General features: G+C 40.2%; 1 protein-coding gene across 1 annotated transcript; it reads left to right on the top strand.

Annotated features, from left to right (window-relative positions):
* The first annotated feature begins 43,441 nt into the window (after nucleotides 1–43,441).
* Nucleotides 43,442–130,488, top strand: LOC122765832 (cGMP-dependent protein kinase 1-like). Its single transcript, XM_044020269.1, has 7 exons — nucleotides 43,442–44,038; nucleotides 55,852–56,018; nucleotides 79,431–79,544; nucleotides 114,379–114,484; nucleotides 120,808–120,871; nucleotides 125,476–125,553; nucleotides 130,390–130,488. Exons 1-7 carry the CDS (start codon nucleotides 43,629–43,631, stop codon nucleotides 130,486–130,488), a joined length of 1,038 nt encoding a protein of 345 aa, XP_043876204.1. The 5' UTR covers nucleotides 43,442–43,628.
* The last annotated feature ends 13,691 nt before the right edge of the window (nucleotides 130,489–144,179 follow it).

Below are 144,179 nucleotides of genomic sequence, written 5' to 3'. Positions count from 1 at the left end.
AACAAACAACCAACAACTACGCCAGCCTTAGCAGAAGATTGGTCTTCCCAAAATGAAGTGCAGTGAGTGAAATGTACCGTTATTTATTGATGCTTAATGATGTCAGTTTGTGCTTAGTTGGATACAGCTGTTCAAATAGATGAAAAAAAATTGACTGTTAATTAATTTTTATGTCCGTAAAATTTCATTTTAACCACCAGACATGTTTAAACCCTGGTCATTGACACCTCCCTGTTTTTTTTGTTTTTTTTAACCTGCTCAAATGTCACTGCCTGTTTGGAAATGTATGTATTGGATGTGTATGTATTTGGAAATACCTCCAAGGTGCAAGTTATTCTGGACCTGAGCTTGAAATGTGTATTGTTGTTGCTTAGGAGATGAGGAGTCCTGATTTGTTCCCCACATTAGACCCCAGTTTGGATCAGAATTGGCCCCCAGTAGTGGGGAGGGGGGGGTTAAAAATGGCGAAAAACAGAAGCTTCAGACAAAGTTTCTGTGCGGAAAATCTGTTATATCTTGCACTAAATGAAGCCACTACCTTTTTAAAGACGGCGTACAAATCCTCTCCAGTGTGATAACAAGCGTTCAACATGGAACTTGAATGTGGGGAACAAAGTGAAGAAGCATGAAAGCACAGAGCTGGTGATTTATGCTTTTTTTTTTTTTTTACTTTGGCCGTTTCGTGCAAAAGCATTTTCAAAAAAAGTGCGTCTCTATTGATTACCTTTAAAATCACGTCCTTGTTTACTTTTTACTTTGCTTTTCGTTGTGTAACTGTGAATGAACTGTAAAGAATAAGTATTACGCAAGTTCATGGGGAAAAAATACATTTAACTCATTGTTTTTACTTTTAATTTCAAATTAAACATAAGCTTTTTTGAAAGAAAATGAGATTTACTCCCCCTACTATGTGTTTTAATGGTGCGTACCATTTACATCGGTAGTCGGGACTGCTGCGTTCCTGTTGAGAAATACTACAAAGCTAAATCTGACCTGTGGGAGCAATGGGGAACTTGGAAAGTCCAACTTCCGACTACAACTGTAGCGCACTATAACTTTGTAAAGACTGGTATGTGTGCAGAACGTGATGATAAACTGATCATTGTATGTAAATTCGGCATCACCTGAGTTAGCAACCCATCCGAAATACACACATCTGTGCAAATGTAGGGGGAAAAGTTTAAAAAAAATACACAGCCCTGAAGCACATCAGTCCATGGCCATAGATCTATTTTGAATGACAATGATGTTACCATGCTTTGTCGGGGGGAAAAAAAACCTCAAAAGGTTAGTTTCTCTATAAATGTCCAAATTATGTTGTAAGGGTTGTTTTTGGAGGCCATTTTGGTGTTGGTTCGTTAAGAGTGTAATTGTGTCAGTGTAATTTGTTTTACAGAGTAAACAACTCAAGACTTGCGAGCTTCGAGACTTTCGTTAAAACTTCCCCCAAGAGCGAAGGAATTGAGCTTGCAACCGGGGGGATCGTTGGTTCAAATCCTGCAGATAAGTGCTTGTATGTGGACACCACTGGTGATGGGTTTAACGCACAAACGAGGTGGATTTCACTATCACAACTTGGCGTGTGCACAAAAATTAACGTACAGTTGTGAAATAAAAACGTGAATAAAGCACAAAATCCGCATCATTTTTATTTCTATGCATTGGGAGTGCTGCACATTATTCTAAATTAAAACATGAAGAAAAATGTATCCATTTTTTAACTACTTTGCAGAAAATGAAGGCAAATGTATAATTGGCAGTGTATGCGTTTTTCTTTACAAACTGAAATATTTATTGTATAAACTGAAAAATCTTTAGGATTTAGCAGTCCTTAACTAATATTTAGTTGTATAACCTCTGTTTCTGCAACTTCTTCACATCTGTGGTGCATGGAGTCGAGGGATTCACAGGAATGCTAAATCCTAAAGATTTTTCAGTTTGTACAATAAATATTTCAGTTTGTAAAGAAAAACGCTGCATACACTGCTATTTTTTTGAACAACTGATTATTCATTTTCTGTAAAGTAGTTAAAAATGGATACATTTTTCTTCAGGTTTTCATTTAGAATATAATGTGCAGTGTTTCCAATGCGTCAAAATAAAAATTATTATAAGGATTTTCTGCTTTATTCACGTCCTTAAACACACTGCTGTTATTTTGAACACTGATTCTTGGCCTCACCCCTCAAAAAATGTCATCAGAAGAGATTGTTGTGCGTTATTTTTCTGCAACAGTTTCCTGTAACTTGTCGATGTTTTAAGCCGCACTGTCCCTTCACAGGAGGTCACGAGCGTCTGAAGCCTCCAGATTATATTCCTCTACATCATGGATGACTCTTCATCACTCATCTACCATGCAAATGGGATTTCGGACAGATGCTACCAGTGAAGGTGAGTAAGGTCTATAGGGCAACCAGTTAAAGATTTCCCTATTTATTTAATTTTTCCGTTTTAGTCATGAATTGGGAATGCTGAGTCATAATTCCCAACTATTCTTTCCGTGTTTTTGGGGTCACTTTTCCCTACATTAATTTATATAGCAACTCGTTTATTTAGTGGTGCCTTTGATCTGAACTGTGGGAGGAGTTAGTGACAAATGGAGGAAAACTCAATTTGCTGACTCATCATTCAAGACCAAAAAAGAAAAAAACGAAAAATAAAGACTAGGAATAATCTTTGATAGTCTAAAGTTTTAGTATAAACCAAAAATGCACATAGAAGTGATGATTTAGTCTTTTCAGTCCTGAAGATCCAAGCATCTTCATCTCTGAACGTGTCCATATTTACGCTGTGGAGCTCCTGGACCACCAGGACCACCAGGGCGGTGGTCTGAGTCTGAGTCTGAGTCTGTAGGTCTCAGAAAGGGATGGCACAAAAGACTGAGAACAGCGTCATGGCTGCGGCCATGCCGAACATCAACAGACCCAGTACGATTTCAAATTTATAATCCCGGGTGGGGCCCTCGTCCTCCTCGCTCCTCCGGACCCTCTGACTGGGCTCCAGCTTGTTGGCGTGCCAGCTCGGATGCGTCGCGAGAAACACGCGCTCCAAGCGATCGCCGAGCCAACCCAGACCCCTCATGATCAAATCCTTGGCAACCTTTCCACTCTTCTTCATCCTGAAGAGCCATCCGTGAGTGCTCTTCTTCTCCCCCGTCCCCTGCTGCTCCTCCTCCTCCTCCTCCTCCTCCTCCTTCTCCTCCTTTGGTAATTTATGACAGCTGTCGTCCATGATGCTGGCCGCTGCCTCCTCCTGCTGCTTTGCGCACACCTTGGCTTCCTTAGGCCACACCAGAGTCATGTCACTGGATGGTCTTAAAAGATGCCCCGGGTTCAGACGGGCTTTAATCTCACTATCGTGTGTTTCCTGCGGCTGTCGATTGTTCTAAACAAGCTGTTGCTTTCAAGTCAGTAACTCACAACTCATTGGTTGCCATGGCGACCAGAGTACGCAAAAAAGGCAAACTAACTACATGACATTCCAATCACTCATAGCAGTGATTCCAAAATCAATCAAAACACAGTAACTGACGGAACTTTTTCCACAGGAAAAAACATTTCATTAAAAGTGTTGAGTGTAACTCTCTCCATGCACCAAAGTATAGAGAAAATGTGTGATTTTTATATCATGGCTCACAGGAGTTGTTGATCCACTGCCGCCTTTCATCCACAAGTTATATTGTGTTATTTTTATCAGTTCTGTTTTTGAAATGTTTATTTAAGTGACACAAACTCACCAAACACGGCATCAGAGCACTTCCATGTCCACACAAGCTAAAAACACTGATTTTCTCGATGGACTTTGGTGCGGGGAGAGTGAACTTCAGTTTCCAGTCAGGAAAGGCCGTCCAGCAGCGAGATCAATCATCAGACACTCATGGACATAAGCAGGTCTCGTTTTTTATGAGGCGAGACTTTGATTCCATGACTGAAATCTGTTGTTCTGCACACAACACAGTAAAACGTCTGAGTCGGGCTTAAATCTGATGCTCTGTGGAATATTTAATGACTCTGTCAGTGGGTGGAAATACATTTAATTAGTTTTACAGAGTAATGGAGTCACAACATAACTCCTGTCAGCTCAGAGCACCCGAGCATTTCTGATTATCTGATCATCTGACTATTATCTAGTTACTTCACTTTTAAGAGTACATAATGGACATATTTCAGTTTTGGATACTGGAAGTAAATTTAGAAAAATCTGTCTAAAACTTAGCAGCCAGTTCAGGTTTCCTTTTGTCTCCATGAAATGAAAGTTGTTCTCATTTCTCGTTGAACTTCTCAACCACTTGTTTGTGTTTGTGAGATATATGAAGGATGCTTTGCTTACGGGATTTGCCGCCAGGCTCACCACATGTTGCAGATTGTGCCAGGTCATTGCAACATCTCCACGTACCCATGAGCAGCCAGCAGGTGGACACGTTGAGCTGCAGAAAGGGAGACCAGTTTCACGTGGTCATTTCCTGCATTAGTTCTGCCCCTTCACTGTGTCCTGGTGAGCCTTCAAACAAGGTTTCTCCTCAAACCCGGACAATTTACACAATAGTCTCAGACCGAAGTCTACCTGTGCTCACCTGGAGCTTCTGAGATATTTGTGAAAACAAGCAACATAGCAGACACTTCCCTGTGGAGACCAAGGATGATTATTTAAGAGATGGTCAGGAATGTGATTCCTAAATGCTGGAGGTTTTTGTGGCGTATTTTCGCTGACCTGAGACTTTCACTCTAAACCATTTTAGCCACTTCACAAAGTGTCTGTGATCTCTTCTTTTACCTTAAATAAATCCTGGAAACTGAAGTTTGTCGTAGAGACAATCGGGAGCTGCTGCTCGACAGCGGCCTCACTTGGCGAACCGTTGTCACTGGACGTGTTTTCAGAAACAGAATTCATAGAATGACACCTGTGAACTCACAGACGGAGGCTGCAGTGGATCAAACAGCGCCTAAGTTCATGTTCATGTTGGAACATGTCACTCCGGGGTTTGAAACGAATCGTCGTTTGATAGAAGATGTCACACTCGAAATGAAACTGTGATGATCCGTGTGTTTCATCACCAAACGTCTGCTCTGCTGCTGAACATGATGGAAGCTTGCCACAACGCGCCCACGCTGCTGATGAGCAGTTGCTTGGGGGAGGCGGGGGTTCAGTGCACCTCTGGAGTGAAAACGGCAAAAAAAACAGCCCCCAGAAAACTGACATGTTTGTTTAGAGCCGGCTCCTCAGCTCGCTGGAGAATTTGCTGGCACCCCAGAGCTGGGCTGGTCAGCCAAACTCCCACGCTACTACTGTACTTAGTCACATGAGGGCTGGGGTGTGAGTGTGTGTGTGTCTGTGTGTGTGTGCGGCGATGGTGAGGAGCCGTGCACTAAACACCTTACACTTTCAGCTGACTTTTCTGTTTTTGAAGTGTAATTGAGCAGCGCTGCTGGAAAGCCGCTGAAATCATGGCTGTCCAAAGGGACACAATAAAACCTAATAATGCATCTGGGTAATTGTATGTGTTAAGAACATTATCTTGCTGTCTCACGGCCTTTTTAAGTCGGGGGGGAAACTGAAGTTTGTCGACTCCCACACCAAACTCCAGAGAGGAGAAAATGAAAATGATGGATTTAGCTCGCAGTGATGCAGGACCTGCTGCTGCTGCTGCCTCGTTTCTATCCTCTGAGTTTCTATCACCAAAGTCACAAAATAAGGCATTTTCATAAACTGACGGAGGCAGCGGTGCTGTGATGTGATATTGTTGATTTTCCTCTATGGACTTCCGTGTGGGGGATTCACAAAGTGAAGATAAAGCGAGATAAAGTAGCCAGACGTGTTCCTAAGATGTCACTGGGTCGATTTTGAACATGTCGGACCTTTTTACGGAGTGCTTACAATCTGTTTTTCCACGTGCGCCGTCCTTGCTGACCATGTGTCCGTACCTCGTAAAAGCACACTCTGAAAGCCGAACTGAACTAAACCCTTTTTCAAACAAACCAGAGTGATGCTGTATGTATTTATGTATGTAAAAAAAAAAATGTTTTAACGATGCAGATGTGCAGGGAAAAGCAGACTTGTTTTAATTACTGTCAGCGTTAGTTTGGTAGTTCCATATTACTCAAGTAATATTCTAACAGTCTGTGAAGACACACACACTCTCTCCTCTGGCGTCGTCCACTCATCAGCAGCCTGTTTTCCAATCTGGCCACTCTCTCTACTCACTGCTCTGAAGACTTACTTCACTCAGTATGTGACAAATTCAAACTCAGATTTCTGCAGTTACACAACGGCGGCACAATACGAGTGCCGCCGAGTAACCTGTCCTCCCCTCGGTGCTGCAAAGCCAAGAGAAACAAAGGTCTGATTCATGGGGGTCACAGGCAACGTATGTTCTATTCCCAGCGCTGCTGCTGCTGCTGCTGCTGCTGCTGCTGCTGCTGCTGCTGCTGCTGCGGTCTTTAACCGTAATACCATACTTAGTCTGTGGAGATAACGATGTTGCAGTGAAAATGAGAAAGTGCTGCCTAATAATGGATGACTGGGAAAAGTGGGTGGTATGAGACGGAACAGTTGGGGCAATAAAACTGCCACGGTGAACATAGTCACCGTCTGGACTGTAGTCTTTTGCGTTGTACTGTACGTTGAGGTGAAAGTTCAAGTTCTGTTCGTACTGTAAACATGGAAAACGGGGAGGGGAAGTGGGCTTAGAAAGAGCCTCCCTCTCCTGCACCAAACGTCATCGAGAAAGTCAGTGATTTTCGCTTGTGAGGACACAGGAGCTGCCGGTCTGCTGCTGCCTCCTGTGGTCAGTTTGTGTCACTTAAATGCACCTGAATGAGTTTTTTCATAAGCAGAATTCATAAAATAAGACGTCTGAACGTGTACTGACAGACGCAGCAGTGGATCGACAACGTCTCTGTGCTGTGATGTAAAATCGCTGATTTTCTTAATGGACTTTGGTATGGGGGGAAGTGAGTGGTTGGAAAAGCTGGAAAAGGCTTTTTAACAGTGGAATAAAGTGGCAAATGTATTCTTAAGAAGTCTATTATACGCTGGCATAGACTTAAGCAGGTCAAAATGGTCATTTAAGTGACTTTTGTTGTTTTTTCCCTTGTGTTTTTAGTGAGAACGAACCTCCATGACTTAAAGCTGATTGATGGCTGTATCTGATTTGACATTTTCTCATTTCTACTGTCTATACACTCTGTATATATACCACATTTATTTTATAAAATGACTGGGGAAGAGTAGCATTCGTAAACATCCTGGTTCATTTTTTATATCTAAACTCTAAAAATGCTGCACACGGTCTTTCAATTCGAAATCATTTTAACCTCAGGAGGCTCAGGCCCCAAAAAACGAGTGTCTGCAGCCGACGACGGTGACAGTTGTCGTGATGAGATTCTTTTATTTTCTAATCTCTCACACACACACACACGCACACGCACGCACACACACTTCTGAAGGAGCCATGAAATGAGCAGCGCTCACACGCGTGGTGCTGCTGCGAACGTTTTATCCTCGCCTCTGAACTCGCTCGTGTCGCTACGCGCTACATCAGTTTGGACCAATAAGTGCAGCCTCTGAAAGCCTCTTGACATTGCAATCCAGTTTCAGTCCACCCCGCCTCCCCTCCTCCCCTCCAATCCCTGGAGATGGGAGATGACTCAGCGAGTAGCAGTCTAAACAATCATGACTGTGCTGATGTTCATTGATGGGAACATGGCTGTTCAAACTTGAATGTAATAGCAGGTCACAGACCAAAAGTAAACACAAGGTGTAGAAGAAGTGACTTTATTAGGAAAACCTATTGTGTTCCTGTTGAGATTATGTTTTTGCTTAAAAGCTTTATAGAAGTCGGATCATGGGAAGTGGCCAAAATTGCGTTAAATGCTATATTTTAGATTGGTATCATGTCTAAGTCGCACATATGTTCCGATTTTATATATTATATTATCTTATTTTCCGCCGTTGATGATCAAAAGTTGTCAAAGGATTTTCTCGCGTGGCCTCAGTGCTCCGACAATGATGACGTTAAAATGGCAGGAAAACTACTTTATGAAAATTGGAAGTGGGAGGGGCTTATGATAATGGGGACAAAAAGGATGGTCCAAAAAGTTAACGATGATCAATGGACGAAACCCAACAGGAAGGCCGCCATTTTGGGTCGAAAATTGGGCGATTTTGCACCAATGGTATTTAAACAAACTTGTTAAATATTTTGTTTGTTTCATCTTAAACATTTAAATAAGAAGTTAACATGTTTCAGAGTGCATGTAACTAAAGTTTTAAAGTTTATAATAATTTCAACTTTGGTGTGCCAAATGAATCAGTGTATCGGGCCATCTTTGGCCCCCGGGCCCCACTTTGGGCATCAGACTGTGCTGTTAAAGGTACATTATGTAAGAAATGACTGTTTCAAGTCATAAAATGTTATGAAGACTTAAAATGTGAAGTTATAAATACTGCCCAACTGCTAAAGTTTTAATTTACATGCAGCAGCTTCAGTCACCTCGGCATCTCCCAGGTTGTGGTTGCTTAGCAACAACGGACGTTTGTTTTCAAACCCTTTCTTTGCAGCCCGTTATCGTCTCCTCGTCATGTGATCATTCTGTAAGTGCATGTCGACGTTTAGCACCGACAAAATCTCTGTATAGCAACCAGCGCCCTCCAGTGTTCTGACTCAGGACTGCAGTGCTCATTTTTAATCCCAGATTGTCGCTGTTTTACATATTTTAGCCCCTTTAAGCCACGTGATCTACTTTCTTGTAATCTTGCACAGAATCCCCATCCGAGCTGGAACCACGTCAGAAACCCACACACTGTGTGATGCAACCGAGTCAAAGGTCAAATCCCGACGGACGCTGTTCCCGTGCCATCTGTCGTCCACTCTGAAACACAAACTCAAACAACATCCTCGGTTCTTCTCGGGGCTTTTTCTCGATGCATCATCATCATCATGATCGTCCTTGAACTGACGCTTTGATCGCTGATGTCTTCCCGTGCAGGTTATTCCTGTGGAGGATTCTGGAAGCGTTGCAGTGGCGTGTCGGGGGTGAACAGATGGCGGACTGATTTAGATCCTGCTTGTCAAAGTATCATTTACATAAAGACCACACGGCTGTGACATCCAAATCCCTGTCGTTTGTCCTCATATTTCAGTGTCTTCACTAATCTGTGTCACTTATGGAGGCTCCGCTCTCCCTGCACCAAAGTCTATAGAGAAAATCACTGATTTTTACCTTTACAGCACACAGGAGTTGCTGATCCACCGCTACCTCCATTAGCAACTTCAACCGTGTTATTGTGCGTCTTTGGCATTTGAACGACTTTGTTCGGATTTACTTCAGTGTCATTTTTCATTAGAAAATAAGACTTTAATGCACTTCATTTAAAAAGTGCCTTTTTTAAGAGTTTTAAGAAAAAAAATCACTTAAAATGACAATGTTCACCTGATAAAGTTATAATATATATATAATATATTATGATATATATAATATATATGCTTATAATATACATATAATATACATTAAAAAAGCCTTTTCCAGCTTGAAACTGAAGTTTGTGACAAATCACTCCCCCCTCACCAAAGTCCATAGAGAAAATCATCGATTTTAAATTTTAAATCACAGCACACAGCAGTTGTCGATCCACTGCTGCCTCGGTCAGTAAGCGTTCTTTTCTGAATTCTGTTGAAAAATTTTTTTGAAAAAATTCATTCGGATGCATTTAAGTGACACTAACTGACCACAGGAGGCAGCAGTCGACCGGCAGCTCTTGTTGTCCACGAGAGCTAAAATCGCTGATTTTCTCTATGGGATTTGGTGCGGGAGAAGTGTGATGTGTTGAAACCTCCGTTTCTAACAGGAATCCACATTTCTGCTGCCACCATGTTGTCTGTGAGAGCGAGGGTCCGGGTCCCAGGATGTTTTGATTTGTACACATTTGATACTCAAGGTTTGGGAAATATCGATATGATGGAGCAGTGGCATGAAGCCATTAATGAGTCATTTGATCCCGATTCCTTACGTCATCCTGATCATTTTTCCCCTCTTGAACATTGAAAGGTTATCATTTCAGTAATTCCATGAAATGTTGCTTCTATCTCTCCGCTTTGTTGTTTTGTTGTTTATATTTTAAATCCTGTTTGGACAGTGAAGCTAATTGTTGATCAGGGAATAACGCTGTAATGATTGATGTCGCGTGTTAGCGACTGTTGCTGAAGGTCAGGTCTCCTGACGTTTACATCCACAGCGTCTCCAGATATCTTAACTGTATGTTTGCGTTGCCACGGGCAACCATTAGCAGTGTGTCCTGGTGTGTGTGTGTGTGTGTGTGTGTGTGTGTGTGGGGTTGGGTGAAGCAATCACCTGACTTCTCTGAGAAACTGTACAGCACACGCTCCTCAAAGCATGCTGGGAAACTGTGAAAGTGAAAGTCAGCTTTATTTAGTTGACTGTGGGAAACTCGGCGTCTAAATTCAGATTTGAGTTTTTCCACGAGTCAGGATCCAGACGTAAACACGGGCTTTGGACGCAATCAATACAAGACGATTGCAGCATCTTCTCCTCTGCTCCTGATGATGATGATGATGATGATTCTCGGTGGGACGCAGGGTGAAGAGTGCTGATGGTTATTCTTGGCAATCACTCCTATTATTCGCATGCTTTCTGATGGCTGTGACGCCACATGCATGTTTTTTTCAGCCTCTTAAAGCCTGAGAACACGTGACTGTGTTTAAATGTACAGTATATACAGAGGTTATAACACTGTGTTATACAGAGTGTCTTATATCCCTTTTTTTCAGCACAACCGAGACAATATGATTTCTATGTTTATTTATTCAGTCTTTATTTTGTCATTTATCATAATTTAAACACAGAGAATTTAGGCTGTTACTGTTATACTGTATATACAGAGGCTATAAGAATATATGTGCAATAGAAAGTGTCAGCACAATCTGAAAAAATGACATTTTCACCAACTATATACACACCTAGTACTCAAAACGTTTAAATGTGAAATATGTCACAGTTCACAGAGTCGCAGAGTTTTGCTCGGCTCGTTTTTATGAACAAATATAAAAGAAAATTTGATATGAAATGAATCATAACTTTGACTCAACAATATTATTGGCTTGTAGCTTATACCGTTCAAATTTAAAAATTTTGCGTGCAAAATCTGGTGTCCATGTACAACTGCAGTGCTCTTTTTGTTTTTCCTTCATTTTAAATTAAGACACTATTTTAACATGGCAGTCAATTCTAAATAATGCCAGATATTGAAAGTTATTCTAGAAAAACTGGCAACTTTAATGGTTAAAATAAGTAAAAAAAAAAACAACGTCCTACTACTACTGTTCATCAAATTATGTTTTATTTGGATGGAGCCGGAGACAAAATTGGCATCTTTCTCTTAAAGGTCGCAGATCTGTGGCTTTTTGATCCAAGAGGCCACTGAGACTTTATTTTATTTATTTATTTAAATCTTTATGCTTCTAAAAGGAGAACAAAGCAGTTGGTCAAGAGAGGAAAAACCTGATAAAAGCGCTCAGAAAACGACTCTTATGTAACACACACAGCGTGTGTGACTGTCGTGTTATAAAATTACCACTGACAACATAATGACCATATATAGAGAGTGTGAAAGCCCAGCACGACGTCCTCCAGCCAAACACTGGAGCGTTACCAGCTTCTCACGCTGGCTGGACCTCACTCTCTCTCTCTCTCTCTCACACGGTTATTTTCATCGTCTTGTGTAACGTGTAATCTCTCACAGTCTCACAGAGACAGAGGCGGACACTGTGTTCTGAAGCCGCTTCATTCAGGAATTTTAAAAACTCGCGTAAAAGAAAAAAAAAAAAATCTCTCTGTTTTATCTTGATTGTGTTTTTTTTTCCTCTCTGGTCTCTAAAAGTTGATTTATGTACCTGTTCCACTCCAGCCCACTCTGTTAGGTAATCATGTGTGTTTTTTTTCTTTGGGACTGTGGGAACGTTAGCTTCTGCTCGGCTGTTGTCGAGTTCCTCAACTCAAAAGAATTGTAAACAGAAAGCCTTATCGTGAGCCAAATGAACAACCCACAATTTAAATATAAATATACACAAAACATGAAGTAAAACCATCTATTTATCACCGAGGACAGTCAATACAGTCTAAACTCGGTCTAAACTTTCATATTTAAAAACCACATACTCGAAGCAAATGTTGGCTCCAACAGAAAATTTACTTTCACAATTATTCAAGATATCCTTCATATAAGTACGCTTTATAAGAAAATGTGCACATGAAATGAACTTAAGTGACTCACGTTACACAAACACATTTTTACGCTGCACTGTAGAACACTGTTTCAAATAAAAGATCCAAAGTGTTGTAGTTTACGAAAAGATGCAAAACTATTCGGAAAAAATGTCACAAAATGGTATTATATCGTCAAAACACTAAAGTCACACACAAAAACAAAATTCCAAAAAAAGTCCAAAAACTCCAAAAAAATTAAAATAAATCTGTCATTTATCAGCACGTACCGAGAGGTTGTTTAAAATGAGCATTGAATACACTTCAGGCAGAATATTCATATTTAAAACAACTAAAGATTCAAATATAAATGTTTAAAATCATTGTGTTTCAGTCAAAATGGTCAAACTGAAGTAGGCATGGGTCAACAAATGTTTTGCTTTAGCTAATGCTAATAATGCTACATGTTTGTAACACAAAATGTCACAAAAACACATATTTTACTTAAAATTGACGTATGGTAGGAAAAGCTACTGAAACATGCTACTTTACAAAAGAAACGTATTCAAATACATTTTACAGAATGTTGTGAATTACTAAAAGATGCAAACAAAGTTGTGACATGTTGTAATGTTACAAAAACACACATTTTACCTCAAAGTAACAATAAAATGGTGGCAAAACTACTAAAACTTGCTACTTTATCATGTTGCCAGTGTTACAAACAGATTGTGAGATGTTGAAATGTTACAAACACACATAACTAAACAGACAAAAACTTGATTCTGATTTAACAAAAATGATGTATTTAATGCTTAAATGCTCACTAAAGAACTTTATAAGAACAATTCAACCTTATAGATAGATAGAATTCAAAGATTTAACATGATGTGAACATAATATCCTTTTGTCGTGATTTAAAAAATAGGTTATTCTTCACACTTTTCTGTTTTCTACTGATAATACTGAACATCTTTTTGCCTTTAAATGTCATTTTATCCACTGAAAGTGAACGTAAATAACCTAATGTCATGTGATATAAAACAATAACATGAGATGATGACGAGGCCGTGAAGCTGCGGCAGAAATGTACACGTGAACGGTCGGCGGCGATAAATAAATGAGGCTTTTGTTGTCGTCGTCGTCGAGCATGTGAGAGGTCAAAGGGTCGCTGTAATGAACGCTGACCTGCGCAGCTGATTTACTGCAGCCGCCGCGTGCTCACGGGGAACGCGATCGTGCGTGGAACACGAAGACGACCAGCAACCAGCTGCACACATGAACAGTGAGGTTCTCAAGTCGTGCTCGAGCTTTGAAACGAGGGCTTAAACCACTGCTGCTCTGCTGTTGCTTAACAAACACAGATTCTCTTCTCTTAATGTCCCTGACATGATGTCCACGAGAGACACTCATGCATATTACATGAGCTAGCGGTTGCCTCGGGAGGCTGTGTCCAGTTATTCTGGGTGAGAGCTGCTGCTGCTGCTGCTGCTGCTGATGCTGCTGCTGATGCTGATGCTGGCGCTGCGTGATGTCGATTAGGAAATGAAGAGGGCGTCGTTGCTGGCAACCACGCAACTGCGACGAGAGCAAAGAGACGAGAAGATCTGATGAGTGGTCACCTATTATCACTTGGTCTTTGTCATGCAGATGTGGAGATGTCAGCAGCAGCAGCAGCAGAGTCCTCTCCTTCTTACTGAAGGAGGTTTTTTTCTTGAATGCGACATCAAAGCAGATCGTCGTTGCATTTTGGCTGCTATTTGTTCAAGGAGGTTTTATAAAAACACTCAGTCTTTAAGGGACACTTGAGGGTTTTTTTTTTGATGTGGGCTTGTATGACGCACTGGCGTCAGCTTAACTCGAATTGTTTTTGTTTTTTTAGGCCTTCACCATCAGTGATAGTCCCTCCTGGTTTCAGTACCTGCTCTGACAACCGAAACTAAAACGTGACATCGACAGACTGCCGGCCACTGATGGGTCAGAGAGTGTCGTCAGTGTAGATCAGTTAAAAAGACTTAAAACATACAAAAACATGCGTTAATCTCCAACTTTCAGTAAAGGAAATGTCTAAAATCTCAGTATGTAACAGAGGAGTCTGGTGTGTTTAGCGACAGCACCGAGTTACACGTGAGTTCAAATCACAACCCGTTTAATCGTATTTCAGTTCGGTTCTAATCAGGGTTCCCATGGGTTCTTGAAATCCTTGAAAGTTTGTGAATTTGAAAAAAATAACAATTCAAGGCACTTGATAGTCTTTTGAAAAGCACTCTGAATAGTAGAAGTTAAGTTGATATTTAGGTAAAATGTCCCCCGCCACTTCCCATGGGTCCTTGAAATCCTTGAAAGTTTTTTAATGTGCCCTTCAGGGTTTTCATGGGTCCTTGAAATCCTTTAAAGTTTGTGAATAAATAGGCATGAGTCGTTGAAAGTGCTTGAATTTTGTTTAGGTCAATATCTCCCACCAGCGACATGCCCTTTGTGGGTCCTTGAACTCCCTTGAAAGTTTTTTTAATTAGAATTTTTTTTTTGGAATTTTAAATACACAGTGGTCATTGAAAGTGCTTGAATTTTGAGCAAGAAAGGAAATTAAGTTTATATTATAAAGTTAGTATATAAGCGTTTCCCTGAATAATCCATCTGTGATGTGACGTATCGCAGTTACGTACTGCAGCTTTAACACGGCGGCCTCTTTTGTGTGAAGTGGTTAAAATCACTTGAATCAGAGCAGGGACACAGTGACAAAGTGATTACATGAAGGTGTTTGATGGGATCTCAGTGTGTGGATGTGACAGACAGACAGACGGACAGACAGACAGACAGAGTGTGGGCTCCTGCTTTATTTTCCCACCACTGCCTCAGAAGTGACAGCTGAGCAGCTCCTCCTCCTCCTTGTCCTCCTCCTCGTTGTCCCCTCCCCCACAGCCACAGGCAAACGTCAATCAAACTCACCAGCCTTTTGTTGTTTGGCTTCGTCTATACTGTGTAAACTCATCTTTTCTTCTTTAATCACTATAATCAGTCCGTGAAATCAAATTTAAACAAAGACTCACTCCCGGGGACATATTTTGGGATGTTGTTCTCTAGCATTTTACCTAAGATTCATTAAATAAAACATGCGTCCAATCAAATTTTGATTCCTGTCTATTGAAAATGAGTGGTTTATCTGTTCAAAGTAATATTACATGGTATAAAAATGGCAGTAAAAATAGCCACACATGTAATATTATGCTCAAATTTGCTCTTGTAGGGCATTATAATAAGTCATAAAGTCTTGATTAGCACCTTTATCTTAGGTTTATTCTTGTTTTTATTTCACATTCTATGCACAAAACTTTATTTTAAAAAGTGGACGTTGTCTTCCAGTTCTCCCGAGGATGCAGACGTGGAAGTAAAAATTATATTGTATGGCCACTAGAGGGCGGGCGACTTTGCTGATTGCTCTGTTATTTTCTTGAGGAGTTAATGGTTTCAATCACTGGTTTCAGCTCTTCTCGGATGGAACATTATGACAGTTTTGTAAATTCTGCTCCTCTTTAGAGGTAAATAGATAAAGTACTGCATATTAAAAGTAAAAGTACAAGTATGTTATCAGAAAAATGACTTTGGCAGAAGCTGAAGTCACTTTTTTTTAAGTAAAAGTCTTAAAGTGTAAGACATTTACTGTACTTAAGTACGAAAACTCACTTTCTTGTACAAAATGTACTTAAGTTTTAGAAGTATTTTAAAAGTACAAGAAGTTAGCATTAAGCCATGGTGGCTCATTGGTAGGGCGAGTTGTCTTTCAACCGGAAGTTCAATTCCTGGCTCTGCTCGTCTATATGTCCTTGAGCAAAGACACCAGTGGCGGTGTTGCAGTGTGTGAACGGGTGAAAACTGTCGTGTAGTGTCAATCCCAACGTCCTCTGTTGTTGTGGGAATGAGACATGAAGCACACATGTAACAAAGTACGTGTAACAAGTAACAAAGTATTTGTACTTTGTTACATTGTGCTTTTAGTCACATTAATCCAATGCAAACGTCAATAATAATCACAGGACACAGATAAAGAGACTTGACTGATCTTCGTGTCACTGTACACGCACACGTCCGTTTTTCTTCTTCTTATGACTCCGCTGTCTCCGCCTCTGCTGTTTATGTCGTCCTCTCTGTTATGACTTGACAGTGTCCACTAACAAGTACGCTCACTCGACTACTATTTTTACTGCTCCCCGTAGTTAGAGTGACGGTAAATGGTTTAACAGTGAGGCAGAGGAGGGGGTTGTTAACCCTGTGTGGTTGGCTGACATGCTGCAGGTGGTGGCCTGTCCAGTGTCCAGCTGAGCCCGGAATGTGGAGGCCCTTCTGTGGCAGCAGCAGCAGCAGCAGCAGCAGCAGCGCGTCGCTCGCTCGCTGAGGAGCATCACTGTACAGCCAGGTCGTTAGGTCACATGAGCCGAGAGGAGGTGCAGATCAGTGACAGGCTCAGGATCAGAATATTGGCAGCGAGTTAAGCCGCAGCATCCGAGGACCCTCTCTCTTCTCTTCTCTTCTGATCAAACCCTGGGGGTCTCCCTATGATTTACGGCCGTCCCTCTGACCGCCTGCGTCTATCTTTAGCCGCTCAGACTCTTTATGAGGTCACTGCAGTGAAAGCGTGCTGTGGCACTGTTGTCTGCTGAGCCGGCTGCAGACACTCGCAGCAGCAGCAGCAGCAGCAGCAGCAGCAGCAGCAGCAGCAGCAGCAGCAGCAGCAGTGCCTTCACACGCTTAGGTTCGGGCTCAGAGCGGCCAGGGAACCCCGCAGAGATTGGCATGTGCCCGAGGAATCCAAGGGGTGCTATAGTTGTTGTTTTAAGGCGTCTGCAGCTGAGCTACTGTTTCACACCTACACCGACGTGGAATGTCACTAAAGCATTTGCTCGGTAATGTTAGTGCAACCTTAGTCCTCCTCTATTTCTACTCTGTCTAAGAATCAGATGTTGTGTTATTGTGCTTTTTTGTAATGACATTTTTAGAGCATGTGCTGCATTAAACTCAGTATTCACTGAGACGAGTTAAATCTTCAATTTAGATTCAGATTTAATCGATATAAATCCATTTAAATCAAAAATAAACCTGTATAAAATTTACAAAATCCTAATTCAATCTGATAAAACATGATCTATACCTGAAAAAACTGAAATCATTTTTTAGGTAGGGTCACTACCTAAAAATCCTGAGTCAAAGCACAAAGAAAGAAAAGTGAAATTTTGTTTTAAACTTCATGGACAAACACATGAAAGAACATGTCACAAAACAGTCCGTTTACATCGTGCATTAATGTCATATCAATGTATATTTGACCTTTTCTAATATATATACACAATATATAGCCATTAAATTGTTATTTTTATTGTTTAGATAAATTATTTATGTTGTAATTTATCCAAAAATGCACTACAACGGTCTGTATTTTATATAAAAAGTGCTTTTTTAAGACCATGACTCACATCCCATAATATTACATTTTTATCATTCACCCATTAATTGATTGACATTAAAGTTGAGAATGTTTTTAGTCAATAATTCGGTTTTCTTAATGTCCTATGTTAGTCTGACTATAGTCAAGCTAGTCCTATAGTTGGACTAACACACCTGGGTAATCTGATTCATAGTCCGATTACTCGCGGTTTGTTTTTCTGTCACCTGAAGGTCAACATAACTAAATCAATCAATGTGTTCTAGCTTATAGAGCGATAGAGCGCCACCTACGGAGGCGGAGTCAGACGTACACGGCCAATAAACCTCCTCCACCTCCACATGTATACCTGATCTCGGTGAGTTGTCCGATTGCTTGTCTTAGTCGGACTAAGGCCGCGATGAAACTGTGCATGTACTGAATGACGCCCCCTAGTGACTATTCAATACATTCATCCTTCCTCATTGACGTCACAGAGCGATAACGTGAAGGAAACGTCAGAAATGAGTGAATTACAACAAATAAATCAAATGAAAACAACAAAAAAACGTCCTAAATCAAAGAGTTTCAGTCCGTGCACAGAGACAGTGAGAGATTTTCATTCACAGACACAGAAGACTAAGATGTTTGGCCTACAGCTTGACATATAGCCTCCATATGGTACGGTTTACGCCGGGAGGGGGGAGTAACTAACGATGGCGTCCATTAAACGCATTCCTCACAAACAGCCTGATAACGACGCGTCAGTCGACCCCGGCCTCTGCGTGACTCATCGCTCAGGTGTGTTTACGGCTTATTAAGCACGGGGGGGGCGTGGTTTCCTCTGTGTCAAGTTTATCTCACTCTGTGATGAGAGCTCACACACACACACACACACACACGAGGAGAGGCAGAGTGTGAGGGAGTGAGGGTGAACGTGTGAGCACATGTGGCCCAGAATACATCAAAATGTGTCGTCACGTAACGCAGTACAAATACGTTGTTACTGTACTTAAGTGCAAAATAAACTCACGTATCTGTACTTTTACTCCACTACATTTCCGCTAACTCTCTTTGTTTCTCGTTACTATCAAAGAGTTGATATTATGGTCTGTATTTATATAGAGCTTCTCTAGTCTTGATGAGCTGCTTTACACAACAGTTTTCAGCCATTCACACGCTGCAACGTGGGATTAAGTGTCTTTGCTCAAGGACACATATCAGACTAGCAGAGCCAGGATTTGAACCCACAACTTTCCAGTTTGAAAGACAACTCACTCTACCACTGAGCCACCATGGCTCAATCTTAACTCCTCACTTTTTTTTAATACTTTTACTTTTAAAACGTAACTAGATTTCTAGATCAGAAGAAATTACTTTTGATACTTAGTACAGTAAATGTTGTATACTTTAAGACTTTTACTTAAGTGACTTAAGTGACTTCGACTTCTACCAAAGTCATTTTCTGGTAACATACTTTAAGGTACTTTATACAAGACTGGCAAATACCAAACATCTTATCGCTCCTAGCTTCTGCGTTACTCGACTCTATGATTATAATTACTATATCTTAATATGACCCCTCAATCATCTTGTGTGTTCTTATATGGAAATCTTTCTTTTCTCCTCACATTTTTAAGGTACTGGACGTTGGTGAAATCGGACAATGAACTGGCGGCAAAAATAAATCGCCATGACAACCATTGGAATTGCAGAACAGGAAGTGGGACTGTAACTTCATCGTTTATTGACCAATCTACTCAAAACTCCACATTTGAGATAATGATAATTATTATAATAATAATAATAATCTGTAATCTGTAGGATTGAGAATATACACAAATTCAAAGTATTGAATAGATCAATTATCATAACTCCAATGACTAACTAAAGACTAAAGAAATAACTAAATTCTCACAATGTCATCACGTTGTTTCAAAGAAAGTATTTCAAAAACACAAAAATACACAACACTGATACAAAATCTCAATCAAATACAAATGACAAAACAATATTGTGTATTTGAAACACATGCATCAGAATTACTGCCCGTCCCCGCGTGTGAGGCCGAGGGCGAGTGAGTTCCACTCGATAACAGACTCATTTCTTTTTTTAACCCAGGGCCATCATTTACCCACCTTTCCACCTCTGCACCTCCTAAACGAGTTTGTTGCTTCAGTGCAGCGGCTGCAGCTGTTGTCACACACAGGCTGAGAGATGAGAGGGATTATCTATCCACAGATTATGTAACATACCTCTGTTCCTTCATAACAGTCCAGGGCTTTGTCCATCACTCTGCATGGATAGCAATAAAATGACACCCTGAGTGCGGGAGTGATCACACGTGTGAATCCAAAAATGATAAACAAGGAATTTCTCACATGTGTGGAAACATCATTGGTGTGAATGGATAAAGAAAAGCCATTATCTACTGCTGCCTTTAAGGGATAGTGTTGGAGATCCTGGAAAATCCAAAGCGACGCTAAAGCACAGGAACGCGCAATACATTTACATTTAAACATTTAGCAGATGCTTTTATCCAAAACGACTTACAACAGAGGAAAAAGCTACATAGAAGAAGTCTTGGAAAGAGCTCCTCTAGATAGGAACCGATCCAAGTGCAGAAGGAGATGCTAGGACAGAAGATGATCTTGGAAGAGCTGGGTCTTCAAGAGCTTCTCAAGAGCTTCAAGCTTGGAACGACACATGAGTCTTGCGTGGGGTGTTGGCACCTCCAGACAAAAATACTTTGATGAACGGTGTAGTCGATGGGGAACATAAGCCTTTAGGAGAGCTTTAGGCTAATTGAAGACCAGGCGCGCTGCCGTGTTCTGGACCATCTGTAGGTTCTTGTCCACGAGGAGCGTTGATTTCACACGGTTTCACGAGCGACGTGCAGCATCGGTAACTTTCGGTACTTTTGTCCTTCGATACTGGCCCTAATAATCCTGATGTCATGATGGTCATAAAAGGGTTAAATGTGTATTTAAACGCGACCCCGCCTGCAGTACCTACACGGACCCTCTAGGGGTCGCCCTGTTGAAGACCTCTGCTGTAGACCGCCCATAAAAAGTAACCTTTGCATGTTTCTGTACTCCAGGAGGAAACAGCAGGAGAACTCCACACAGAAGCCGGGATTCGACCTTCTTGCTGTGAGGCAACAGAGCTAGCCACTGCACCGCCGTGCGTGTGGTCCCAGGTTTGTTTACAAAATTTTATCACTGCTCTTCGGAGCGGCCGATTGTAAAACGTAACACTGCACCTCTTTAAAGACGTAACCTTGGTTGAAGGTCGAGGAGAAAATCCTTCAGAGAGCAACTTGCAAGTTTGCGTAAATCATCCAAAACACAGCACGTAGGAAATTAAAAAAAGGACAAAGTCAACAATTTAGTGGCCTCTCCTTGCGTCACACAGCTGGTGGCAGGCCTAAAAAAAGCTGTTAGAGCGGAGAATTTGCTCAGGAGGAGCAGAAACTAATCCTGTCTCGACCGAGTGCCTTTGTTTTCTCAGGTGAAAACAAAATGACACAAAAATGAGCCGCAGAGACTTTGGCAGAATGATAATCAGGGACGGGATGAGACGATGGCGATAAGTGCCTGTTTGTTTTCATCACCTTCTTCGCAGTGAAACACTTCACGTCCACAAACACTCTTATCTTACTCTGTCATCATCATCATCATGATGATAATGACGCGAGGAAACGATGGGTAGAATAAGACGGTTCTGCGTTTTCCCTCCTCAGATTTAACATTTCGCTAATGCCACGCCGCGGAGCCAAAGGTTGAGGAAAACGAAGCATTATTTTCTGTTTCGTTCATTTTGTTGATTAAAGATGCAGCGCCGAGACAACGAGTCGTCCGTCACAAAGGTTCGAGGACCTCGTCTGTGGCTCAGCGCGTGCAGTGACTTCTGATTGTGGGGAAACACGTGCTGTGTGCAGAACAATCACGTAAAAAAAAAAAAAAGACTCACAAAGACACAAGACACCGATCAAGAGACATGAAATGAACAGGGGACACCAAAGAGACATTTCTGGCCCAGATAGGCAGCCACGCTCCAGTGGAATCTATCTACTATAATCTTAATAGTATTTTTACTTTGTGTTGCTTTGTAAACTCACTCACTCCTCTACACCAAAGTCCATAGAGAAAATCAGCATTTTTATCTTTTGGGTTAAATGGGGAGCTGCTGGACGACTGCTGCCTCGTGTGGTAAATTTGTGTCACTTAAGTGAATCGAAATAAAAGATTTTAAACGCCGCAGTCACAACAATACTATATTTTAGCCTCCTGAGTCTACTGATGGAGGCAGCCGTGCATTAACACCTCGTGTGTGTCTCCAAATGTAAAATTGTTGATTTTATCTATGGAGTTTGGTGCAGGGGAGTGAGCGAGTTTCTCAAAGTGACCTAAATGTGGCCAGAAAAGTCTGTCTAACAGTGACATAAAGCAGTAAGTGTGTCAGTACTCACACAACCATGCTGTCAAAAAACAGAGTGAACATTTTTAAGCTAAAATAATCTCCATAACTTCAGTTTTCTTTATTTATTTGCAGTCCTTTTTTCTCCCTCTTTATTGCCGTGAGCTCCCTGGGCCGTTGTGTGCTTATTAACAACAGTCACCAGCACACCTGGAAGAGGACGTGAATGCAGTGACCCCTGACCCCCCGCTCACCTCGCAGACACATGTCTTCCTGCTATAGCGTCCTCTCACGCTCGCTGACAGGCTGTCGTTGCTTCACATCACCAAGCTCCTTATTAATCTGACTTCACTGTCAGATGTGCGTGTGTGTGTGTGTGTGTGTGTGTGTGTGTGTGTGGACCTAAAACAGTCAATTTGTTCATGTACGATTGACTCTTCTTAATATTTACTGACATTTGTGTAATTGATGGCTTGTGCAAGTATTTATTAAGCAAAAAGCTGGAGTTTTGGAAACGGCTTAATCCCCTCACGCCAAAGCCCATAGAGAAAAACAGCCATTTTTACGTCACAGCTCACAGGAGTTGTCGATCCGTTGTTGCCTCTGTTATTAAATTAAAATTTGCTCATTAGCGACTTTCGGCATTTAAAATCCTTCATTATGGATTTACCTAAATATCACAAACTGACCATACTAGGCGGCAGTAGACCAGCAGCTCCTGTGACCCTGTGAAGTAAAAATGATGATTTTCTCTATGGGCTTTGGTGCAGGAGAGTGAGCGTTGACACAAACTTTGGTTTCCAGTCAAACAGCTTATCTAATGCCAGGTTAGCCTTTTGTTAAGTGACTAAAAATCCTTTTTTCACTATTGGCCGTCATAGTTTTTTCTGAAACTCACATAAAAAGCCATTTCACAAATAACAATTAAACCTTTCACACAAGGATTGAAGCTCAAACAGCTTCACAATTAAAGGAAAATCTAATTTAAAAAGCAAAAACAACAGTAAAACACGACACGGGGTGGCATGAAAAGGAAAAGTCTTAAATAAAATAGTATAAAAAAAACCTGTTTCAACTTTGAAATAAAACAAAAGATGCAAATAAAACAGTCAAATAAAACACAAGGTGGAATAAAATAGGGAAAAGGCAGAGTCAAGAGGTTAAAAACTGTTTTAACTTTAAAATAAGCTAAAAGTGAAGATAAAACACAACACAGGATAGATAGTGAATTTAGATTAAGATAGAGCGAGAGATAATGTGACTCTATTTATTATTAAAATTAAAAAAATGTTGTTATTTCTTTGATTTTCCTCCAAGTACCAGCAGCTGAATCCTCACGTACCACTGGTTGTACACGCACCACAGTTTGGCTCTAAAACAAGTCACGTGGCCTTCATCTTCGCCACAAAATCCAGAATGAGAATATTCACGAGCTATATGCGTTAGCTGTAGCCGTAGCACCGTTGTAAACAAAAGGTGAAATACGCCGCGCGCTCACCTCACCTGACCGCGACCGTACTAAAACAGGAAGGAAGTATCACCGTGACTGCGTCTGCACCGTCACTTTCCTGAGCTCGTCTCCGTCTCCAGTGTGAGACGACTGATCCGTCTGCGGCCCGGGATGTGAGATCATGTTACAGACGTGATGGTGATATGACGGCGGCGGATAATGTTGCCGCTTAAGTGCAAGCGTTCGCTGTCAGATACCTTTTTTTTTTTTACAGTCTTTTTTACGAGTGTCCCTCCTGTCCTTGTCCCATGATGCATCTCTCTCTCTCTCTCTCCTCCTCCTTTCACCTTCCCTCAGTGCTCGTCTCACCTCTCCGGGGACTGCAGGTGTCCAGCTGGTGGCGCCTCGCCGTGGGACGGCAGCAGAGCGTGCGGTCACGCGCTGTGTCAAAGACATTTTAGCGTACACATACTCTAACCCACCGCTGCACTCACTGTATGACAGGAGCTTTTAAAGACACGGTATGTAATATTCTGTGCATCAAAAATGACACAAATGTCCTCTTGAGACGTGTGTTGGTGAAGACAACATTTCCCATGATCCCACGCTGCTTTCTAACATCATCAGATTTGCTCTTTTGTTATTGTTTTGACAGAAAATGATATGAAGTGCATTCAATAGCCCAAGTAAAATACACTGGAAAACTTTGAGAAAACTTCACTTAACCTCCTAACTTAGGGTTAAACCAACTTAAGTAATTGTCAGTGGTTTCTCAACCATTTCTGTTTTCCAGCGTATTTAAAGGTCCAGATAAAATTCAGATGAAATGATTTCAGTTCAGCAGAAATTGTAGATAAAATAGTTTTTAGTAGTGTAGTGTGTAGTTTTTTGGACCGCTGTGTTTTTACAGTTGCCCACAAAGGACAAACTAAACGTCTTTTTCTTTTCTTTTTTTTTTAGCTCTGATGCTAACTGAAGGCGAGGCTTAGGGTTAGAGAGGCTGGGCTATGACGTCATCATTTTATTAACATAAGTCATGTATTGGTTGTATGTACGGGTGAAAACAAACAAACAAACAAAACCCTGATTCCATGCGAAAAAAAAAAACAAAAAAACAAAAAAAGGGGGACAGGATACAAAAATTTTGTGGATTCTCGTGTGAACAGACCCAGAACTTTACCTTTAATCAAATACATTTTTAGCGTAATATTTAAATTTTTTAGCACAAATTGTAACCCAATTTTCAAATATTCATTCACTGCTGTAAAGCGAATATTCTGACTGAGAAAACCAGTAGGTGGCGCCACAGAAGGATAACAAAGTGTATTAGACATGAGGGTGTTAACGTGCATCAAAACTCTTGAAACTTCTGGTGGAAATGTGATATTAGCATAGTTCCCGGACACATGCGTTTCTCAAGGACTCTATAGCGCCCCCTGAGGTGAAAACAGAGGCAAAATTGAGTTCCACCGAATCTCCCGAAACTTGGTGGAAAGACGTTATAGACCAAGACGAACAAAAAAGTCGACCGTAACCGTGGCCTCAGCTAAACAGTGAGGCGGTCATTTGGAATTTTGTCGTCCATTTTGGCGATTTGCACCCTGTGTAAAAGTTGTTGAAAGGATTTGCGGATTCAAAAGTGAGGTCAGGGAATCCTTGAATCCCTTTTCTGGAACAATTTTAATTTGACACATTAATACTCGGGTTTTCTCTTTTCCAATTTACTTTTTTTCCCCATTGCTGTAAACACCTTCACAGAATATTGGTCTATCTTGCAACATAACTTGCTAAATAACAACTTTCTCTGGCTTTATATCATTGAGACTGTTGTGATATGATCGTGCAGTCGGGATTGCATTTCATTCGAAAAATAGTGGAAACAAGACATTGGATAAAAGTTAATTTCCTAACCTGGTGTGCAGAGGTTTGGTCTTTGTGAATGGTTACATAAATCCTTGTATGCCAGTGCGTGCGTGGGTGATAATGATGTGCAAGCATATGTCTGGGTATACCCAAGATACTTCACTCTATTTCTTGTGTGCAGCACCAGTGTGTGCGTGTGTTACAGGAAAACAGTGACTAATGTCTGCCCTCTCCTCTTCCGTAAGCTGATCTGTCCCCGAGGCAAACGAGAGGGCACCGGCTTTTTTCTCCCTCTCTCTCGCTCTCTTTCTCTCTCTCCTCTGCCCACAGACGCTGTAAAAACCCTGCGAAGGCAGCACATGCACACTTTTATTACCGCGCGGCACGACTCAGCAATAATGAACCCGGCGACGCCCCACGTGTGCGGCGGGCCACTCCCGTGCACATCCATCCATCCATCCATCTATCTATCTCTGGGTGCCGGAAGGTTAACTTGGCATCCATTACCTAACCCACAAAGTCCAGGGGAGACGACCCATGTCAGACAACACCGGCACAAACTGGTAGTGCAGCATAACTCAAAAAGCTCTGTGTAAACATGGACACACACACAAACACACACAAACACACACTCTGAGGCCGGCAGACGCTGGTATATAGTCATGGTGACGATGTAACGAGAGTGTACACTGATTATTGATTTTGGTAATAACGCAACATGAAAGAGCAGATGCGCGATGAATCATCACTCTTTTCTTGGACGACACAATGTCCCGTTGTGTCTTTTTTCCCCCTTTCTTTCTCCCCATGTTTTCCATCGACGTGGACAGGGTCACGGAAGGTGACACTTAATTTACCGCCACCATAATGGGCGCAGTGTCTGCCGCATACATAATTAATCCGTCGCTGTTTGCCACACAAGCACAACCTCAGCTCTTCTTCTTTGAACGCTGCCTGCAATTATACTCGGACGCTCACGATGACCGAGGAGTGTGTGACGCGTCTACAGTGAAGTCGTGAAATAAAGACTTATGAATGATTACAAATCTGTTCTTTTAGTGCTAAAATGAGTAAAAGAGTGGAATTAACTCACTGATAAACTGTAGCTTTGAATACTTACGTTATACGTAATACATTACATTTCCTATAAGCTATTTTGTTGTCTTTTTGCGACTGCTTTATTCCCTTCATCCCCATCTCGCTTAACCAGAGGTCTCAAACTCATGGCCTGTGGGCCTTATGTGGCCCTCTAATCGATTTCAGTTGGCCCGAGTTATTCTGTAAAGTGTCTATAATCACAAATGTCTTTAATGCCCGCCACGATAAATGCAGAATACAAAAAGACATAGGGAAGCATGATATTGGACTCTAAGCCAATAACTAATACTAGTATGTATATTTTTCTTTCATGATGTAAACTAAATAAAATAGACATAAAATGACCATCGTGTGTCATCAGAAAACATATTAATAATATCATTTTCATTTGTGGGCCACAAAAACATTGCTACTGATGCAAAATGGCGAAAAATACTGACAATACTGAACGTAAAAAGCCTCAGTGCCACTCTCAGAAATGTCTTGACCAGAGGAGAAGAAAAACAAAAGTGTGGAGATAAAACATTAACATCAAGTTATATGTTTTCTGCTTGTATTTTTTGCTCCATTCGACAAATAAATCATTTTTAGTTATTTGTATTTGTAGCATAGTTTTATGCTAAATTTAAATGATAAATGTCACTGTTGTTCTTGTTTGACATAATATATCCCCTCTAGCCGCATTTACTTTTTTTTAATCTAGTAATTTGTTTACTTTCTTACATACATATTTGTTTTTACGTCCATTTTCTTCCACTTTATCCTCCACATTCACACCCATGCTCCATTTACGGTGTCCTATTAATCTAATCCCCTAATTTGGGCTGTGAAAGGAAACTGGAGAACCCAGCGAGAACCCACACACGCACACGTGGAGAACTTGCAAACTCCTCGCTCAAGAGGATGGGATTCAAACAGGTTATCTTCTTGCTGCGAGGCAACAATGTTAGTCACTTCACCCTAACGTGACCCATATTTGTTTGAAGAAAATTGAATTTTAAAAGTACTTTTTTTCTCTATTTGTTGAGGCGAGAAAATCAATTTATTTCAAGATGAAAGCCACTCCACTTTGGTGCAATTATAAAACCAGGCAATTTAAGCAGGTAATCGTGAGTTACACGTGGGGGGCAGGGGGGACAAAAAGACTTGGTTGTTATGGTAATATTCTACTCCAAGGTGCGTTTACACATTCAAGAAGGTGGGACACGTCAAATGATGTCCACACCTTCCGACATTCAACTCTGGTGCAATAAGAGAGTGGAATAATGAAGGTGAGATGTGCTGAACTACAGCAGCAAAGAGTCTGTCTCTATTTTTAACTCGGAATCTTAATGAAACATGCTCACGACCTCCTCTCTCTCTCTCTCTCTCTGTCTTTTTTTTCAATGAATTCATTGAGTTGAAACAGATTTGAGCAGAATAATAAAAAAAACACAGCCCAGAATAAGTGTCTGGGTTCAGAGATTAACGCCGCAGCCGCAGAAATCGACAGTCTCGTCGCGATCTCTTTCCAGTTTCCAGCACAATGAGAAGTGTAATTACTTATTACTCTAATCTGTGATATAACACTGTGAACATGCTGTCTGAGTAAAGTGATAGTTCAGGGTTTTTTTTAAGGACGCTTGCTCTCGCTGAAAACAAGAAAAAATGATTTTTAGACACTTAACAAAAGCCTCACCTAATGTTTGTTTAAGTCTATGACATCTTAAGAAGCTTATTTTACCGTTAGAGAGCATTTTCCCCGCTGGAAATGAAAGTTTGTAAACACACACCAAAGCCCATTGAGAAAATTGGCGTTTTTAACTCAGGGATACAGAAGCCACACAGGAGCTCCTGGTCTACTGCAACCTCTTTTATCAAGTTTGTGCCACTTCCATACATCCAACTGAAGGATTTTATAAACAGAATTCATAAAATAACACGTTTGAACTTACCGATGGAGGCAGCAGTGGAGCAACAACTCCGGTGAGTTGTGATGTAAAAAAAATACTGATTTTCTCTATGGAGTTTGGTGTAGATGAGCGAGCCGTTTAATATTAGGATAAACTTGGCAAACCTCATATTTTATGAGGTTATCAATGAATGACAGCATCCATGAATGTCTGAGGCCTCCACAGAAGACAGTGGATGTGTGTGTGTGTGAGACGTGTCTCTTCTCCTTGAGGCTCACATGATAACTAATGAGCTCATTTACACGTCTCCTGTGTCTCACACAAAGCGAGACACGCACATTTTTATTTGGGAACAAACTTCTCGCCTAATTCTCACACGAGCCCCATGTGTGCGTGTCTCACATCAAAAATACACACATACGACAGTGTTAGTGTTAATCCGACGCGCTCTCATATGTCGCCAGCACAGCACGTCCTGTTCCTGTTTCAAAGTAAAAGCATCAGCGTGACAGGATTGCGTTTTTACTGTGAAATATGTGCGGCATCTTTTTTATGATTTTCAAAAGGTAAACTCTATTTTGAAATGTAAAGCAGATGCTGCACAGGCGTCTCACACACGTGTGTCTCACACCAATCCACTGTGAATCTGGCCTGAAGCTGGTTCTCACTTCATCTATATATGTTTTTTTACTTTAATTCACTTTTAAACTTTTGGTGACGTTGATGATGTTGCAGTCTTCTTTTAAAAGTGTGTTGGAGAAAAGATGTAGTTGGAATTTCAAAATTAGCTTTATTTTCATTGGGAACGTTCCCTGAAGGTTCCCACTAGGTTCTCCTGTGGTTGATATGGAATGTTTTGTTCCCCTAACGTTAGATTTTGTTGCAGATTCGGTTCCCTAAACGTTCCCACAACGTTACTTTGTCACATCCTTCATGCAACCTTTAGAGAATGTTCTCCTTTGGTTCCCAGAACATTCTCTGAAGGTTCTCCTGTGGTTGATATGGAAAGGTTTCTTGATGTTCTCCTCACGGTACCAGAATGTTCCCCACAGTTACTTTGTCACAACCTTTAGAGAACGTTCTCCTTTGGTTCCCAGAACATTCTCTGAAGGTTCTCCTGTGGTTGATATGGAAAGGTTTCTTGATGTTCTCCTCACGGTACCAGAATGTTCCCCACAGTTACTTTGTCACAACCTTTAGAGAACGTTCTCCTTTGGTTCCCAGAACATTCTCTGAAGGTTCTCCTGTGGTTGATATGGAAAGGTTTCTTGATGTTCTCCTCACGGTACCAGAATGTTCCCCACAGTTACTTTGTCACAACCTTTAGAGAACGTTCTCCTTTGGTTCCCAGAACATTCTCTGAAGGTTCTCCTGTGGTTGATATGGAAAGGTTTCTTGATGTTCTCCTCACGGTACCAGAATGTTCCCCACAGTTACTTTGTCACAACCTTTAGAGAACGTTCTCCTTTGGTTCCCAGAACATTCTCTGAAGGTTCTCCTGTGGTTGATATGGAAAGGTTTCTTGATGTTCTCCTCACGGTACCAGAATGTTCCCCACAGTTACTTTGTCACAACCTTTAGAGAACGTTCTCTTTTGGTTCCCAGAATGTTCCCGAAGGTTTAATATCTATCTGTCTGTCTATCGCTCTCTCTATCTATCTAAACCTAATGAATCTAAAGATTATAATTGAGTTTTTTGACCCATAAAATGTCAGAACATGTTGGTAAATGTAATTTACTGACGTTCTCAAAGGTTTTGTTTTGCTTTCAGTGATTTATTTGCCATGTGAAGCAAAGACAACAGGAAATATTCACAAAATGCAGACGCCAAACTTGTTTAAATCACGTTAAAACAAACAACAGCTGATTCATTTATTTGTTGCAGCCTTTTCTCCACACAGTGAACAAACATCCTTCAGTGTTAGTGTCATTTATTTGCCTTATAGGGAGATGACTTTCACTTCACTGATCTGTGTGTGTGTGTGTGTGTGTTTACTCCACATATGACCACTGCAGGGGAAAATTGATTTGTTTAATTCTTTATTTTTTATTTTCTTAAAGGTCGAGGAGGTGATGTGGATGTTCAACGTTGCTCCATGTGTCGCTCCTGGAGGAGTCGAGGTCGTGCAGTAAACAAATATTTGACAGCAGCAGCAGTGGTGTTAGTGGTGGTGGTGTGTGTGTGTGCGCGCGCGCGCCTGTGTTTGTGTGTGTGTTCCCCTCAGTGCTGTGACTGAGTGACTGAGTGAGTGTGAAGTGGTGAAGTGCAGCAGGACTTGTCTCGGCTCTCTGGTGCCCAGTTTTGTCGGCCTGACTCTGCCTCAGCCTCTGGGGAGGAAGCGCTGCTGTAATTGGTTTCTCAATGAAGGATCATCAGCGGCTCCTTGGAGGTTTGGAGCTGGACCTTCCACCGTCCGCCCTCCGCATTTGAACACACAGCTGCTCTGCGCCTTTTCTTTTTTTCCCCCCCTTGAAATAAACAAGTGGCAGAGTGGAAGAGTGGAAGAGGGGGCTGATATTCTCGGATCAGCATCATCATTCTGCGCGTAAATCGCGCGGAGGATTTGTCTCGCTTTCACAACCTGCGCGTGCTTCTCCTGCCGCCGCCGCTTCTGCGTGGACTGGAGTGGAGTTATCATATTTTTGTCCGCGGATTGCAAAAGTTCCACAGCGGATTTCGACATGAGTGACCTGGAGGACGACTTTGCCAAGATCCTGCTACTGAAGGAGGAGCGGATACGGGACCTGGAGCGGCGGCTCGCGGACAGAGAGGACGAGATCCAGGAACTGAAGAGGAAATTGCACAAATGTCAGTCTGTTCTTCCCAGCGCTCAACTTATCGGCCCGCGGACCCACAGGGCGCAGGGGATCTCCGCGGAGCCGCAGACGCACCAGGACCTGAGCAGACAGTCCTTTCGGAAATACGCCAAGTCCGACTGGTGAGTAAGCGCGAGCCGCACACGCGGCGTGCGAGGCGTCCACGCACACACGCGTGTTTCTACATTCTTGTAGTGTTTTTAAGACGAACGTGAAGACGTTCAGTGAATCAGGAGCAAATTTAGGAGATTTAAAAAGTCCTGATACTGTATCATCTGCTGCTCCAGGGCTGGGCCGATACACGATATCGTCACTGTCATCACATATCGCGATAAAAAAAGCACTCATTGTAAGTTGATTATGGTAAATTTATTTTATTTTTTTGCAAAATTGTCATAACTTGGACTTTCAAACACAGTCCAGCTCCCAAACAAACAGTGATTTATTATGAATCGCCACCAGGGGGTGCCTTAAAATGTATATCTTCACATAAAAACATCACATATATATCCTAATGTTGCAAAGTTCTGTCACGTTTTTTACAGTATTTTTTTGTAACTTTAGAAACAATATGTAGTAACATTACAGCACTTTTTGTAATATTAGCAACATTTGTGTAACTAACACTACAATTTTGAGTCATTATTTTGTAATGTTTACATTTCGCAGCAGTTTTTGTTAACACGTAATATTTTTGGTAACTTTAGTCATGCTTTTGTAATGTTACAGCACTTTTTGGCAATTGATTTATCATTTTATTGTAATATTACCAGCATTTGTACGTCGCCATAAAATTTTGTGGTAAACGTACATCATTTTGTGGTCATGCTACTCACACGCTTTGGTAACATGACAATATTTTGCAATGTTTCTTGGTAAAGTTAACATCTTTTGTAACATTATTCATCATTGTCACTTTATTGTTTGTGCAGAGGTACAGGCTACAAACCATGTTGAACATTTTAAAGTACTTTTTTTTTTTTTACAATTACCACACAAATATCCAAAGAAATATTTAATTTGGGATAACCATGATGGGAAGTCTAATTTTAATCAGCCAGCTGTCTGTTAGTGACCCAACTTACAGTCCTAGTGATTTATTTCAAAGTGCCACAAGGGGGAGCCACTTTACTCCAGTACTTCTATCTGCAGTAACGTGTGTTTGTTGCATTGTTTTTGGCAACATGAGCTCATCAATCAGTTTTCTGTTATATCCGTAAATGTAACATTCACTTGTATTTCCAGAACATTCTTCTCCTCAGTATTTAATGTCACAGTTATTCTCACAGTATCATAAAACATAAATGAGTTTAGTTCAGGATAATCATGATAACTGTGCACATTAGCACATTGTCCCGGGGCTGATCTTGTGTCCCGCGTCCACATCCGCCTTCCTCCTCGTTCATCCCTCTACCTTTTCTTTTCTCTTCTCTCTTGTTCTAAATGAACGATGGGGATGTTTTGCCATGAATGAATGAATGGACGAGCACTTTCATTCTTTGGGGCCGATGACGCAGCTCAAAGACGAGCTTCAGAGAGAGCTTCCTAATTGATCAGATCCATCACGGCATTCCCCGGGGACACAGACGGGAGGAAGTGCGATGCATTATTGGCTTTTAGTAGCTGGACGCTGAGGACCCGAAGTGCATGTCTGAGGATATTTAATACTCCATTAGAAAACGCTTTGTTTGACCATATGCTTCCTTCATCACCTTTAGGTGCTCGTTTTAGTTGCAGCTGTAGCTCGCCCAGGTTTGAATCTTTTTTTGTCCGCGGCGTCTCAAACTCTCTTTGCGTTTATTGTCTCTTCTGCTTGACGTCCTCTTTTCCTTAATCTCTCTTCACCTCCAGCTCCAGTCGGCTATCGGCAGATCGCTTCAGGTCAAATCGCTCCGTTGACTCGATTAATGCGACAAACAACAATGGAGTTAATGTCGTTAAGACGTCTGGACAATTTCCAGTCTTCATTTGCACCCGGAAACACAAACAAACACACGGGTGGATGGACGGAGGGAGGGAGGGACAGAGAGTCCAATCTCCCTCCACACTAAACACTAAACACATACGATTGTTGTTTTATAGTGAATTAGTTTTTCTCCGTTCATCGATTTAGAAAACGTTTTCTAAATCAGATTTCAGTCGGCAAATCACAAGAAAGGCTGCAGTTTAACTCTCTTTTTGACTATTCTGTTCTTCTCAAAGTGTGGTGCGTGGACCACCAGTGGTACGCAGGAGTTCCTCTGGTGGTACTTCTCCTGTATAAACCAGGGTATGTGATCGTTTTACTTTAAAATTATAGCAATAAATGAAATAAAACTAGACTAAAAAGTAAATGAACGAAAACTAAATTAATTTAAACTAAATTAGAGTCACATTATCGCTCGCCCAGTCTTCTGTCTGTAACTGAACCAACGTGCAGTCCTAGTACTTTATTTAAAAGTGCCAAAAACCTGCTCTATTTTATTATATTCTACATGTTATGCCGTCTAAAAACAATACAATTCATACATAAATCCTGGAAGATTTCATATCTTTATATTCGTCCTTTTATTACAGTCTAACGGAGAGGTTTCAAACTCATGGCCCATGGGCCACATTTGTCGGTTTCATGCAGCCCCCTCGTTTAAAATAAAGTTTTAATGAAAACTGGCTGATAGCAGGCAGATGAAGAGAAAGTTAAGTCACAGTGAGGGGGAAAAAGTAGTCGACAAAAAATAAAGATGAACAAAAGTTTAAAGACTTTAAACATACATATCAGCGTGTTGAAGCTCACTGCTGCTGTGACAAGGTAACAGAGCAGCTGCAGAGATGAATAAGCACAGAAAGACACAGGATTGAACCTCTCACAGCTGTTAGAGGAAAAATAAATACTCAGATAAAGGAGAAATAAAAGCTGCATCATGTGCACAAGATGACGAGAAAATAGACTTAAATATGTTTAATAGCAATCGGCTTCTTTGTATCATTCCCTGTCAAAACAGACGCTTTTATTTTGAAATTAGGTGAAATGTCGTCATCACGAATATCGTTGTTGTGATGTATTTGTGTATAATTTCAACCTCATATGTAAAACATTCTTCCCAAACTGCTACACTTTTTTTTTCACTTGACTTCACTTGCCCCGCCCCCACCTGACCAGAGCAGATGCTCATTGGGCCCCCAGGTCATTTAAGTCTGAGGCCCTTGATCTAACGTGTCACGTGATAATTCTCCGTAGCATTTGACATCTGTTCCGTGTCGACACATTTGTTTATTTATACATTCACGGTAATGAACAGAAATGTAATAATATAATGTGATAAATAAATAAATAAAAGCCAGATTTTTCAGCCATTGGCTAAATTTACATGCGTCTGTGCCTGCATGGGCAGGTTGATGATACTGTGTATAATCCTGAAGTCTAACTTTATTTGTAAAGCACTTTCAAACACAACCACAGTGATGTACAGAATCCTAAATAAAAGACACAATAAATATAAGATGCGTCTAAAACAAGTAAAATAAGTTAAAAGACAAAAATGTGGATAAAAGTTAAAACAGCCAGACAGTAACCACAATAAAACCAGATCAAATTACGTCAACCACTTATTATATCACATATCAAATAACAAACAAAAATATCTTCAGATATTTCATCTCTCATGGGTCGGTCCATAAAGGAAATCAGAAAATGGTGAAAAATCTTGATTGTTTGTTTCCCAAGCTACAAAAAAATATTCATTTTACTGTTACTAATTCCATTTTTATTAAACTCACACAGATCAAAGTTATATTATAAAACACAGTTAATGATTCATTTACTCATCAGTTATATCATTGCAGAAAAAAAAAAAAAAACACTGTGTGGGACATACCGGGTGAGGAAAGCATGAAGTTGCCCGAGGCCCCCGAGCTGAACGGGGCCCCCTAAAGAGAGAACAGCTGATTCCATTAGAGTCCTGATTACATCAGTGCACAGCAAACACACTTTTATGACCAGGCTGGAATTTCACCACAGTGTAAAAAAAACCTCACCACTGCAGGGTTCCCCTCCAGTCCCCTTTTGCTCCAGGCCCCCCAATTCCCTTAAGACACCCCTGAAGGCAGCAAATATGAGACATGATAAATGGATGTCAGGAGTGACCCAGTTTTCACCGAGAGTTATTTATTTTGAAGCTATATTTGAAGGAAATAATGACACCTAATCTGTGGAGAGTGCAAAGGAAAGAAAGAGAAAACACCAGAGAAGAATAAAATATAATAATAATAATAAAATAGAACTACAATAGTTTAAATTTAGGACCAAATAAACTCTGGAACAGATTTTGTGTCAGTTCAAGACTATAATTGGTGGAGTTGATCCTAATCTGAAATTGCAACCGCACATTTTAGTGTATATATACTTTTTTGCTGTTTTTGCTTAATTATTGTTTAATAAATCATCAGATTATTACTTATTTATGTAGATTTACACCTCTGTACTCTGATAAATCCCCCAATTTTCTCTAGTCCTTGAAAATATTATATGACACAGTTATTTAAGTTATTAAATTAACTGTTTTATGTATTCAATATTTGTATCAGAGGTCTCAACTCGTGGCTTGTGGCACTTTTATTTTGAAATTTTCTGAAATATCCATATATCCTGACCAAACTCAATGCTCAGTGGCTGCAAGGCCATTCAACTTTGAGACCCCTTAGTTTATTTATCATTTACCATAAGTTTAGTTCAGTAAATGTTCATTTATGCCACGTAAATGATTCATTTCTTCAACATTTAACTGTTCTATTTTATCAGACGTAGTTAAAAAAAGGAACAGGAAACAGACCAGAACATATGAACATCATAAATTGTCTGATTCCTAAATGATCAGCGTCTGCTCCAGACAGACATTTTAACGTTGTATGAAAAGCACGGATGAGATGAAACTGAATCTCTCATTGACGCCGGATCCTGGAGGACGGCGTCCGTCTCCACCTGCTCCCGCAGTGCTCGCTCGTCCACTGCAGGGTCGCAGACACTCTGACCCCCCATTAGAGTCAGGATGTGGCACCAGCCGGCGGCCTGCCCCCCCGCCCCCCCCCGCGCCGCCCTGCCCCGCCCCACTCTGCCCCCCATCATATTACAGCGGCATGGAGCAATGGATCCTGTTTCTATTGATCTGCATAGGAAAAGGGCTGAGCTGGTGATGGTTAGAGAGGTGAAATTTAAAGCGCAGAGGTTCTCTGAAGGACAGTGGGCGGAGCCTGAGGGGCGATGAGGCAGGATGAGGTGATGCAACGAAGCCGGAAAATAACCAGAGCCTGACATCTTCACTCGATATGATGTCAACTTTGTTGCTATTTTCAAAGCTCTGTGTCCTTCACAGACAGAGACGAGACAGAAAAGCTTTCCTCTGCTTTTGTTGTTTGGATTAAGACAGAAGAAAACTAATGTTTTTGACAACACTACAAAGGGAAAAGTAAAGTTGTTCTTGAGGAGGCAGTTTTTGCTGCACATTGAGCAGGTGTTCACCAGATGCTTTATCTCATTTAAAGCCTCACAGTCTGGGCAAAAGCAAAGCTGTTAATGTGCAATTATAGCTTCTTCAACATGTCGCCACATTAGGAGCATTTACCTCCAAACTAGGGCTGAAACTGTTTCTCGATTATTGATCTATTAGTAAATTCATCATCGGCTTAAATGTTTTTTTTTGTGGAATTAAAACCAGTTTCTCTGATCTTTCAGCTTCTTAAATGTCAATATGTTCTTGTTTCTTTGCTCCATCTCACAAAGAAAATCATTAAAACTGAATGATTTTGTGTTGGAGGACTAAACAAGACATTTGAGAACATCATCATTTCCAGGTTTGAGAAACACTTTCAACATTTTCTGAAATGTTATCCATCGAACAAACCTGCAAACCTGAAATCAGACTGAAGAAATTCTTGGAATAACTAGTGATATACACATAATAGTGTCGTCAGCGTATACTGTGACTCTTTGAGAGACTTTATTTTCTGGTATCAAAGAATAACAAAGAACTTATTAAAACATTATTATTTCCAGGTTGATCAACATTTTCTGACCAAACAAGTACTCGATTTATCGAGAAAATAATTGACAGATTAAACAAATATAAAAAAAAAAAATCGTTAGTGGCAGCTCTACTTACTAATATGATACTTATTCCCTTATTCCCACTGGTCAAAAACCCGTTTAAATCTGGGATTAAACAAGTTTTTCACCAGTGGGAATGTGTGTAATCTGCGTTTACTCCCAGGACACAAGGGTTTTTATCGGCTTTGGATCTGATTAACATCAGTAGGATTAGAAATCCCAGGTGAAAAATGCTAATACCTGTTTTGTCTGTCACTAACTGATCTGTACTGGAAACTCTGTTCTACGACAGTTGTGGTTGCCACTAGGGCTACAACTAAGGATTATTTTCATAATTAGTTAATCTGTTGATCATTTTCTCCATTAATTGAGTATTTGTTACATATACGAATAAATATCTAATTGCAATTATTTTGATTGAAATTGCGATAATTATTCTCATTTTCATTTGAAACACATTATTTGAAATGATTACTGCGTGATATTTGTGCAGATCTGTGAGAAACAAAGATGTTTTATTCAGTCTGTAGAATAAATGTGTGTCGGTCAGGATTATTTTGTCTAAAATGGTCATTTGACACAAATGTTTGAGACTCGGGTTCAGTCCTGATGTCGATCGGTGATTAACAAACTTAGAAATAATGACGTTTTCCACAAATCACAAATGATTCAGTTTGAATGATTTCTTTATTACGTGGAGCAAAAAACTAGGAAATATTCACATTTAACAAAGAAGAAAAATCAGAAAGAACACTGACTGATTATAAAATAGTTTAACAATTAATCTAATCGTTGCAGCCTTAGTTGCCACCCACAATGAAATAGAATGGAATCTCTGATTTTATAAGAATAACTACTCAAACACAATATAACATTATTTCATTTAAAATCCCTGCCCTTCACACATGCGTAGAACAAACTGGGTTTCTGTTTATGTATCAACCAGCGATGGTTTGCTCTATTTTTGCCAGTTTGTATTGTATCTTTGTAGCAATCCTTTTCTATCCAACCCAACTTTATTTGTAACGCACTTTAAAACAACCACAGTGAACCAAAAGTGCTGTACAGAATAATAAATAAAATGCATGGAAGCTGACGTGAGGCGATAAGATCCATTTAAAACAAATTCAAATTAAATGTTATGATATTACAGCTCTCAATATTATCTAAAAGATCGATTTGAAGAGAAACTTGTCCATCCATCGAGCGCTCAACAGCCACTTTATTAGGTACACCTGTTAAAACTGCTCGTTCACACAAATATTTAACCGGTCAATGACATGACAGAGAACTAATGGATTCAGTCCTGCTGAAGTTCAAACTGAGCATCTGAACGAAGGACAAAGGTGATTTTAAGTGAACATGGTCAGCAGAGTATTTCAAGAACTCCTGATCTCGTGGGATTTTTGAACGTCTCTATGATTTACAGAGAATGTTCCAAAAAAAAGAAAAAAGGCCTCGGTGATGTCAGAGGTCGGAGGAGAACAACCACACTGGTTCAGAATTAAAGAAAAACAACAGTAACTCACATAAAATGCTTCTGTAGCTGTCTTGTGTACCTAATAAAATGGCTGGTGAGTGTATATAGACCTATTATATATAACTTTTTAATAAAAGGCCGCAGATATAATGAAAAGTCAATGTGTTTTTAATTTTCTGGTCTTTATTTATGTCCGAATTATTACATGAGGGGCTCTGTGGATTCTTTTTTTTTTAAATCTTGTAGGATGTTGTGAAAACTCTCGCTGACATAATTTTTTTTAATTTATTTTTTATTTTTTGCAATATTACAGAACAGTGGGGCCATTAAGTGTTGGACATGTTTTGCTTGGACAGCAGAGGCAGAGACATACCTGTGGGCGGCCTGTAGTCGTGGATACAGGGGGGGGAGGGGATGGGGAAGGAGGGGGCTCCACCTAACACTGCCCAACCAAATCACCCAAAAATAAAAGAAATATTAATTATAATAATCATTTTATTCATTATTATTGCATTTAAATGCATTGCTGTGACCTTCCTTTGACGCTGCTTGACAAACCGCGTGTATACAGGTCAATATTCAAATGAAATGCAGCATTTTGTGTCTTTATATTTTCAGTCTGGGATGAAAAAAAACCTGTAAGAGAATAAAAAAGAGGAAGAAAGGATGATATGACCACACACACACACACACACAGTGTCTGGCAGTTAGTGCCCAGAATCTCATTACACCACGAGTTGATCCTGTAAATGACCACAAGAGGGCAGCTGTTGTCTTTTCATTGAGCCACACTGTGTCAGTGTGGGATTGTTTACATGCTGTTTGTGAGGAAACAGATGCATTTTTCTCCCCAAGAGAAAGAGAAAAAAAAAAGCAACGTCCTCCTCTCTAACAACCAGAGAAATCTCATTCTCCTGCTGTTTTCTCTTCTCCTCTCATTCTCTCTCTCTCTCCCTCCCTCTCTGTGCCTGCCTGCACTCGCTCGCCCTCTCAGCTCAGTAATTTGCTGTTTTCAGCCTCAGAAGAATCTCGTCCCTTCAGATTGTCCATGACACTTTTCTTTTCTTCCCCCTCGTCTGAATTTGTCCCGAGCACATGAGGCCAAACGCTGTGTGCTGAGATTCTGATGATCAATGGATTAATGTGGACAGACACACACACACACTGGTTTCCATGACTTCAGAGGACATTGCATTGAGATACATTCATTTCCGAGACTTACTCACTAACATTAACCGTAGCTGCAACTAACCTAATCCTAAACTCTGACCCCTAAATTTAATCTAACTCTGACCTCTCACTCTTTGTCCCCATAATGTGACTGTAAACAGATTTATGTCCCCACAACATGAGGAATACCAGACACACACACACACACTTTGTTACAGTACAAAATTAACGCATCTGTACTTTACTTTGTTATTTATATTTCTAGCAACTTTTACTCCAGTACATTCCCTATAAACTCTCTTTGTAACTCATTACTACCAAAACAATCAAATATATAGAGCTTTTCTAGTCTTGATGAGCTGCTTTACTTTATACTTTTGCCATTGAGTCACTTCAACATGGCGATAAGTGTCTAAAATTGAACCCACTACCTTCCAGTTGAATGACAACTTGCCCTGCCACTGAGCTACCATGGCTCCATCCCTAACTCTTTTTTTAATACTCTTACTTCTAGAACTTAAGCACATTTTGTATCAGAAAAAAAAAGACTTTTCATACTTAAGTACATTAAATGTCAAGACTTTTTACTTAAGTAAAAGAAAAGTGACTTCAACCTCTGCCAAAGTCATTTTCTGGTAACATACTTCACTCAAGTATCACATTTAAGACACTTTATATAAAACTAATGAGGACTTGAGACATAATGCAGTCCCTCGCCCTGACCCCTGACCCCTTACAGCCCTGCAGCTTCGGTTTTATAACTTATTTTTTATGACCAGGGACTGGGACAGAAAACAGTCCCTGTTAGTTCACCTGGTTAAGGAGTTGCACTATTATTTACAAACCAGCCTTGGCAGACATGCATTCACCTCTTATTATGATATCTGACTCCAGATGGGAACGAAAGGCACAGTTGGCTTAGACTTGGTGACATAATTGTGGCAATGAAAATACAATTATGTTTTATAAAACTGTGCATTTGTTTGTAACTTTTAGTGTAAAAAAAAAGGGTCTGAAGGGAGATTAAAAAAGTTAAAAAAAGTTTGGACACCCCTGCCCTGATCTAAACCACCACAACTAAATGCCCAATAACCCTGACCATAAAACCAGGTCTTAAACCCCCAAAAAGCTCTTTAAAGATGTGAGGATCAGCCAAAATGTGATGATAATTTTTGGTCCTCACAAAGCCACAAATACAAGAACACACACAAATCAAATAATAAAAAAAATCTGTCACAGAATAATTAGAATTTAAGAATAATAATATATATTTTTTTATTAGGGGTTTATTAATCTGTCACTTATAATCTCCTTACAATACAATGTTTAGTTTAGCAAAGTGTTGAAAAATATCAGTCCGTATTTCTCAAACCTTAAAAAAAAGAATTTAGTAAAAACAACACCAAATTTGATCAAATCTATAAATTAAACTAGACTCAGAGACGGTTTGTTTCTCCCGCGTTCCCTCGTTGTCTTATTTTATTCTCTGTTTACACAGAACTGAGCAGTTTGTGTTTGTTTACCCACAGCGACGCTAAAAAATCTTGAATATTGAGAATATTTCTAATATTATGACACCGCGAGGTGAGATGAGGGATGTTCAGGATGTTCAGGATGAGCCTGATGTGCACACTCTCCTGTGCCTCTTTTTATATTATCTGTTTCTGTTTGAGACGCTTTAAAGAAAAATAATGTTTTTAATCTGCCACAAAATGAGTCTTTGGGTAGTTAGTCTAGTTATTATTTTAGTCATTTGTAATAATGACTTTCTCTTTTAACCGGTGAACAAAATGGTGGAAAATGTCGTTCATTGTTTCCCAAATCTCAAAATAAATGGATTATCCAAATATTTAGATTGAGGACACAAGATTAGAGGAGAATTGTGGATCAGATTTGATCAGATTTCCACTTTCTAATCTAATCTGTCTCAAAATAATAAGTCGGATCAGGTATGTGGTAAAGTGACATTTTTAGTGGGAGAAAAACAAACAAAAATCTTGCAGCTCAGGAACACAGAGACATTTCAGGGGACTTTTGAGGCCCCGGGTAAAACAGCCGGGGGCCCCGGCATCAAAGTTTCTTTTATGGACTCTGTGAAGCGTGAGTGACCTTCATGGTTCACAGATATGAGAGAAGCACAAAGTCACAGGAAAAAGACTTTTGTATCTGTTTCAGTCCTAAATTAATTATCTATAACAAAATACAGTTATTACACCATTAAAAACTGCATTTGTGACACTGACAGTAGTGGGCAGATGTAGGTTAAAGCTAGGATAGGTCAAGTATAATCTCTTTATTTGCATAGCACTCCTCCAAACAAGGTCACAGAGTGGTTTCCATAGAAACGGTAGAATAACATCACAGTTCTCAACATGAAGACACCAAATGAAACCGTGAATAAAATAAAAACGATTAAAACTGTGACTCGGTAAAAGCATAAATCAGATTTTTTTTATCTCTTTCACAGTCTGATTTTTGAATTCTGATGAATTCAAGCTGCACTCAGTGCGCCCTCTACTGGCCCACACTGTAATTACGTCAGACTATGTGTAATGGGCTCTGACATTTTGACGCTTTAATAAGTTTTTAAGGTTCTAGTTTGAACTTTAATCCTAATTTCATAGAAAAGGTAACAACTGTTTTGTTTCTATTCAAAAGTTACACACTTGAAGAGTAAAAACTAGAATGGATGAATGCTGAGGTGATGACATTTTTCTTATCATAGCTATCTGCAAAATGCAAGAGAAGAGAGTGGATCTACAAGTGGGCGGGGCTATACACAGGAGGCAGAACTTGAAGTTGTCCAAAATCACACAGAACTACACAAGAACACAACACAATTAGCAAAATAAAAGTAAATAAAAATGGATCAGCAACCTGCAACCTGCAAGAGAGGAGGCGTGGCTACAAGTGGGCGTGGAGAGTCACTCTCTGCAGACAGACCACTCTGTTTTTCATTCTTTTCTCCCTCAGGGGCCCCCCTCTCACCTCTCAGGTGTAGTGTGGGCCCCCCAGAAGACAAACATCCTGCCTTGTTGTAAACGCCCCTGCACAAAAAAGTGTCATCAAACACAAAATCAAGGCCATTTAAACGCATTGTTTATTTATTTATTCAGATTCACATCGAGGTTCATTAAGTTTTCATCATCATCATCGTCATCATCTTCCAGCTCCATTAAAGCTCCGCGCGCTGCTCATCTATTTGTACCAGAGTCGCATCCTCAGGGTGAGCGCGTGAGCGATGATGACATGACTCTGAGAGCAGAGGGATTTCTTTCTGTCTTTCTTTCTTTTTGTCTTTTCTTCTCTCTCTCTCTCTCTCTCTCTCTCTCTCTTTCTCTCACACGCTGTTGGTCCATTATTCATGTGAGAGGAGACGAGCACTCGCAGCTCCCTCTGGAGCGACAGACTGCACCGAGCCACAGATTCCTGTAGGCGCCCTTCTCCTCATGCGCTCTCACTGGGTCTCAGCCTGACGCACACGCAGAGAGAGAGAGAGAGAGAGAGAGAGGGGAGAGCGTGAGGGGGGGAGTGAATGAGAGAGAGAGAGAGAGAGAGAGAGAGAGAGAGATAGAAAACTTTACCAGCTCACCTTTGCAGTCCAGGCAACCAGAGAAAATACCTTCTCATAAGAACCCCCACGGAGAATAGCAGTGAGGAATCCCCTCCTCCTCCTCTTCCTCCCTCAGGAGCCACAGACGGAGGCTGCGTCCTCTCCAGCAGTTCATGCCGGATAAAGTTTATGATCAGCGTGGCAGAGGCGAGAGGACACAGGCTCGACCGCGCGCAAATCTTGATAAACTTGTCGGGGACAGTCGCCCGTCGGCGGAGATGGGGACCCTGCGCGACCTCCAGTACGCGCTGCAGGAGAAGATCGAGGAGCTGCGCCAGAGGGACGCGCTGATCGACGAGCTGGAGCTGGAGCTCGACCAGAAGGACGAGCTGATCCAGAGGCTGCAGAACGAGCTGGACAAATACCGCTCCGTGATCAAGCCGGCGACCCAGCAGGTCCACAAGCACAACGACCTGAACGAGCAGCAGCGGACAAAGAGGCAGGCGATCTCAGCCGAACCCACCGCCTTCGACATCCAGGATCTCAGCCATGTCACCCTGCCTTTCTACCCCAAGAGCCCACAGTAGGTGTCCGCGTCACGGCCACGTTCACGCGTCGTTATTGTGGCTCTATTTATAAACCCACTGTTGTGCTTTTATTTATTTCTTTATTTTCAGTGTGAGTTCATTCACCCTTTGTAACATTGTTCTGTTTCCCGTGCGTAACGATCGAGTGGCGCAGCAGGTGCGGCACCTGTAGCACGGTAGGATGCTATAAGTGGCGCTCTCTGACACACGCACACACACAATGCTGCGCAGCTATTCTTCTGAGGACACTGCAGTGACATCCATTCATTAGACATCTTTACCAAAACCATATCCCTTAACTTAACCATAACCACTTAATACCTAACCTTAACCTTAACCATCACCCACAATTCAAATCCTAACCCAACCAGAGCCTCAGAAATGACGTTCTGCCTCATTAGGACCAGGTTTTTAGTCTCCACGAGGACTACTGGACCTGACCAGGTCAGTGTTTATGCCAGAAAAATGTCCTAAAGAGGAGTGGTGTCACTTTTTATTCAACTACATCAGTGTCAGACTCGTCTAAGTAATACTTTTCTCGAGTGCAATGTTGTCATAATTGATATATGACGGTCAATGGTGCAATAATAAACTAAAATGTGCCAAGTAAAAGAGAAGAGCAGTGAAAGAAAGACTAACTGTACTGTTACCATCTTGTTACCAAAGCTTCGACCCAGCTATTCTTTATGAAAACTTACTTTATTGATATGGAAACTTAAGAAACCGTTACGTTACAAAAGCACAAAGGCTTGTTGGCTCCATCCAAACATGCAGATCTGGAACATGCATGTAAGCAGAGGAATAAAGCACCACTGTCTCTTGTTCCTCATCGCTGTGCCACTGTGTCACTGTCCCCTACTAACACACAACATCTGAATAACGTTAGCCCATGATTCTCCTCAGATTAATTAGAACCAAACCAAAAAAAAAAATGGATGTTTAGACAGCGTTCCCGCAGGGTTTTGCAGGAGCCCAACATTCCCTAAACGTTGAGGGAAGCAAACACTGAAACGTTCTCCTGTGGTTGCGCCGTGGTCTCCACACAACATTCCCCTTTGGTTGAGATGTTTCCCAGATGTTTATATGTTTGTTTTTCACCCAGCTTCATTAATGAATCTAAAACTAACGCTAGGAAAACTTAGCCGTTAGCCAAGCACAGGACAACCTAAGGAGGAACCTTCAGGGAACTGTTCCCAGAAACAGTTGTTGCTGTTGTCGTAACTACAATAAGGAAACACTGTTTCCCCACTGTCATCAAATGTTTGACCCACATTTGCCCCTATAGATATTTGTGCATCACAGCAGCTTCCAGCTACAGCAATATAAAATAGAAAGATACAAGAGATGGAATTTGTAAATCCTAACTTAAACCCAGAGTCCCTGATATGAGGGTTCTGCCTCATTAGGACCAGGATTTGCTCTGCAAAAAAGTCTGTGTTGATACCACAAAACGGCATCAGATGAGGATCAGATGATAATGCAGAACAATCTGCCGCTCTGTGATTAAAGGCTGATCATCAATAAGCCTGACTGACTCACACACACACACACACACACGAGACAGACAGAGAGAAAAATCCTCTAATGAAGGGGAATCACAGGCTGCAGCTCTGTGTAATGTTCCAGTTCCTATTTTATACAAACTGTGATTCTGTGACAGACAGTCTTAACAAGCTCTCTGCGCATGTTTACCTTGTGATTCGTGTAGTAGTACTCACACCCACACCGCCGCCTCCCCCCCGCGTCTCTTTTTTCTCATCAGTCTCTCTAAACAAACATCTCTGCTCGACTCAAATCCTGCTCCTCAAGACAAAGCTGTCACTAAAATAGCTCCGCGTTATGGAATAATCCAGTTTCCTGTCTGTCTGTCCGTGTGTCTGTCTGCTTGGGGAAACTGAAGGGCTTTTTAATGAATCAATACGCGCAGAAGAAGAACGCACAATATATCAGCGATTCACTCTGCGGGGGCGACTGAAACATACTGGACAACATTCTGGAGCATAATCAATAACTCACAAAAGCAAGCGGAGCACCAGAGTGCACAGCGGTTCAGCCACAACGTTAAATTTACATTTGAATTCCTGCCGTGCGTTTGTCGACTTCTAAAGCTGCAGTGTGTAACTCTTGGCGGAGTTGTCGATGTTCCTATTCTGCCTCTGTTTGGTGTCGGTGACCAGAAACGATAAACTGCCGCTGTTAAGCAAAACTATTTGTATCTGGCAAAGACGTCTTCATCCTGTCAAACTGCTGAATCAGCAGGTTTTCTTTTTGGGAATTCACATCTGAAACTTCGAGTTTTCACAGGGGACTCGAAGCCAACTGACCTGAGCTTCAAATCTGGCCAGTAGGGGGCCAAGCCAAGTGAACGACATACCATCGGGATATAGCGATAATGAAAATTTGTGGCGGTATTTGGCGTCATTTTCAAAATAACAGAACAGAACAATGTATAATTCACAATAAAAAACATAGTTATGATGCAAAAATGAAGCTATTGCTGTGTTTTCCGTCATGGTGCGGTTCAATGTGGCACAGTATGGTATGATTTGGAATGGTAAAGCCTGGGTTCAGGCTGAGAACAGGACCTTTTTCTTGGAAAAGCGAGCTTGACATGTGGATGTAGTCCTCTGATTTGCTTGGTTTGGCCAATCAAGAAGAATCAAGAAGAATTTCAGGAATAGCCACCAGGGGGTGAGTTAGCTGGTTGCAAGATGTACTCCATTGGAATGGAAGTCTTTGAGGATTTGATTCACAACGTCAGGATGATTAGATCACTAGAGTCTTCTTCAAAAGAACATGAAGTCGATTTTGTAAATTATGTTTCGACACAACGGCAAATATGAGCGACACTGTCGTGATTGACAGCTGGTATCAGCCAATTGTGGAATTTCCTGTTTCATGGCATCGGTCAAATTTAAGATTAGATGTCCAATCCTTATAAGTGACGTCAGGACCGGCTGCCACAGTGTTGATGTCGCCTCAGTCTGTCTGGACACACAGTAAAACAAATCACTTCCTGTGTGCAGCAGGGGAAATGAGATCTAAACATTGCTCCACTGACAAACACGGAGAGAGTCACTGTGTGAACTCGTTTGACAATTTTTACTTTAATCAAAAAGTCACAAACTACTGCACTAGGTTTGCAAATTCCCAGCATTCTCTGTTCTTCTCTCGCTCAATTGTAAACACTAAATTGTACAAACGTCCTTTTCTTGCTTAAAAATGTTAAACATTGTACTGTGAGAGTGGCAGAAGAGCGAGGCTGTAACTTGTGTGTCTCTGTTGTTAGTTCAGGCTGCAGAGAAACTCTCTCTCTGGTGACACAGATATTAACCTGGGCTAACCTTTTGAAAAACACGGCTCGTCTGTTTTCCGCCAGTCAACAGGGGTTTTTGTCCAGAAGAGGATTAGTCACGGAGGGTTTTAGATGCATTTGGAGAGCAGTGGGTCCACAAACAGTGGCATCATCATGGCTGGAGCTTTCGCGGTTCCCCCCCCTGGGATAACACGCCCACTTGATGCGGATTGGGTCACAAAAAAGACTTAAGTGTATTTCCAGGAGTGTGTTTTCCTTCACTAGCGTCACTTCCTCTCCGGGCTAACACCTCTAATGGAAAAAATGTGTAACTACACCGTATACGATTAAGATTGTCGCTTAATTACCTTAGAAATCGTTATCTGTTAAATTCTTAAAGCCAATCAGTCGACTAATTCTCACAATTCATTAATACGACGGTTTAAAACCCATTAACGTATCAGTTTAAAAACATTTCCTCCTCACGTTTGTGGTGAAATAGATGAGCTGTGTTAGATAGATGGAATCACAGTTGTTGTTGACACATCAACAAACAAAGCTCCTCAGGATTTTTGCCAAAAAGAAGATTCAAAAACCGAGCAGATTATTTCTCTGAGCAGGACATTAGTCTTTGTTGTAGCTGTCAGCTCAGTGCGACGGGGGAAGGAAAAAAGAGAGGCAGCAATCACACCCTTGTGCATTCTTGTTGTTGGGTTTGTGTCTCTCACTGTCACCAATGAACGCGAGGTCCGGGAATGAAAGGCCGGAAAAACATTTCATTATAGTCATTTTCCTCAATTTACAGCTTTTTGCTAAAACATTCACTTCTGTTAAAGTGTTAAAGTGTAAAGTGTCCTCGGTTTGTTAATGTAACACTTTAAAAAACGACAACTTATTTGTTCAAATCCTCTTATGTGCCTGGTAATAGTCGATCGATATTTAAAAATCAGTGGAGCTGATGAGCGACATGCGATGCCATTGTTTGGCTTTTTTTTCTCCCAATATCTAAGAAAAATGTAATAGATACTCCAAGTTAAACTTAAACTAACTTGGACAGACGGATGGACAGAGTCTAATGTCCCTTCAAACTGAACGTATACCATTGTTTTCATTGTCGAGTTTTCTGTGAATTACTTTTCTCAATTCATGGATTAGTTTTAACGAGTCATTGTTTTTGCTTAATTAGATTTCAGTCAGAAAATCACTCTCTTTTCGACTATTCTGTTCCCACGCTTCTCAAACTATGGCGTGTGTGCCACCAGTGGTCCGCAAGCTTGGTTTAATGATACCATCGTTTGGCTTTCTAAATGGAATAAATACTCTAAATTTAACCCAAAACTTGAAGAAGAATAACACGTTATCTCCTATATTGCCATGGTTCTCAAACTGTGGTACGCAAGCTTCCTCTGGTGGTAATTGGAGGAAAATCAGAAATACTAGATGTATATACTCTCTCTCTCTCTATATATATATACAAATATATACATACTAATTGTATTCCTTTCTATTTGCCTTAAAATTGGGTATTTTGTTTAAATAGAATAAAAAAGAGTTGTATCCTTTGATATTGTGAAAATATTAATAATATTTTTTTTGCCAATTTATCTCCCACAGTGTGTAGAAAATAAGTAAAAAGTTGCAATAGATTAAATAATAATAATAATAATACTAATAATTAGTCAAAAGAAAGACGAAAGTCAAAGTGATGGATCAATTCATCGTACATTTTCTATTTCTGTTTCCGTGTCACCGCAGTCGTTTGTCACTGTGACGGGGGGCGTTAAGGTCAAGATTTGACCGCGCGCAGGATTACTGATGAACATTCATGATGGAACTGAAAATGAACTCGCACTCGCTGAGAGGTTGTTTGAAGTCTCTTAACGCGTCTGCTCCACCTGCTCACGCTCTCTCTCCTCCAGTCTGAGAGAGAGAGACGGTGACATTTGTTCTGCACCTCTTTAAATAAATAGTGACAGGAAAAGCAGACTGAATGAAAATGACCTGAGTCTGTTTGTATTTTTCCAGCATAATTACGTTATCTGTATTATTTTCTCTCCCTGAATCGCGATTAATCGCAGAAATGCAATAGTTAATCTAAATTAATCACATTTTTTTTTAATTAGAAAGTTTATTATTCTATTACTTTGCAAATCCCAAAAGGTTTTTAGTCCCCATTACCACTGTAAAGCACAGGTGTCAAACTAGCTGCTCGCTATTTAATATCATGTTATAATGTGAACTCCTCTTCGATTCAATTATGAATTATTCAATTATCAGTCATAATTATCACTTTATGAACTGTTTTACAGTTTTCCACGTGTTGTCATTCACCAATTTGTCTCTTTCGGATATGAATAGATTGGTTTTGCATCATAAATATGTTTATATATTGTTAAGCACACATCATTCAAGCACCTTTACTTTGAAATTCTGTGGAATACGTCATGAATTACTCTATTGTGATATCATGATGAAATATTGGATTATATTGTCACAATATAGTGTCTTGATTAGGAGGTAAATGGATGTAAAGAAAGTCACTTTATGAATTTGAATTTTTGGATTATTTCTAATCAAATGAAGTGCTTACCTAAATTCTGAGTTTGGGTAAAACTATATTTGCTTTAGAATGCGATATCATCTAAAACGTTCCAGTTTAGTTGCGTTTCATACAGGCTGTATTTTACAGCTTTTAAACGAGTTTAAGAGAATCTGCAAAAGTTTTGTAGTATTTTATCCACATGGAATCAGCGTTTTAAACTTCTAAAATGATATCTTTGGAAATCATTGACATTGTTACAGCGCCACACACAGGCCTGGCATACACACATACTACAGCATTTTGGGGGATTTTCGTGTGCAAGAAGATTATTTGTTGAAATGATGCTATGTTTACGGAAAACTTTTTTATAAATTAAATCAAAAGGTTTTGTTTCCGGTTAGATTCTAAGACCTGAGTGTTGGACAGATGAAGAGGAAATGATTTGGGGTTTGTAACGGAAAGGCACCAAATCCCCCGTTGCCTCCCCGGGTGCAGATAAGTGCTGCCCACCGCTCCTGCGTCCAGTTTCTGTGATTGTGTTCACTAATGGTGTGTAAAAAAAGGACTCGAATTCACTGATGTTCGTGCGACAATAACTCATTCTTATGAATGAACCGTGGCTGCAGCGTTAACTTATTATATTGTGTAAACAGTATAAACTGATACAGGTGGTTTGATTGTGTGACACACGTCTCTCGGCAGCTGCAGCTTCACTTATTTACTTCTTTCTCTCGCTGACAAAGCCAGATGATCTGCAGTCTGCTTCTCAGAGTCATCGTGTACATAAGCACTCAAAGTCTGGCCCTTTAATTCATCACGATTACTGCGCTGACGCTGATGGCTCCGTTTATTTGGACAACTTTCTATTGTGTTTTCACAGAGTAATAAACTTAAATCATAGATATTTGTCTAGTTTTTGTGTGCGTGTGTGTGTGATTCCCGTAACTCTGCTTTTATTGTTGCTCAATTGGGGGGAAAATAAGACCCAAAAGTGCCCTTACGGGTTTGAAACTGACGCACTGCCTTTTCATTTTCATTGGCTGTTGAAGTGAAGCGATAATGTCCTTTGGATTGGGATAAATGTTTATATTTTTCTTTCATTCCCGGCCACTTGGTCTTCTTTACAAGCGTTCCTTGAGTCTCTGTCCGTCCCTCTCCCGCTCCCAGTCTGCTTTTATTTCAGTTAGCCGCTCCCACTTTTCTGCCACCCATGACTTTTTCCCCCTGAAAAAGAGCATATTTTCTCCTTTTAAGGAAGGTTGAACTTGCTCGGACCCAAACTGGATGAAGTCAAATATATCATCCTCACAAAGGAGAGGAAGGCAGATGTTTTTATTAGGGTCTGGCTGGAAGACGTTTTCTTAATGCTGCCATTAGGGGCTTGAGTCAGGGTGGGAGGAGGAGGAGGGAGAGGAGAGGAGGAGGAAGGGTCCCAGTGAGGTTTTGAAATTCTCCTGGGTGTAAATGTAACAGGAAGAGGGTCAATGAGGCACATTTCCAGAGAAGTAGAGGTCAGCGTTTCCCAGTTTGTTAATTTATTACCTCCGCCAGAGAGGGTTACGCTTATTTTAGCACATTTGTTTGTGTGCAGCATCATTTAAAACGTTTTTACAGGAATGTAGCGAGAAATGATCACTCGGTGTGTTTTTAAATGGTTGTTAAGCTTCCGAGATTGAGGAATGTTTTCACACCTTGCCGGGAATCGAGTGGCATTGTTGGAGGTTTATTCTCTTTCAGTGGTATCTTTAGTTTTTAAACAGATTTTGCAAGCTCTGTTTGAAATAAACAAGCAGTGTTCATTTTGACAGCAAATCTGGATTTAGTTTTAGTTATAGCCTTACTATACTAAAACTAAAATAGCATTTAGTTTTAGTCATATTTTCTGAGGTGTTTTGAAAAACAGCTAGCATTTCAGACAAGCCACTTTTCTAATTTCTTAATGTCCTAAGTGCCTGAGCCAAGCCATTTGGACTTGAGAAGTAAAGTAACACAACAGTAAAATAAAAACGAAACACTAAGTCTTGCCCAGGAGCTAGTTGCTTGTTGCTAAGAAGCTAGTTGTTAAGAAACTAGCTGCTATAGTTGCTCACAATCTAAGAAGCTAGCTACTTGTGAGACTAGCAATGCTCGCAGGCAAAGAAAGACTTTACATTTTTTGTCTTTCATGAGTTTGAAGATACGACAAGGAAGAAATAAACAGCATATAACATAATGCAACTTAATTTAACTGATTCATAACATTAGCAATTGGGCTATCATCTGGTTTAAAGTGCATTTTTGATCAATGCACTTTTTTTGCTACAACATTATTGATAAAGCATAATAGATCATAATATTTTCCAAACTTTTTATATTGGGATCCAATTTTTTGAACATGATAATTATGACAATTTGTGCACACTCTAAGGTTTCTGACCATTTTTACTGCCAATTCTGCACCTAATATTGTTTTTAAATGAATAGACCAGCCATTGCCTCTGCATATTTATTTGGTGAACTGCACTTAACTGTTTTAGATTCAAATCAATTATAATCCAGAGATTTCAGATTATTCATGCCCTAGGTCTCTTGCCGCTTAGCAGTAAGTGCCCTAAAATTATTCCTGAAAAAGTCCACAAATGAGAGGGACGTCTGGAAAAATAACATTATCTAAGTTGGCCTTTCATGAGTCACATGCCACAATCATTTAGAACTCAAGGAAGACAGTAATGTTTTTGTACTAGTCTGTGATGTTTTTAAAAAAATAATCTGTCTATTGAAACCTCACTTATTATCACCACTTTCAGTGAGAAAGAGATGAGCTATTTTGGAAAGCACAGATCCTGAAACCTTTTAAATGATAAACACAAAATATGAAAACGGCATAATTGATATTTTATGCTATTTAATAAACTTAATAACCATAAACCAAAAGCGAATGACTCATTTCAGGAAAAGACTGTTTTCTCTCACAGTGTTGATGGTTTTTCTGGCAGTTTTTTTTTTTTAAGCGATTTATTGATAGTGAAATGTCTCAAGACTGAATTAAGAGCCATCATGGGACATTAAAAGTTAGTCTTTAAAGAGAGCGAAGAGAGTGAAGTTTTGTTTGTTTAGTTGTATAGATTTAGCAGGACTCTGCTGCGGGTTGTGTCTATTGATGGCTCACTGCGTCATAAAATGCCTCTAAGGTTATTGACTCTCTTAGCTATAAGCTCTTCGGGTGATCAGTTTCAAAGGTGCGCCTAGAAATCAGTTGCTCAAAAGAAAAAGAAGCACAAAAAGGCAAGAGAGAAGAGCACAGTGCGAGTGAGTCCCTCCAGTATTTTTTCATGACTTGTGCTGATGAAATGAAAACTTCACTTCTTCTTGGTTGGACAGAACTCCTTGGTTGGATTAACCCTCATACATAATATTAACCTGATTCACTCAGCTGACACTCGGCAGCGACTCGGACTATGGTGATAACATGCTTCAGTGAATGTGTGAGTTTTACTAACTGCTCAGAATCTGGTCCTCCTCACACAGAATCAGCCTAACGCTCACTTCGACAGTCACAGCGTCTGACCCGCAGTCATCTGATGTTATCACTGTTTCGACTTCGACTTGGGACACAATTTAAAACCAGATGGTATCGGCAGTAAATTGGTTATTTTGTATCAATGAAGACAAGAAGTTAACATGAAGAGGCGACCAAAGAGTTGATGCTGTTTTAAAACATAAAATAATTATTATAACATGAGGAGAATTCTAAAATGAGAGCTACTCAAATTAATCAAACCTCAAGCAAACAATACACATGTTCCTTGTGTAAATAAACAGATAGAGGTAGATCTCACAATTTCTAGCATTAAGTAATAATACAATTAATACTGTCCTTCCTGATGTAACCGTCCCATTTATCCAGGCTTGGTACTAGCACAAGGAGACCCTGTGATTGGGGTCAATATAAAATGTGCAATTAACATTGAGCAAGGGGTTACACACCCCTCACCTCAGGGACTCAAATTGGACTCAACCCTTTGATCACCAGCCTAGTTCCCTTTCACCTTGGCTATGGGATGCCCAATGATACCAATGATACAATTAATACAAACCTGTATTAATTGGTACAAAAATACCATATGACTTTCAAAAAGCCACAAACTAAACAACAAAAGGAACACAGCAGCTCTGAGGGTCAACTGTGTAAGAAATAGTGACTTCTAATGCTGAGACATCAGATTGTAACAAATGCAGGACTCCCCAATTCCAAGAACTAGGAAGGATGTCCTTCTTCATCTTTTCTGCACACTCTGGTTTGTCTATTCTGGCTTGTGTAGAAACAAGGTTGTTTAAATCAATTCAAATGCTAACATATCAGATATTACATTCTCTTGTAACATATATTTGGCAGTCATCAGCATAAAAATGGAACGGCATGCCATGTTTCCGAAAGAAAGAGCCCGGGGAAGCGGATAAATTGAGAACAGGAGGGGCCTGAGGATGGAACCCTGTGGCACACCGCAAGGGGAGAGGGCTAATCCTCACACAGCAGCTTCTATCGGCCAAATAATAATACTTTGATACCCACGTAGTGCTCCATATGAGAGTGGAGGATACTGTGATCCACTGTATCACACACAGCAGTCATGTCTAAAAGCAAAAGAATGACAACATTTCCAACGTCAGTGGTCAGAAGAATGTAATTAAAGTCCTTAAAAGAGCAGATTCAATACTGTGCAGTGTTATAAAACTTCAAAAATACTATTTAGGTCCAGGAAAGCTGCCAACTGAATGTGAACTATTTTCTTTTGGAGTTTTGAAAGGATTGGGAGCTTAGAAATCAGCCTAAAATGTTTAAGTGCGGTGGTATTAAGGAACTCGGAATGTTTAATTCCCAGAAAATCCCCCACCAAAGCTGCACCATCCTGCGTCGCATGTATAGACAAGAGTGATGCACACAGACACCTTTTAATGAATTGATGTCTCTGCTCCACTGGTGGTACGTCACCATGGTCTAATTAGAGCTCCTTGATTTACATGATAATTTGACATGAAGTCAACTTTCATAATGTCCTATCATTTCCCGCTTTTGCTCTTAGCCCGCGGGGCTCACGGTGCTGCACCTTGACCACTGTTGATTAGCTTCACAGTTAATTACATTCTCTCTCCTGCTTACAGAGATATTTACCTGTGAAATACTCTAAATGACTGCAGTCTGAGGGCCCACGGCTTTCAGAGGTGCCTTCAGACATGGATTTTTTTGCTGCTGATTGACTCGTTCCAGCATTTGGAGGAAAATTACAAGGTCTCACCTTGACGTCTTTGCGGCAAGGATAAGTTTTCTGAGATAAATGAGGCTTTAATTGCCTCAGAAAATAAGCAGCAGCCTTGCTCTGCTGAACCAATGTCTCTCTTATTGTTGTCTATAGCCTGTTTGGTTTCTATTAAATTGGATCACACATTGTAACCAAACCTTTCAGAAGTTGTGTGTGTTTTCCATTAGGGCTGACCAAATAATCTTTTTTTTTTTTTTCCAATTAACAACAGAGCGCTGTAGCAAATTGCAAAAGCAGAATTTAATCATTCAGTTGTTCAATGTGTTTTTATGCCAAATGCCAAACTTTAGAAAGTTAATATTTTTCATGGATCTCATGTGATAATGTTACGTCTATTTTAAATCTATAAAACATTGAAGTCTTGGTCGGAAGAATAAGGTGGTGCATTAAAGAGCGCAAGTAGCTGTTGATGTGTGGTCGTATTTCTTTGCTTATTTCCTTGTCTTTTCTTGTGGTTATATTTGCTTGTTACACTCATTTTCCTCTTTGGTTCATTTCTATTTTTCATGGAGGGATGTTCTGAGTCACATGACTTCGAGACCTTATCCTTCATTCGCTCAATCTGTTCTTCTACCTCCTTCAAATGTAAAAAAACAAATGGCTGTAATCTGTCTTCTAAGGGAGTTTGACAGTAAGTAAGCTCATACAATAATGGTCTCCTCTTGTCTCCAGGTCCAAGGATCTGATCAAGGAAGCCATCTTGGACAACGACTTCATGAAGAACCTGGAGCTGTCGCAGATCCAGGAGATCGTGGACTGCATGTACCCTGTGGAGTATGGAAAAGACAGCTGCATCATCAAGGAGGGCGACGTGGGCTCGCTGGTCTACGTCATGGAAGGTAAACAAAAAAAAACGCCGATAGAAGAAGACATAAAATAGGTCTATAATTACTTATTAAAAACATTTGAACAGGATTAACAGGTTTGCTTCTGCAGACCTCGTCCTGTCAACGATGGAAAAAGGGAATGAAAGGGCATTATTAATGGATGCCTTCAGGGCAAAGATCTAAAGCTGTGCCAGTCATTTATGTCCCACTGGGTTTTTTTTTGCCTCCCTCATGTGTCATCTTTTTAGACGTAAAGCTCCACCATGTGGGTTTTCCTTCCGTGGGTTTTTCAGAGCAGTAACTACGGCCGTGATGCGGCTGTGATTCTGAAATAAAGACGGTCATTGGCCCTGACAATCGACTTCACCCCCAGAGAAAATCGCCTGTGTAATACAATCGAGCATCAAATAGAGGTGAAACTTTTCGATTCACAAACATAAAAACAAACGGCAGTGTCGAAAATATGGAATTTTATAAATCAATCATTGCTCTATTCCTCTTGACATATAATTGCGTGACTCTAATGAGGTTTACAAAAAAAATTCAAACAACACTAATGGAGAAACAGAACTTAGAGGCAATATTACTGTAATTTGTTGGTTGACATTTAAAGGTTGAAATTTGGTACCGGAAAAAAAATGCTGATATTGATCGCTGCTCCTGTTGTTTCATGTCGCCCGCCCTCTTTTTTTTAAAATCATTATAAGGCTGCCACAACATTTCCAGGACGCCTGATTCGGCTTCAAATATTTTGAAGAAAGTCTATGATAAACATTCAGATGATATTTACCGAACTCGGAGAGACTAATGTGTGACTGCTCTTGGCTTCCTTCAGGCAGCGGCGGACAGGACTCCAGAGACAGACAGCGTTTGTTTAGATGCCAGTAAAAATGTTATGGCTTCTCTCTCTGTCTTCATCTGCTCTTTAGTGAGTGACTGGGTCTGAATTCAAAATGCTTTCTGTTGTAGTCCTTCCTACAACTGTGACTTTAAAGGTTATTTCATTAGGGACTTTAAGTCTCGCTTCAGTGCACCAGCACAGTTTTGTTTTGAAATCCTTGAAAGTTTGTGAATTTGAAAACAGCCCTAAATAGAAATTTATATTTAGGTAAATGTCTCTCTTGTTTGTTACGACGCCACCTACTGTGACGCCTGGGAAATGAAACTCCAAAGACAATTACAGAAGACTAACTTTGACTTGACCAAGATCCCAAGGACAATTACTTGTCCAGATGCAGAGCGTGCTGCAAATCCATAACAGTGGACGCCGTGGGCGAAGCGGCTATAGCAAGTTGCCCTCCTATCTTAAGCCGTGTCATTTCTTGAATTTGAGGGAATTGATCCCTGGAAAGTCTTTGAATTTGGTGTCGACCAAGGTGTGGGAACCCTGTGTAAGGGATTTCTTTTGTTTTGGAGAAAAAGACGAGTAAAGATAGAGTTAGACAAATAAAAATAAAAGCAGAGAAGTCAATTCAGACCTCAAACTTTGTTTTGGTGCTAGCAGTCGTTGCACCATTTTGGTCCAGTCTGATATACTGAAGACAGATTTATGACTGTTGGAAATATGTTAGGGTTAAACATCAAACAAGGTTCTTAAAGGTACAGTAGGCATGTATTTACTTTATATTTATTTAACCAAAGATAAAAGTAATTGAGTGCAATATAAAGTGCTTGTTTCTGCCTCCAACATCTAAAAAGGGTGAGTTTTGAGGTGTGATTTAAAGGATGGGAAGAGAGTTCCAGAGATGTGGAGCTGCACGGCTGAAGGATCTTGACTCCATGGAGGATAAATGGGCTGGAGGAGCAGTAGTGAGAGGCACGAATGAGTGATGGTGAGCGTATATGGGATGGTGTGTAGATGTGGAGGAGGAGTTGTGAAGGTGTCGGGTTATGGAGAGCTTTGAAGGTCAGAAGGAGGATCTTAAAGTCGATGTGATGTTTGACATATGGAGCCAGTGCATCCGCTGGGCGTTCTGGTGATGGTTCTAGTAGCAGTGTGTGTTCTGGACCAGCGACAAGAGTTTTTTTTGGAGTTATTGATCCATAGTTTTGTAATAGCCTTTCAGTTTAATGTAAATGAAGTGAGAGTCGGTTCTCCACCTCTAGGCTTATCCATCACAGTAGACTTTAACCAATCACAGCATAGTTTATTTAGACAGCGAGCGCTCCTGTTGGCTGTTTTACTACAATTGCTGTGCATACAGGTCCCTCCAGTGGAGTGTTCGCTACTGGGGCTGAACGATTTTGAATAAATGTCTCATTGTGATTGCAAGATGATTCGCAATGTCAGAGGGAATGGTAATTTTTACATTATTATTCTCATTTTCATTCAGAAAAACCACATGTAAAATGATGAAACTGTGTGATATTTGTGCAGATCTGTGAGAAACAAAGGTGTTCTCTTCAGTGTGTAGAATAAGATGTGCATAGATCAAGACAGTAATTCATCTAAAATGATTAATTGTTCAGCACTAATCGCTACATCGTTGACAACAACTGCCTACACTGCAAAGAAACCTCAAGAAAGCCAGTTGGACACTGTACGTTTGTTGATTATTAAATTGTGCTGTCATGGTACTGACTTTATTCGTACAACACAAAATTGTCACGCTAGTCATAATTTTAGGCCTGCAACAATTATTTTCATAATCCATTCATATGTTGACACTTTTCTCAATGAATATGTTGAATGTTGATCAGTTTTTCCCAAACTTCAAAAATAATCATGTCCTCAAATGTGTTGTTTTGTCCACAAACCAAAATTGTAAGTTTTAATGATTTCTTTGTCATATGAGCAAAGAAACCACAAAATTTAAGGTGAAAAAAATCTGAAAACCTGTTATAATTAGTATTAAAAATCACTCAAACTAAAAAAAAAACTACTAAATCTGCACTTATACCCCTGATATACGAAATAAAGAAAAACACACCTGTGCAGTGCATGGAGAGAGAAAAAAAGTCATTTTACTGCTCCTTTAGTTTTGTGTACAATTATTAAAGCTGAGCAGAATTAAATCACAAAGGGAAGATTTTATGAAAATTACAGCGCAGAGACGCGGCTCACGTCTCAGCTTCAGGGGCCGGCGTGACGGGAACACACTCGCCGCTGCCACAGGTGCCGTCGGCGCAGCAGCCGACAGTCAGTGACTGACTAAAAAGCAGAGGGGACGTGTGAAGGAACAGCTGTTCGTAGTGGATGATACGTTTCCAAATTAGAGCACGCTTTGCTTCCCCCGAGGACATCTGTCACACATTGTATTGTCCAACTGCCGGACAGACTTTAATAGGCTGTAAACGGAGCCAAAGTCGGTGAAGAAGTGCGGTTTTCTGTCACTTGATGTATAGTACACTACTGAACCTTTGTGGGAAACAGTGTTTTCATCTGCAAGTTGAAAACACTTTTGGCAACTTCCTGTCTACAGTTTATGACGGATCAATCCGCATTTTTAGTAATGGTTAGATGATCATGTTTCCATTAAATGTTGCAAAGAATCTGCCCACTGATGATGTCACAAAAAATTTTAACATTTTCAAGAAAACCCCTGTCTCTTACAATGGACAGATTTGAACAAAATTTGGTGTGTGTAAACCATATAAACCAGGGGCCTCAAACTCACGGCCCCCCGGTCAATGTCCTGTCGCCCTTCACCCATCAAGATATTTCTATACATTCAACATTTAATTGTATATAGTCTTGTGATTACAGTTGTCTACACGTTATTTTGATTTAATGTTTGGATTGGATTTCTGTCTGTAAATATTTTTATATAGTTATTTTTTTAAATAACAGTTTTTTTTAACTTGAGCAACCCCCAGCCTCCTCCTGACCAGACTAGAAGTTCACCGGCCCTCAGCTCATTTTGAGTTTGAGGCTCCTGATATTTTTTTTTGGGCATCAATTTAAATGTAATATTAGAAGTCCCATTTAACGAGTTCATATATGTATGTAGGATGAGTATTTTCATGCTTTTGTAACATGATAGCAGCTATGAGAAGGTAAAGGTCAATCCGTCTTCTGGATCCAGTGGATAAATATGTGAAAATCTCAGGTTCCACTTTGTAAAACACAGATGACATCGTGTTTAAATCTTGGCCAAACTTTTTAAACATTCATTACCTGGTGGATTTTCCTCAAAATGGCGAGAGCATCTGAGAATTTTACAATATGATTATTATTAGGGTCATAACTTTAACCCTGCGGGGGTTGGAGCTCTTGTGGTTAATCAAGAGTTTGGTTAAGTCGTGTGGGAACATAATTTTTAGTTCCTCTTGCTTTTTATCTCTTAAAAAGTATGTTGTTTTTTTTACCTGTGTCCGTCTGTTGGTTAGTTTATTTGCAGGTTTCTGGCAGAAAATACTCGGCTTTTAAATTAACTTTTTTGGAAGAAAACCATTCATTTTTGTGGTTGCAGATCCAGATAAGGTTGTGGATGAAAACGGGAATGCCAGACAAATGTGCCTCACTGGCTTTCACTCTTGTTTTGGGAACGGAGATAATAAGAAGTGTTTCAGCTGGAAAATTAAACTCTCACACCCAGTTTTTTTCTCCCAAAGATACAGTAGATGTGACCTGTCGGCTGCACAGGGAAGTCAGACATGTAAAGCGGTTCACATGGAACTGCCATGATGCAAATTGAATTCAAAACACAGCTGTGGACGTAGAAAATGGACATTCTGTTTCCCATTAGTAAGTAAGTAAGTGAGTGAGTAAAGCTTTATTTGTATAGCACCTTTAAAAACAGCAATTTACAAAGTGCTTTCACATACATAAATACAAATACACAGAAAAGGAAGAAAGCAATGAGATGAAAGGATAAAAAGATAAAAAGAGATACAAATAAATAAAGGCATGATTGTAGAAGAAGTGACTGCTCATGCTGAGCGAGCGTCACGCTCGCTGACACGATGAACGGGTTCCTCTCGAGTGCAACAGCAAGAGGAGAAAACAAGGATACAAAATGTGCGAGAGACATCATTTGTTGAGGGACTTTGTGTAAAACACTATGAGGTAGAGATGTGGTTTTAATCCAGCAGTGGTCATATTTCAGTCCTCAGTGTAGGCGTCAATATTAACTCACAAAATGACCGTGTTACTGTCTGTTTACACCCTCGTCCGTCTGTCCCTCGCCTGTCATCTTATCCCCAGCTCTCCGTGGACATTGACATCGTTTTGCATATAAGGGACATTTTTTTTAGATCTGAGCAAACTCATTACAGCGTGTGACTGACAGGATGTGGGACTCTCGGATCAGATCGTTGGCTACATCATTTCCCTAACAAATGACATGTTCACAGCTCAGGCGGCGAAGTGCATTTTCCTACACTGAAACACTGCGGGCTAATTATTAACGGTGTCATCATGTCATCATACAACAAGGGATGGAGCTGTGTGCGATTCTACCACAATGAGAAGGCAACAAGTTGTTGTTAGAGGTAGACCAGTTCATCGGGGCTGAGTATTAGGTAAATTGACTGTATATGGAATTAGATTTGTGTCAATTGTATTTGCCACACAATCAAAATACACAAATTGCAAATAAAACATCGATTTAATCATTCAATTTGTTGGAAAATAGACATTTTTGCAATGAGTGGAACTCTTTTGCGTTTGCGCTCCCTCACTTGTCCTTTGTGCCGTGGTTTTTTGTTTGCGATTCTGACCATGGGCGGGGCTTAGGAAGCGGCCTGCTGAATGGCTGCTGTGTTTGTCACGGGTTGACTACTTCCCGTTTGCTCAGTTCATAAAGTGAAAAAAGTGTTGACACAAATCTAATTGCATACATTTACACATTTTTCTTTTTCTGAAACTTGATAAATTCCGATCCTAAAACCAAATGATTATTAGACAAAATACAGAGCAAGTCTGGTTGTTGTTTTTTCACACTTTTCTCGATGGACCCCACCATGAACATTCATCCATCCATTCTTTATCCTCACTGTTGTAAAAACACTGTGTTTACACTGTGAAAGAGACGGGTAATTACTCATACGTCCACAGGGGGTGATAGAGGTTCCACAAAATATTCAGCTGGACTTTAATGCAGACATTTTTATTTATTTATTTATTTATTTATTTATTTATCTATACACTGTATGCCTTCCCTGTCGCAGCTCTCCCATTTATCGGGGCTTGGCACCGGCACAGTGAGACCCAGATTGGGTGCCTTGCTCAAGGGTTATCACAGAACTTGAAACAGCACCCATTCAGTCACAAGCCAACCTTAACTTCTATAGTTCTAGTGGTGAATTGTCATTGTTGGGACAATTGATAGACTTTTTGAAACTGAGGTCACAAATCACAAATAGAATAAAACTGAATTTTGTTTTGCCCTACATGTCTACATGCAACATATAGCTGTAATTTCTACAAGTACCACTTTTTATATATATGTAAGAAATAAAAGAATAATACATATTCTGATTGCTCACACCTCAAAATATATGCGGTAATAAAATAATTTATTACCCGCAGTGAGAAACTAAGACTGATATTTTAGAGACGACCACTGCCTCAGTTGCCGTTGCACCTGATAATTAAAGATCAGATAAGATTAGAGAGGATCCTGGCACCGACTGGTCTGCCGCTTTAATGAAGCGTCGGTCGTCATCGCCGCTGTCGTGATGAATATTTCTTGTGCTGTTGTTGTCGTCGTGTCTGCCGGGCTTTACCTGAGACCGGGGGTCACCTGAAAATACTAATTGTAACTGATACGAGCGCTCATATCCTCGTGGAGAGGAGATGAGCTCCTCTGATCGGCCGCGTGGTCCACACAGAGCCGTGCAGGTGGTTAATGAAGATAATAGTCGGTATAATCACACCCAATTACTATCAAGTATTTCACAAACAGCAACACCTCCTGCAATTTAACATCACCGTCGTCATTCGGCTTAATCTAATCAAAGTGTGCATGCCAATACAAATGGGTCGCTCAGGTTATTCTACCTCACCTGTCCTATTCAGAAACATGTTGATGATACTGAGAATGAGCTTGTTTAAATAGAGCATCAAGAGCAGAGTGAGTGTAGTACATGGACGTGTAAAGAGCTCGTAATTAGTTTGGACTCAAAAATCTATAGTGAGCGTTGCACCTGATAATTAAAGTCAGCTGGGCATTTAAATGATTCCAGTATCACGTTCGTTAGGGACCTGGGCAGCAAAGCAATTGTTTTTCCCCCTCAGTGCTATTTAATCCAAATCCCCATTAGGGATAAACAGTTCATCGTTTTTCAAATCAGAATTGCAACGTGAATTAACCACAAAATTATTCATTTCAAAATGAATAATTTTGGTCATTTGAGAACATCTGAACTGTCCTCCAACTCCAAATTAACCCCCAAATATGACCCATAGGCACCGCCCCCAGCAGTTGGAGATTTACAGTTGAATCCAACTAAGGCCATAGTCTGACTAAGACAGGCAAATGGACAACTTGCCAAGTCTGAGTATACATTCAGAGGGGAAAATCGAGTTATTGACCGGGTACAGCTGACTCCACCTCCATAGGTGGCGCTGTATCTCACCATAAGCTAGTGTGTATTGACTCAGTTTGCTGTTGACCTTTACAAATTAGATGGAACGTGGCTCTTGTGGTTGCTCCCTCTATACTTCTGCTTCCGGGTCAAAGACCGGGGAGGAAATTCCGGTGCGTGTGCAGAACGCCAAGTCCAACTAAGCGTATACGTGCAGGAATAATCAGACTATGAATCCCATTATCTAGGTATGTTAGTCTGACTAAGACTAGCTCAATTTTAATTGGACTAAGGTGTTTACATTCTGTGGAGTGGATTCATCATTATTTTACGCTGAATGAAAGAAACAAAAGGAGAGAGCATGACTGTTTGATTGACTGTCAGAAATATGCTTTTGTTTTAGAAAATTTGATGTGGTAAAGGGATACAGCTGTCTGCTCTCACTGTACTTTCATATTGGATTGGATTAGATTTGTCTTTATTCTCTTCTATACTATTCTATTTTCTGGCTCTGAATTTATAGTTAAGATTAGATTGAATAACTAGGATAATTAACTATCACAACAGAAATGGAGCTTTTCATGCAGAAAAATTTTATTATTAGGGCCACATGTCAAATTGTTTTTTGAAAGAAAGTAAAAAAAATAAAACAGCATGAATTTTGGGATTAAAATTGGAATTCTTAGATTATTGTCAGAAAATTGGAATTCTGAGATTAAAATCAAAAAGTTGGTATTCTGAGATTAAAGTCAGAATTTTGAGATTAAAGTCAAAATTCTGAGATTAAAATCAGAACGTCATATTTCTGAGATTAAAAAATTAGAATTTTGAGATTAAAGTCAAAATTCTGATTTTAATCTCAGAATTCATGCTGTTTTATATTTATTTTTTCTTTTACACGTGGCTCTAATAGTCTTCTGCACGTCTGAGAGAAAAACAACCCAGAGTTTAAGAATATTGAGAATAATATACATATCAACAACATATTTACATATGTACAACGTAGACAACTACAGAGGTAAAGAAAAAACAATCTAGAATAATGAAATACAGTATAAAAAGTACATTGTTAGTTTAATTAAGTGTCCATGTTAGGAGAAGTGTGTGTGTGGAAGCAAAGCCGACTCACTACTGTGAGTCATCTTTAAATCCCAGGCACTCGCAGCTCCTTGACAGTTTCTTTGACAGGTTACCATATTCAGTGATGCACTGAAGACAGTTCTCTTCAGGTGGGGATAGATATTCAGGAGATTTGAGAATACACCCAGGATTTGGCATTTTTTCTCTCCACACAAATTGGACACCACTCCAATTACTCCGCTCAAACTCGGGCGAATAAAATATTCTGATGGGAGACCTTTAAGTTTAAGAGGGACTTACAATGCATCCTTTAACACCTGAAGACAAACAAGGTGCCGCTCGGAGGCAAACACTGTCGTGAAATTAACATTTTCCTCACTCATTGTCCCTTTTTGTTCCTGCTGCTTTTTATCCACATGTGCCTCGGAATAACAATGAATAACAATGTTTACACACAACAGCAACAGCAACAGTTTCTCTCCGTTAAGAGAGACACCTGATTGTTACATTTTGACTCGCGATGAATTGACACTCGACCGTGCGCTTGACAGCAAGCGCCTGCATCAGCCCTCGTCTGTTTACGCGTGTGTCTGATTCAAATGTAAACATCAGTGGAGGACGAGATGCACGAGTGTCTGTTTGCGTTTAATTTCATGGCCTGTTCATCCCTGTGATAATCCCCTTTAGATTGTACTCTCTGTCTCTCTCGCCCTCTTACAGGTTGATTAAAACCTGACATGAAGGCACGATATGAAAATTTTATGTCAAGATAATTGAGATACACAACATTGGTAGGAATTGTATTCGTTTTTGTGCCCTTTGAGACGAACCATGTCATTTTCGTAGAGGTTCCAATAAAGAACATACGCTGTAACACATTGACATTAACACACAGTCACGTACATATTAGTATGATAATGGCAAAAAAAAGGCTTGAATTGCAAGTAAAAAATAAATAAAATAGTTTCTACATTACTGATTGGATACATATTTTAAATATCTATGAGTCACTGGGTCCTGGAATGACTAAATGTGAGTCACTGATTTGAAATATTAACAATTATTATTCAACATTATCCCAATAATGGACATTAATTGTGACCGATGTTTGACAATTCTACAGCCATCAAATCAAAATAAATCCAGGCAGCCTCATGATCTTGTTGTTGTCAGAGGGTTGATTACTTTGGAGGGTATTTTTTTATTTTTTTTACATGCGTCAGAATCTGTCAGCAGCAACCGGTGTGGACTTTTTTTGATTGGCAAAAAAGACACTACAGTGAGAGTGAATGGGTGCGTAAAACCTGTCGTGTAAAGCAGCTTTGAGTCATCAGATCTAGAAATATGATGAATGCAGACCATTTAAAATGTTCTTCTAGTCATTCCTTCCTCACTGACTGCAACATCTGAAGAGCTCCTCACTTTTTGGTGTAAAATGTATTGGATTGCAAACAGTGGCTACTTCATGTCAGATTTCAATAACGCAGCATGAAAGCAGGCTTCCAGCAGATCAGACAGAGATCTGACCACTTTCCTGAACCATCTCCCGCGTGAGCATGTGAAGTTCAGACTCTTCAGAGTGAGAGAGAGAGATGCTCTCTGCTCTGACCAATGAGGCAGAGTAAAGAGAGATGGTCTTCTCTCATCCACAGCCGAGTGTGGAGATGTAATCGAAGGGATCATCTAAGGGTGACTCACTGTCATAGGTGTGAAAGGACAGAATCTGCGAGGCAAATTAAAGGAGCACTATCTTCACTTCCGCTTTCTGTTACATCTCCACTCTCATCTCCATCTCGACGACGGGAGCCGCCGCCGTCAGTAACCGCGGGGATGATCTTTGGGATCATATATATATTTGCATATCAATAAGGTGATATGAACATTTGCGGAAGCGTTGTGTTACAGATATGTGAGAGAGCCACTGCACTGCATTGTTGCCTGGCAACTTAACTAATGCAGAACCTGAAATTGTTGCTGCTGCCGCTGCTGCTGTCAGAGTAGTATCATGGGAAAGAGGCTCAGCAAAGTACAATGTTCAGACGCAGAGAATTCAGTGTGTAGCCAACATTGGATGCAACAACTGCTGTGTATTATATGTTGACCTGACTGCAGAGACGGCCGATTGAAGGCGAATAATGAAGTCGTAACCCGAGGCGGAGGCTCAGAGTCGCTGTGTGCGCTGGGAGGGCATCGCCAAAGACCTCCATTTCAAGTACTCTGTGGTGAAAATTGGATTTATCAGTTGTGCGTGTTCATTCAGCCACTTATGTAACGTGACGTGAGGGCTCATTATGAGCAGGAGCCTGGCTCTCATATGACTGGTCCTCTTCATGGCTATCAGCTCTCATGATAACTTTAATGAAGCTCTTAGTGGAGCTTTATTAAGGCGTCGCCAGAGGTCTTGAACTCGGGGCCCGTGGGTCACATATGGCCCTTCAGTCCACTTCACGTGGCCCCACACTTAAATCTTTGTTTTTTATTGTGAATTATGTATCATTACTGATCCAAACAAACATTTTTATTCTATTGATTTGACTGGCCCCTCCTCATCAGAATGAAGCTCATGTGGCCCCATTGGACTTTGAGGCCCTGGCATAAAAGGTGGGAGGTATTATGGTAATATTTTGTTAATCGTCTTCGGCCAATTAGGATTTATTAATACGGCAGTTATTACTTGACACATTTTTGTTCTCAGAAACTCACTTTAAATGTTAAGTGTCAGTTTAAATGAGTTCTTTATTTGACAAAGATTTCAGCCATAAAAGAAAATCCATATCGGATGATCTATACTTAAAGATATGAGTTGTTTTCATTGTGATAGAATAATTAAGCCCTTGCCATTTTCCAATTAGATGTTTCAAAATTGCCAATTTCAGTTTGAAAATGATTATTTATTTTGCCATAAACTGGAATTACTCTCTTTACTTGATAACCATCTTGGCCATAACTGAAAAGCCCTGTGTCGTGATACAAAAACACATACTGTCAATAAAAATAGACCTGCAGTACCCTCCAAGGCCCACTAGTGGGCCACAACCCACTCATTGGGAAGCACTGGCTTTAAAGAATCAGTCAAAAAAGAAGAAAAACATCTTGTTATTAAATGTAATGCATTTATAATGAAGTTCCTCTGGACTAAAATGTCACATACGGATGTGTATTAATCAACTCGCACTGATGGAAATCTGTGTCGCATACAGTATGTCATTCTTCACATTCATTTAAGAGGATATTGATATTGTTGCCGTGGATATTCAGGTAGAAGAAATTGATCATCGAGACAGAGCCTGCAAAGTCTCTCGCAATTGGATTTGCGAATTAAAGCTGAAATAATAAGCCGTGAATTAACCAGATGCAAATCCTGTATGGATCCGCGCTCCGTCATTCAGGAATGGAATGGAAAGCGGTGAAAGGGAAGGAAAACGTGAGAAAATGACGATGTGATGCATCTCAAAAGGGGAGTTTATCCCTAATGAAATGGATTTGAAATTAATAAATGGCAGGAAGTGATCCTCCGTAGAGTCGACACAGTTCAGGGCAGGTGTCGGTTTTTAAGAAGGTGGGTGAACATTCACCTGATCAGAAATACCTCCACCAGGAAGCATATGAGTTCACCCATTTATGTGCAAATGGTGATGTACGCGTGTGTGGCACACTAATAATCCCAGTCCAACGAAATACTCCTCCTCCTCCTCCTCTCTGCTCTGTGTCTTTTGTATCTCGCTTTCATTCTGTCTCACGTGCACTCGTTCAAGTTATCCATTCAGAAATGCTCAGAGACGAGACCAAAGCTTTATCGCTCCCCTTCACATTCTACGGACTCTGACCCCAATCTGTTGTCATGTCATCGTCCTCCTCCTCCACTTGCCCCTCACCTGCTCTGTCCTCCTACTGTCTGCAGTCTGTTCATCTTATCTCCTTCTGATTTCTTTCACTGCTTTTTTTCCCATCCTCCTCTGCAATTAGCGTGACAGGGCCTTTGTCTTTTTTTTTCTTCTTCTCCCACTGAACCCTAAAATAAGAATTGATTTCCCCGTCTTCGCTCCACACGGGCCAGTGAATTCAGGAAAAAACTGTGTCACAAATGAGTAATTTGTGAATGATCACTGAGCCTTTTTCTCCTTTGTTGCTCACCCAGGGGTTTGAGGAATCCTCACCTGGGACGTAGTGTGTGTAGACAGACATGGGCGGTTAAACAAAGGCGGAGACAGACTAAGGCTCAATCTCATTTGCTTCTATACCACCCAGCTCAAACGCTCCAATTTGCAGGTGTCGGTGTAGTTTGTCTCAGTTCTTCTTGAGGTGGACAGGTGTTAAGTTTATCAGGTCCTTTTGTGAAGCTACAACCAGTAGCAATGTTCCAAGATATGCAAGAGGTACAAGTCAAACTCTCTTATCCCCTGAATTAGCACTTTCAGGTTGTTTGCACTCTCAGGCACTGAAGACATTGTCTTGTCCATGATAGTGACCTAAAAAGATGTTAAATGTCCAGCAAATACATGAAGACGCACTATGTTCTTCCAGGTGTGAGTTTGTAAAGAAGTCTTCTTACTGCTTTGGTCCAGACTGAAATGCCTCAGTCGGACTTAATTAATGACAAAGCCCAAGAAGTCCATATTATCCAGAGAATGAACCCTATAATGTCTTTGATCCCTTGACATTTACAGTAGTAGCAGCACAAGCAGGTGTTTTACTAATTCAGCGAAATATCTCAGCATCAATTTAATTGCAGGAAACTTTTCCCAGAATATTTTTCCTTACAACCTATAAATCACCTCTTGACATTTTCTGCTGCACTTCTCATTCATTTATTCACCTTCTACCAAACTTTATCCTCCACATGAGCGCTGCGGGGGCTGCTGGTGCCAATCACAGCTGACATAGGGGCGAAAGGCGGAGTACACCTACGCTCAATCGAGAGTGTCCAATTAGCCTAATCCACAAATCTCCATGTTTTTGTACTGTGGGAAGAAAGCGGAGAACCCAGAGAAAAGCCACGCACACACGGGGAGAACATGTAAACATGCAGAGAGGCTCTTGCTCCAACCGGACAACAAACCCTGGTCTTGAGTGCTAACCACTATGCCAACCATGTGGCCTCTACAGCACTAGATAACTATTAATTGATTTGTCATAAAATGCATGTTGCTCTCCAGCATAGTTTGTGTCACAGGGTCAAAAAAATTGTCTGCAAAACAACTCTAAGACAAGAGCAGCTGTAGATTGCAATCTGTGCTATTTTGCACTTTAGCTCCAACCCTCTAAATCCTCATACTTTATTTATAGGGTGTTGTATGAAAAATAAATGTGTGTCAAAATATGACTAATGCATCTTTACACCTTTATGTTGATGATATAACTAGTTTATGTATAGTTTCTGAATGTGTGCAGGCAGTGTTGGGCACCACGTAGCTGCTCAAACCGATGCTAAATGTTGATGTAAAAACAGAAAAGAAGAAATGTTCTTTTGAGAATCAGACCCGTGTCTTAATGTGATTAGTAAAGGTCATTAAAAAAACAAAAACTAAGCCTTTAAAATGAGGTCGGGCGTGACACGTGCTAAATATTTAAGCACATTAATCTAGCTAGCTAGCTGCTAGCATGACCGCAGACTTTTACTCTTTTTGCTTAGTTGTGCTTTCGTCTAATTCAAGTGTCCGACACTGACAGGACCCGAAGCCACCCTAAAAACCCCTGAAATGATCTCCACACATCTGTGTCGACACAGCGAGCTCCACTGAAACAAGAGCGCCTCATGCTAATCTGTATTCTGCTGCTGTTGCCGTCTATTTACTCAGACTATGTCCCGCCTTTAATCAAACTAAAAGCTACACTTTGTGCACATGATTCGGATGCTAACTGCTAATTACACCACTGTGATTTGGTCTGTGAATATGAAAGGATCATTTTCACTGCCCCCCCCCCGCATCAGCTTGTCAGCATGAGAGCCATAATTGGAGTTTGATGAGTAGCCGAGTAGCAGCGCTTAAACCAAGTCCTATTACTATGTTTTAATGAAAATGGAGGTGTAGCGGAGCTTAAGGCAAGGGAATCGAACTGTCAAGTCCTTTTACGCAGGGAACGAAGGTGGCCTTCGAAGAGGAGACGTATGTTACAGTGGGAGGTTTTGCCCATATCTCATATTCGTCTTCAAGGCTAAATGAGGTGAAAATGATGAAACCATCAGCCGAGAGCACTGATATGTGTTTCTAGGATTTATACATCACACTAGGGCTGAAACAATTACTTGATTAAGTGATTATTAATTGATGACTAAATTAATCGTCAACTATTTTTTTTATAAATTATTAATTGTTTTGAGGGTTTCTGATTTTTCACCTTCTTAAATGTGAATTTTTTTCTGGTTTCTTTGCTCCATATAACAAAGATATTAAGACTAGAATAATTTTGGTTTTGTGGACAAAACAAGACACCATAATTTCCATCATTTTACACCATTTTTCTGTCATTTTCTACTGGATTAATTGAGAGATTAATCGTTAGTTTCAGCCTGGAATCACTTGTGCTTTAACTGCGGTGTAGTTTTCCAGAACCGGAAATACTTTTTTAAATTCGGGGGGGTATTATCATGATGATCTAATGACATTATCATTCATTATTTCAAACAGTGAATTTTGCAGTGTTAAAGTAACTCTGAAACAGTGTTGAATTTCACCCCTTTATTGTTTAATCTAACTCTTTTAGTGTAACTTTAACAGTGAAAATGTAAACTCTAACACCGTGCTTGAGTATATTTGGTAGGGATGGGACATTTTTATTTCCGATACCGATATCACAAACTCGATTATCTACCGATATCAGTAACAAATATTGTTCTCCCAAAAAGAATAAATAAAAAGCCCAAACATGACTTCGACTAAAATGCTTTTGCTGATTTTTATTTACATTTTTACACTCTGATTTTTGCATTATAATGGATTTTACATTTTTATCTGTTGGATATCCGATTCAGTGACTTTGACTGATACCGATACTGATTCCTGTCGCTAATAGATGTTAAATTGACTTTCTTAGTTTGACTGTAACACAAATTGACAGTGCACCTCCAGCATCAGGTGTCTTTTTCCTCCCCTCACTGCATCTTCCTCCCCTCTGCGTCTCTCCCACACACCTTCTTCTTCTTACTTGTCCTTGCATTTATTTTTCATCCCTGTTCTTTTGTTCTCATAATAAATATAGAGACACTTTACCAAATCTGTTCTGACATCAGCGATCACAAATCCAACCCACGGAGCGCGGCTTACAAATAAAAGTGTCTGTCGGCTCCTGTCAGGTTAAAAGGGAACAGTGGCAGCAGTGGAAGTGATTTCAATACACGGATAAAAGCTCGACGTTGTGGCGCCTTCACGCGTCAGATATGTATAAAAGCTGAGGGAAGTTTTGAGACAAAAGGCCCGACACCGTGACCACAATCAAAGTGATTTCCTGAGTTTTCCTTGCGTATCTGTGAGCTGTGCATCACTTGCTTTGTTGAAATATTTACTGCGACAACACGAGCATCACCTGATTCCCGAGCTGTAATCCTGAAGCCGCAGAAGGCCACACAGGCTGCTCCGCAGGTTTTCTGTCAGAGCTGATAAGGGTCAACAAGCATTCGTCTTGGGGAAGGTGCAGACGTGCCGCGCCGTGAGACATGAGGAGAAAGAGAGGGAGCAAAGACTCAGGGCAGACATCAAACTGTCTTTCTGTGTGCGCTGCTATCTTTTCTTCTGTCAAAGACGAGGTCTGGAGTGACTTGAGCTTTTGTAGAGAATCCGATCGCTGCCGCCGTTGCCTGTGGAAACGTGACTAACAAGGAGAGAGAGTGTGCTCGGCTTGGTTCGTCTGGGCTGAGGCAATTGAGTTTCTTGTATGACAAGCTGTAAACAAACATTAATATTCTGGTGTAATACCTGTTAGTGATTGCTCAATACCACTTTTTGTGAATGATACCGACATCACAACCGTGAGCATCGACACGGGATGTCAGTATCCACCAATATTGGCTATAAAATGTATTAGTGGATGTCAGCCAACACGCCAAGGTCCCCCGATATGACTTATGACTAAAAGAGTAGAATAATCTGCTGCATCCTGGACTTTCATGCTTGTGCCCTCTTTAAATATTATTTTTTATGTTTTTTTTTGCAAAATAAAGAAAATGTATATTTACATCTATTGTGACATGAGTTTGCAAAAATGTTACATAAGAGAATAAATGAGCGCTGCATTTAGGCACAGGGGGAAAAAGTGATATATATTTTGGCTTATGGGATATGAGCAAAAAGTCTAATATCATGCATGCCTGGTATCAATATCATCCTTATACACATGAAATACTGTCAAAATATTAATAATACATCCAAATTCAATGAAATATTGTCCTATACAGTGTGCCGATATATCACTTTTAAGACGCCAAGTATCAATTTTTTTAATGACGTTATAAATCAACATTAAACTTTTTGTGGATTAGCATAAATAAAATAAATTGACATTTCTGTCCACTAGATGGTGCCAAATGCTGTTGTGTGAGTTTATCGCAGTATATGATTTCGCAAACACTCAGTATGTCACCATTATTGAAACCACCAAAGTGAAGTATAAGCCATAGGTCACAGATGCATTCATGCTGGCGTGTTTACCACCGAGCCATAACTGCCAAGTTCAAAAACTGTTTCAATTGACTTTTCACTTAGCGTTTTTGTTCTTGTTTTCTTTTAGATTGAAGTAAATCCAGGCAGCTGAGTGGGAGTTTATACAATGTGATAAGGTTTTTTGATATATAAGTGATTTTCTTTTATACCAGAACTGGGCCGATACTGATACTGATCTTACCTCCGTGATGATGTAATTAAGTGGGTGTAGTGTCGGGCCCGTGGCGTTTTAAAAAAGGTTGTTAGTAAAATCAGAAGTAGCCCTCAGCTGTTGCACCCTGCTGCTGTTCGCTCAACATGCAGAGCACCGACGGCGCCGACGCGGCGGTAACCACTCACTGTCTGGAAATGTATTAACATTAACACGTCTTTCAATCAAATGCCACGGTCGACTCCCTCTGTCCATGTTTTTGGCAGCCGCTCATCATCCTGCTGTGTGCGTTGTTTTTGAACAGATAAAACAGGGAAACAAGGACTGACTTTGTGTCTCTCAGTGTCAGGGTGAACTTGAAGGTGCACCAAACAGACTCCTGTGCGGTGACTGCTGCAGACACGCAGCCGCCGTGACACTTTTACACAAAGGCATGAAGCACATGATAGACACTGGGTATAGAATAGAATAGAATAGAATAGAATAGAATAGAATAGAATAGAGAGGAATGGGGCTGCACAACTAAGACTTTCCCCCTTTTTTTAGGTTTCTTTGCAGGGCAGGAATTTGTTGCCGTGATGGAGAAGCTATCACTTCACCAGAGGGACCTGTTTTTTTTTCTCTCTCCGTCAGATCACTTGATTTACAAAGTACTGAAAGGTTATTATAGAAAAATTAAACAATAATACCAAAAAAAAAGAAGTAAACATCCTGCCTGTTGTGCCTTGATTAACAACTCGATGGTTTAAGTTCATCTCCGCCTCTCTTTGTGTTTATCCTTGTGGTTTCAGCTCACATCCGTGTTTTTCTTAAACTCAAGGGTTTGTTTTGTTTTATTTTTTGTCGTCTCAGTGTTGTCGCTCGCTCCCGCTGAACGACCGCAGTCCTCATCAGTGAACACGGTCACAGCTTCTTTTTTTTTCTGAACAAGGTCTTTTTAAATAAATAAAAAAATTTAATTCAATTAAAAAAAAAAAAAAACCCACAATTAATGACCCTCTTATACGGAAACAACAGTTTTGACCCTTTTTGAATTCCATTGAATTTGAATGATGTGCTGAAGCGCTACATTCATCATGAGGAATATTAGTTTTCTTATCCCCCCCACACTCACCGTGTTGATTCATGTGTCTTATCTCGCTTAACCGCAGCTATGAATATTTTACTTGGGTTGTTTCTTTATTTATTTGTGTCTGGCGAGTCATTGTGTCCATTTAAAAAGCGAGGTGAACGAGGAGACGACCGTTTCAGGGCTGTTTTTCACTCAAACCTTTGAATGGGCTGCAATTTCAGATATTGTGGCTCTCAAACCACATCTCCGCGGAAATAAATATAAAAAAATAATGAGCAGATGGTGATATATTTATTTTTTAAAACCCTGGAATTCTCTGAACCCATTTCCGTCCCCCGTCGAATTGATCCCACGCTCGACTCAAAGAGCTTCCAGTGTCGCTCTCCTCTTCTCTCGTGGCTTTTTCTGCCACAAAATCATTCAAACTGTCAAACAGAACGTGACTCATAACACCTTAAACCTTCAGCGACAGACGTATTTTGTGTTTTGTGTTTTTTTGGGAGCAGGATGAAACAATGCTCTGCTCGAACCGTCTGGGTGAATCTGAAGAACAAGACCCTCCAGGATGAGATGTTTAGTTGATCCTCTATGGGACAGTAAACTCCCTCACATCCTGTTTCTTGATGTCCACTTTGTGCTACTTAAAAAGCCAACGTCAAATCTGAGCCTGGGTCAAGAGGAGGAGGAAGGGTTTTGCTGCGTCCCGTGCAAAGATTAATAAAAGTCAAATATGTTTATGGACGTCTCAGTGATGGACTCCAGAAACTGATTTATCTTTAATCTGATCAATGTTTGGCTTTTGTCTGAGGCTCTGTTTGGACTGCAGCCCAAATCACAATCTGATCTTCCAGATGAACTGTTCACATGATAAGTGATCAGATCCACCATCTGCGTGTGTCCATATTAACATTGTCTAGTTTTGTCTTCCACGTGGATTTTTGTAGTTACAGGCCACGCCCCCTAAAAAACAATAACAAAATAAACATAATTGATTTTCATTTTTTTTTAAAAAAAACAATCAGAGACAGATCTGTAGCTGCGCACAAGAAAATCCCATGTGGGCTGCAGTCAAACTGGAAGTCTACGTCTATTCTTATATACAGATTATAATTTGCGACTGATCTTTCTTACAGAGATTATCATAATTGTCAAAACTCTCTGTTTCTAAATGTTCAGAACAAGAACTCAGAGTTTTCAAACTTGAATGTCGCCAGTAGTGTATCAGGTGTTGGTGTGCTGTGAGTGTGGACTCACTCAGGTGTCTTTTTATCTCTGTGTGAATCCTCGCACGGCAGTTTTTTCGGATTTGGAATGCAGCCAGAATCCCATCAGATCTGGAGCCAGGGGGGAAGTCTGCTCCGAGGTCTGTCCTGATGCCCCCGAGATGTGCAGCGCACCATACTGTGTGCATTCAAATGAGTTTTATTTTCTATTAACACAGCGACACGTCCTCGGGGGGAAGGAGACACGCTGTGATACATTGACAGTGAAAAACCCTAATGACAGTTAGCAATGTAAAGGAATTACTGTGGGCTTTTGAATTTCCTCTGTTCTCCCTTTATCACATTTTAAATTTGCCCTGGGCGAAACACAGCCCTCCGCCGCTGTGAGATGTAAATGCTACGCTCGCGTATCAGACTGTGCCTGTGCTGTTACCGGAGTACGGCTTAAACCGCGCCTGTGTGCGAGGGGAAATTAGAGCTTCCGTGTGGATCCTGCTTCATTAATGCAGCTCGAATTTCACTTCTCATATCTAAAATTTTTATTCTAATTCTTATTAGGCACAAAAATGGGGAGGTTTTTTTTTTTGCGTTTGACGATGAACACACAGCACATTAACCTCTGAATAACAACAATAGCACGATTCTATTACTACTCCAAAATGAGCTTTTAAAATATTAAAATTGCCCCTCAAGCTTCAAGGTGTTGCTTCAGAGTTCTCGTCTTTGTCCCTACGTGAACCCACTTTTGAGAAGCTGCAGTTATTGAATTACAGGCTGCTCTTCATCACGCAGCGTGTCCTGTGTCCTTTCAAATAAAGCAGAAATTATTCTCTACCGACTCCACGACATGAAGTGTATTACATATATTTCTTTGTCTCCGCACAGACTCTGTTTACACTTAAAGGCAGCATAGGGAGCTTTTCTTTTGCATTATTTATTAATAGTCTCATAACAACCTTTCAACAGTATGTAAATCAAGCCATCTGAAGGAGAATGACATTTCTGTATCTCCTCTGTTTACAGCGCCGGGAAAAGTCGGGTCGGTGACGCCAGACTTTGACCAATCACAGAGCGGTTCACAGAGAAAGCAAACTCTCATACAACATTCTACAGTTTCCCTGCGTTAAACATAGTTATTACAGTACTGGCAATGACTGCAAATGAAAGGGAGGCGGACAATAAACACTACAAAACTGGAACTTATAGTTTCTGACAACGTTCTACTTTCTGGCAGATGTCACAGTAGTAAAATTCTGAAACGTAGGTCTGATAACGTACTATGCGCAACTTTTACCCTAATTTAACAGCTTCAGAACTTTTGCGATGGTTAAATATGTGATTTATAAACACACAAAAACCTGGAGTGATAGCGTTATTTTAGCCGGTGAAAAAGACGCAAAGAAAACTGTCGCTGTAGCTTGTGTTCGCCGACTCCGTTGTTTGCGGTGGTGTCGTAAAAAAATATGTACTCCGAAACTGTAGGGGGAGCTCTGTAGAGACAAAGGTTGAAAAAATGACCACGCTTGTAAAGTCCCGCTTGAAGTCATGGTTGTTCTTACCGTAGACGAACCTGCTCCAGTGTTTACAAATGCAAACAATACTGTTTACCACCTGTGGGGGGAGCCCTAGAGCAAATCCTTGCATGGTGTCACTCATAACAACTGTTATCTACAGATAATGGTGCCAGTCTATACAGTCTATAGACTGTATATAAGGTGGCCGGGTTCCTCCTGAAGCCAAAGTGGTAGTGAACATATCAGGAGGAGCCACCAGTTTGAATGGAAGTCTATGGGGAAGTTATCCTATAGTTCCCACTAGATTGATAACATCAGTAAACACGTTCTTGTGGAGTTAATGGTCTCTATTATGAGTTTCAGGTCTTCTTCAACAGAACCTTGTGTCAAATGAGCTAATTATGCTCTGATTTAGAGGGAAACAGATGAGTGGACTGACAATACAATAAAACCTGAGACCTGGTTGCTGGTGACAACCTGAACTTCTTGTTGCAAAACTCACAATGAGAGTTAAGACTCCCAACAACCGGTTGCCATAGATACTCAAGTAACTATCTATTTCACACATCGCATTTGTCCTTTTAAACCAAAACATTCACGTTGCTGAAGATCACAGCCAATCACGGCACACCTTTGGTCTTTATTTACTCACAAATGCCGCTGTGAAACCATTCATCATCCGTTCATTATCTGTGGCATGCAGATTTATCAGTCGCTAATAAAGACTCTGGCGTTTTGAGAGGGCGATGAGTCACATCATCATCTCAGCATCACTCACAGTTCACTGATTAGTCTGGCACATTATTTGTCAGTCGATTTCAAAATGGCCATCGTCCAACTTTAAATTTGGCAAATTGAGCCCCCGATGATAACGGTGTCTTTATGAGTGTGTGGGGTCAGGAGACGCCGCAGACGTCGCCCTCAGTTTGCAGATGTGGACAACTGTGCTCACCGCGGGGGATCAATTTTATTCGCCTAAAAGCAGCGTCGTCATAATTGAACGAATCCGACTGTGGAAGAGGAAATAGAAAAACCCAGAGCCTGAAAACCAAACTTCAAAGCTGCCATAATTGATGAAAGAATTGTGGGTGTTTTTGCCCGCGTTACCTCGTCAAAGAAAAGTAAAAATGTGATTATACGGTAGACAGAGATTAAAGATAAGCGTTATTAAGCCTCTCAATCAATCCTCTTTTGAATTCTAAAGCTGGTAATAAAGCTGTGTCAAAAATCTTAATGCCACTTTTAATGGTGAGTCATTTCATTTGGTTATTTTTTTTTTTAAACTGGAGAGAATTTGGAGGCTCTGACATGAAAGAGAAAGTGTGAAAACAGCGGACACAATTACAGAGAGCTCTGTGTGCAGCTTCCTATTAGGTGTTAATGGATAATGTGCTGTTTACCGCAAGTGGAGAGGGTACATCATAGATTTTAAGTGGTGGTGGTGGGGGGTTGTCTCAAACAGTTTCTGCTGTGTGTGAGTGACTCACCTGCTCTTATCTTCCTGCCACATTTCATCACTTTTCCCAGAGCCGACTGTTTTCTCAGTGAATCATAGTTGGAATGCCGAGTTTCCAGGAAAGCATCTATCTTACTGAGGCTCGTCCAAACACGGTGGCAGCAGACGTCAGCTGGGGGGTTTATCAGCCTCGCGTTTTGTTGTTATATGCAACATCAGATGGATGACGTTGAAAGCAACAATTGTTTTTGTAATGGGTTAATGCGTCTGATTGTTTTCTTAAATAATCAATTAGTTTTGTCCGTGAAAAGCTGATTTTATAAACCTTAACATTATGTCAGAACAGGAAATCTCATTTTCTCAGTTTATCAATTATTTGTTTGGTCCTTAAAATGTCCGATGTGTTTCCCAAACCTGAAAATAAGTCTTGTTTTTGTCCAAAAAACAAATGTATTCAGTTTTTAATGATTTCTTTGTTATGTGGAGCAAAGAAAGCAGAAAATATTCACATTTAAGAAGCTGAAGAATCCGAAAAACCTCGTTGAATTATTCAAAAAAACAATTATAAGTGCACTTTTCACTTGTTGCCATGAAAATCAACTCTCTTATTTTTTCTCCTCCAGCTGACTGAGTCAAGAGTGGTCTGGTTGTCTGCTTGGGTAACCCAAAATGTACCCAAGCAGAGCCCCCACCAGAAATGATTGCTGCACATATTGAATGTAGTGAACCAATCAGGGAAATAAAAGTGCATTTTGAACGTCATTATGATTGATAGAGTGTCTCCTCCTGTGCGTATTTCAGATGGGAAGGTGGAGGTGACGAAGGAGAGCCTGAAGCTGTGCACCATGGGGCCTGGGAAAGTGTTTGGAGAGCTGGCTATTCTCTACAACTGCACCAGGACCGCGACTGTCAAGAGTGAGTCTCCACAGACACCTGGTGTCACCTCTATTTACACACTCGCACATGATGAGTGAAGGTCTTTCTCTTCACTCTTTAACCTCTTTATCCCCCACATGAGGGTCATGGTAGTGCAATCACACTGAGATGAACGACCATTTCCGCTCATGGTTGGGTTTGGTACAGGATGGTATGGATTTCTTTGCCAAAAATAACCGTCCCTAACCGTTCTTTGGCACCCTAACCCTTAAAATGGTACAAAACAGTCAGCGTGGTGCTAGACCACGCCCTTCAGCTGACTCAGTATCATATAAAAACCCATGTGCATTGAAGTCATTTGACTTGGGAGTGAATGCCAATTAAACCCTGGTAATAAATAAATAAATAAAGTGGAATTAAATGTGTTTCTGACCTGTGGGACATGAATATTGGTGGTAGAAGTTAAAGTGTTTGATGTGAGCGGTGGAAGGGGACTGATAAATGTGATAAACGGTAACAATAAAAAAAATCATTGTAACATGAATGAAAGATGACAGTTTTCAGAATTTCAATAAGAAAGGAACAACACATTAACGTTGTCAGTTAAACCGAAGCTAAGCTTGTCTTTACTCTCCCTCAGCAATTGAATTTACGTTTGTGAGTTTGATTGTTTTGACAGTGCAAATACTGCCGTATTTTTCACTTCACAACCTTTTGTTGATGACTTTTTTTGTTCCGTCCACTTAAATGAAACGTGTCAGTTTTGTGTTGTAAATGATAAAAAGATGAATATCAGACGAGAGAAAGAAAAACAAGAAAAACAAGGTCGCTTATCGCATCCGTTTTTTTAATCATTTTTGTTACTTCCACCCCCTCATAGTTTGAATTACTGCAGGACGAGTACGAGTTGTTTTTGTGAAACACTACAGGTAAACAAAAAAAAACCTGTGAGAGACCTTAGCGAGCTGCGAGTCAAGGTTTAGTGCCGCTGCACCTTCATTGTGTCAAAGCTCCAGCGATGAAGGACACTCAATGGGCGAGTAGCTGCTCTGTCTGACTGCAAATCTAATCTAAGTCGGCCTTAAAGCCGGCTTTATACTCCTTTATTTGACTTTCATATAAGTCGAGCGACAGAAATGGACGCACAAATGTGACCCTCGACACTTTCCTCTCTAAAGTCACAAAGCTGTAGGTTTTCTTGTGCGTTACAGTTTGTCACCGAGTGTAAATACAGTGACCAGATCCACAACAATGAGGCACATAGAGCTTATTTATGTGGGGACGCCAGGTATCTGAGCTGAGAGCTACTGTGTCAAATGATGATAGAGTGTCTATTTGACTTAAATAATAAACACAGGATAGGTTGTATGTGTCAAGTTTACTTCTGTTGCAGTGGGTTATAAAATATACAACCAGTCCAGCGTATTTTTTACAAAAAACTTTCCCCCGACACCTAGAAACCTATAAAATAATCGACAGAGTAATCACTTATAAAAGCAGTAGTTAGTCACAGCCTTAATCTGAATAATTTCTTGTTTTCTGGACATCATTTGAAGGTTTAGGTTTAAAAATTCAGTATTGTATTGTATGGTATGGACAAAACTAATTGATTATTCAATTAGTTTTGAAGAAAATGCGGAACAGGCGATGCAAATCAGGACGCCTGGTCACTGTAATTGTAAATTGGCAGCCACCGTCTGATTAACCCTTAGTGCTCACAGGAGCACCCATGTTAAATTGCCTTGGGAATAATACACAACTCCTTATATGGACATACTGGGTATGTGTGTTTACAAATCACATATTTAGACAAAAAAAATGCTTCTTTTTGTGTCTTCTTCTGTGTTGTTGACAAAAATAATGACTCATTTTATATCACATTTTATTATTGATATAAAGTAGCAGTAATTGTACAGAAGTCACAAAATAGACAGTTTTTTAAAATGCTATTTTTGTTGATAAAAATTAGCCAAGTGAACGTTGAACTGTGACATTTCCAAATTTCACAAATTCAATCCGATTTTAAACATTTTGAGTACATTTTGCTAAGGTGTGTTTATATAGCTGGTGATATATGCAGATATATACAGATTGTCCAGGTTCTGCTGAAAAAAAGGATATAAGACACTCTATATTGCACATTCTTATTGCCTCTGTATTTACTGTTTAAACTCAGCGATGGAAAAAAGCAGCCAAAATGCGCTGTGTTCTAAGGATTAAAGATGTTTTACCAAAACATCCGATGACGTGATACTGAATACCTGTTGATTACTACGTTATAGAGAGCCAACAGTGGACTTTCAAAATAAAGCGTCAATTAATCTATGCATGGAAACTTCCCCTCAGAAGACAGAGAGGCTGAGATGAGAGAAGATGAGCTCTGGTGTCTCTGAGAGATGTAGGTCAGTGTCACAGTTAGCGCTCGATGCAGCTGCCATAAAAATCACTTACCAGTATTAGCAGCGTTGACCTGGTTTGTGATATTTTTTGCTGTTTGTGGTGAAAATCTATACGTGAGCCAGGATATGAATGAATGCATGAAGGTCTGACGTCCTCTGGGACTTTGAAGGAGTTGTAGATGTGGTTCACGGCGGTGGCAGCAACAGCGTCTACTGAGCCCTTTCCTGTCCTGTGATGCCCTGCACCACTGACCAGCCAATGTGACGGAACTCCCAGCTTCCGTTGCTATGGGAACAAATTCCCAGTGGGGGGATGAGCCACTTCTAGTTCCCTCATCAGTGACAGAATGTCTGTCTATTTCTTTTTTTTGGACTTTCTGTCACAGTCTCTCTTAAGTTTATGTCGGTGCTTAGCGTTTGCTGGTGAGGTGACGTTGCTCAATAAAACCTCTGCATGGAACAAATGATGTAATTGTCTACATAGGCAGACGCATGTTTACAGCTTAACAGTGTCACCTCTGAGTGTGTGCTTGTCTTTGTTTTAAAGGAGCAGCATGTAAAATATGTTAAACTGTGGCCCGCAGCATTTAAAACAGGTCTGAATGATTTTGGGGAAGTAGCTAATAGCGATTTTTCTGACGATTTTTCTTGGAAATTCCGATGATTTTGTTCAGGTATACTCCGTGTCTTTGTTGTCGCTGGATAATCTGCATCTTCTCGCATCACTGACACGGATAAAGCGCCGCTGGCGACTCTTCATCAGCATGTGGCTAATGCAGTCGCTAACTATGGTTTGTAATAAAGTGTGACACCAAGTGGAGTCAAGTGACAAACGCACGTTTTTTAGAAGTTACCATGAAGTACTTAAGTGCCTCTCTCACACTGAAAATATAAAATGGTAGAGAAACTTTTAAAAGCAATTAAAACTGTAGGTCAAGTTTGTTCAAAGACCATTAGCAAAATCGCCAAAATCCACTCCTGAGTTGGCGCTCAATCCAAAATGGCGGCCTTAATGTTGGGTTTAGAGCCTAGGTCATTGTCGACTTCTTTGACCGTCCAACCTAATAAACATGTGTACCAAATTTCCTTCATGTACGGCAAACTTGGCAACCAGATGTCCTACTAGAAGTTTTTGGGGTCTGTTTTAAGCCCCTCCCACTTCCAAGTTCCCACGCCCATTCACCAAACCAATAGATAGATGATAGACTGACAGACTTACTTACTTACTGACATATTTACTAACATGCTGACTTACTTAATTACTAACTTACTGACTGACCGACTTACCTACTAAGTTACTTATTAACTTACTTATTTTCTTACTGACATATTAACTAACATACTGACTTACTTTCTTACTAAGTAACTTATTGACTCACTTAGTGACTTATTGACATTTTACAGACTTGGTTACTTACTGACTTATTTACTGAGTTACTAACTTACTGACTGACTTACTTCCGTACTAACGTTCTGAGGTACTAAGTTACAGACTTACTCACATAATGTTCTGACTTACTTACTAAGTTACTAACACTTTCAGACGTAACGTTTCACCAGGACTGAGTTTGGGGGCGTTTATTCCCTTAAAAATGCGATTTATTTCGAGTAAAAAGAACTCTCATTGCACATAATGAAACTTCATATTCAGTGTAATTCACTTTAGCGTTTTTCTCACTTCAGAAAAATACGACCAGCCGTTTCCCAAAGCACGCTGCAGAGACTTTATTTTTCCAATTATCCGGGCGTCATTTAGTTTCTGTTCATGCCAGAGAATTATGAAAATCACGAGCCTGAACCTCACTCCATTTTAAGTAAATCATCACAGAGAGCTTTGCCTCGTCGAGCTCATCAAATCTGTCGCACAGAGACATAATTATGACCGTGATGACAATAAAAACGGTGCTGAAGCGTCCACGAGGACAGATTTCTTACCTCTGGTGTTGAGGGAAACAAAAGTGTAGGTACAATTAAGAAAACTCTCGACATTACTGGAAAAAAAAGATTTTTATCTTTTGTACTTTTGTTCAGGGACTCTGTGAGTTCTCCCAAGCACTGACACTTTATTTGGTACGTGACATCTAATTAAATGACAGTGTTTATTTGAGTTACTTTTCCCTTCAACAAGGCATTTCTTTTGTGTCTAAATGCATACACTAACTGGCCACTTTATTAGGTACACAAGATACCTAATAAAGCTGCAGGAATGGCACCTGGTTCACTTCATGGTTTGACGGGCTGTGCACTCAGAGAAGGTCTTCTTCATACCGTCGTGTTACTGGTCACTGGATATTTTCTCTCCTCTTTGCACCGTTCTCTGTAAAACCTAGATGTGATTGTGTGTTAAAGCCCAAGTAGGTCAGCTAATCCTGGAATAATGAAGACCGGCCCTCACGGCAGCAACAACCATGACACATTCAGAATCACTGAAAACACCTTTGTTCCTGTTTCCTGTTTAAACTTGAACAGCAGCTGGTCGTGACCATGTCTGTGTGTATAAAAGCACTGAGTTGCTGCCATGTGACGTTTGTGTTAACGTGGAGCTGAAGAGGCGTACCTAAAAAAGTGACAGATAGACTTACTTACTTACTTACTTACTTACTAACTTACTGACTTACTTTCTTACTAACATGCTGACTTACTTACTAACTTACTTCTTGACTTACTGACTTACTTTCTTACTAAAATTCTGACTCACTAAGTTATGTTCTGACTTACTAAGTTACTGACTCTTAACATTCTGGCTTACTAAGGTACTTACTGACAGACTTAGTGACTTACTTTCTTACAAACTTTCTGACTTACTAACTTACTAACATTCTGGCTTACTTACTAACTTACTGACATACTTACTGACTTACCTACTCACATTCTGGCGTAGTTACTACGTTACTGACTGAGTTACTAACTTACTGACTTACTTTCCTACTAAAGTTCTAACTTACTAAGTTACTGACTCTCTTACTAACATTCTGGCTTACTGAGTTACTAGCTTACTTAATTACTACTTACTGATTTACTTTCTTACTAACATTCTGACTAACTTACTGACTTACTAACATTCTGGCTTACTGACTGACTTACTGATTGACTTAATAACTTACTGCTAGGCTTACTGATTCACTTACTTACTAACATTCTGGCTTACTAAGTTACTGACTTACTAACTTACTGACCTACTAACGTTCTGACTTACTAACATTCTGACTTAATTACTAAGTTACTGACTGACTGACTTACTAACATTCTGACTTATTTAGTTACTGACATACTTACTAAGTTACTAAGTTATTCATACATTATTACTAACTTATGACTTACTTAATAATTTACTGATTAACTTACTGACCTACTAACTTCTTACTTCGCATGTGTTTTTCTCCAAAAGTGTGTGAGCTCAGAGAAATAGATTGTTCTAAAGTAACTTCGACCTAACTTGAGTGTTTCAAGTAGAAGAAGTCACTCCCCCGGCTGTGTCGTGTCCCCACAAGCTCCACCAATCAATATTTTATATTTACTCTCCAGAATCCACACTTTAGTGCAGGATTATGGTCGGAGCTGCAGTTTGGCCCCTGCTGCTCTTGGCAAATGATTTGGGATTTTTACATGGAGCCTGTAAAACAAATGCCGTCCCCAGACTGAGATTACAATGCACCGCTCCCTGCCATCAAATCCATATCAAATCATTTTCACATTTTCTGAACAACTGCGAGGAGCGCCGGCCAAAAAAATAAAAAATAAAATCGAAAAGGGTGGGAGGAAGAGAGAAAAGGGAGAAGTGATAAATACAGGACAACAGTGACAGCATAATGATGGAGACACCTCAGGGGACACGAGAGACCAAATTGATTTTTTTGTCTGCAGACAGATGAGCGGGACGGACAGTGGCCTTCTGCTGAATATATTCTTTTATTACATCAAAATATCAGCATTTCCGTGAGGGTTTCGGACTTGACAGCAGAGTGACACGTCAACCTCTGACAGGAGCGAGCGCCGCCGCGTCACCTGACGGCGGCAGGGAAGACATGACAGAGCGGCAGTGAGGGCAGTTTGAGTGCAGTGAGTCAATATCGTTCTAATAATTCATTTATAACACGAGGTGTGGGTACGGGTGTCGAAGCCTGGGCGACGTCTCCATTGACTGCGCTGCCGCCAGTGTTTGTCCTGGGATTAGGGGTCGAAGGTCGTAAGAGTTTGTCGTTAATTGACTCCTGCATACATTGAGACTCCCCGTCTGTGTTTATGTATGAAAAAGGAGGAAATAAATAATTAAAAATACTCTTGAGATACATTAGTTGTATATATATTATATTGCGATGTCATGTTCTTCAATATTACAACAGGTAATTGCTGTGAATGTTTTAGCTCAGACTTGCTAAGTTCGTTTTATTGTTTAAAACCACAATGGACTGCTTTACCGATATCAAAACCTTGAGTATCTATCACACATATTCACTTATTCAGATTCATTTCCAAAATGAAGATATTTCTGTTTTCAAAAGGCATTGTTGACTATTTCTGACATTTTGAAATGGAGCATTGAGTTATAACTTAATACATTTAACTTTTGATCATTTGATTGCCAAATAGTCGTGTCTCTTTTCAAAATAAAAGCACCTCATTAGAGTCCAGCTATTCAAATGTGAATTACAGCAGGGGCTGCAACGACTACTCTATGAATCAATTATCAATCGATTGAATTAAATTAATAGTCAAATATTTAATTGTTTTTTACATAATTAAACAGGTTATGTTTTAATGAAAGGTTTATACTGATGCATTTACCACCTAACCATTTCAAAGACATTGTTCTCAAACTATGTCACAAATTCTTCTTCCATCAAGAGGAAATTAGCAGCCCATAACATGACTCAGCTAAAATGCTGTTGATGACTTTTATTTTCATTATATATATGGGATGTTCCGATTGTATTTTCCTTTGATTTTGACACATATCAGTACCAACTCTATGTATAACATCGTCTCATCCCTAGTTTCTTTAACTCAATCTTTAATTATCTGGCATTTATGGACTGATAATTATAGTTATCGACTGTGATTGTGATCACATCTTAAGCCTTTGTGTGTAGCCGTACATGCACATGAGCAAAAGCACACACTATTAAACTTTGATTTAACCAGAATAAGACTTATTGTGATTATTGAGATTGGCCAAGACAGACAGCAGCACAATTTCCAAGTTTTAGACATTGACAATATCATTAAAATAGCACCACAATCATCATAAATAGACAGTAAACAGATTAAAGTGCTCAACAAATGTAGGCTTAGTGACATTAAAACCATTTCAAAACATTTGCAGCCAGACTTTTGTGCCTCCAAGTCATTCCGCAGCCCTTTAAAAGTGTTCAGTGAGTTCAGCCTCCTTCAGTTTCAGCTCATTTTGCAGAGCGTTTACAGTCACAGTGAAACGGGCAACACGAAAAGCAATCTTTCCACGTTCAGTTCTGACAATCCAAACAAACCCTGTGATATAAGACCTTTTCGACAGATGGGAACAGACTAAAATACATTTATAAATAAAAACGAGCCAGTGTTTACGTCTGCGCCAGGACAAATCGGACCAACCAACAAGGCCACCAAGCTGAGTGCACCATGATAGGCCGAGTCGAGCGCGGACAAAGACTATGCAAAGGAGCATTCCTATAAATAACGTCTCCATAATCGAGTACAATCATAAAAAGGCTCTTTTTAGCCTGAAAAGAAAGACGAGCCTGTTCATTCAGAGTGGCTCTAAACAAGTGTGAACAAACTAGAATTGATTTGGACCAATCTCCTCTTTGTGGGTGAGGTCATTGCCGGTCATAGCAGCTGATTAGCTCCAAACTAAACCTTTTTAATGACGGTAGTGGAAAAAACTGCACAAACTCAGCTGGAATCCCATCTAAGTCATTTACAGATGATCCGGGTGATCACTCACGTGTGCACTCGGGAAGGGAAACCCTGCATAGTTCTAAACATCGACTGTAATGTCGGACAGCACCAGTGCACACAGTAAACGCTCGATTCTCCCTGTGGCTCAGCCTCTGGATCTCACTTCCAAACACACTGATGGACTTGAAGTGGATTTTTTTTGTTTTGTTTTTATGCTGGAACGTCTTTCCCCCTTTTTCCACGCCGCCATGCACATCCAGAAATGAGGTTTTTTGGCTGTTAAAAGCAGCGTGGGTGTGCAGGTATCGGGGACAGGCATGCGCGGCTCAGAAAATGGCACCATTAAATTGACTGGAAACTAAATGACTGGGGATTAAAATCTGAAACGTGAAGGAGGAGCTGGTTCTCTCGATAGACGCAGCATGGGCTAAAAGCTTAGCTGTCTGTTGTGCAGTTTTCCTGAAAATAAGTGGGAAAATAAAGGAGGTAAAAAGGGGTGAAATTGAAGGGAATTATTGGGAGAAAACAAAATGTCCTCCTTGTGTTTTGCAGCGTGAGGGTTTGTTCTTATTCAGACGCCCACAGACCCCGGGGAGGAGGCTGTGTTTTCATCTCACACTTTCTTGTACACTGCAGCGCTGGCTCATGTATTCAGAGCTCTAATCACAGTTTAGAGCCAGTTAACTCGCTGAAGATAATGTTTTTCCGACACAATTATTTGACATAATTCTCCTCTCCTCGTCTGTTGATATGCATATCACCGTAATTTAGTTTTCACGCCACGCGGTAACTGCAAAACGAGCATTTCCTAGTTATAAATCTGTGCTTTAAGCACAACAGGCGTGTGTTTTGCCTCATTGTGTTGCAGCAGCATCTTCATCTACATAAAAACACGCCAGGTGTTCTTCTTCTATGCTGGCATCAAAGCTGTGGCTCAGCTATTTTGGGGGGGAAAATATCTAATTGTATTTTTCCTTTTCGAGAGTTTGTGGTTGTTATGACGATAATATTCAAAATGTTATTGAGCATAAAGTCAGAAACACTGCAAATGTACTCAGAGTTGTGCTGTGCTACCTACTGATGTCAAAAACAAATGTAATCTTGGAGAAAACACGTTCCTTACAGTACATTTTTTTGTTTCCTCATAACAAGAAGGTCACCAGGTTTGAATCCTTGTTCCACCGAGTTTGCCTGTAGGTTCTCTCGCTTCCTCCCACATGTCCAAAAACATGCAGAGGAGGACACTTTAAGTTGCCTGTAGGTGTGAACGTGTGAGTGCGTGGTCGTTCATCTCTGTGTCTGTGACTCGTGAGTTAGTTCAGTCGTGTGACCGAATGTCATTTTTTGTGTTTTTCACTCCTCCACGGTGAACTCGGTGAGTTCTACGACATTTCTGAAAGCCCCTGTGAACCCACACAGACTCTCACATCTATGTGTACACACACACACACACACACACACTCCAGCCTGCACTTTGACAGCTGCACTTTTAGAGAGACTGTCTTTCACTTTTAGCACGCTCCATGGATGAAACATGACAGCTCGCAGAGAGCTGATGTTTAGCAGTGCCTGGGCATCAGTATTCACACACACACTGAAACACCACTTCATGTCATGATACGACAGAAATAAAATGAAGCGGCGGTGGCGGCAGCAGCAGCATCGTTCTGGAGGCCTCTGAGAACGACCCCTTTTTAGTGAGTGATAGCTCAGCCGTATTAAAACCCTTCCTTCCGCCGGCAGTCAGCAAACATTTGTCTTTCTAATCAGTCCGAGAGAGGGGAGAGCGTGCTCTCACCTTTGTGTAAATCTGTGAGCGTGAGTGTGCAGTAGTGCGCTTCGTCTGCTCAGTCTCAGGAATCAAACTGTCAACAGTGAGTGAACCCTGTTTAGACGAGTCACAGAGTCACAGGTATCTTCTTTTTAAACGCTGAAACTATTGAGGGAGGGAAAGGACGGTAGCGTTTTGCTTCTGTTTAAATATTTAAACGGGTTTTGTCTAAGACTGTCGCTGAGCCTCGCAGGTCTCCTTCGATTGTGTTCACTTTGTGTGAGTACATTTATCTGATGTGATTGATATTGGACCTGGTCATGATGTCACAGGCTGGAACTGGTATCATAAACATATAACTACATTACATTCAACCTATTGATAAATAAGTTGACATTAAGCATGGATCATGTCAGCCTAACCCAGAAACATTGAAGTAAAACCTTTTCTGTGTCACGGAACACAGTTTGAAGATCATTTAAGGCGAGAAATTAGTCATTTAGAAGTTAAACTGTGGTTTATGGATCCAGATTTGACAAATTTATGGTCAGGCAGTGAGGTTGTCAGAGGTGAATAGCTCCACTTATGAGGGTGCTCACAGTGCCGAGCAGCTGTAACTCGACCTTTCCATTTGAAATGAACCACTGGCTCAGGAACAGGACAATTATTTGACTAATTAGATTTGACTTTCAAATCGTGTTTTTGCATGGAATACCCCTCCCAAGTTCAAATAGATAGTTGGACTGAAAACTCAAAGAGAAGTTTCATAAGTGAATTCTGCACCAGTCGTTCAGCAGTTTGATGACATAAATGCTTCTGTTCTTGCCCGTCCCTGCTCTGCCACTGCATACACACAATGCTCCCTCAGGCACTTCTGATAGTGTTTGCCATTCTTTGGTGCACTAACTTGTCCAAGGTCTCTGTTTGGACATTTAGGTTTGAAATGCACTGTAATAAATGTAATTTTATCAGCTCGCAAGGACGTGTGCTGCTGCTTTTAGGTTTCAAACATTCCTCAACGGCAGAAGCAAAGCAAAGACCCGGCTCCACAATGCAGTTTGACAACAGGTCACACGGCCCCCATTCAAGGTGATTGAGCAGCGTTTCAATAGGAGCCGTCTCCTTTTAAGTGCCAGTAAGCGCACTAACATAAAAGTCATTATTACTGTGCTTTATGAAAACTGTGCTCTGCACTTGAAATATATCACTTTAATGTAAACACAGCTCAACTCTTACATACAACTGTGTATCCTTATGAATACTAATATTTTGTCATTTTTTTGAGCTTTTTGCTTGTGATGTGATTAGTTACGTGATTCCTTGAAGGCACCTCGTAGCCTGTCCTCTAAGCTCCACCAGAACAGTTGTTGTGTCCCTTTGTAAATCGCCCCTAACACCAGAATCCATAGAGAAAATCAACATTTTTAAATACACTCCTGCCGTCATCATGAGTTTCAGTTGCATTTTAAATTCTCCGTTTGACTAAGGAACACAAACTTAACCACCCGTGACCTGATTTTGCTTTTGTTACAGTGGAGGTGATTCGCTATAGACAATCATCAACATCATCTTCAATCACGCTCAGGGCGACAATAGGTCAAGATGCAGCTGTATTGTTTAGATTTTGACAAACAATAAAGTAGATTGTGTAAAAATGTGCACTTGTCTTATTCGAAATGCTCTGTATGTATACATACTAGCTGAAAGATTAAGAAAAAAAACCTACAAAAACAGCAGTGGAGGCGTGGAACAGCAGATAAATCTGTCTCCAGTGAAACCTATTTGCACGGGTTTGTGCCTCTATTTTTAGATGTGAGTCCTGATACAGTCTAATCACAGATGTACTACCTGGAAACAAAAACATGTGCAGGTTTGTAAAGACACATGTCGCCTGGCATCTGTTCTTCATCTCATGCAATTTGTTTTTAAATTATCACACAAAATTTTTTTTAAAAAACGGATTTTAGTGCGATGATAGTGTCTAGTGAATATATGCGGAAAGATATATAAGATTTTTTTGTCTTAATATCAGCTTGTACTTGAGTGGCTGCACGTCTGCTGAAGATGGCAAACTTTGGAGTGAGAGGACGGGTGGATGACCTGAGATACTACATCTGGAGTATTATTATCTCGGTGATATAAAAAGACAGGGCAGCTCTTTGAAAAAGCAATGTATTTGACTCCTACTCCAGACTTGGTTGTGTAGATATGAACACCGTCATTAGCCGGCGCGGGGCTGTGAGGAGCCGGAGATAAGGGCTTTCAGACTCCGCCAAGCCTGTGAGTGCTCGAAAGAAATGAGGGACACCATTAAATGTACATCTGTGCTTTCTAAGAATATTCACAATAATCAGAGGTGCTGGCAGGTGCAGGTGAATGAGTGAGTGAGTGATGGCTGCCATACCAACAAAATACTAGCTTAAAAGGGAAGTTGGGTGGTCGCAAAATCAAAGGGTGACTTCAATGATAGATAATAAGGCAATAACAACAACAAGAACAAAAGACAATGTAGTTTAATAATAGAAATAGAGAGGAAGTGAGGCCAAAGAGTGTTTTTTTAAAGAAGTAAATATATCAAAAAAGGACTTTATGGAGAGGTTTAAGGAAACGGTTGTGCCATAATCCTTGAAACAGAATCCTAATCTAAATATGGATCTAAAATAACATCTGCTTACTACAATTACTACTAATAATAATACATTTTCTTTATGCAACACTCTTAAAGGCGTTTGCATACATTTAAAAGTCATAAAATCAAACCCAGACAAGAAAATACACACAATTTATAGCTAATGCACTCACTCACTCTCACTCTCACTCACTCATCTTCTACCCATCGACATCCGGACAGCAGAAAGCCTCCACATCCTCCGCCGCCGACTCTACCTCGACTAAGACAACGACGATGACAAAAAATAAAGCACTTCACACTTATGACTATAGCACTTAGTTTAGTTTAGTTATAGCTTGGCTTACTTGAAGCACTTACTTCTAGCGCTTGTTTGTACCCAAATGTTGAAATGCACTTATTGTAAGACGCTTTGGACCGCCTATCGCCCTGTGTCAGCGGGGACTGGCACAACACCTCCCATGACCCTCATGTGGAGGATAAAGCGGTAAAAGATGGATGGATAGTCTTGAACTAGTTCTTTGCGGTTGTGATGTGTGCAGTGTGGGAGAAAATATGTTCCTTAAAAAAAAAAAAAATCCCTTTAGTTGTGTGGAAACATGATTCTTGTCAGACGGTCAGATGATGTGAAAGTGCAAAACATAATCGTCAGATGGACTAATACAGTTTATGCAGACATTCAGATTCCGATTGCCCATTAAAACTTGAGATAAAAAGACTCATTAAAGACACATCACAGTCGTTACTGCGCGAATAAAAGTAAATAAAAACATAATTTTTATGTAAATAAGGAGGATAAAAGTCACAGCATTGTTTTATTACCACATTTATGCCACATTAAAAATGTTGACGAGCAAACAAACCAAGATAACGCGTATCTGAAATGTCTCTTTTCACACAACGGCTAATGGCTGTTTGGGGAAAAGACCCCAAGTGCTCACAAATGAGCTTGTTGTGACTGACGTGTCCACAATCATGTCTTGATACTTTGCTGTTTATTGAACACCGTGCTGCTGTTTGCCGCGTGCTGAGGTTCAAGGGAAAACCACATTGTCACGGGGTTTAAAGGATTTCAGAGTAAGTGAAGAAAATGCAGACACAGAGAGAGACACACACGGGGAAGGAGAGGACATAAAGGAATGAGGGTTTGGTAGACAGAATTCCAGTGGGATGGAGTGGAGGGCGGAAAAAAAAAAAGAAAAAATCTCCTCCGTTTCTTCGGCTGCCATGGTAACACTGTTGCCACAGTGCAGCAAGAAAGGTTGTGGTGAAATGGTGCTGGATGGAGGAAGGAGCGTCTGCCCATGGGTGTCCCTGAGGCACGGACGCCCTCGGGCAGATGAAGACATGTCTGTAGTGTTTGTCTTTTGTCCCTGTTTAAAGGTTCTTCTTATGTGTGTGTGCATTTGTTACTTCTGGTCTAAACACTGACCTCATCAGGACCAGGCTGAACCTCATTTCTGAAGAAGATATGAATTGGGATTTGGTTAAGTTTAGGATTAGTTTGAAGAGGAATAGCTGTGCAAACCTGTATGTATGTGTGTACTTGTACATACATCTTTGTGAGGACCAAATACTTACCAAATAGCAAAACAGGAAATTTTGCCAAAAGAGGACATTTTGGCTAAAATTCTGATACACCTTTAAAATGACTGTTTATTAAATAAGAGTTAAGGATAATATAAAGCAGTAGAAAATAGACGAATGGACATCAGTGGGGATTTCTCTACAAATATGTTCTGTGTTCTATTTACATTTCAATACTAAATGTGCGCTATAACGCTAGTTCCTTCATAACCAGCCGTTTATCGTGAGAAGCTCGGCTTCTCTGGGAGTCAGTGGAGCAGTGGGCGGACGCGCACGCTGGGCTTCTGTGTGATGATTGGAGGAGTTTTTGATTGACAGCGTTGCAGAAACGTACACAACATTAGTGGAGCCTTTTCTGCCTCATTCCTGTGAGGATTTAGTGAGCGAAGTGTGTACACAAATAGCTGCTTGTTGTGTGTTATTTGCTTAGTAACACAGACCATTTTAGATTTGTACATAAACTCTGTATATAAAAACACTAATTATGGCGTTTCCTTTTGCATAAATAACTGAGCCAAACAAAATGCAGGGTTTTTTTCAGGGTAGACACGGTGTATTTTCACTGCCTGGTGAGACACACAAACCTCTAAAAATACCACATTAACTGAGCTCAGCGTTATCGTGAGATACGTTGAGATATCGCTCGTATACCAGGAGGACGTAGCCTAGAAATATCAAGATACTATTTATAAGCCTCATTCTTCAGCGCTCGAGCAAATGAATGTGAGTCTATGTATGTATGGTCCCCTACTGACGCCCAGGAGACTGTGTGTGTGTGTGTGTGTGTGTGTGTGGACTCAGGGTCCCTGCTGCTATTGTGTCCCCGATTCTCAGCCGGAGCGCAGGTGTGAGTCTGCAGAGACCGAGGCTCTTCTGGGTCTCGAGCTGAATCGAAAGGTTAAGACGTGTCGTCACACAGCGGGGACAGACACTCAGACAGTGAGACAAATAGTCCCACAGCTGCAACTTTAAGCTGCTGCTCGTCTTTTCTTGGAACATTTCTTTTTTCCTTTTTGTACTCACAGCCTCTCGTGAAAACATGAACAGGCTAATAACCCGAACTTGAATTTTGCTCTGGGGGAATATTGGAATAACCAAGGGCATCTCTGCAGAGGAGGATTATATTTTTCTGCAGCTTTGTTTTGGCTTTGAACTCATATGAATATATTAATATTCTTGCTTTTTTTTCATCTAATTTTGTAATAAATGGGCATTTAGAAAAGAGCAATTTCCTTGTTGTGAACAGCTTCATAGTTTAAAACGTTTACATTGACTGTAAGGGACTGATATTGGTATCAGCACATACTCGAGTTTGTGATGTCGGTACTGGACATGCAAAAGTGGTACCGTAACATCCCTAAATTTTAATCCTGGTTTACGGAAGAGTGTAAAATGGCCACATGTAAAACGGCCACATGTAAAAAATAATAATTGAAAGAAAGAAAAAAAACACCGTGAATTCTGAGATTAAAGTCAGAATTCTGAGATTAGTCAGAGTTCTGAGAAAAATGTCAGATTAAAGTCAGAATTCTGAGATTAAAGCCTGAATTCTGAGTTTCCATACTAGTGAAATAAAGGTTAAATTAGTAAAATAAAAATATATTGTTCAAAGATACACAAGACTGACACAAAATTATGTAAGAAAACTGAAGCCTGGAGTTTCAGTGTAAACTGTCTCCCTCATATACTGTAGTTTGAAATTGACTTTTGGAGCCGTAACAGCCAATCGTCCACAAAGCAAACTGGAGCGTGTGTGACTCACACTCTGCTTCTGTTTATTGACTGACTGATACTATGCACTTGTTGATCTAAGGGAAAGTGATTATGTAAGAGAGACGGCTTCTCTCACACACAGAGAGAGAGAGAGAGCGAGAGAGAGAGAGAGAGAGAGAGAGAGAGAGAGAGAGAGAGAAATCTGGCCTTGAGAATAAGAGCTCATAACAATGAGTCTTTCATCCTTCTCTAAACTCTGTCCTTGCACTGGCTGCCAATCACACAGCCTGTTCTCTACAACACACACACACACACAAACAGAAATATTACCTCATATTTGCCCCTGCAGTCTTTGTTAAATGTGTTCAATTCACATTTAACACATTTAGAGACGGTGAAGACATTCGGTGACACAGAAATAGAATCAAAGTTTCTTGAATTCAGATGTTTAGCCTTAAAACCAAGCTCAATTTCATGCTTCATGAGAAGTGGATGAAGGGGAATAGAGTATGATATTGTCTATAATTCATATGCTATAATTCCTTTGGCCTTGTTACGTGTACACGTGGTTGAGGAGGAGAGGAGGCAGCTCTTAAAGCTGTAGTACGCAGGTTTGCCTGAAAAAAATACTTGTTGTTTATTGTTTCAGTTTCATTCACAGATTTTTGAGATCACAGGTCTCTGAGGTGAGCTCCTCTTATCAGGAAAACAGGGACAAAAGTCACTCTATATGCAGATGACTTTAATGTAATTATAAGCAATGCCAAAAAATAAATCAATCAAATCCTGCTTGCTGCACCTTTAGAGTTTATTAGATTATTCATTCAGATGAATGTCAGAAGGCTAAATATTTACTTTTTTTCCTCCTGTGTGAAAGTGAAACCAGCAGATTTTGAAATTTGAAAATTGAATTTGTTAATTAGAGAAAAATATTAACAGAAAATATTCACTTTTGAGAAGCTAGAAAAGCTAGAAAAGCCTCAAACTGATTAGTCAATAGTTAGTAGAATATAATATAAGAATACAGAGTTATTGGAAGAGTAGTTTAATATTAATTTAGTAATAATCAATAATCAAGTTATTAATAAATAACGTTACACAAATAAGATACCTAAAACAGTTGCATAAATGCTAACTATTGACAGAATTATGCTTATTATTAGAGGTAGACCGATATAGTTTATTGTATAACATCTAACAGTCTAATTAATATTTCACAAAACTTAACTTTCATTCATTGAACAATTTGTTTTTTCTCTCCTATTTGATTTTGTATTTGCACTGCAGTCAACTTGTGTATTTTATATATAACAAAATAAAGCATAAAGTTAATATTAGGGAATCAAAAAATAAACTTTGTAAAGCTTTTGGATGTGATTTTGCAAGATTATTAAGAACACCGGGTCTCCCTTGTTTATTTATTAATTGTTTTATGCAGTACAGTCAGTACAGTAACAAGAAAATAAAACTCACTTAAATAAGGAATATCTGATTAGGTACATTGTCCTTTCAATGCCTCAGAAATGACATCTGTAATTGCATTTCAAAGAAATTATATGCTGGCTGGATTATGTGATTAATGGAAGTGACACTTGCTGATTTAATTAGTGTTTACAGTTTAACATTATTTCTAAGAGCAGTTTCTCTGTGGATTTCACGTCTGTTAACAGAATAATTATCCGTTTTTCCCTTTCAATGACACACACTCATGCTGTCATCAAACGCTAGCATCACACACACACACACGCTCAGAAACATGTCGTGCTGTGACGAAGCAGAGGGGAAGAAGAATAATCGCTCTGGCTTTGTGTGGTGTATTTTTGGTCGGTTTTGCAGAGATGTGACGTTTGTGTCTCAGTAGGTTGACAGAAATGAAAAAACAACAACATCAACACAGCAAGACATTTATTCAGTCTTGGAAAAGTATCTAAAAGGGATATTTGAGTAAAAGTGCGAGTATCTTACCAGAAAATGACAATATTACTTTGTAATTTATTGTACTTAAACATATATAGAGTACAGTATGATTTTATTGTAATTATCAAAAATGACAAATAAATAAATAAAATATTGCTTGCTGCACCTTTATGGTTTATTAAATTATTTGTTGGGATGAATGTCAGGGGGCTAAATATTGACCTTTTTTTGCTCCTGTGTGAAAAAAGGTTAAGTATCTAAAAGGGATATTTGAGTAAAAGTATAGTACCAGAAAATTAGAATATTACTTGAGTGAAAGTCTTACAGTATATGACATTTATTGTACTTAAGTATCAAAAGTAATTCTCTGATATAAAATGTACTTAAGTTTTAGAAGTAAGTATTTACAAAAAAGTGAGGAATTGAGTGACGGAATCCTCTTTTAACTGGAAGGTTGTGCATTAGATTCCTTCTTCTTGTTTTCAGAAGTAAAGATAAGATGATTTTCATACTTAAGAGTCGACATGAAGATATCCGGATATTTAAGCTCCTGCCAAATCAGTAATTTGATAGATTTCCGTTTTGAGGAGTTTGGAGCTAACGCAGAGAAACACGTTACCCGAAACAACCCAGAGCGAGGTCTAAGAATAACCCAGTCAGTTATTGATGAACAGCAAATTTACTTAATTTCCTCCATTTGATTTTCTACAGCCGGCTTCAGTGCTGAGATTCATTCGTTATTTGTTGTTTTAAATGACATTTCCTCAGTTTTTTATCGCTTCATTGTGAGGACACAGTGCTTACATCATGACAACGTGAAATGAAGTCTGTGTAAAAGTGTAGATTCATTCCTTTAAATGAGAAAGGTCCTCTGAACAGGGGGTTACCATACTGTGTGTGTGTGTGTGTGTGGGGGGGGTTGTTGCAAACTGATTGCAGTGATTATGGCTTTGAAGAAGAACAATACGATACCAGACTTTGCTCTGCTGCTCTTCGACGTAACACATTGTTCCCGTGTTCTTACTCATTTGTCTTCCTCCTGTGAAAAGAGAAATTTAACTGTTCCACTTGACCCACGTGGGCCAGACTTCTCCGCTTGGAGTGAGACATCTATTATTAGAGAGTCTACATTTTTATAAAAGCTGTAGTGTTTAAATTTTTATCACAGTCCATCACTGTGAGCCTCTTGACTTGCTTTTGTGTGTCTACATTAAATATGAAAATAAAACTACACTATTTCACCATATACTCACAATTGTGATGATATTGGTTCATGTTTTTTTTTAGCTTTAAACTTGACGACAATAGACAGACAATGCCTTTAAATATAAAGCTCCTTTTGACAGGTAGATTAGATTAGATTAGATTAGACGTTACTGATGCAGCACCAGGCAAATTCACTTGTCACAGTCTGAGGTGGACAACTATGAATAGAACAAGCTATAAAGAAGGAGAACAAACGCAAATAGAAAGTGGAAATAATATTCATGTGAGTTTTGTGGTCAATGTTTTCTGGCACTTCCTGTTTTGGGTGGCCAACTTCCTGTTGGGAGGTCATGGCTTGTCGTCTCATGTATGAAGTTTTGAGCCGATCGGTCAATGTACGGTGAAGTTACACGGCACTTCGAATGGTCGAAATTCGGCCAAATTCCGATAGTTGCCATAGCCACGGCCCTTTGAATTTGCAAGACCTTTTGATAACATTTCATCTTTGATTTGTCTAGTACAAATTGTATCTTATGTCGGTGTGATTAACAAGCTCAGACAAGTTTGTTTGTTTATGAAACGCGCAAGATGGACACCAAATTCAGAATTTCTGTTAAGTTGAGACCAACTTAAGCAAGAAAGACCCTTTTTTGTGCTACTGTGTCATTCTGTACCATTTTTGCATTTTTTTACAACATTTTTCACCAACGTTTCAGAATTTTCAGAGTGCTTGGGCCTAAAGTACTAAAGTAATAATTCTTTTTGTCTCATATATGAAATATATGAGAAGATGTATGTATAATAGATTAACCTTCACTGTGGGAAGAGGCATATTATTGCACATATGTACATTATACTATTTCATAGTTACTGTAGAAACAGCCAGTGAGGGAAAGGAGCAATAGGAAATGGATATTTATATTATAAAATCAATACAAAACTAACCCAAACATCATTTCATCCTAATGCTCTTTGTAATTTTAATGTTTTTCTCAACTTTATCTCAATACTGCACAGTTAAATGTGTTTTTTTGTGGTTTGAACTCGATGTTTTAATTGCCGTCGTCTATACTTTGGCACCCAAACTTGAAATCCTCACCTGTTTAAATTATTACAAAAGTAGAATAAAAAAGAAGCAATTGAGAGCTGCAGAAGGTTTAATTATCTGTTAAATAATTACCTAATTATTGCTGCCGTGTGCTTTGTTCTTCATCTACACTTAGTGTGCACTTATTGCTGCCTGATGTTATTCGTTGTGCCGTATGTATGCTGCTGCTAAGTGACGCTGTCTCACTTATTAAAGAGATTTTGATCTCAGTGTGACTTCCCAGTAAGATTAAGTTGAAATTAAATAAACCAAAACCAAAAAATATGATTTGTAAAAGTGTGCTTGATCATGATTATTTGGGTCAAAATTGAAATAATGATTATTTCAAAGTTTACTCATTGACTTCATGTAAAAAAAAAAGGAATTTATTTTACATTAAGTGGCTTTGAGCATAGTATATACTGTGTCTTTACTCACGCCGACATGAAAGCGGGACAAGACCATTACCACATTAAAAGCGTTATTTTCAGATTGTTTTCTTTTGGGGCCATATTCATAATTGAAACACAATCTTTGATGAATTGCACAGCCCTAATTAGTAAAACACATTAATGCCCTTTAAATGTCACATTTATTACACAATGTAGCATCAACAGTTTTTTATGTATATCCTGAAATGTAAGCTGCAATGTGTGTAGCTGCTCATTTTTAAATCAAAGCAGATTGAAATAATGGAAAACCCTTAAAGAGACAACAGCAGTGAGCTCATGGACATCGACGAGGACAGAAAAGCATTGTTTGGTTTTCATGATCACAGTCCACTGCGCTTGGTTTGTGGAGTGCTGTTACATAACGTCTACATAAAAACTCAATCTGATGACATAAGACTTATTCAACTGTTAGCTAACCCAGCCCAGGCTGTCCAATCAACTCTTACACTCACTCAGCTCCGTTACCAATGGCTCCAAGTGATGTTGGCTCGGGATCTCTGTGGTCCTCCAAGACATTAATGTCCACTTCAGAAGATCTGGAGGAGGCCCTTCATTTATCACTGCCGTCTGTGACACATGTGCAGTCCAGTTCAGTAATTTTCACTAATTTAGTGATAAAGAACTGGACTCCTGCTTCACTTTCTTTGTCTCAAAAGGTGGGGCTAACAGGGTTTGGAGTAATTATCTTCACTTTTAATCATAATGAGTGTTCCCTTCAGTTTTCTGTCAATGTCAGAGCAGGGTGGGGCGGCCATTTCCACCAGAGGACACGCAGTGATTCTGTACCATTTTTATATTATTTTATATCATTTTTCACCAACGTTTCAGGAATTTCAGTAGGTGAGTGCTTGGGTCTAAAGTAATCATTTTTTTTATCTCATATATAAAATATATGAGAAGACATTGTATGTATAATAGATTAACCTTCACTCGTGGGTGGAGGCATATTATTGCACATATGCATGTTATAATATTTCATAGTTACTGTAGAAACAGTCAGTGAGGGAAAGGAGCAATATGAAATGGATATTTATATTATAAAATCAATACAAAACTAACCTAAACATCATTTCATCGTAATTTTTTTCTTTTTTTCACAACTTTATCTCAATACTGCACAGGTGAATTTGTTTTTTTGTGGTGTAAACTCGAATTTTTAAGCTCAAACTTGAAATCCACTCAAACTTGAAGTGTTGTAATCAGGTGTGTTGTATCAGGGTAACATCTACAACATGCAGGGCAGTGGGTACCTGAGGACCAGGATTGGGAAACACTGAACTAAGCTAACACCTGCAGACCTAAGCTAAAGCCCTGCCCCACACTAGAAGATAATTGGCCAGATCTGATCTTGGGTCTCTTACAGTTTTAAACTGTTTTGACCAGATTATCTGACCAGATTATCCCGTAGTGTGATGGATTCGGGTCTTCCCGATTTCAAAACATAAACAGCGATTGGAGGCGTCAGTAGAACCCCGCGATAACCAATGATAGCGAGTTGACCGGGAAATGGATGTTGCATGCTTTTGTTTAGAAAGGTAATTTGTACAAGCCTTGTTCCTAGCATCCATTGACGTCGCTGTCATCCACCTCCATGTCTGTTTACGTTCTGAAGAGATTCTGTGAGATCCCAAATCCCTGGAATCTCCTCCCTGAAATCGTTTGATTAAATTCCAAGTGGTCCTGCGTCTTGACTGGATCATCTATAGTCTGTGTTTTCTCGGGATTAAAACGTTGAAAATCGGTCACAAAGTTCGTTGTGTCTGTGGTCTACCATGTTTTTAAAACCAAGTCAGATTGGAAAATCCTCGAGTGCGTGACAGACTCAACAGTCCCTGGACCTACAGTGGTATTTGGTACGTGATATCATGTGTTAATTTCTTCAGCGAAGTAACTGAAATAGTCATCTGAATTTTTGAAAATGTTTTCAAATGAAAACATAATAGAGTGGATGTAGCCCGAGAGAATGTGCGCATGGCTCCAGACTCTCACTCTCGGTTTGCTTGTTGAAATTAAAACATTTTACAACAGTGAACTTCACGTGGCACAGTTGAAAATAGCTTCAGGCAACAGTGAATGCAAATGATCTTCGCTGTTACAACGTTACCCATCATGACTCACCACTGTCCATCAAGAGACGCCATTACTTGAATGATTGGAGACGTACCAGAGACTGTGATGAGGTCCACTCAATTTGAATGTTGAATAACAATGAGTCCTCCTGCTCAGCATTTCAAAGTCTGTAAACTGGAAACAGACAGTGTTTACCACTCTGAAGGAATAACACAACCGACTGTGCAATCACAGAGCTAATTATAGATGAACCACTCTCCTACAGGATAATGGAATACTCCAGGATGACAAAAAAGAGTGGAGTGAGTTGTGTTAAAATAGTGCGGGATTTTTTTTTTTAACAATGGTGCAATTTTTGTTTAATAAACCTTAAAATACAACTGAAATCAGAACAACTTAAAGGTCCTTGCTGGATTTTATTTTTTTTTGGCATCATTTAAAATTAATGTCATTATAACCTGCCAGCATTATGTAAATTAATGATGTGAGAGAGCAAGCTTGAGGCCTAATGTATAAAAAAAAAGATGTTTTGACATTGTGAATATTAAGTGAAGTCTGATTGACCAATGTCCATAATGTCAGAATAAATCAGAATTTCAGAGACAAATATCTTCGGGGTTGTATCCAAAACCTTTTCACCTCCAGACGTAAGGTAACACGACAGAAAAATGCAGATTAAGATTCAGATTCAGAACATTTAGTCTTGCGAGCACAGCGCGTGTTCCTCAAGAGCAAAGCTTCTCCCGTCTTTTATGAGAGTTTGAAGCGTTGCAATTAGGAAATAACGGCATGGTAGCTTCATTGAAGTATCTCATATCATTTAAAGATGGAACTTTGATACGTGACACATTTGTACCGATACAGTGGTTCATGTATTTACAGCCTGAGCACCGACTGGTGCAAAGACCCGATTGTATCGCTCTGATTATTCTTTTTTGTCATCATTTTCTTTCACTTATTCTTTCAAGCCCACCATGTCCAAACACCGGCACGTCAGGACCTGTGAAAATTGCGATTTCACACAGTTTTTTGGCAATCTGGTGATTTTGCAAGAATTATGTTTAGATTACACATTCTGGGTTCCCACTAGCCTTGCAGCAGCCTTCTGTGCTGACAAACGCCACCCTTACCTTCCTTTGATGTCTATGTGGGCTGCTATGGCAACCATGGTAGTAGCCAAAAGTATGTTTGCATGCAACAGACTCGACGGTGATAACCTGCAAAGCCGGACATTGCTTCACCTACTGGCAACTGTCTAGGGTCACGCAATGGCCATTGAGGTCACTCACACTCTGTCATGTATGGGCCCTTCCAGAGCTGCTTGTAGCCCTAGTATCTTTTATTTTATATCATCTGTTTTTTATTTGCCAATTTCTACATGGTTAGAAAGAGTCTTAAAGAGGCACTAAAACAAGCAATATAATCTTTAATACCGAGTGTTTCAGAGATGGCGGGATTGACTTGAGCCAAACGTTGCTCATCTATTGAGAGGAGCTCAGGATGGAGCGCTGTAGCATTCTAACAACATGCTGATGAAACTCAGTCAACTTTTTCCCAGAGACCCTAACAATTTCAGCTCAAATTGGATATTTTCTTCAATAAAATATGGGTCATCATGGCTGTGCATGTGTGGACGGTTGGCGGGATAATGTTCAATTTAATATTTTGCGAGCAGCTGCTGCTCCGTGTCCATAGACTCCACACGAGGCGACTATTGGCAGAACAGGCAGCTGGAGGTTGTATTAATTTAAGCCGTCCAGGACTCTGTGTTGGGATTCACTGAACTGTCAAATCTGTCATAAGAGCACACGCAATCACAAGACTCTCACTGCCCTAGTTCACAGTTAGTCTTGTAAGTCACTGTTTGTCATTTAGCTCAGAAATCTGATCACGTTTGGCAAACATGATGGAATGTATCAGTTTTCCTGCTCTGCACTGCATTCCTTTATGCCTCAGTAATAACTTTGAATTTGGTCCATAATTAGAATCTCATCAAACGTTTTCCTTCTTCTTTAGGCTTTCTGACACTGCAGTCTGGCGTAAATGACCTGTCCTGCTTTCTCACGCTCTGACGAGCTCATCCAGATGTAATCAGACCTGGCTGATGTTATTAATGACTTGAGGGAAAAGGAGATTACGCTCCTCCACCACACAGCCCCTCACAGCAACGCTCACTCGATGCTCCCCGAAAACAAACGGTGTAGGGGAAAAACTCCAGAGGAGCAGAGTTTATGTGGTTTTCAGTGTGGTTTTGATGGATTTATGAGAAATCACTGGGGGGAGGAGTTGAAAATGGTGGTAACAGAAATGAAGCTGCCAGAGTGAACTGGGTCTGAGCTGCTTTTCATGAGTTTTCTTTGAAAATCAAACATACTTGTATATACTCCTCTGTACTCAAATAATACCAAGCCTCGTCAGTATGAAGCTGACTGTCGGAGCTGCACATACAGTATTTCACAATAAAAGATGCTGGAGTGCTTTTACTTTGAAACAGGAACAGGACATGTGGTGTTTTTTACACATGCACATCTTTTTCAGTGTATACTTTTTTGCTGTGAGAAGAAATAGGCGATAGTAGCATGTCCCCCAACTCTCCTTGAAATCCTTGAATCTTCTTTTTCAAGGCCCTTAAAAGGTTTTGAAAATCGCCTTAAATAGACACGGGTCATTGAATTTTGTGCAATAAAGAAGTTAAGTTAATACTTAAAACGCCACATACTGTTTCATGCCATGCATTGCTTGATGTACATAGACGTCGAGTCGTAATTACTAGCGGTAACACTGTCCACTGTCTCTCTGTCTCTGTCGTTGACGTGAGATTCGTTGCAGAACAACGAGCGAGTAACGTTAAGCAAGAAAGAGCGAATGGCGATGTGATCTCACCAAAAAAATGACAAAGACTGACTTTGACCCATGATCCCAAAAAGGACAATCACTTGTCCAGATGCAGAGCGTGCTGCAAATCAATAAAAGTGGACGCCATCGTGGGTGAAGCGGCTCTTACAAAGTCCCATCTTAAGCTGTGTCAGCATATTTGGTCTTGGAATTGGGGGGGAATTGATCCTGGAAAGTCCTCGACAAGCTGCAATACTTGATGGGAAAGCTCATATTGATGGATACTTGTTCTCCAACTAATATTTATTCTCGTAATCGATTATTAGTTCAGTTAATCGAGTACTTGTTTGGTCCAGAAAATTGTTGATTCCCAAACCTGGAAATGATACAACAAACTTAATGATTTCTTTTGTCATATGGAGCAAAGAAACCAGAAAATATTCACGTTTAAGAAGCTGAAAAATCAGAGAACTTTCAAACCGACTAATGGATTATCAAAATAGTTTACATTCATTTAGTTTTCGATTAGTAATCACTGCAGCGGCAGCCGGATACAAGTTCAAAAACTGTTGTTAACGCGTGAAAAAATCACACACACATATAAATAAAGATTTGAGAGCTCAGTCAAATCCAGACAATTATTCCTGAGTGGGAATGAGTACAGTCGATGTGTTCAGTAATTAGTTTAGAGACACGACTCCTGTTCTCAGAGCTGTATTTCATAACCCCCAATTGTAATCATGCACAATTGCTAAAGTGTCAACTCTTACTCAAACACACTCATCATAACCGAGACACGCGCAGATTAATATTTCCAAGGATTCCAGACCCACTTTCTCTGATTTGATTGGTAAACTCGGAAGCCTTTGTCGCAAACAATATATCGTGCCAAGTCAAAAAACTTTCCATCATTTGTCACAAGCTTATTATTATGGGAGTTTTCTGTTTCTTCTCCAGAGCTAATGCACCTACTGGCACCGCAGGAGGCTGATCATAAATGCTGATTTCCCCTGCATCTATTATACAGACGCTTGTGCAGAGACACAGGGAGCTTATTTTAGAACTTATTTTCTGTCAGATTCTTTAAGAACACTCTCAAAAATAATGTTTATCATGCGAGTGTTTCCTCTCCCACTTCACTGTTTGCCACCCAGGTCTAATTTTCTTTTAAGGGCCACGTTTCGCACCGCCCCGTGGTGCTGTAGGAAAAGAAATGTGGAGTATCCGCCGTGTAAATTGCAGGCGCTTTGTGCTGCGGCTGAATCACCGTGGGCCAGACAGCCACATTAAAAGTTATGGCACCTACAACAAAAGGAGATTACAGTAACATGTAATAAGGTTGTCGTGTTTTTTCACGTGTCAGGGCCCGTGAGAGTCGAGCGGAGAAGAGGAGACACTTTGCTGATGTCATCCTGCATTCGTATAATTTTGATTTGATTACAAGAACAAACACACGTGGAGCATTTGCATAATGCCCCGAGCTGAAATTCACTTACAGTGAATTATGACTGATCCAAATGAGCGAGTGACTCCCTTTGCGTCCTGTATCTTGCTGGTAACACACACACACACAGACAGACAGACACACGCATGAATATTATCTCTTAGTGTTTCTCTTTTTGATTGTATTTACAATCAACACTCTCGATCTGCTGCAGTGAATAATGAGGAGAAATGTACGGATGACAATCACCGGCAATCGAGGACAGGGCAGAGAAGGAGCACCGCAACAAAAAAAATACATGATAATGATATCGTGCTCAGCTGTGGGCAGCGCGGCTATGAATAGCCATCCATTATTCTGAGAAGAAATTCAATTTGGACAAGCGTACAAGGGCAGCGAGGAAAATGGATGCATTCGTGTGATTTTGATTAAAAAAAAAGAAAAAAGAAAAAAGTAAACGTTAAATTGCTAGGTAACGCACGTTTGAAACAGCAAAGGTGAAGTTTAAAGGATCACACTGTGACACAGTGAGGCCCATTAAAACATGCATTATCTGTGTGAGCTCACAGTGTATTCCAAGTTGGTGCAAATTCATTTATATAGCATGTTAAAGGTCACTCAGTGTGGTTTACAGAACTCATGGTTCACAAAGAAATGATGAAAGCCACAGTGAGGCCAGCTATGATATGGACTGAGCTTAAGATGCTGAGATTTTCACTGGGAGTGAGCGGGATGGACAGGATTAGAAATGAGCATATTCCAGGGACAGCTCAGGTTAAACAGTTAGGAAAATAAAGTAAAAGAGTCCAGGTTGGGAGGGGACAGTGATTATATTGGACAAATGATGTTGAAGATGGAGCTGCTGGGCAGGAGGAAAAGCAGAAGACCACAGAGAAGGTTCGTGGATGTTGTGAAGGAGGACATGAGGACAGTTGGTGTAGCAGAAGAGAAGACAAGGGAGAGGACAAGATGGAGGCAGATGGTCCAATGTGGCGAACCCTAAAGGGAGAAGCCACACACATTATAATAAAAATTTGAACAGTAAAAGTCATTAAGACTGATAAGAAACAAATAAAATTCCAAGTGTGTCGACAGGATGAACATTTCAGATTGAAATATCTTAAATATTTAAACGGTTATAAGAGTAAAGTGACACCATGGGAATAGTGGAGACAGCAGCATATTTTCAGTTATTTTCTTCCTATTCATATTCATATTTATAAAAATGCTGAATGTTTGAGTGTTAGTAAGGGTAATTTAAGGTTATGGTGAGAGCCAGAAGATTTCAGAATTTAAATTGGGCTTCAGCAGCACTGTCAAGTTTAGGAATGGCTCATTTAGAGGAATAACAGTGTTAAAAGAGGTCTTCTTTTGGCCTCGCCCTTTAGGGGGCGCCACAGCGGATCATCTGCCACTTCTGTGACACCAACTGTCCTCATGTCCTCCTTCACAACATCCATCTACCTTCTGTGGTCTTCTTCGTTTACCTCCTGCTCCATCTTCAACACCTTTTGTCCAATATATTCAATATGCCTCAAATATCACCATTAAAAGAGATCAAAGGAGTAAAAATACATTACAAAAGACGTATAAATATAAATATATACATTAACATAACATACATTGCGAGAAGGTCAAAGAAAAATAGGTCCATGAACTTAGGAATAGGAATTATAGGGTTGTACTGCTTTGCACATACAGTATGTATAAACACAAATGTACTGTATAAACAGTACATTTGTTAAATATTACATTTGCATGCCTGATAAAGCCCTGAAGATCGCTCAGCCGGAGCATGAAAACATCCCCGCAAGTCTCCATCGCGGCACGTACAGTAACACCTGAGGTGTTTATGTGCCACCAGAAAGCCGTAGAGCTCCTGGCTGGCAACACATCGGCATCATAAGACATTAATCTGCTGCCTCGCTGCGCGATAACTAGCTCCCTGGGTCTCACCTCAATTTAGTCAAGCCTCCAAATAATACGTTTACCTGCTCTGGTGTGCTGCAGGCTTCCTACATATCTGATTTCCCAGTGCCCCACACTCCCACTTTCTGCCAAAACACTCCATTGCACAGTGCGCAGCGGGGCAATGATGTCTAACCTCCCACTCTTGATGCTTCAGGGTCAAATTAAAGACTGTTCTAATCATTTCTCTGAAGACCCATCACCATATACTGTATGAGCGTTGTTGGTTGGAGGAGAAGTGGACTGTGATATTGTGGAACACGTCGCCCCTGGTTGTTTCTTATCTTATCTCACGTGTCAGTGTTTACCTACATGTGTAGCAGCAGCACGAGCGCGTTCATACCCGAGAAGGCACTTCTCATGTGCACATGCGACTGGTTGGAGAAGCAAATGACTGCATATGTAATATCTGTATACATTTTTCTGAGTGTGTGTGTGAGTTTTGGGTTCCTGCTCCAAGAAAGTGTTTCCAAGTAAAAACTGAGTCAGGGCTGTGTAATGAGGGCATTTCCCTCGAGTTTCAAACCTATTTTAAACAGCTGCCAGAAAGAAAGATTTGTGGAGTCTGTGGGAGTGAGTTCACATACTTGTGTGTATACATGCATTCTCTCTCTCTGTATATATATATATAGAGTATATAGTAGACATGGGACAATATGGACATTTCTTGAAAAATGGACAAAAGCCTGTCTGTTATTTGCCTATCTTTAGTTTTTCCCGTCTGCAAGCTTATTGAGGAAGTGTGTGTCTTCCTTATTTGTGCATACTTTATTAATAGTAATGATAAGTTGTGCATTTCATGTCACGACTGACAGAAGGAAGGCGAAAGCACAACAGCTGCCGCTATTAAGTGAAGCAGCTGTGAACACAAAATAGAAAATACTGGAATTTTACAATAACATATCACTGACATTACAAAAAAAAATGTAATGATATGTTTTAGTACTGCTCTGTTGAGGTTCCAAGTGAGCTGAGCCGATACGACGTCTGACACAAGAATCAAAGCGAACAATGCTGAACTGTAGATTTTTGAAGTTAAAAAGACTTCAAAAATCCTGTAAACGTGCGTTAATGGGAGTACAGTTTGTGGAATCAAATACTTGTTCTCAATTCTCATCCCAAATAATGTTGAGGTCATACTATGATCCTTTAATGTGGCAACAATTTCAAATCACAGTGTTCTGGAATGACTGGAAATATGCAATCCCCCACCCACCCTTGTGGCACTTAAAATAATTCACTCGGACTTTGATTATAATTGATTACAATCAATTCAATGAGGACATTTTATTATCTCGATCTGCAATTATATATATATCTATATATATATATAACATATATATATATATACATATGTTTTATTGCAATCACTCACATGTGCCGCAGTACAAATTGAGGAGTAAAAAAGTACACGCAGCGGCGTTGACCAGATCTTTTCCAGAATGACTAACACAATCTCAACATTCCCTCGCCCCAAATCTCACTCTGAAAAGTACAATATTTCCCCTGAAGAGATGAGGTAAACTTCTGCATTTGTAAAGCTAAAATACAAAAGTGTATATGCTGAAAATATGGCCATCACTTTATGTGGCGTGACGGCATCAGACATACACTATTAGGGAAGAGCCATTAAGCACAAACACAATAGCCGTCCTAAAGTGATAGACTCATTCCCCTTCAGGTGCAGGGTCTGCTATTATTATGAGCCTGTTTTATGACTTTACAGATGAGAGTGGTGAGCATAAATCCCAACTTTCGTCTATTTTAAACACCACATTCTTATCAGCGAAAGTCATTTTGTAATATTTAACGCTCTGAGGAAGTGTCAGAGCTTGAGGGAGCATGAGTAGCATTCGGGTCACTCACTCAGACAAAAGTATGAAATAGACTGATTTTTATTCTAATGTTCTTTTGTTTCCTTGTGACCACACATTGTTTTGGGGTCAGACATTGATTTTTCTTTTGTCTCCTCATACGTCTGCTTGTACACTGACATTGTGAGAAAAGCCACAGATATTTTCCAAAATCTATTCACTGATAGCCTGAAGTGGAGCGCCGGAATCTTCGAGTCCTTGTGCGCTGATGCTCGGTGACATTAAATAAGTCTTTGTCCTATGTTTTGGTGATCATGTTTCTTGCCTCAACAAACCAGTTTTGATTGTGTTACATTAGTTTGAATCGTCTTGAACACAATGACTCTCCGAAGTGGGCTGGAGGTCTGTGGCTCTGCTGAAAACCCACGTGGATTCTTCAAGGCCTTGCGCAACAGATGTCTGTTCTGTCGAGGTGAAGTGTTTTGTAATCAAAAGTGACCAAGGGCCTTGTCGACAGCGCAAACACTGAACGTAAGTGTGACGTCGTACCAGTGCGGTGACAACAAACGGCAACACAACAGACAATAATCGAGATTTGACTGTTTCCTACTGCTACCGGACATTCGCAAACATCACCTGTAACTGTAGGAGCTCTCAATCACACATGTTCACAATTAATGATTAATTACTAATTAAAAAGTAACACTAATTTCCAACGGTGACATCATGTTTCAGGAAAATAGCAATTGTGACGTTATCTTCTCAGAAAAATGACGTCAGTGACCGTGATTATCAAGTGAGAAGTAGGCAACTTCTCATTTTTTGCAAACAGAGTTATTTAATTATAACCAGTGGAGTCGCCCCCTGGTGGCTAACTGCTACTTCCATCCTACTTCCTGGGTTTTGCTTTTCAAAGTAGACCACATCCAGTTCTACATAAAATCCACCTGGAGACAGACTAAGGCTCAATCTCATTTGCTTCTATACCACCCAGCTCAAACGTTCCAATTTGCAGGTGTATGTGTAGTTTGTCTCAGTTCTTCTTGAGGTGGACAGGTGTTAGGTTTATCAGGTCCTTTTGTGAAGCTACAACCAGTAGCAGTGTTCCAAGATATGCAAGAGGTACAAGTAAAACTCTCTTATCCCCTGAATTAGCACTTTCAGGTTGTTTGCACTCTCAGGCACTGAAGACATTTTCTTGTTTGTCCATGATAGTGACCTAAAAAGATGTTAAATGTCCAGCAAATACATGATGTCATAAACCAGCCTCCAGTAAGATCTCCAAAGACAAAGCATTACTGCAAAGACTACAAATGGATTTTAACCTCCACCTCCTTCATTTGCAGGGTGTTTAGGTTTGGAGTTGTTGCTGGTGCCTCAGGGTAAGAACAGATTACAATCACTGCAGAAACGACTGGCTCCCAATCGCTCTGTGAAATTGTTCAGAAAAACACCAGGGTAGCTGCGTGATTGTTTCTGAATTTTTTTTTTTACATAACTGTCGTCAAACTCTTAGCACAATTACCTTTTATCTCAAAGAGCAATCAGTGACTCAAGGGCTTTTTGTACAAAAAACAAAACCTGTGGCAGAGTCGAATCAGACTCATTGACCTTCAGCCAATTAAAATGCTTCAGCGTGACTTGAAACAAGTCGTCCATGTAAGGTATTCAATTAAATCTGCTGGCAGCGATGCTGTTTTTGGCTCACTTTTGGTTCCTTTTGGCATTTCCCTCGCGTCTCCCACATGTCTCCTCCTGAATGTGTCTGGTGAGGTGGGAGGTAACACCGTCTTTTTGTGGAATGCTTGTATTGTGGGACAGATTTCTCTCAACTTTCCAGGGACGTTGAAAACAATTTGAGGGGCCTCAGGGGGCCCTACATTGGGCCTGTTATCAGCAGTGATTCCCAACCTTATTCTTGAGGGACTGGCCATATATTTATGATTATGTACTATACTTTACAGGCACGTAATGGGTACTAAAAACTGCATTTGAAATATAGTATATATAACTCTGTATGAACCCTGTAACAATGACTCTGCTTCCATCAAGAATAAAAAAAAAAGGCCAAAACATTATTTAGCTAAAACACTGTTGCATGTAGAGAAACATGCAATGTATAGAATGTTTGGATGGTATTGGATTTAACATTTTTAATCTTTCCAATATCCAATCCAGTGATTTTGACTATTATTGGATCAATATCGATACTTAGTATCAACTCAGCTCATTCCTAAATAATGGTAGATACAACAATAGCAGTGTTGAACTTTAAATTGTTCTATTATTTACTTTTAATTTCACTTAAACACACAGCTTAAGAGTCCAAACAGCCAAGCTTGTATCAAGAGCTCTCACACATTTCCTGATCCTTATATTTGAGAAATTCAGAAATTCTCATGTCTCTGTTATTTTCCTCTCACAAAAATGAAGTAACTGCTAAGATATTAGAATTAGAAATGAATAAAACCAAAAGAGCCTCACAACCCCTTGTGGAAGTTTGGGGTCCTCCAGTAGGGTTGGGCCCCTTGGTTGCTGACTGTTGAGTTTGAGGTTTTTGATTATGGTCATCAATCATCATCATCATCAGTCATCATCTACCGCTTTATCCTCCACCAGAGGGTCGCGGGGGGTGCTGTGCCAATCTCAGCTACATCGGGCGATAGGCGGGGTACACCCTGGACAGTTCGCCAGTCCATCGCAGGGCCACACACACAGCTAGAGACAAACAACCATTCACTCTCACACTCACTCCTATGGTCAATTTAGAGTGTCCAATTCACCTAATCCCCACATTGCATGTTTTTGGACTGTGGGAGGAAGCCGGAGAACCCAGAGAGAACCCACGCACACACGGGGAGAACATGCAAACTCCATGCAGAAAGGCCCTTGTTCCAACTGGGGCTCGAACCCGGGTCTTCTCGCTGCAAGGCGAGAGTGCTAACCACTTAGTCTACCGTGTGGCCCTATGGTCATCAATCATATAATTTAAAAGGAATTCTCACAGAATGACTGTTGTAGACCGACATAATCAGTTATGATCAGGGCCCCCCTCGCAGCTCGGGGGCCCTATAGGTAATTTTCTACACTGCCTTCTCTGATACGACTCTCCTGTAAACCCCAGAGACGGAGAGACTCGTGCCGTTGGCCGAACACGGAGATAAAGATCAGTGACAGCTGTCACGATATCCAATTCATATAAACCCTAAAGCATTTCACTGACAGCAGCTTTCGCTCTGACCATTGCAGCCGAAGCACAGCGCCACTTTACAAGACATGTATTAAAGATTTAAATATAAGAACAAAATACTCCTGTAAATGTACATTCGCTGCCACTTTATTAGGTAAAGAGCTCATCTATACGACATGTATTGCCTTCGGAGACGACCTTCCTCATACCTCAGCTGTGGATATTTTAGGTTCTGTTGCAAGTTAGTTCAACTCGTTCGAGAACTGCTGATCTTCTGTAAAACTCTAGTGATGGCTGTACTTGGAAATCCCTGTGGATCAGCAGATTCTGAAAATACTTAGACCAGTCTGTCCGGCACTAAGAACAGTGCAGTGTTCAAAGCCACTTAAATCACCTTTTTCCCCTTTCATTTCGGATACTCAGTTTTGGCCAAGTCTACACGAGTTGCTGCCATGTGTTTGACTGATAACATAATGTGTGTTAATGACAGTGTACCTAATAAAGTGGTCACAGAGTGCACAGTATTTCACTGTAAAAACCGCTGTAAATTTACAGTGAATTGTCCAGTACACCTCCTCTCTCCTCGACCTGATCAGCAACAGGAAGTAACGGATGGATAACATTTAGAATATTAATGTAAATTCACCCACACATGCTACTAATCTATGACCCCACTCACATTCCAGTGTCAATATCAAATGCTTTAATGTGCGTATGATATATACGATTCATTATATATTCGTATTGTGCATGTACAAAGTGTGCAAAGCGCTTATATACTGTATACTGTATGTGCCCCTTTTTATTATTCTGTTTGCCAGTAGAAGGATGGGAGGAAGGAAAAAAAAAGAATATTTGATGGCGTCGCTCATGTCTATTCATTCTGTGTGTTCCAGCTCTTACAAATGTGAAGCTGTGGGCCATCGACCGACAATGTTTCCAGACCATCATGATGAGGACGGGACTCATCAAGCACACAGAGTATATGGAGTTCCTGAAAAGGTGAGGAACCCGGGCCTTTATTGTCCCTGAAAGACAGATGGGGTTGAATGGGGGCTTTAATCTCAAGCGCAATGAGTTCATTAAGCAAATGAATTCAGGGGAATACGTCAGAGCTGTTCTCGGAAAAAATGCCCTAATGTTTTGCCACTGAATTATATAACGTTGAATCCTGGTGTGTCCCTGAAGAAAAAACTTTACCTTTAATAACATCCCTCTCACTATTATAGAGCCCTCCACTTTAGCTGCTTCTCTGTAGAGAAGCCCCATTATCACTTAAAAGACTTTGTCATACTCTTGTTATTTTTACCTACATGAGAACAGGATAAAAGAACGACTAATCAGAAAACAGAGGGAGACCAGCGCTCGGTGACGAAGATGCATGACATGCAATTATACTGGAAATCTCTCTCATCCCTTCTCTGTGTGTCTCAGCCACTTTGGTCTTCATCAAGCCAATTATAAAAATAATTATTGCACATCTTTTCTGTATTAAATGTGATCCACTATTATCACATTACTTCATTTCATGAAGGATATAATAGAAATTGCTCCTATGTCTGCCCACTTCCTTGCAGAAGTGCTCCTCTACCGAACCTGTGTGTGCTTAGAGTTACAAAAACAGTTGTAGAGTGCAATACTAATTTGTTGCCACAAAATACTAATTAGTTCCCACGAAATAGGTAAAACGTACACAAAAAGTACTTATTTGTTGCCTCGAAATAGGTGAAGTGCACGCAAGAAATACTAATTAGTTCCCACAAAATAGGTAAAACACAAAATACTATTTCGTGGCCACGAACTAGGTAAAACGTGCGCACAAAATACTAATTTGTTCCCATGAAATAGGTAAAATGTACGCACAAAATACTAATTCGTAGCCACGAAATAGGAAAAACGTATTAATATTAAAAAACATTCTCATGAATTACCTGGCACCAGTAAAGCAAGCCAAGAGGAAGCTTTGGGATGGGCAGAGTTTATCGTGTGATTGAGTTTTATTTTAAGGTTACATGTGCATCCCTATCGAAAATAGTAACTATGTTTAAGGATTGTTCCTTTATTTCTGTCTCGTCACTTTCATTATCTCCCGACACATATAGTATTAAGTGTCTCATAAACAGCTGATTCTGTGGCCTCTGCACCTAAAACCAGCATAAAACAAGGATGTTTTACGATGGGCACATCAAGAAAAATAGATTTTAGCCACTTAACAGAAGGCTCACTTAAAAAAATAAAAATCCATGCCAGCTTCAAAGTGTGCTGCTTTAACTTAGTGTTTACAACCTTAATTAACAAGAAAGTGAAGTTTGTGTTGCTTTGTAAAAAACTGCTCAGCTGCTCACACTAAACGTCCACAGAGGGAAAAACAGTGATTTTATATCAAGGCAAACGGGAGCTTTTCATCCACTTCTGTCGCCATCATTTCATTAAAGTGTCTTTGGTGTTGTAAATCCTTTGTTCAGACTTTCCCCAACTAACACAACTTTACCAAACGTGACAGCAGTAGATTAGCAACTCCCTCCTCCCCAGTAGCTTAAAACACTAATTTCCTCTGTGGACTTTGATGCAGGTGAGTGAGCAGTGTACAAAGTTTCCAATCAGAAAAAAACCCCAGATAAAGTCTTCTTAAAGTATAGAAGACTTAATCTGCTGTAGCTTTTATTATGTGAGCCTTTTAGAAAGTGGATAATTTTTTTTTTCAAGTTTGCTTGCGAGTCTCATCTGGATTCTGAGGAGAAAGCAGCTCTGACATTGTGTCAATACACATCAAAAATACACATTAAATCCCTGAACCAATACTCTGGTTGGATATCATTGAATATTTGCCATGTCTATTGAGTGTTGACATCAACCCTGACCTGAGGAATTTTATATTAGGTTTGAAAATAGACATTGAACAACCAGAAATTGTATAAATAATTATTGCGCTGACCTTTTTCTCAGTTAAATTGATCATTTTAAGGAACTGGAAAGAAACGTAAAATGAGCTGCTTCAACATTTTTATATCAGTTCTTTACATACAGTACATACCAAATATGAATGCATTTCTAAAATTTGAACTTAAATTGCCATGTTTTTGTCATGATGCACCTTCATTTTATGGTCTAAAAATAAACACAATAAATTAGTTATTTTCAATATCCTTCATGCAAACTGGGTTATTTTTGGTTTGATTATTGCAGCCTGGTATAATGTAAATGATTAGCAGAAATCTTTTTTTATATGCTTTTTTTTGCAGTGTCAACTTTCATAAAATACTCACGTTAACACACCAACGATTTCTCATGAAAAAGATGAAGCTATAAAATGGTATAATTAATTATTATTTAAATGTATTTATTTCTTTTTAATTTCCTTTTTTAATTGTTTAAACCAACATCAGTCCTCATCATACATATAGAACATTCATTTTTAAAAAAAGTTTTTAACCCTTAAATTGCCACGTTTTTGTCATGTTGAATCAAAAACAGTGATTTGAATGGGTTTCAATTAGGACATTTTTGGTGCTTAAGTGTGTTAGTGTGAGTATTTTAGTTAACCTTGTTTACAATAGACTAAAAAATAAAAAGAAAACATGAAATTGACAAAAATACACAACCTGGCATGCGTTTTTAACAATGTGCCGTGGGTGTAAGACCATGGGATAGTATGAAATCTTATGTTGGGAAATGTAAGTCAACCATAGTATGTTTTCTTGTTATATTTTGTTAAAAAATGTATCCTACTTCTACATTTGCCCCTGAGATATGACAGTCGACTCACAGCCATGAGGTACAGCGAGTTCGGGGGGAAATTGTTTTTCCTGTCAAAGTGTGTTTTTTTCCTTCTGTCGTCCGTAAACTGGAGTCGTTTGACATTTACTGGCCAGTCGGAATAAGCTTACTTTCACCCTCAATGTATCTCCACCACCCTTTCACCAGACTGCAAGACCTATAGTCCTGAAATAGATTTGAGAACAGATGAAAACACTGTTCCCTGACAGACCTGTCCAACTGAGAAGAAAAAAGAAAAAAGAAAAAGACACAAACCACTTGCCTTCCTTTCCCAGAGCTTATGAGCATGCACTGCAGTGAGGCTCTTGACTCTCAGCAGCTCTTACATAACATTCCAGTGAATATGTAAATATTGAATAGATATACTGTACATATTGCTTGGATTAGGCTCACTGTGTGTGTATGGTTTATAAACCGGTCCCTGGGGAAGAAATCAGAGATGTACAGCATTAGTTAAACCACAAGTAACAAACCACTTAACCAGTGTTACTTTAAATATGTTTTATACTATTCAAATTTCAAATTTACATTTGTACATGTACAACTACAGTGTGTTTTATAAATCTCTGCATTTGTTGTGGAGGAGTAACTCAGAAAGAATACTATAAAAGAAAACCACACAGTCTATGACATGTGGGAGGCGATAAATGCTTGTGAGGATTAAAATATCCATTTTGCCCCTGTAATGTTTAGTTTAAGGAGAGGAGGAATTACAAGGGCTGTGTGTAAGTGACACGGAGCGCTAAATATGCAGTTCTGTGTTGATGTTTTTAAGGTTAGTGGGCCATTAGTCATCACTCTGTGTCCATTTAGAAAAAGAATTCGGCTGTGAGGCATAGAAATAAAGCAGTAGTCACAACATGTTTCTTCATAATGTTGTTTGTGCTCACAGTCACAAAATGATTGGTTGTATTTCATTTATTTACACCAACTCCTTAAACATTACACTTATGATACAAAGACACCATAAAATAAATAAAACACCATATCCTGTGTTCCAGACTTTTAAATAAATGAATAAAAAGACATGGACAACATGAACAATGATCAAAAAGAAACTCGAAAAACATTCGTAATGACCAATTTCCCCACCTCTGTCCTTTAAAATTGATATAAATTCTCCCAAGGTGATTGTGACAGTTTAAGATCAACAACTTTTTTTAATATAATATATTCCATGAAACTAGAGCAGTGTAGATAAAAATCTGTCTTCCCAAGTTCAGTCCTGAATCTGGAGACATTTATGAAGTAGAATAGACCTTTAAACTTCCCTCATGGGACTTGAAAACCAGCAGAGAATAATTAAATTCACAGTATTCTTTAGTAAAAAAAAAAGAAACCTGGTAACACACACTTAAATAAAAACAGACACCTGTAATGTAAAGCTGTAAGTGCGTAATTTTAAATATAAACAAGTATCTCTTACATTTAAACCAAATGAGTTCACACCACGATGATTAAGTCTTATCACCTCTACAAGACTCTCTATCTCTGTGTTTCCCAGTATTTTCGTCCTGCACACAGGAAGTGATTTTTTTTTATTTATTTTTTTTATGAAAACAGACGACAACAGAAACATTGCGACAGTAAAGCGAGAGATTGGAGTACGACTTAAAACTGGACAAAGCAACCATGAAAAGTCGTGGAAGTGAAGACTTTCCCGCCTCTCGTCCCCGCCCACCCCCTGTGCTGCTGGTGTATACACACAAACGCTCCCTCAGTTAGGTTGGCCTGACGGAGCTACAGTTCTCACAAATGAGGATCAAATCATTGCAATAAACGAGACCATAAAACCTATGTTATTGGAGAGAAACAATAAACCTATATTATATTAAACTTATGTTTATTATGAGAGTAATGAAAAAGTAATTAAAAAGAGAACATTAGTGGGAATAAAAAACAACCCACACTTTCCCTTTAGCGCTCTAGTATTATTATTATGAATTATCTGTAACAGTGTTTCTGCAGCAGAAGCTTCCGTGTTTATGCTCAACTGCTTGAGGGTTTGCAGAGTTATTATGTTACATGTCGGCCGCGCAGCTGCTCCGCTATAGGAAGCAGCAGCGACACAAGGAGAGACACACACAGTGGCGCGGGTCTGGGTGCAGAGACAAGATGGTTCAGATTACTGTAATAAAGCATGGAAAATGAGAGGGGGAGAGGGAGAGAGATGATACGGAGGGATAAGGCCTTTGGTCACCAGCGTGGGTTATTTTTATTTTTTTCTCCTCCTTGATAAACATTGGGCCAGTTTTATTCAGCAGGCATGATAACACGCTGCCGGTGTTCATGGAAAGAAACAGACTAAACATTGGCGCCTCATACAGGTGTTTTCACCCAGCAAAGCTCTGCTGTGTAACCATGCACGTTAGAAATACTGTAATACTATATACAGCCCGACTCACTCAGCTTAATATTGATTTTACCTCTTCCGTATGCCTATATTTATGCAAGTCACTGTTTCAAAGTCAATGTAAGCTGGGAGCTACACTGTTTGGTGACACGTGCGGTAAGACTTAGCTAATGTTATTCCCAAAGAAATGCCCAAGTAAGACTTTATTAATATGAATTACTGTCAGCCACCGTCAGTGTAAGACCTTAACAGGAAAATGTTTGTGAATCGAAATTCATAATTATCACATTTTGAAGTTCAATTCATCCTCAATTCAACTTGGTTAATACTATAAAACACAAGATAGCATTACTATACAATATTACTTGCTTATGACGAAGTAATTGCAGTACTTTTACAATAATTATAGATGTACAGTAATGTAAAGTGTTACCCAATATTTTTTTTTCATCTGACAATCACATAAGATTAAATCAGAAATTAAGCAACTTTTGATGCTTTTTTATCTTATTTATTTTCTCAACCCTGACAAAATAAAAACCCTGACTGCTGCTCTTATGACATAAAGAAATAATTTAGTTCTTCACCTTGACTACATAAAACGTACCCATTAAAACCTTTTATAATTTCATATATCTTAACCTCCATGTCAGTATAACATATATATTATGCATTCCATTGTATTACGCTTTCATTCTGAACATCATCTGAACGTCATATTTCCTGTTTGGCATAGATGTAATGTTTCTGGGAATCCAGCAGGTGGCAGTGTTGTGTTGTAAATAGCAGAAAGATTGTTAATTTGTGTTTTATGATCATAAATTATGTTGGTTAGGAAAAAAAACACGTTTATGCAATTTACATGAATGGGACATTTTTTGTACTTAAGGCGATGAGAGTGTAGTTTATTTCGTCCTGGGCTGTTACCTTCAAATCTCATCATCATGTTGTACATGGGAAATTTTGTATATTTTGTGTTTCTTATTGTGAAACTAAGTTTAAAAATGAACATTTATAAGGTTTAAAATGCTTAAAAACATGTTGATTTATTGTGTCACTCTGACCATTGACTGACCATTGAAACTGAAAAAAGGGAAATATTTTGAACTCTTAAGAAAGGGTTGCATTAGAGTTAATATGTAAATAGAATTGTATCCTTTTATCATAACGCACTTTCTTTTGTTTTTTCCTGCAGTGTTCCCACATTTCATGGCCTCCAAGACGACATTCTGAGCAAGCTTGCTGATGTCCTTGAAGAGGTAAGTGCCTTTATCCAAAGTGTCTGCCATCTGCAGCCTCCTCTACACATCTAATACATTTCCATATTTCATTAGCGGCACCAAGAGTGCACTGTTGGGATTTAGGAGCAATTGTTGCTATTTAGTATGTGCTCAGTGTGGTAATGCCAAAGTAAATGGTCCACCTGCTAAAAGCAGCCAATCTCATGAACCTGCTCAGGAATTCAGTAAACTGCTTTCAGGAGCCATTCCAGTCCTCAGAGGGGGTAAAAGAAGCGAACAGAGTCATCCATTTCGTTTTTTTGTTGTGCGGTGACATCTATTTTGAGCCTTAGCTGGGAATGTTTTCAGCTTTTCAGTGTGGTTGTGTGTCTGTGTGTTTGTGTGGAGTGATCCGCTGAAGCAGGAACAGTGTGTGTGTGTGTGTGTGTGCATCACAACTGTCAGAAAATAGGTGAGAAGGTTAGATCAAATTAGACTAGATTCGACTTTATTGATCACACACAGGCGCACTTGTTACAGCGGCATGACAGTCAGAGGCAGACAAGTACAAAGTTATAGGCATAGTTAGGGCTTTTTTGAAGAGTGGTTATACACAAGCAGACTGTTCTCATTTTCACGACTCTCCAACACTTGGGGTCATTTTTGGCCATATTCGGCATATGGAGCATAAAAATGCTATTTCCACTAGATGGCACTGTCACAATTCCCGTCCTCCATTGGCCTCTTTATCTCTCCTTTAGTCAGTTGTTTTTTTCCTGACTGGAAATGAAGTTTGTAAAACGATAATAACCCGACTCCCCCCCCACACACACACACACACACACACACCAAACTCCATAGAGACAATCAGCAATTTTAAGTCAGGGCTCACAGGAGTTGTTGATCCACTGCTGCCTTCATTAGAGAGTTAAAACATGTGACTTTGTTACTTCTGCGTTTGAAATCCTTTGTTTCCAATTTAACAAACTCACACAAACTTGTGCTCCTGTGAGATAAAAACACTGATTTTCTCCATGGACTTTGGTGCGTGAGATCCAGAGTTTTATATAGTCCCTAACTCCAGTTACCAGAAGTACCGCTGTTCTAGTGTGATCTCATTGTCCGATAGCCAAGTTGTAGCCTATTTATCTTTTCCTACGGCATCTGTAGTTTTTCCAATCATTTCATCTTCAAGGAAATAGTTTGAAATGATCATATTTGTGTAAATGCAGCTTGATTAGAAGAGTCTGGATGGCATTAGCTCATAACAACAATATCAATTTTTAGAAAGGTTGTGAGGACACAGTTTTTATGATGATGGATTACGAAAGTCACGTTTCAGGAGTTAGCTCATCCATCCTCCTCACGAAAACACAAATAGAAATGAATGGTTGCCAGGAAAATCGCTGGTATGTTGTTTTACCTGGGATGTTTTTTTTTTTCATTCAGTGTGTCGTGTGAGATGTGTCAACACCGCTTGGTTTTCTTCAAATCTGCTCGCAACTTCTTTTGATGTTTTCTCAGGGACAACTTAGTTATGCAAACATATTCTCATTTAGTCTTTTGATCTTTTGTGCTCCGAACATTGAGGCTTTCAATGTGTCGAGCAGCTGTTTTTGTCAGTGCAACTCGCCGCGCGTGTGTCACTACTAGCAAGGAGTCCAGATCTTTTCCGTTCCGAAGAAGAATATTTCACACACAGCACAGTCAATAACGAGGACCGTAATTTGTGAAAGACAACAAATACAATCACAACATTTTTATGTGAGGTGGTGAAGGTAAAACTGACAATAGTGAATCAGGAGAATCAGTTTAGTTACAGCGCTCTGAACCAGGCCGAGGCACGGACGGGCAGGAGAGGCAGGAGGAACGTAAATCTGTGGAGTTACACGTAACAACCTTTATGGTGGAGGACAAATCCATCAGGGAGAAGAAAGGTTTGTGGGGAAAGTGCATTGGCAACCCTCTGCATAACAGTGACAGAGAGTGAAATGGAAAGTGTAAAGATGGGACAGTGTGATTAAAGGAAATGGAAAGAAATAGAAGAAACAAAATCACATTGTGGAGTTTCGACAAGGAGCAGATTAAATCTGATCTATTTAATCAAGGAGATATAAAACAAGCCCTAAGTGATGATGCACCTGTGCGAAGCCGATTTAACGGGGGACAGGAAGAGGACAGACTTGAGGCTCGAAAATGACAGCCTGCGATAACAAGAGTTCAGTGTACACAGGTGTCAGCTCAGGAACAGGCAAAGGTGTGATCTGACGTCACACGTGTGCAACAGTCAGCTCTGACGTAAAGCAAGACATGTGAGGGAAACACAAGAACTAACCCACACCAGAGGGAAGGAGAGGTAAATAGTTACAGGTGAAAGTGATTAGGGCAACTTGGTGTAATTGAGGGACAGGAAGCGAAGAGAACTGAAACAAGATGAGAGTGTGCTTGCACTCGGATGTCGCAGTCAGGAGTCAGAAATTTTAATTGGATAGCCCTGAAGCCACCGGATTGTTCTAAAGGCCCATTTATACTCTATTTACATCCGTCCATTCTAAACACTATCTTTGTCACTGCCCTACATACCTCCGTGCGTGTTTTTGCCCTGGTATGGACGCCCTCTATAGGGCAGTGCCGAGTACCAAGTTGCAGGCATCAACAAACAAATTGAAAAGGTTATTTTTTTGTTGTGCTTGATCCAAAACCAACTGAAACTTCGTGGCGGTGGAACGCAAGACCACTGAATACAAGTCTTCATATTGATGTGGAATATTACTCATTGGTGTGGAGCGGCATTTTCGATATCTCCACATGTCCACCGCGACGTTTGACAACTTGTTCCACCAGATAGCCCTTCAAAGGCCCTGGACATACAGATAAATGAGTTCTCTCTCCCAGGAGCCCTCGTTTGGGAGATATTACAGTTTGTTCTTGACACATTATCTTGGCAGAGCTTTTTTCTCGTGTGATGTCCAACAACTAATTATAAGTGGGTGTGATTTATGCCGAAATGTAATTGTAAGTCCCTATGAAGACTTGAGTCTCTTAGTAAGTATGAAATGTCCTGGTCAGAACTAACTTTGTTCTTGTTCTTGAGAAAAAGAACACATTTCTCTGTTCTTGCAGAGTACATGTACTGTATGTACAGGCCTTGAGTGAAGCTGCTTTTCTGGCTGCAGGGAGAAACCAGCGAGCTCTGGCAGCATCTTTTGTTTCCCTGCTTCTTCATCATTTTTTCTGACTGATTGGACTATTGACTCGACACTGCCCCCACGATTTACGGTGGTATTGCTCTGCTTCATCTGTGCACGATGATGGACAAAATGTACGGACCAAAGATGGCCACTTTGAGTATCAACAGGAAGCGGAAGCTTTTGTTGTCAGTACTTTTATGCACACAGTAATGTCCTGCTGTGGTGTTGTGGTGTTTTTATGTATGAAATACCACATAATTCATAGATCAAATGGACCAGATTAGCAGTTTCTGTGGAAACTGGAAGGCAAATACTACTAGTTCTGACTCTGGACTTTACAAGCAACTGGAATGAATCGATGCTATTGTTGCAAGGCTGACTGGTTTTTGCTTTGATTATCTGTACTGAGAAAGCAACTGTGAGGCATTTCAAACAAGTCATTGGGGTTTTGTATTTAACTTGAAGCAGAGGATGTGTGGTTCAGTTTGTTTATTTGGCGCTGCTGTAGTTAAATCCATCTTGCTTGACTTTTTTTCCCCTCCCCCATTTCTATAATTAATCCTATTGTCCTGTGATTGATTTTCAATGAGTCACTTTTGGACATTCTCTGTTTCTTAATTTCTGAATAATAAACAGTGTACAAATCAATAAGGTAAACATCACAACTGCAGTGTTTTAACTAAAAGTTGTGCTTGCACCAGCAGCTCATCATACAGTACAGTGCTTGAAGTGAGGCCTATGCTATAGGCTGTACATTTCCTGGCAGAAGCAGTGTGAGAATAAATACCTGAAATGTCAGCCACATTTTTGTGCTGATCTGCTGATGATCCAACCGGAAATACCAAGCTCAGGCTTTCAGTCTGGACTTGTGCTTGAAGGTGCAGCATGATGTGTATTTTTGATGCAATGATGAAAACTCCAAGCAAAAACAAAAAAAAAGGATCCTAACCTGTGGACATCACATTAAGTCCCGCCACATTTCACACACAAAGTATGTCTTTTCCATCACTCAAGGTTACAATAGTGTGAATGCAACTTCTTTACCAATGTGTGTTAGCCTTGTCCAGTCCAGTATGTAGTCTCTTCGCTGCAGGCGGGGGATTAGTTCCATCTCCCACAACCTCAACCATGCAGAAATACTGGGTGGGAAAATGCACTGATGAATGGATATCCTGTACTGTTACGGAACTACGGCAGATTTATTCATTTATTTCTCTTTTAGTTGCTTATTCATATTCAAGGTCACAGAAGCATGTCCGTGTAAGCTGTGGGAGGAAGGTAGAGAAACACCTCGGTCTGCGGTATTAACAAGAGAGAGGGGGGAGAAAAAAATCAAATTGAGATTTTATCGCACGGCAACAAAATCATCCTCACTCAGGGAGTGCAGTCGTGTTATGTAATAAAAAAATAAAACTCCTGACTGAAGCACTTTTTCTTTTCTTTCTCTGACAGACACATTATGAAGACGGAGAGTACATCATCAGACAGGGGGCCCGAGGAGACACCTTCTTCATCATCAGCAAGGGAAAGGTGAGAACGGCTGCTCGGGGTCCGCCGCCAAAAATGGCCGTCACCGACTGGGATTCGCGCCGCACATGTCGAAACTGTTCTCTTTGTGTGTTTCGCTCCCAAGCGTCAACATAAATAGACAGCCAGCCAAACTCCTTCTCAAGAGCCAGGAAGTGAGCGTCCTTTGCTGCTTTAATGACGTCTCCAACAACAGCAATTAAGTCAGAATGACAACACTGAGTCAGAGTAAAACTAGGAAAAGAAAGACAGAAAAACGTCTTTGTAAAATTGTACATCAACAGCATTAGCTTAACATTAGCAGCTAAGTGTGTGATAGCTTGTCATGCTAACACTGTAGCCTACTGCTACTTTCATACAGAACTCTCTATAATATCCATAAAATCAACATATGCAGGACGTGTGGATACAACGATGTACATGTTCCGATGGTTCGGCGGATTTCAAAATAAAAGCTCAGTTTTGTATACGTCGGTTGTGAAAACATTTCAGAGTAAAGCAAAGCGGTTGTGTTTTTGGTTGGAAACTCTCGGTGAGGCGAGACGAACATCAACAGTGGCTGTTTCTGAGCAGCAGAATGGACTCGCTCTCATTGCACCTTCCTGTCGTCAGCTCTCGCTCTCGCACACACACTGAGCTCAGATGACACACGCTGTCCTGTCTTCTCCGAGCGTGACGTGTTCATCAGTTTCCTTTTCCCACTGTCACACTTCCAGAATGTTTCAATTAAATCCACAAAGGCTCAGACTTAGAAGTCTCCCCACCTTAAAGCTGGAGTAGACAGTTTGTCACAATGATGTTAAAACCCCAACGCCATCCACGTTTATATCGATCCCCTCTTGCCGACTGAATCACGTTTTCACGAGGAAAAAAAAATCGATGTACAATACAAAGGAACTGTGTAGGAGCTTATTTTGCTGTTAGTTTATTGTTGGGATGCTCCCACCACTTGCAGAAATGGTGCACAGTCGATTTGTGCAAATTGATATGGCTCAGGTGTTGATGAGGACCTTCTGTTGCACACGGAGGAAACAGTGTTTGAGAGTGGGAAGCAACAAAAAGAAGGATTTAAGTGGTCTGATCTGTTTGTTTAAAACCCAGAGGACTGCAAGGAAACTGTACTGAACTACATTGATATGAAAATATTGGACCGTTAATCTTTTTTGGAACAAATCAAGCAGCGACAGCTGGGGCTTTTTTTTCGTTCGTGACAATTTAGTGATTACAAACTGCTTAATTCAAAAAGACTGTGGAAAAATGCCTCTCACTCATTATCTTTGCACGAGGAGGTGTCAAGTGTCTTTTGTGATTTGCGATGACACCAAACAGCAGCGCAATCGCAGTAAAAAGCTGTTTTCATGACGTGAACTCCAGACAATGTGTCCGAGGTTTGGGTCTGGACACGATCCACAGACGATGATGAAGATGATGATGATGATGATGAACACAGCTGTGGCACAAAAAGCAGGAGAATCTCCAGAACATCCGGGCAAAGAGTCGTGTTCTCAGTCAGATATCTGAATGAGAATCGGAATACTTAATTAATCCCCAAGGGGAAATTGGCTGCATTTCATTTGCTCCATCAAGTAAAAAAAAACAACACACACGCGTGGGGAGAATAGAAAATGAGCTGCAATATTATCAGAAGCTAAAAAAGATAAATATTCCTTACCCTAATATTACAAAAAAATATAAACTATGCAGGTAAAACAGACGTGTCAGGCATATGCACAGACGACTCTGAAGTTTGACGAAACACAACTGGACGTCGTCGGAGTCAGACGCGGTCACAACAGCGGGAGAATCTCCAGACGATCCAGGCTTAGGACGTTTTATCCTGCTGTGTTCTAACACGGGCTCAATCTGACATTTTCCAGAGATTAGAGGAAAGCCTGGTTCACGCTGGATGTGAGATGTAGAGCGAGACAGACGGAGAGAGGGAGGATCTGCACAGCTGCTAAAATAGATTTAAAAAGTATAATATTTATGTTTCTCGTGTGTTCAGATTCAGCACAGACACTGAAGTAACTGTAAAAAGGGGTCATGTTTTCTGTCATTTTGCTGCTTTAATGTCAATATCATTGACATTATGATAACGTTCTGTCTATTTCTGCAACACTGTAACAAAGTGGCCAAAAATCACACATCCAGTAAGTTTTACAAGTATTAATGTGACATTAAAATCATCATTTAACAGCAATGCCTGCAGTCAGGGCCATATAGTGTTAATTTTAAGTCTTTTGGTGTTGATTCAATACATAAATTGTTCATTTTAAAACTATTTCAGAGTGTATTTGTAGAGTGTTATCTTAATACTAAACAAGTTAAATTGAACCCTTTAACAATCAAGCATCAAAATGTCAGTCTGGACTTTTTTTTATGCTTATTTTAACCATAAAAGGGCCAGAAAATGTCCTGTGAGCCCTTTCTTTACAGTTTACTGCATGTTAAAATAGTGTATTAACAATTTAAAATGAAGAAAAACTAAAATATTTATTATAGTTGTACATGAACACCAGGTTTTTGTGTGTTAAATTTGACATTTGAACAGTATAAAACCTATTTAAAGTAACTTTTGTTTGAGTCTTTGTCTCAATGTCCAAAAACAGGCAAAAAAAACAGGAAACTCTGTACAGGCGTTTTTCGAACTCTCCTCTCTGCTGACAAAGATGCTGATTCACAGGCTTCCTGCAACAGCGCGAGTGAAATTACCGTAATAACCACACGTTGGCTTTGAAGTGCAACTTCTCAGCTTTCAGAAACTGTATGTTTTTTTCCGATAGCTCAAAAGGTCACGTAATTACAGTAGCGCAAACGTGTCGCCGGCGATAAACTCACTGTTAAAGGGTTAACATGAATCCCTTGTGGATTTGGTCCTAAACTGAACAGGTGTTAAATGGTCTCTTACATTAACACTGCACATTTTTACTGTGTGTATTTGAAGCAGGCCTGAGGGAGCTGGCAGGAGGAGTTCAGGTGATTTTTAGTTTTTTTTGCAGACATTTGCATTCCGACATACAGGACCAGCCCCTGAGGACACTTTCCAGACTGTGAAACAAAACCACTTTATAAAAACCATTAAAATCAAAAAGGAAATCACACAAATCCACAATTTATTAAAGGTGAGGAGACTGACAGACTGAGCAGGTAACTGCCATGAGTCATGCTGACTGATGAAGGAGAGGCGGAGACATGGAGTGGGTTCACTTGACACTTAGTGTGCATGGACACACACACACACACACACAGATTCACACACTTGTGACCTTATCGCTCGGCTATTTCCACGTGTCACACTGCAGGCTGCAGACAGCGCACTTTGTCTAGAGGACATTCCACCAAATCTGGTCTTCTGATAACACAGACACACACAGTCTTACCTCCAGCAAGTCTTTTCTCCTCCTCCGCCCTCTCCTTTTTCTCCACCTGCTCCCACACCGACAGTAAATAATTATGCTGTCACTCAGGTGGAGACAGGAGTACAGCGTGCTGCTGCTGCTGCTGCTGCTGCTGGATGTGCTGCTACATGTTTGCAGAACTGACTAATGGATTGACAAGATCCTTCATTAGCCATCTTTATTCACTTCCTCTAAAAAAGAAATCTCTCTCACGACTGCAGCCGCCGCCGCCGCCGTCGCCGTGATCTGTGAAGTCTAGCGACGTGCGGAGCCATCACTCACACGTCGTCTGGCTAATGAAGTGGTCAGCGGTGCCGCCGCAGATCCTGCTCAGAGATGGCAGTCAGGTGTTTGTTACAGACTAACCATGCGTGGGACACCTGTCACTCCTCCCACCCGTGTGTCTAATATTTAACCCGCTATATTGAGCGATCATTTAGGTGTCAATTATTCTGTAAACGAAATGTCATCCCTTTGTATTGGAGCTTTTTCCACATACAGTTTCAGCTCCACTCGACTCAGTGTCAGTCACGTTGTTTTCCATTTCTTCATCGTACCTCCTCAGCGGCCTTTATAGCTAGTCTTTTTAACTGATCTACAGTCGCGCTCATCGACATCACATTTTAGTATTGGCTCAGCTCGCTTAGACCTCGCCAGATCAGGTACCAAAAGAAAACACCAGGTACCAGGAACTATCAGTGATGGAAAAGCAAAATAAACAGAGTAGAGTTGAGTAGTGCTGGAACTTTATAATGATAAAGAGCCACTAGTTTCTTCCTTGATACTAGGGCTGTCACTTTTTATCAGACATTTCAAAATGCATTTGAACCTGTGAGGGAAAGTACAAATTCAAACCTCAAAAACTAATTTGAGCTCAAAATAAACAGCCTCAAAGCACATTGGCGCGTCTGAAGTGCTTACTGTTTGGTCCAGCAGAGGGTGCAGTGAGTGCAGTTTGGCTTTAGATCCATACAGGTTCTTCACCGTATTTGGCAAAGAAACAAACAAATATGCTGACCCACCTGTTAGCTGTTAGCTCCAGTAACGGCTTGTCACGGTCGCAGGGCTGCTGGTTCCAATCCCAAACAATCTTTCCCTCTCACATTCACACCTTTGGTCAGTTTAGAGTGTCCAGTTAACCTCTGCATGTTTTTGGACTGTGGGAGGAAGCCAGAGAACCCGGAGAGGACCGACACACACATGAGGAGAACATTCAAACTCCATGCATTAAAACCCTTGTTCTGAGTCTTTTAGCTGCAAGGCAACAGCGAAACCACTACTCCACTGTGTGACCCATATCACATAAAAGTGATTTTTGAAAAACGTGACAGCCCTGACCCGTGCTCACACGACTCTCCATATGGTCACGCTCTCATACTTTCACTTTTGTTCCATTCTTCTCCCTCTCACGCTCTTTCCCTCATTTATATTTGTCCACCAGGTCAATGTGACGCGGGAAGATTTACCCAACGGGGAGCCCGTCTACCTGCGCAGCCTCGGCAAAGGCGACTGGTTCGGAGAGAAAGCACTGCAAGGGTAAGATTGCTCCTAATAACGCAGCCTCTTCCAATTGAAATCCTCTTTTCAGCTCCTGTCACTGTCACCTGCCGCCAACTCACTTTGACTGACAACCGTGTCACTAATATCCTTCCACGTACACACAGCGTACATCGCTCTTTTCTAATTTGCTATCCATCAGCCTCCAGCTCATACCTGCCTCTTCTTTTCCCACCACTCGCTCGTCGTGCGATGATTTTATAAATGTTTGTAAATACTTAACGGCAGACAACACTGTCAGTCAATCGATTTACTGTCGCCGCTGCAGAATAATCCTGTGAGATCGGGATAATATGTTGAACACTGATACCTCAGTAACTTGGAGTTCATTAAAAAGGATGAGACAGAACAGACAAACAAACAACACAAGTACTCAACCATGGAGATATTTTGCTTTTAACAATCTTTATAGAAAGTACAAATAATAGTGTTGACTCTGAGGTGTGTGCTCCTCTTCCCCCCATCTCTTGGTTTGCCACAAACAAAAGACACAATAGTGTTTATTTTACGTTAAGTTCTATATTTTGCACTTGGCTTTGTCACGCTGACAAGAAACTCCATTTTAATGTTTTTAATGACTGAGTTTCTGTATTTAACAGAATGTGGTAGCACATACTCTCAGGGCAAGACTCCATTCATCTATTCATCCATCCATTTATTCAATTCAATTCAATCACACCTTTGGTCAATGTTAGAGTCCACAGTTAAAAGATTTTTACCCTAATTTAACAGCTTCAGAGTCTGTGTGATGGTTAAAGGTCTTGTTGCAGGGAGATTGGGGGGGGGTTGTATTCACTGCCCCCTACTGTCTGTTAACGAAAGATCAGGGACCACTGTCAAGGTTAGCGTCTATAATATCAAGGCAGTGATAGCCTTATTTTAGACATCTGTCATGGCAGAGCTGGCGAAAAAGAAGCAGAGGAAACTGTTGTCAGAAGAAGCGAGGAAGAGGAAAGTTGTCCTTTCTCTCCCCCCTCTCTCTTCCCCATTTTCATTTCACCCCAACCTGTCTAGGCAGATGACTGCACATCTTTGAGTCTGGTTTCTCTGCTCTCCATCATGTTGTCTATGTACAGTGCCTTGAGATAATGTATGTTATGATGCAAGGCAAGGCGCTATACAAATAAAATTGAATTGAATTGAATTGACCAACGTACGCGAGTAAACAACGTCGGTCTGGCTTTGAAAGTTCCGCTTTAACCTGTTACCTCAATACACTTGTCTGAGGAAGCCAGTAAAACCTGGAGAAAACACACACAGAAACATTTATTACATTTTATATTGTAATAATACCTTCATCCACATGATATGACGGCTAATTCCGTCCAGGCCAAAATGAATCTCAATGCCATACGACGTCACATAAAACGTAGTCTGTGTGACAAGAGACTCAGTTTCTTTCACTCCATCGTTTCACAGCGCTGATACCGAGGCTTAAAGGTGGTGCTGATGGGACACAAGATGAAGTATTTCCTTGTTATTTGTGAAGCCCAAAGTAAAGTATAACTTCACGAGATGCTCCACGCTGCGGTGGATCATGATTGATCATGATGATTCTTTTCAATTATTTTCTCTTTCCTTGTTAGAGTAACATCACATTAAAGACAGCACCACTGCGCTTCCCCTTGATCGAAATCTTTTATCTGCACAAATGAATTCAACACCTCGTGTGTTTCTGAGCACAGTCGTTGCAGCTCATGGCGAAAAAGAGATAAAAAACCTGTATAAATAAGCAGATGTTAGTAAAGCATGAACAGCCCCCCCGGCACTAACACCTGTAGCAGAGTATAAACCTGTGCCAGGAACACATTTCTCTGTCTGTGATGATGATGATGATGATGCACCGGGGCAGGTTTTGAAGGAACCAGGCTGTGTGCGGTGGAACTGCAGGGATCAATTGATTCACTGCAGGAGCATTTCACCTGCCATAAAAATGTTCTATATGTTCCCTGTCTGCCCTCAGAGGCCACTGCCTTCAAGCTATATTTGTTTTTATTTTATTTATTTATTTATTTTTTTCATCCTGCAGCTCCGAAGATAATCTATTATTAAAACAGACGGAGGGTGGAACATTTATTAGTTTATAGCGCTTGTTCTCAATCTGGAGACCGGTGGCACACGTCCAGGTGGTCCATGAAAAGTGTCCAAATTCATCCATTTAAAAATGGAACGTGATTTACTCCACATGGATCAATATTTGCACTTATTTTCACGGCTATTTTCATTTAGAAACTTGTGATCTGACATGTTTAACCTTTGTTATATTGATATACAAGAGCATTATATCACGTCAGCCATGTCCTATCTTCTGGATTATCATTATCTCATATGGAATTAGATTATTTCCTAGTGGAACGATTCCTTAACAAATTACACTACATTAAATACATTAGGGGTCCCTAGAATATGTTTTTTTAAAAAAAAGATCCAGCTCTAACATGAATGGTAATGGAGATGTCGCCATCTTGTGGAGACACAGCCTCAAGTCAACTCCTTTAGGTTTTTAGGTTTTAGCTCAGGAACACATAATAATAATAATAAAAAAACACAATAGCCCCTAAAAAAGGATAATAAGTTAATGCAGGATCTGAATCTGTTTTTCTTTTTCACTTGATGACGTGTAACAACTCGGATGTTGATGACTGACAACATGACACAGATTAATAATTTATAATTTATAATTTAATGGATTAAATAGCTGTGCTACGTATGTGTTGACATATATTCATTTTGTATTAAAATAATACACTACTGAAAGTTAACTCACACACACGTATACATATGTTTTAACCAAAAAGTCCCTTGAGATTAAAATATCTTTTTTGAGTGCAGACTGGTAAATATATATAGTCTGTTACTATGACAACGTTAATAACATTAAAATTGACGAAGGACAAAAACTACACAGGGAACAGCAATTACACTTTTTAGTAGAGCTGAAGGAATTATTGGAAATATTGAATGATTATTAAATTATTTTATTATATTTTAATGGCCAATCTTTATTGTTTTTTGCAGAATAAAAAAAATATATTTAATTACTGGAATTCTTTAACCAAGAAGCAGCACAAGAAGAGAAGAAGAAGTTTTTTGCGTATTTGTGGGGTTTTTTTTCAATTGTGATTTTAATTAAAAACAATTTTATTGTTCAGATATACTTACTCAGTTTTTCATCAATGTTTTGAACTCTATGACATTTTCTAGTGGAGTACATTATATACATGTATATATATATGTATGTGTGTGTATATATATAAATATATATATACAGTATATATATATATATCCTAGTGAATCCTATATCCTAGTGAATAATTTGAATTGAACTGGATTTTAAGTATTGTTTTAAACGTCTCCTCATGCTGTTTTTATGAAGTAACACATATCTTTTGTTTCATAACAAAGTGCTCTCTCTCTCCTCCACCTTAGCATATTATTGTTTTCATGAACGCAGCTTTTGTGTCCGAGCGTCTTGAGCGAGAAAAGCCCGTTTCACCTCCACCTTTGATGGTCGAACGTCGCTCGTAAATTTAAATGAAGATGCTGGTCATCTTAGAACCCGACCGGCCTTTTGATCAGAGGGCTCTTCTTTCTGTGTGCGGCCATCTTTCTAATTAGAAGTTATCTGTGCGTGTGTGTGTGTGTCCCTGTTCATGAAACTCAATAGCCCCCCCGCCACCCTCCACTCAAAAGCTACTTTGTCCATCTGAAGACGCTGCCTTTGATCTGTGAGGACAAACACATTTACAAATCACAGTCTGTTCTCCTGCCAGTAATAATGGTTTGTTAGAGCTACTGAGAGCCAGTCTTTGATAGATGTGCGTGTGTTTGTGTGTAGAGTTCCTTTAAAAAAACTTACTAATTTGTTCCTAGCGGCAGAAAATGCCTCCTCCCCAAAAACTGCTGTAAAAACATTATATATAATTTTTTTTTTCCACTTTAAATGAGTCTGTTTTTTAAAACTACTTCAGCCTGAAATATACATATCAAATATTAGTTCTTGCGTAGCTTAGCCAATTTCTTATGGGTTAAATACATATAATATCACATATTTGTGCACATTTAACCCTGAATTTAGCCCATGTTTCCTCACACGGCTAAATTGCCACATTTAACTGGACGATTGTCCTTGTACCGCTATACCAGGGGTGTCAAACATACAGCCTGTGGTCCACTAGAGGGTCCAATCCGGCCCCACAGGATCAATTTGTGAAACTATATTTTTCAGTTTCTTGTTTTTTCCTCAAATAATTCTGGGTTGTTAATAATATGTTTTGTAAAAAATTACGCAATTACGTTAACGTTAAGTGTCTCTGAAATGCCTTGCATCTATTGGTGAGAGAGAAGTTTGTGTGTTACAGAAGAGAGAGATGAGAGATTGTTCTGTCGCTGACAGATTGATGTCAGTGTCAGGCCAGCTTCATACCAACAACAGCCCTCTAATAAATGACTGTGAGGGCTCATGTTAGTGTGGGCATGTCGCCACAGGTCCCACTTTTCACACGTGTGGAGCGGCTCACAGCTCTGCGAAGTTATCCTCCTTCAACAGGAACTGTGAAATCCACTCACACCTTCAAAGATTCCCAGCTATGCAGATGACGTAAACTGAAACTAAAGCAATACTGAAGTTAAAATAAGTGTTAAATAGCTCTGTGTTCCAACAGCTCGAGTCTCTCGGGCGGCATCCTGTTTTTATTTGAAACATGCATATTTTGAGATAAAAAACGATCTACATTTAGATGAGCGCTTCAGCTTTATCTCAGACGTAATCTCCATCCATAGCAATCTCCCATAGACCTGGGAGCGACGTCACCTCCCTCGGGTCGTCTCGGGTTGACCATTGTTAGGAATGCCAGTCGATAACAACGCCCTGCATCTGCATGGAATTGTGCTCACACACACAGTCTTAACAACATGGCCACGGGAAGAGAAATTGAACAGGACGATGTTTACAGCAGATAATAAATAAGACACTTTTGTTCTTTTCACTTTTGGCACAGGGGTTTGGGAGGTTGCTCCAATTTTCCACGCTGGAAATCCGAGGGGAAACCCAACTTCATTTATTTATTTTCACATTTTCCAAGTTTGGTTGAAGGAGATACATGTAAGACAAACAAATACTGGCAGACTCTACAGACTCTCGTTGGTCGCCAGGTAGTTTAAAGATCCGGTGTTGGATATCATGGCCATTTTATGACAGACTACAATGAAACCCCTTGTGTTTTTGTTCAATTTACATGGTGTTCGGTTGCTGTAAGCAAGAGTAATACCAGCCAATAAGTGGGTATTTAATTATTAGGAAATGCAATGTCTGTATGACAGAAATGTACAAATTATCCATGTATCATCCACCAAAAAATAAACTTCTACGGTTGCACCACTTTTGAAAATGTTTGCAAAAACTTTCCACTCAAGTTATGTTATAAATGTGACATGGAAGGTTGTTCAAATCAGCCCATGTGGCACCAGTAGTTTGTTTGGCAGGGATAAACACTTTTTGTCCCCGCCCGTGTCTGTAAATGCTGATGATAGTATTGCCTGACAGAGGATGCAGTATACAAATACCGTTGAACCCTTTCTGTTCACAAGCTTGAGTTTATCATCACACTTGAGTCTTCTGAAAAAAATTGTACTTTTCATGAAGTGAGGCTTCCTGGAATGATAGAAAATAGATCTATTCATGTCTTAATGTGAGGCTGCACTCTACGGCACAGCCACTTTACCTGTGAAGCACAAATCACTGCGTGCCACACAACCACCACCTCTTCTTGTTCTTGCCCCAGTTGTGACCCCGGCTTTTTCTTCCCTTTTACTGCACTTCACAGCTACTGCTCCCAACAATTCAGCCTTCAATCCTCTGTGTGTTATTTTCATAACCCCCCATTCTAGGACACGAGATCCCTGTCCAATTACCAGGTTCATTTCAACCATCTACTGGAAATCAACACCACAGGCATACTCCTGTGTGAGTCCAGAGGACATTCCACACACAGCGTGCAGCTGCTATTAAGTGCATCTGTACTTGAATTGCGTGCATGCGTGTTTTCCAATCCTTTTCTCTTTGCGGTGCAATTAACGAGTGCAGAAACCCTCTTTGGCTCACACCACTTGACTGCTTGCCCATGAATCACCCAGATATTGTTAAGCGATTGCGTTTCATATAGAACGTCTCCAGCGTCGTCGCAAAGTTGTTTTCCTCAGCTGCAGTCGAGCAGCGGGGCGACAGGTGTAACAAGCTGCTCCGCGATAGGAAATCCTTCAGGCCTCTTAAGGATGATTCGTGCTTATGTAAACACTATTTCTGTGCGGCGCGGCCTGTGACGTGACGTGTTGTGTTGTTTTGGTTGTATCACCATGGTTAGTAAATGTCCTTAAGACTGTTTGCGTCGCCCTCATGAGACAAAATTGACAATTAATGCATGTGACAGATTGCGGGCGTCACTTTAGGCGGAACTCATCAGCGGGAAATGAGACAAATGACGAGTACGAGCTGTAAAAAAGAAAGTTAAAGTTGTTTCATGACAATTTTTCCCCTTGAATTTGTTGTGACTTTGATGGACAGGTTGGTGCGTTTGTCGCAGTGTGGCTGATTTTCTAATGTGACTCCACAGCTGGCACATTGTCGCTGGCAAATCCACAGCTGGCAAATGACAAGTATTTGCAGCTCATCAGCCACTAACAGTGCAAGATGGCTCGCTGTTCAGCTTCTGAATATTTTAATAATAATGTCCTCTCTTCTCATATCTTATCATCATATCATTATCTACAGCTGTGTGGCCGCTTTGTCTCAACGTTGCGCAGCTTTTTCTGACCGCAAACTTCAGTTTGTGAACCACGTACTCTCCCACACCAAAGTCCAAAGAGAAAAAACGTAACGTAAATAAAAAAATAAACATAAAATCGCCTGTTTTCCCTATGGGGTTTGGTGCAGGGAGAGAGCGGTTTAAGCAGCGTAAACTTCAGTTTTCAGTCAGAAAATGCAATGGTGACAAAAAATGTATTTATTATTATACACACAACCAAATTTGAACTATCCCTTCAACGTATTTGAAGGGAAGTATTTTTCTATTTCATTCTGGTTTTATGTATTTTATATTAATTGGGGTCCAAGCACAAGGTGAGTATTTTATATTGAAACTGAAGGAGTTCTTCTTCTCACGGATTTCCACGACAGCATCAGACCTGGTGTAAAGTCACGTCTGAAAGTGGTTCGGTGAACGTGCGTTGAAAATTGAAAATGGGAGGGGCAAATAACTGCTCCGCCCCCAAAAACTGGTTAGCCGGAGCAGCAGGTTTAACGTACACTACATGAACGAAACTTGGTACATTAGGTCAGCACGGTCAAAAAAGATCCACTAAACCCAACAGGAAGGCCACCATTTTGGATTGAACATTCACTATTTGGCGATTTTGCACCAATTGTATTTGAACAAACTTGTTTACCTTGTATTTTAAGCCTATTTGGACAGCTATGGTTGTTTTAAATATGATATAATTGAAAAAATCTCGTACCTTTGCTTCAAACGAACTAGTCACACAATGGACAGAGCCTCGTGTAACGAGCCGCTCATTCGCTCCGAGGGTCACTCGTCGAGACTCTCGTTCCCCCAAAACTAATTATCGCACCTTCCACAGTCACAGCGATGATGCGCCGCATTGTCTTCATTCTTTCAGAGGAGGACGCGCGTTGTTCTTACACCCATTAACCCGGTTATTAATAACCCTCTATATGTGTATCCATGTAAATGGTATTGACCGCTGTTGTGAGCAAACAGAGGAACAGGTGGAGCGGCGTTTGCCAGAATGTTGTGTTAAGAGCGCTGACGCAAGCTGATCAGTGGTGGATGAAATACTGCGTGTGTGTGTGTGTGTGTGTGTGTGTTGTAGTAGCTATAGAGGAGTCCAACAGTCATCTGTTAATACATCTGACACTGCTCTCTCCTCCTCTGTCATCCTCACCTTTCAAAATGTGTTGTTCCCCCACCAGCTGTGGCCTTTACTCAAAAGGGTCAGCAGAAAGAGTGAGGCTGTGGTGTGTGTGTGTGTGTGTGTGGTGAGGAGAGAGGTTTTCACATGGGATGGCAGGAGGGAGTTGACCTGGCATGAGGCGGAATTGTCACCTCAGCTCATTGAAATAGCCTTACACACATATGTCTGAGCTCAGATCACACAGACGGCGATGTCGGTCGCACTTCAGCTGCAATAAAGCGACTCGTTTTTTGTTTTTTTTGTTTTTGTTTAGTTCATATAAATCTAATTCACCTGCATATGGGGCGTCACCCGAAGAGCCTCCGCTGCTCTTTTAGTAATACCGGAGTCTGCGTTAAAGTGGATAACACCACAGTGCCACAGTGGTGTCCTTTGTTGGACGGTTGCCCCGGGTTCTGTGCTCGGGCCGCTACGGAAACTCGCTCACAGTGAAAGATGAACACCTGGGACACGGACTCGGAGGATTCGTGCGACTGGGGCGACTCGTCTGAGGACGAAGACGAACTTGATGTCAAATGTGATAAAGAGTAATGCAACAATTGTGTTGAATGTTGACATTTGTGGAGTAAATGCACTTGAACGGACGTCACTGACCTGGTTTTATTTCACGATACAGTTTAAAATGACTGATAACGATGATATTTTCGGCTATTTTTCGCCTGATTTTCTGTATTTCTTTCTCTACAGGGAGGACATCAGGACGGCCAACGTGATTGCAGCAGAGGCAGTGACCTGTTTAGTCATCGACAGAGAGTGAGTATCAATCAAATCTGAGTAAATAAATGAATGACCGTGTGTCACCCGCGGCCTAGAATTCCAGTATTTGCTCTTCATTGTCAGACAAGGTTTGTTTTGTGCCACCTTTAATGAAACATCGTGAATCCATCTCGACCACTTAGTGTACTTTACATTTCCAAACTGAAATAAAAGAAGGAGAAAACAGAGTGCTTTTATGAAAATGTCACTGCTGCATTTACTTATTTATTTATTTGTCTCGTACTTTGTGCCGGAACACACTCCTCCTCCTCCTCCTCCTCCTCCTTCCTCTTACAAATGAAATCCCTGAATAATTTAGAGCGTTTACAACTTTATCACCAGCGGCTTTTAGTCGCTAATGTAAGCAAAATGAAGGTGCACATTGCCGTTTATTGACTTCATGACGTGTCCTTTTTAAAATGCGCATTCTGTCCTGAAACTGTCGTAACTGTGCGTTACACACGCTCATCACATGTTACCACCTGCTCCCCTCATTTATAACAGAAGGACAAGCATCAGGTGCAGAGTGGGAATGAAAGAAACATCATTTTTGGGGAAAAACATTCCCATAGACGCTCCTTTAATCAAAGCTTGTGAAAATCGCAGAGCAGTCGCGTCATCATGTAAATATTTCTCAGACACTGAGGCACAGAAAAAAGAGTTTAACATCCACATTTGGTCTTTGTGAAGTGCTGCGTGGAAGGCAGGTGTGAAACATGTTCCTACGCTTCAGAGAAGAATTTAGATTTATGCAGATTTTTTCCTCTCAGACGATTATGAGAGAGCATAAATGTACACTTCAGTGTCACACTTTACCCTGTTAATGGTTTCATACCATAGCCTTTGTGTCCCGTACCTGCACCGATCCCACAACGTTTAATATTTACCGATACAGTCGTCTTGTATCTTTTAAACTACTAAACTGTTCATGACACATTTGTTCTGATGCATTACAAACTACCCATAACCAGCCATTTGAAAAACATAATGTGTTATTAAGAAATATGCAGGTGCAACGAACAAGAAATAAACATTAATCAGTTCTGAGATTTTCCCGCTTCTTATATGCGAATATTTTCTGGTTTCTTTGCTCCAAATAACAAAGAAATGATCAAAACTAAAAACAAGACATTGGAGAACATCTTCATTTTGAAGCTTTTGTAAACACCAATCAACATTTTCTGACATTTTACAGACCAAATGAGTGCTTTTATTGAGAAATAATTGTTAGTTGCAGCACTAAAAAGAGGCATGTATGAAATTATCGGCACAATATACGCAAAGATCCCCTGATATGAAGAATATCACAAATTACAGTAGACTCAATAGTCTGCTGCCATGAACAAATGACCTCAGGGAAAAATATCTATTTTGGAAATCAGCATATGAGACATCTACGGAGTAGTATTAGGGCCACATGTAAAAAAGATTGAAAGATTGAAAGAAAGAAAAAAAAGAATAAAACAGCATGAATTTCTGAGATTAATTAGGACTTTTGACAATTGTGACTGTTTTCTCATTATTCGGATTTTAATCTCAGAATTCTGACCTTTTTTTTTATCTCAGAATCCTGACTTTAATCTGAGAATTATGGTATGAAGTCATCTCTGAATTCATGCTGTTTTATTTTTTCTTTCTTTCAATTTTTTTTCTTTTAACACGGCCCTAATACTCTTCCGTAGATATCTGCAAAAACTCCGTGATTAAAACCTTTATTTAATTCAGTGTTTTATGATGTTCTGGTCGGATCATTTAGTCCAAAGAAAACAAACCCAAACGGGTTCATATGAGGACGCCGTGAGAGGGAAAACAAGCCTCTGAGCATCTCTTTCCTCCAGCATGAAGTCGTGTGGTGAGAGTATAGTGACAGACGTCCAGAGCAGTGGGAGGAGGAGATGGTATCAGTTTACTCAGGGCCTCCCTCCGGCCTCAGGGAACACAGCAAGCACAAATGAGCCATCCTTAGCGTGAGTGAGTGAGTGAGTGAGTGAGATTACTGCCTTTCATAGCAGCTGATCCGGTCACAGCCCAGCAAACCAGTTCATTATACAATATTTGTGCCCGGCCAGGAGGGGGCAGACACTAAAACACTCCACGTTTGTCTGTGTGCATTTGTGCGTTTTCCTGTCCGTGCATGTACGATGTGTTGAGCGGATAAATATAGAGCAGCGCTGGAGGAGACGGAGACAGACAGGGAAAAGGAGTCGCCGGCTCAGTGCGATTAAGACGCCGCGAGCTGCTAAACGTTTAAAAGAAAAGCTCCACTTTGCTAACAGTTCCTGCTCACAGGCATTATGGTCTCCACAGGAGGAAACACCACATGAATTGCATCTTCTGCTTTGACAGCTTGACGCAGGAAAACTTGTTTGTGTTTTTTGTTTTTTTTTTCCCAGCAGCCATTTTGGTCACGAGAAATGAGCCGGAGCTAAGTTGTTATTTTTAATGTAGCACGCCGCGCCACAAGAGCAACTTTGGAGAGTTTAATTTCCGCTAACACGCTCATTTATGTGACTTATTACTCTGCAGTCGACTTCACTTCATTATCTTTGTTTGGCTTCCGTTTACCCCACAGTCACGTTTAGATGAACTGGATTTATCGATGTCATGTAACCAGAAAATACCTACTGTTTTTGACAGTATGTATAAATAAATAAATGAATTCTCTCTAATAATCCCACTCTCAGTCCGTCTGCTCTCACCGTTTCACGCCTGAGGGCAGCTCCGTCCTCTCGTATGTTCTCGGTGATTTCGAAAGGCTCATCTCTAAAAGCAGACGGATGAATATTTAATAATGTCTGGCAGTGTTTTCGAGTTTTATTGCACCAGCTTCATACACACGATCACTTGCGGTTCACAATCTTTGTGATTTACAGTGTATAATCCCCTATAATGGGGCATTCTCGAACAAAGTAAAGCAGTAGTACGTAACTTTTAGTGATTGTTTGTTGTTGTTGTTGTTGTTGTCGATGTTATTATTCAACTTCTGTTTGATCTTCATGAACAGAAACAATGTAAAATGAGTTTTATGGGTCGTAATTCATGTCTAGCAAAACTATCAGACCTGACTGATGGAGCATTTGTGTGTATACAGCAGCAGCACAGGGTCTTCAACTTTTTTGTCAATGCTTCCAGGTCTGTCTTCACATGAAACAAATCACTTCCTGTGTGCAGCATGGGAATGTCACTGGGTGACACGGGTCTTATTTATGTGACTGTGTGAACGCAGACATTTCTTTATATTCATAAGTGACACACTGCACCTTTAAATAATCTGTGAACACTTTGACTGTGTGCCGTGTTAACATTTAACATTGTTGTTTTTTTTGCAGTTCATTCAAGCACTTGATTGGAGGTTTGGAGGACGTGTCCAGTAAAGGTCATGAGGACGCTGACGCCAAAGCCAAGTAAGACACAATTATCATGCATAATAATTATTATTATTATGCATGAATTCATTATTTTAAAAAAACATACATATGCAAATGTTTCTTATTACTCTGGGCCTGAAGCTTAATTTCCTCTTTTTGTTTATCTGTTGTTTTAACCAATTAACTCCACAAATTAGTTTTCACTTCCTTGCAAACATTTAGCATAACTGTGACTGAGCAACAAGCAGAAAGGGGGGAAAAGGGCAATTAATCCAACGCACCAGGCAATTAATCCAACGCACCCTTGTGTCTGTTTCATAAAAAAACAAAAAACGTGAGTGACAGAGAGGCTCCGACCTCTGCCTCTGTTTCCTGAAGGAATTGGTTGTGTACTCTGTGTATTGTTGTTGCCGTGGAAACAAGAGAATGAAAGGCCTGGGGTCCGGATGAACACGCACAGTGGTATCACATGACACTTCACTCACTCACTCACTGGGTGATGAAGTGAGGAGGAAGTAAGAAGCCAGTGACGACAAGTTACAGAGGCTGAGACAGATGTAGATACATGGATGAAGCAGTGAGACAAGGAAGACTACACTTATGGGTCATTATATTAGGTACACCTGTTATCTAGCCTGTTGTCAGCCAGTCACAGAAAAACCAGCATGGACCATGCTGGTCCACCAGCATCATTATGCTAGACCAGCATGGACCAGCATAAAACCAGTACCAAACCCGCATAGTTTTTCCAGCAGGGACGGCAGCAGTTCTCTACATTTAGGCTTGTAGACGTGTTAAAAGATCACAGATTGCACAGAGAACAGGTCTGAACGCTCCTCAGTTCTTCTTCTGCTGATCTTATCACAAAAAGACTCATTTTGAGGTGGTTTGAAGAAGCATGTGGTCACATTCCTGCAGCTGCACGAGGACAGTGTGTCCTCGGGACGGGTTAGAGACCATCTCATCCGCTGATGTCCTCTGACCTGCTGTTTCTACACTTATCAGCGCACATATGTGGATTTATTTATAGCCACTGCCAGAATTTTAACAATGATTTGTTAAAATGATGTTACAGCAGCTCAAGGACCTGTTAAAAACATGCATTTGTTCCCATAAACAACAGACATGACGTTAGGGTTAGTTTCAGCACAGGACAGGAAATTTCACAGAAGACGCAGCCAGGACACATTTTAGCTCCAGCTGTGAACAGTCGTACTTAGCACTGGGTCACGACCGGCACTAACAGATGGGCCGCCAAATTAATTAGTAGAATTTCTGCAGCCAATAAGCAAATAAATGATGTGCAATAAATGAAGTTCTGATATTTTTTTTTAGCAAACAAATCTCTTGGGAATATCCATTGACCCATTCATAACAATGACAATAACAAAAGACAATAGGAAGGTTTTTTGGTCATCTTTCAGCCTCTTTCTTTGCCCCATATGACACAGAAATCATTAAAACTGAGTAATTTTGGTTTGTGGAGAGAACACGGCATTTGAGAAACATCTTTCAACATTTTCTGACATTTTATGGACCAAACAAATACATGTATATCAAT

The sequence above is a fragment of the Solea senegalensis genome, linkage group LG3, assembly GCF_019176455.1.
Source record: "Solea senegalensis isolate Sse05_10M linkage group LG3, IFAPA_SoseM_1, whole genome shotgun sequence".
NCBI lineage: Eukaryota > Metazoa > Chordata > Actinopteri > Pleuronectiformes > Soleidae > Solea > Solea senegalensis.
This window is presented reverse-complemented; position numbering and strand designations above follow the sequence as displayed.

Excerpts from the sequence above, each read along its gene's own strand:
- LOC122765832 (XM_044020269.1), top strand. The coding sequence starts at position 43,629 with ATGCCGGATAAAGTTTATGATCAGCGTGGCAGAGGCGAGAGGACACAG. Across the intron at positions 114,485-120,807 it reads TATATGGAGTTCCTGAAAAG|TGTTCCCACATTTCATGGCC; the intron begins GTGAGGAACCCG and ends TTTTTCCTGCAG. Across the intron at positions 120,872-125,475 it reads TTGCTGATGTCCTTGAAGAG|ACACATTATGAAGACGGAGA; the intron begins GTAAGTGCCTTT and ends TTTCTCTGACAG.